The 125,525-nt window shown below is 46.2% G+C and overlaps 7 protein-coding genes and 1 pseudogene across 31 annotated transcripts; 3 read left to right on the forward strand and 5 right to left on the reverse strand.

Moving 5' to 3' along the window:
• Nucleotides 1–1,071: 1,071 nt before the first annotated feature.
• On the reverse strand, nt 1,072–67,547 carry CELF1 (CUGBP Elav-like family member 1). 18 transcript variants are annotated; one of them, XM_043481952.1, is made up of 17 exons: nt 67,390–67,410; nt 35,205–35,245; nt 31,323–31,367; nt 29,966–30,117; nt 21,919–22,106; nt 20,270–20,352; nt 19,714–19,762; nt 17,535–17,666; nt 16,933–17,012; nt 16,225–16,386; nt 13,777–13,852; nt 12,199–12,327; nt 11,723–11,836; nt 10,832–11,017; nt 7,856–7,999; nt 7,236–7,403; nt 1,072–3,987 (listed from the first exon to the last, which is right to left on the reverse strand). In XM_043481952.1, the coding sequence occupies exons 4-16, from the start codon at nt 30,034–30,036 to the stop codon at nt 7,276–7,278; spliced, it is 1,542 nt and encodes a 513-aa protein (XP_043337887.1). In that variant the 5' UTR covers nt 30,037–30,117; nt 31,323–31,367; nt 35,205–35,245; nt 67,390–67,410; the 3' UTR covers nt 1,072–3,987; nt 7,236–7,275. The 18 variants fall into 18 exon arrangements, with proteins under 18 accessions (XP_043337887.1, XP_043337888.1, XP_043337891.1 ...); XM_043481953.1 differs by having other exon boundaries at nt 1,072–7,147; nt 11,723–11,833; nt 67,390–67,409; XM_043481956.1 differs by having other exon boundaries at nt 13,777–13,840; nt 67,390–67,408.
• Nucleotides 67,548–72,303: 4,756 nt separating this feature from the next.
• LOC122449891 (protein mago nashi homolog) lies at nt 72,304–73,455 on the reverse strand. The gene has a single exon (XM_043481966.1). The coding sequence runs from the start codon at nt 73,432–73,434 to the stop codon at nt 72,988–72,990; it is 447 nt and encodes a 148-aa protein (XP_043337901.1). The 5' UTR covers nt 73,435–73,455; the 3' UTR covers nt 72,304–72,987.
• Nucleotides 73,456–81,779: 8,324 nt separating this feature from the next.
• PTPMT1 (protein tyrosine phosphatase mitochondrial 1) lies at nt 81,780–87,452 on the forward strand. Of its 2 annotated transcripts, XM_043481973.1 has the most exons (4): nt 81,795–82,278; nt 82,393–82,473; nt 85,001–85,192; nt 87,117–87,452. In XM_043481973.1, the coding sequence occupies exons 1-4, from the start codon at nt 81,901–81,903 to the stop codon at nt 87,273–87,275; spliced, it is 810 nt and encodes a 269-aa protein (XP_043337908.1). In that variant the 5' UTR covers nt 81,795–81,900; the 3' UTR covers nt 87,276–87,452. The 2 variants fall into 2 exon arrangements, with proteins under 2 accessions (XP_043337909.1, XP_043337908.1); XM_043481974.1 differs by lacking the exon at nt 85,001–85,192 and having other exon boundaries at nt 81,780–82,278.
• Nucleotides 87,453–87,799: 347 nt separating this feature from the next.
• On the reverse strand, nt 87,800–92,628 carry KBTBD4 (kelch repeat and BTB domain containing 4). 3 transcript variants are annotated; one of them, XM_043481967.1, is made up of 4 exons: nt 92,397–92,628; nt 90,866–91,486; nt 89,844–89,950; nt 87,800–89,410 (listed from the first exon to the last, which is right to left on the reverse strand). In XM_043481967.1, the coding sequence occupies exons 1-4, from the start codon at nt 92,563–92,565 to the stop codon at nt 88,550–88,552; spliced, it is 1,758 nt and encodes a 585-aa protein (XP_043337902.1). In that variant the 5' UTR covers nt 92,566–92,628; the 3' UTR covers nt 87,800–88,549. The 3 variants fall into 3 exon arrangements, with proteins under 3 accessions (XP_043337902.1, XP_043337904.1, XP_043337903.1); XM_043481969.1 differs by having other exon boundaries at nt 92,317–92,437; XM_043481968.1 differs by having other exon boundaries at nt 92,267–92,405.
• On the forward strand, nt 92,564–97,377 carry NDUFS3 (NADH:ubiquinone oxidoreductase core subunit S3). Its single transcript, XM_043480857.1, has 7 exons — nt 92,564–92,630; nt 92,741–92,806; nt 94,098–94,195; nt 94,402–94,551; nt 95,664–95,789; nt 95,907–96,026; nt 97,210–97,377. Exons 1-7 carry the CDS (start codon nt 92,564–92,566, stop codon nt 97,375–97,377), a joined length of 795 nt encoding a protein of 264 aa, XP_043336792.1.
• Nucleotides 97,378–97,387: 10 nt separating this feature from the next.
• FAM180B (family with sequence similarity 180 member B) lies at nt 97,388–100,880 on the forward strand. 3 transcript variants are annotated; one of them, XM_043481975.1, is made up of 3 exons: nt 97,388–98,727; nt 99,518–99,588; nt 99,796–100,880. In XM_043481975.1, the coding sequence occupies exons 1-3, from the start codon at nt 98,592–98,594 to the stop codon at nt 100,189–100,191; spliced, it is 603 nt and encodes a 200-aa protein (XP_043337910.1). In that variant the 5' UTR covers nt 97,388–98,591; the 3' UTR covers nt 100,192–100,880. The 3 variants fall into 3 exon arrangements, with proteins under 3 accessions (XP_043337910.1, XP_043337912.1, XP_043337911.1); XM_043481977.1 differs by lacking the exon at nt 99,518–99,588 and having other exon boundaries at nt 97,388–98,721; nt 99,731–100,880; XM_043481976.1 differs by lacking the exon at nt 99,518–99,588 and having other exon boundaries at nt 98,591–98,727.
• A 478-nt stretch (nt 100,881–101,358) lies between these two features.
• C1QTNF4 (C1q and TNF related 4) lies at nt 101,359–106,523 on the reverse strand. 3 transcript variants are annotated; one of them, XM_043481970.1, is made up of 3 exons: nt 105,822–106,520; nt 105,519–105,581; nt 101,359–102,498 (listed from the first exon to the last, which is right to left on the reverse strand). In XM_043481970.1, the coding sequence occupies exon 3, from the start codon at nt 102,491–102,493 to the stop codon at nt 101,513–101,515; it is 981 nt and encodes a 326-aa protein (XP_043337905.1). In that variant the 5' UTR covers nt 102,494–102,498; nt 105,519–105,581; nt 105,822–106,520; the 3' UTR covers nt 101,359–101,512. The 3 variants fall into 3 exon arrangements, with proteins under 3 accessions (XP_043337905.1, XP_043337906.1, XP_043337907.1); XM_043481971.1 differs by having other exon boundaries at nt 105,519–105,585; XM_043481972.1 differs by lacking the exon at nt 105,519–105,581 and having other exon boundaries at nt 105,822–106,523.
• Nucleotides 106,524–114,326: 7,803 nt separating this feature from the next.
• On the reverse strand, nt 114,327–116,596 carry LOC122450274 (annotated as a pseudogene).
• Between the last annotated feature and the right edge of the window lie 8,929 nt (nt 116,597–125,525).

Raw genomic sequence — 125,525 nt, forward strand, 5'->3', positions numbered from 1 at the left:
TATTGGGGACCATGCCATGTGGCACATAGGATCAAACCCATGCCCCCTGCAGTGCAAAAATGGAGTCTTAACCAGCAGACCACCGGAGAAGTCCACAACCCAATTTCTTTTAACCTCAGTGCTCATCTGCTAAGTGGGGATGGGGACAGCAGGTCCCTCCCAGGGGTTATAAAGACAAAAGCATTCAGTGCGTTAGGTGTTCCCCACAGCACTAGATGGTGGTCAATGAACACTAGCTGGGACAATTACTGCATAAACATCTCGTGGGCTAGCACCCAGTACAACCCACTCTGGGAAACACTACTCCAGACCCACCCCACATAGAGCCAGTCTGATGAGAAGGCTGAGGCTTGGCCCACCTACTGGCCAGAGCTGGTTGTGGGCTCCCAGACAGGCGCCAGGTTCACGAGGACTAGCCTCCCAGAGGAGTGAGGCTGACAGTGGTAGGAAGGGGCAGACCAGCTCATGCCTCAGCCAGAGGGCCTGAGGCTCCTGGCCCAGGGGCTGACTGCATCCGCAGTTCACAGAGGTGTGAGGAGAAGCCTCGGTACTGGCCTCACTCGGAAAGTGATCTAGAATTACCGAGTAGTGAACCCAAGAAATCCTAGAAATGTGACCTTGTTCTAAGGTCAGAGAGAGGGGAAAAGGAGCCCACGCACCTTGGTCCAGAGTGAGGAAGCCCCCACGCACGGCACCTCGGGGCTCTCTGGCTGCCTCCCTGGGGGCAGGAACCCCGCAGCCAAGGAAGGGACTTGCACCCAACAGGTCTGGGCCAGTCCTGCAGGGTGGCGGCCACGACTGGCAATGTAAGAAGCACAGGAATGAAGGCTGCTCAAAAACTTTCTCAGTGCCTCCTTGCTAGTGGGTACGTTGAGAAGAACACAGGATCAATACAGAAGCCACTTTTCTGGAAGAAATCCTGTGCTTTCAGGAGTCTGGGGTGGTCCCACTGGATACTAACGGGCACATCAAAGTGGAACCATACTAGAGTGCCCACCCCCTCCTCAGGAAGGCCAACCCCGCTACCCCAAAGGCCACCCGCCCCAACAATCAATAGCACAGAAGACAACGTCAGTTCTTCTCAAACAGTTTAATAGCAAATAAACAAAGAAGGTACCACACTTGGCAGATACAAAATGACTTTTTGTCCGTGTGTCTGTGCAATTAAAACAGATTTAGGTTCCCAGTTGGGACAAAAGGAAAAACACACAAAAAAGGAAGGAGATTCCTGTTAAACACATACTCCCTTGCTCCAAACTTGTAACAATTTTTTTTTTCTTTTTTAATCCACTACACAAACTCTGTGATCAGGTCAGAAAAGCGACAGGGGCTCTTCTTGCCTTTTTTTTTTTTTTTTTTAAACCATTAAAGTAAAATCCATAATTTTCTACATAGTACAACACAAGTTCACACAAAAAAGACATTTTCTTTTGCAAATCAAAACAGAAAGAAAGGAAAAGCTCAAACAAGGTAAAGAAAAAGCATTTCTACGGCTGAATCACGACTTTGAGTTGATTGAATCCCGTTGTTGCTGCAGAACAGACTGTGCGTTTGGTCATAGTGGCAATTTTTTCTCTTCACATTGTGAAATCACTTTACATTGTTTTCTAGTAGAAAAGGCAAAAAACTGTACAAAACCCCTAGTGTTAAATACAACGTTTGTACCAATAAAAAACTCACACAGGTTTGTCTCCAAAATGTAAAGTTTCTTTTTTTTTTTTCTTTTTAAATTATTCACAAAAAGCAGCTGGAAATCAGAAAGGCAGCTGCCGCTCCAGGGTCTCAAATCCATTAAAACCACCACAGAACAATTAAAACAATCAGAGAGAGAAAAAGGAAAAGGAAACAACGTCCAACGTTTGGCATTTGGTTTTATCCACAGGTTTTCCCAGAGCTCCTCTTGGAATTGAAAGCAAAATGTATTGGCAAACATGGGTTCTGAACACAGGAAGGGGAGCCTCGGCGCCTTCCGCCCACAGAGGCCGCTCTGTGCAGTCAGACTGTGGGGTGCGCGGCGGTCTCGCTCAGGCTGGGGTTCCTGGCCTCCTTCCATCCACTCACCCCTCTGAAGAAATTAAGCAGCCTACCATCCTCTGGGCCTCCACCTGGCCCCCCTCTCCTCCAGGTAAGGGGGGCCCCAAGCTAACACTAGGCCGCCTGCCTGGTCCCGGGGCAGAGAGCCTGCCGAGACCCTTCCTCATCACCCGCAGCGTGGATGATGCAGACAGTGCTTCTACCATCCCCCCCGCCCCCCGTCCCTGGCCCCCCTCTCCACCCCTCCCTGGACAGCCCTACTTCCCAGCTCGCTCGCCCACCAGCCGCTAGGGCCTGGGTGGAAGCTATCCCAAACGCCGCCCCCTGCAACCTCTGACCTCCACAGACCCACCCCGCGACCTCGCGTCTCCTCTGGCCTCGCCCTTCGCCATGCACATTCTCACTCAAGTCCCTGCAGACCCTGAGGCTGGACGGTGCCCCGAGAGAGGAGGGCAGGCTCCCCTCAGGGAACCAAGGACCGGGGCCTGCCTGGCACCCGGGGACAGTAGCTATTTGGCTCTTCACCCAATTCAAAAATATAAACACAAAAAACCGCCCTGACCCCCACCCCACCAGCTAAGCAAGAGCAGAGCTGCAGTGAAGAGCAGTGGGGCGGCGGGGGCCCGGGCTGTAAACAGTGTGAAGACTGCAGTACTGTGCTTCTCAGCTGCTGCCGAGCGCACGCATGCCCTCCTCCGAGCGCTTGGGAGCGCCCTCCGCCTCCGGGGACCCCTAGCGCGCTCAGCCTCCTGCCTGCCCACAGCCACCCTCTGCGTGCGCTCTCCCTGCTCCTGCGCCTCTCTGGAACCCCCTTCCCACCCGTCTCTGAGCAGAGCAGCCGGCCCGGAGGCCCCCCGAGGCCTGGAGGCCATGTGAGGAGACAGTCTAAGTGCACAGGCAAACGCTCTAAGGGCAATAGAGGAGAAAGTTGCCACTTCAAAATAAAACGATACAATCTTGGAAAGAAAAAAAAAATCAACCCACAACAATTTAAAACAGCTTCTTTGAAACCCTTTTAAATCGGTCAGTTTTTGCACAAACTATAGAAAACAGAGAGGTGAAGGTGATATATACGAGGGTGTGAAGAAACAGCAGGAGACATGCAGAGCTTGTTTTTTCTGGGCATCATCTCAGTAGGAAAGGAAAAAATTCAAAACAAAAACAATACGAAAACAAAAACAATGGAAGTATCACATTTTGCTGTGGAGACTGCAGGAACAGGTGTGGGGGCGGGCGCAGCGGGGCTGGGGGCAGGGGGACCCACAGACCCTCTGCCCTCTGCAAGGGCAGAGCCCCGGGAGCGCGGGGGCTGGCCTGGGGCCCAAGCTGCAGCCGGCGGTCAAAAAGGAAAAAGGGTTCAGGGGTTTTCTGCAGTTGAGAACTCAGAAAAAACAAAAATAGGAACACATGCGGTCTCCTCAAGCCCTACAAACTGTATCAGCAAAATGTGCTCAGGAGCCTCAAAGGTTTTAGCGACATCTTTTATTTCATTGTTTACTCCAAAGTTGTCTTTAAAACTACGCACACAGAGAAACGAAGCCTAGGAACGGACTGGCTGTGTGTCCACAGAAATACAAACACCACGCGGTATGTGCTAGTAGGGCTGCTCTGAAGACAATTACAAAGGATTGGAATCACAAAATCAAGTGGTTATCTTATGAAGTTCTAGAAAAATAGATTTTTTTATATTCAAATGCAAGTTTAAATATTTCCCCTTCAGCAGTCGTTCTAGCAAAACCAATTTGGCAGCACAAAAGAAAAAAAAAGGAAAGAAAAAAGAAAAAACAAAGAAAGAAACAAACATAATAAAAATACACGTCAGCATCAAAGGTCAACACAAGGTCAAAGGTGAGAGTTCAAGCATCAGAGAAGCTGAAGAGACAGGGGTTTGGACGATGTACTTGACGCCACATCGACATGCTTTAGGCACAACGATGAACAAACGGCAGGAATCTAGAAAAAAAACAAACCAGAAAGAGGGAGACCCACTGAGTTACACAGAGCAATGCATCCAAACAGAGAGAGAGCGGGACACTCACTGTGTGCGGCCCTGAAATGCGCAGGCGGGCAGGGGGGGCGATGACGCGACCGTCGCACATGCTAACAGTGGACACAGGGGAAGTCAAAAGGACACGGAGGACACCAGGAGGACATCCGACTGCCAGAGACAGGGGGAGCCCAAGGCTTGGATTTCCCCAGAAGCGCCCAAACGCATCCGAAAAGCAGCTCTGCTGCGGAGCAGGGCCTCAGCCTTTCGTCCCACTCCCGGTCGAGACTCAGGGAGGCAGCTGGAGCTGCTGGCCGGGGCGGGGGCGGGTAGAATTCTTTGGGGGAGAGGGCCAGAATTTCTCCCCCTTCCCATGGGGACGGCCCTCTGTTGCCGGAAATCCAAGCTCTTAGCTTCCACACGGGCCCTGGCCACTCCTGTGGGACCCAGGAGACAGTGTCTGGCTGCATTCAAGGCAAATCAATTTCATGATGAAACCCAAGGAAGAAACAAAACTACAGCAGAAAACACATTTATGTAAGTGAAACCCCCACACAACAGAAAAGGATTGCTTAAGACTAGACTGCGAGTCCCCCCTCTCCGAGCTGAACCCTCTGACGCCGTGAGACTGGCAGGGGGAGCAGCTTCTACACACCGCCACCTTTGGCCCGGGGAGAGAGCTGTGCTCCAGGGCAGCACTGCTGTGGGAATTCGGGGGGAGAAGCGCCTGGGCTCCCCGGCTGCACCGAGGTGCGCACCCCTTCTGGAAAGGAGAACCCACAGCAGGTATGAAACCTCAGGGTCTGGTATCAGAGGCAGGCTGATTACACCTTTAACTTTCATGCCAATAGCGAAGGGGTCCCTGGAGCCCAGGACAAACAGGTATGCAAATAACAGTGAAACGGGGGAGGAGGGAGGGAAAGGGACAAAGGTGGGCGCAGAGTGGAGTTCCGGGCTTTGGAAAACCCCACGCGGGCCAAGGAGGAAGACAGAACAGAAGGTGAGCGGTCACAGCACCGGCAGCAGCCTGGGGAGCACAGCTCTCTCCTCCGCCAATTCACAGCGTTAACTCCTCCCCCGCGGGCGGGTTGGCTGGGCTGCAGACGGCCACAGAAAGTCAGTAGTTTCAATCATACACAGCACCCTGTGTGTACAACAATCACATTCTGGATTCTACAAAATCCTGGCCTTTTCCAGAGATATAATTTAGGTAATAAATATTCTCCACCCCGGAGCTGTATAAAACTTCTATAAAAATAGAAACGACATTCTTGGTTCCAGCCGGTTGGGATTCAGAACAGCGCCTCCCCAACCTAGCATTTTTTTCTTTTTTTGTTTTCTTTTTTCTTTTTTATTTTTATTTTTTGCATTTATTTAAAAAATCCCATCATGACCCTGGAAGCCTTTGGAACAGTTTTATCCTTGAAACACAGGACACATTTCTCCCAGTGCGCGGAATTCAAGTTTACGTGGTTCAGCTTAAGAAGTATGTTTCATGTTTCTTAGAGGACAACAGACCCAAGTTATCACTATGAGAAGGGAACAGCTGTCCCAGCTTCAATGGGATAATCCACCACCACCAACTACCTGCACAACAGCAAGACGGTCAATGCTTGTCTGAGGCCCGAGGACAGCGTGACAAGGAGCGCGCCCCCGTCTGACTGACAGCAAACCAACCCCTGTGATCGCGCCCCTGCCGCTAGGGGGCAGGGCTGACGTCTGCGAGGCTGAGGACCCCAGGCACTCGGTCCCTGGCCTTGGCTAAGGGTCATATCCTGACAGGGCCACGTTCCCGACAGCAGGTCCTTCCCGGGCCTCCCCACTAACAGCGCTTCTTGGAGCAGAGGCAGAGCCCCGAGGCTGTGTGGGTCACAGGCAAGAATGAGGCCTGTGGGAGGCAGCAGGGAGCTGACTGTAAGCACGAGGACAAAGGTGAACACGGTAATACTGAGGTAAATGAACACTAAACCCACACGGAGGCTGTAAACGTCTCCTCTGTCACCAAGAGCGGAGCACAGGGCTGGAGCGGTCAGGAGAGGGGCCCGCCTCCACTCAGACGCCACGCCGTCTCAACCAAGGAGGCTAACGCGGACTGCTTAATCCTTTTAAGTACTGAGTGCTGGCCGCCGGGAAATGCAGCACCAGCTCAAAGGGACCCTAGGATTCAGGTTGACTGAGAAGCAGGCTCTTCCTCCCCCAACTTGACGGCTTTTGATCACTCTGCCCAGGAGAGGTGCTCCCTTCTGCCAGATACCATAAGCCCTTCTTGGGTCTACCCTCACGGGAAAATGGTGGTTGGGGGTGGAAGTGACATTCCTTGCTGTGGTCAATTACAAAAAAGGAAGCCCGACAGTGGCTTCCCAAGAGGCCACCTTTAAAGGGACCTGGTAGACATGGGCCATGGTCTAAGGGTCTGGTGTTGAAATAAACGAAACACGACCTCTCTGACCGGCTTCTTCCTCCTAAGAGCCACCAGCCAGGAAGGAAGGGCCAATCCAACAGCAATGGCTGGCTGGGTAACGGATGACAAATCCCTGCTTTTTGCATGTCAGGCTAATTTAATAGGTGCTTTATTTCCAGAGACTTGTCAGCCCCTCCTTAGGTAAGAGGGGCAGAAATCCTAGATGAGAATCTAAAAAATCGCTGGCAAGAACGCAGACTTTCCACCGAAGGCGGCTACAGAGGAGTTTCAGCCTCCAGCTCCCAGGGCTGCCGGGTTCCAAGTCACTCTCCCTCTCCAAAGCCAATCCTACCTGCTCTGTCCCCAAAAAGCTCTTGGGTATCAGTTCTCACATCACCCACTCTCGTGCTCAGGAAGATTCTGGGGGTCCACTTTCGTCTGACTTCGTCCTCTCTCTTGGGATAGTTTGGGGCAAATTCTGATCCTCTTTCTTAATGTTTCTCCATTTCCCCTCCTCCCCCAGGGCAGTTTGATGTTGGTCCTTCTCAACACACACTGGTTACAAACACAGCAAACTTTTAAATAAAGGAAAAAAAAAAAAACAACTCAGGATATGGCACCTAAACTCCAAAGTAAAACACTGGAAACCAAAGCACAAACTTGTCCTCTGTACGAAGCGCAATTCCCACAGAAGGCAGTAGCCGAGTCTTCAGGGCAAGCTGTGCCTGCGAGAGTGGCAGGGATCAGGGTCCAGGGCTGTCAACACACAGCCTCAGGGCTTCGAATCATTAAGGGTGCTCCTCCCCCACTTACCAGAAGACCCTCTCACTCCAGTCTCAAGAGGGGAGCACGCTCAGTAGGGCTTGCTATCGTTCTTCGAACGTTTGAGCTGCACTTTAAGCCGCTTCATGCCAATCTGAAAGCCGTTCATGGACTGGATGGCAGCTTGAGCCGAGACAGGATTGTCGTAACTTACAAAACCTGTGTGTCCAAGCGGAAACCGAGTGAGGGGCGTGAGGAGGCACGGACAGCCTCAGTCCTCCTTATGCAACAGGATCCTTACATGAGCTGAGTTTCAAATCTCAATTTTTCTCAGCAGGAAGAAGACTTCTTGAAATTACATCACATGAAACAAATCAGGTTTCTAACAGTATCAGCTGACATCTACACAGTATCCTAAAGTATTTTTTGGCCAAGCCATTTTCCATACATTATTTTTACCTCTGGAGCGACAGTGTGGGTACAAATCACCATTCCCACTAGAGAAATGAAAAAATAAACTGAGGCTCAAAATGAGGTAATCTACTCAAAGCAAAGTTAAACTAAAGCTAAGCAAAGTCAAACTCAGCTCTTCCTGCTATCAGCCCCTTCTCTTTCTTGTTCACTGGTAAAAACACTTAACCCTCCCGATACCAGAAGAAACACCAGCATACCGAAACACTTGCTCAGGTTTGTCTGCTTGTCTATAAAAACCTTGGCAGACACGACATTCCCAAAGGGCATAAACATCTGCAGCAGGTCCTGGTCTCCGAACTCCTGGGGCAGGTGGTAGATGAACAGATTGGCTCCTTCTGGACCTGCAAAATTCCCACTGATTGACAAAGTATTTGGGTCAAGCACACTCTTCCCCCTGCACCAACTGAGTCCCATTCCCACCTGTGTTAACGCCCTCAGCATCCCCAAAACACAGAAACTTGTCTGGAGAACTAAGCAGACTCTCCAAACACAAGCAGGGAGCTGAAGGGCGATCACCGACACAGGGCCCTGCCCTCTTTACTGTCCACCGTTCTCACACTCTGTCTCACCGACAGAGGCCAGAATCTGACCCTGTGGGAGAATGGCATGCTGGCAAGGAGCAGGCAGATTTGCATTTGGAGCAAAAAACAGTAGCAAGAGATTCTAAGTAAAATGGGTTTCAAAAGAGTGCCTATGGAGAAGGAAATGGCAACCCACTCCAGTACTCTTGCCTGGAAAATCCCATGGACTGAGAAGCCTGGTAGGCTACAGTCCATGGGGTCGCAAAGAGTCAGACATGACTGAGCTTCACTAGGCAACTATGACTGTGATAACTTCCTGTCAAAATGGGGCATAGGACTGTCTCAGCTTGGAGAACAGACACTGAATTGGAGGTATTTCTGAGTTCCAAGTTCTAGATCTGAGTCTTGTATGATTAAAATCTCAATTAAAAAAAAAAAAAAAAACAACTAAAAAAAAAAAAAGAGTGCCTAGAAACTAGAGGGCCAGCAAAGAGGTCAGTAGTTGCCAGAGGCAGGTGGGGGCAGGGACTGCCTAGGAAGAGACATGAGGGAATCTCTAGGGGTCACAGAAGTGGTCTACACCTATGGTGGCAGTAACGTGTCAGGGATCACAGAGCTATATTCAGCAAAGGGTGAATTTTACCATATGTAAATTGGGCCTCAGTAAAAATGTATTTTTAAAATACACGCCTATGATAAAAAACTGGACTTCCCTGAAAGCCCAGTTGGTAAAGAATCCGCCTGCAATGCAGGACAACCCCGGTGCAGCAAGATCCGCTGGAGAAGGGACAGGCTCCCCACTCCAGTATTCTCGGGCCTCCCTTGTGGCTCAGCTAATAAAGAATCTGCCTGCAATGTGGGGGAAGACTCAGGCTTGATCCCTGGGTTGGGAAGATCTCCTGGAGAAGGGAAACACTACTCACTCCAGTACTCTGGTCTGGAGAATTCCACAGACTACATCATCCACGGGGTCGCAAAGAGTCGGACACAACTGAGCGACTTTCACTATATATGATAAACAACTCAGCTCAAAAACAGAATGTTTTCCTCTTCACCTCAAGGACTTCCCAACCAAAGGAAAGTTTTAAAAAGTATTTTTACTGGAGTATAATTGATTTACAACCTGGTGTTAGTTCCCGCTGTGTAGCTCAGTGAATCAGTGATATATATATACGTGCATATCCACTCTTTTTAAGATTCTTTTCCCATACAGGTCATCAGAGTACTGAGGAGAGTCCCCTGCGCTACACAGCGGTACTTACTAGTTGTCTGTCTGATGTATCTCAGCGTGTCTATGTCAATCCCAATCTCCCTATTTACCCCTCCTCACCCCTCTTCCCCCTTGTAAACATGTCTGTTTCCTACATCAGTGACTACTCCTGTTTTGTAAATAAGTTCATTTGTAGCATTTTGTAAAGACTCCACATGTAAGCAGTATCATATTTATCTTTCTGTGCCTTCCTTCCCTTGGTGTGATGATCTCTAGGGCCCATCTATGTGGCTGCAAACGGCATTGCTTCATTCTCTTTAATGGCTGAGTGACACCCTGCTGTATACATGCACCTCATATTCAGAGAAGAGTTTTATCACCACTGCAGCCTGGCCAGCCTCCAGCCGCCTTGGCCTCCCTGCTGTCGTCAGACGCTACGGCACACGCTGCCTCGTGGTCTGTGCGCTTGCTGCCCCTCCGCCCCATTCCTCTCCTTCCTCGAGATACACACATGGCTCGCTCCTTCCTTCCCTAAGGTCCGCGCTTAAACGTCAACTTGGAGAAATCTCTTTCTATGTAAAATGCTATCTTTCTGGCACTCTCTATTCCGCTTTCCTGTGCGTTATTCTTCAGAGCGCCACTGGAACACCTCACGCTTCTGCTCACTGTCTGTCTCCAGAGTTCCAACAGCTCCCTCTCTACACAGCCCAGGGCACGCGGTAAATGTCCAACTCAGAGCAGGGAGGATGTGCTGCACCGGGACTCCTTGGGGCTAAAGCAAGAGAGGGTGCTTGCCTTTTCCTACATAAGCGCTTAGAGCTTGCCAGCTCCTGGCTATGAAAATCCGTCAAACAGGAGCACAGAGATGTCGGCAGGATTTCCTATACTTACACAAACCACCTTCAGGCCTCCTCCTGCTTAGGAAGCCCACTTTCAGACCTCTTTCTGCTTAGAAAGCCTCTCCTGAATTTAATACTGTGTCAAAGCACATACTCCCCACTCCATCAACCCACAGGCTGTAACTCTGTCTCACCGTCCTTCGGTTTGTCCTCAATTAGGAAAAGCACAGATGAGAAAGTGAGGAAAATGCCAAATGACAGAGCTAAAGGGGACACCTAGACAGAAGACATCCTCTAGCAGATTTGTGAGAGAGAAGACGTCCTCTCAAAAACAGACTGCCAAACACTATCAGACACAACAAGGCCGGTATGTCTCTTCATCTGAAAGCTGCAGCCCCACTCGAGGAGGGCATACAGATGTCCTGATACGACCATGACCAGAACGCATTCCAAACGCAGACCGGCTTCTCAGTGCACCCTTGACAATGCCAAAGGCCAGTGCCGGCCTGACCACCTACCCGGCCTTCCCGGGCTTTGCCCTGCCTTCCGGCGCTGCTGCGGAGGCTGTGCCCGCCCCGCCCTGACCCCCGTCTCCCCACTCACCTTCCTTCTGGCTCCCAGCGGCACCAATACTCTGCTGTGTCAACAGGTTCTGGTTGTACAGGGTGGGGAGCGCTGCGGCCGCGTACTGCTGGATCCCCGAGTAGGCCTGCGTGAGGGCCTCCATGGTGCTCCCGGTGCCGTTGGAGAGGCCGCTGCTGCCCAGTCCGCCATTTAAAGCAGCCATCCCTGGGGGGGTGGGGGGTGGGGGGCGGTCAACAAATCGGAAAGACTCAACTGACACGAAAGACAAACTCCAAAGTACACCCTGTCATCTCATCCTCAGCCTCTCCCGGAGAAGGAGCAGCCATCTGACGGGTCAGGTCTTAGGACACTCACCAGGGCCCATGGCTAATGGGGACATTTAAAGCTGCCACACCCAGAGGCAGCTCATCCTCCAACCTGCGCAAGAAGTGATACCACTGACACGTGACTTGCCCCACTTCTTCTCTGGATTCGCTACCATTTTCTCCTAAGAACTGGAATGTGGTAAAATAACAGTCCCAGGACTGGGGACTGAAATGAGTCCATACACTGTATGACAGATGTGGGCAAATCCTATCATCAAGATAGCCGCTAACATTTACTGAGTGTGTACTATGTGTCAGACACTGTGTTACGTGATGTGCTCAGCACTTCACTTGTATTCTCATTTAACTTGACAACCCTCAGAGTAGTCTAGTCCCACTTCACAGACGAGAAAATGCCCTTAGAAAGGTGGTCTTAAGGTACAGATAGTTAACAGACAGGGTCAGGTCTGACTCAAAACCCCACGACCATCTCTATAACTTCACTGGCCATCCCGATCATTCACTCTAAGTGTCCCTACCAGAGCAGTTTAAAACGTGCTACCTGCACAGAGCGACCGGATGGCATCCAGGGACCGGCCCTCACCTGCCAAAGAGCTGACGTTGAGGCCTGCCGTGGCTCCGGCCAGTGTCTGCAGGGCTCCGAGGGAGGCGATGGGGTTGACGGAGCTGCTGCTGCTGGAGCTGGGTGAGGACCCTGCTGTCAGACACCCACCAGTCAGACTGAGACCAACACCTGCCTTCTCGCGGCAGCAGGCGCCAAAGCACAAGCTGGATCACTCAACTGTTCATTCTCTTTGTAAGGAGGCTTCCAGTTCCCACCCCCCGCCCCACTCGCCCCAGTTAATGATTCTGGTAACAACATGTTCTTGCGGTACACAGAAGTGATGATTGCAACAAACTGAAAACTATGAGAGAGCTCTTAATTCAGAAGACATTTGAAACTTTACTGTTCATGATCTGACCCCTTTGGAAATGGGTGTTAACTGTTCTCCAGAAGGACACAATCCTCACGTGGGGCTCTGCCCAAAGCCCGCAGGCCCGGCCCCATCCCATGCTCACCTGAACTGGTGAGCACGCTGAGAGGACTGCTGGACGTGGTGAGGGCACTGGTGCCGCTGGGTGTGTTCTGAGCGGCACTCGCTGCAGCGGCTAGGGCAGCCAGGTTCTGTAACTGCATTGCATTTAACCCTGCAACATCCAAAGCAAGCCATCAGCCAGCAGATAAGAGTGCCCTATATCCACTCCAGCAATGACCGTGCGGACAGGCAGAAGGCTCATCCCAAAGAGGAACTGTTCTAGGTATAAGCCTTACAGGCAATATTACAGAGCTCCAAAAAGACTCAGATACCACTCAACTCATTAAGAAACTTGACATTTCCTCAGGTAAGACATGTCTAATACAATAGCAGGCCAGCCCAAGTGAGTGAGCATTAATAAATGGATGGGCAATGAGGAAACGAGGGAAAAAGGGCTGGGTTCTGTGGTCTACCATGGAGCCAGGCAGATTGAGGAGAACAGTGCCAAAGCCTGAGGCAGAGAGTGAATCTGTATCTGAGCCCCTCACTCGTACTTTACAGGGGATCTGTTCTCTGCAATGGAGATGAACCAAGCAGAAAATGCAGCAGAGATCCAGAAGACCATGGAGGAATGACGTGAAAACTGCAAGAGTAGAGAGAACAAAGGAAAAACCACCGCCTGAAAAGCAGGTTAATCAGAAAAACAAGAGAAAACAAACACTGGGGAAAAGACCTCCAAGTAGAACCTAGCGACACTGGTAAAAGGAGAGCAAAAAATCTGAACTGCACCAGCAATGTGCACCAAGAAGGTGCGGCAAACGACTCACTGGATAACGGAAAGGCAGATGGGTAGGGGTGGAGAACTGACGAGAACAAACAGGCTACAGCACAGATTTAAAATCTAGCAACTTTCTGAAAACACAGCAACCTTTGAGTCCCTGGGACAAAAAAAATGAAACTATCAAGCTTTCTCAGTGGCGCACTGCACCTTGCCTAAGACTAGCCCTTCCTCAGATGCACCTGCCGAGCCGGATTCCACCGATGGAGGGGCAGGGCTGGGCAGCTCTGGAGTGGCCCCGTCCCTGCCTCGGGTTTGACTGTGGAGCCGCCTTTTGTGAACAACTCTGGTATCTGTAAATTAAGTTTCTGGTGTGTGTTAACACCAAAAACAGTAATTACCTAAGGAATAACATGTATAAGACACTGACTTCCAAGGTTCTAGCAGCTGTAGGGCAAGCCACACACACAGAAGCCAACTTAGACTTTTCTTCTGAGAACCATTGGAAAAGTCACTTTATTGTGGAAATAATTCCTGCAATTTTCTCCTTATCAAAGTGGTTGCAGACAGTCTGCAGGTACTAACAGCTCTTCTTACTAAAGACTTAAAGGGGTGGGGAGCAGCAGACAACTGCAGAGCAATATGACATCAGTAACTAAAAGAGCCTCCTTCGAGAGAAAAGGTAGTTGAATCCCAGGATGTTCATCTTATATCAGGTTTATGTAATGAGTGGGAAAAAAAATTTGTTTTTTCTACATGAAGAGTAGAAAACTCTCAAGACTGTTGTTAGCTGCGTCGGTTGGCTTGGCTGCTGCTGCTCCTGCACAGCAGCGAAACACTTACCTCCCATCGGGTGGAGGCTGCTCAGGGTGTTGAGGTTCCCAGAGGAGGCAGTCTGCTGAAGGAGCTGCAAATAAAGCTAGACATTACACCAAAAAACAGAACAAGAGTGAGAGTGAGGGCTGGCTCTGCGTCTGGGATAACTCTACAGCACAGCAAAGCGAGAGTGCAGAGGCCCCGAGAGAAGAGCCCAAGCCAGCACAACAAAAACACGAGGCTTGCGACAGCACAGGACAACACAGCACAGCGAAAGCCGGGCCCAGGAGACAGCTGCTGGCCGAGCGCCAAGCCAGGCTCGAGGCCCCGGCAACACAGCGCCGCACGGCAGAGGACAGCGCGAGAGGAGAGACGGGCTCAACCCAGGCAGCCGGGCAGTCCACCTCCAGGAGTGTCTGCAGACGGGTGGCTGCCACGTCTGATTTCTCTCCCAAATTCTCCTTGGTAGGTCCACACACCTTATTTTGTAGGCTGTTCTCATCTGGAGGCCGAATTTCTACTTTAGCCAACTATTTAAAATACCAAATGGGACCATTTCAGGCTCTTTCTTGGAGTATCCTTTACCAGCCACGATGAACTTGTGACTAGATCAACCTCGTCGTGATTAGAATACTATGCATTCATCTAGCCCCATTCATCTCACTGTTGCAGATGACCAAATGATGGCTCAGTCCGCATTCATCCAGGGAACATTCTCTTTCAATGAGTGTTCCGTAACTAATAAAACAAGAACACCTGTCTATGAGCTACGAATCTCCACGGCCTTACCCTGTACCTAGCAAACTGCAACCCTGATCTAAGCAACCTGCTGAAACCTTTTGTTCCATTCAAACCCAATCAATGAATGGCTGGTATTCTTGTTTCTGGATCTCTTGTTCAATCTGTTATCCATTCCTATAAACATCTGACCTGGCTCCTCTGTCATCATGAATCTCTCTAGTCTACAGGCATTTCAGGGAAGTTCACAAACTTCCAGAAGCAGAATGAAAGAATGTACACACATAGAATTTTATCAGCTTCTCAAAGGCCTCCACAACCTCGAAGATTTAAGAACTACTGCTCTAGTTTCAAGTTCACACATTCTAGTACGTCCTAATTAATGATGACGTGCTATCACACAGTCCATTCACTCTCACATGTCTTTATTTTTGTGTTCTTAAATACCCTGGCCAATGAGCTCAGTCCCAACTAGTGGACTGTACATACTGTACCTGGCACTTTACTTCCTCCCTAAAAGAAACCAGCTCTTAGGGCGGGGATCACGTTTAACCAAAACAAAGAGGCCACAGCTCTCAACATATACCATCATGTGCCTGCTAGATGTGGCAGTGACAACAGAAAGATGAGTCTTCCCTAAAAGAAGGCTCCAAACTCTCTAAGAAAAGCAAGCACACATCACGGAGATAATTTTCAAAGCATTATCATTCTGGCAGAAGACTAAAATCTCTGAATTTTCTCAACTTTTAAGCAATGTTCTAGCACCAAGGAAAAATTTAATCTGCAGAGATATAACAACCATCTAGGTCTTCTGATTTCAGAGAAATACCAGCAAGGATAAACTTGGATTTCTTCTATTATGTTAGAAACATGGAACCAGAGGGCATCAAATTAGTCAAAACCCAGTACTGAGGGATAGAAATCACTATATAAAATAATATTTTAAAGGATGAGGAATGAATGACTATACTTCTGTGTGTGTATTTTTAGACTATCCATACTAATCTAGTGGTTTCACCGTTTATTTTCCTTCTTTGGTAGCTTCACAGATGACTTGTTCTTTCTGATTCAAAGACAAGACGGTTGTAAGCGTCTTGTGCCACCTGTGGTTCTTTTGAGGGCTGAAGCAGTGATAATCCCCTGTAATATACACTGCAGACCTAATAAATCTAACAAATTAGAGCCTGCTTTTGGATTACATGACTCAAACTTGACAAGAAAGAATTCAAATTAAAGGAAATCTATTTACTATTTAGTGAACTCAAATAAGACACCTGTAAAACTCATTTAATAATGTCCATGTTAATCTCTTGACCTCTCCGTCGATGGGAAAATCTATTATTATACTCTTCATGGAAGGCTCAGGAAGGATTTTATTGATGGCCTCTACATCTACTAGAGAGACAGATGGAGATACTTGGTAGCTAAGACTTCCCCAGTAATTTTATTTCTTGGGGGCAGGGACACATGTTTCTAAATCTTTGTATTAGGAAATTAGGATTTCACTCTAATTGGAGCAGAAGCTCAAGATACAACCAATGATGTGTGACAAGAGAGACTGAGCCAGTGCACACACGAGACTAATGTGACAAAGAATATCGTGTTGCCTGAATTTTTATGTAAAACTTGGATATGCTAAAAGTTGTGAGTGCCATTATATATGTTAGCTAGGGACAGCAGAAGAAGAAACAGCTGGGAGCTTGCACAGCCTGCAGAAAGCAAACCACAAAGACTCACTGCTAAATACTGGGGTCCAAGAGTATTTAGACCAGCAAGGTTTCCCCACACAGATGCCGCGCTGATTTGCTGCATCTGCTGCTGGAGCTGCTGGGCCATTCTCTTCTGTTCTTTGTCCTTCTGTGTATCAGCAAATTTTACCACCATGGGGGAGGAGCAACCCTACAAAAACACCAAAATCAAAGGGTCAAATTCCTCATTCTGGATGGAGGGAAACCCTCCATTCCAGTGCCACATAGGCCGCATTCTCATTTTATTAAGTGCCAAATGATTCTCCTCTTTGATAGACACAAGTGGCAAAAGGTAATTTAAAAGGGTTAACCAGTTGCAATATGCTAATTTTAAAGAAAGCACCAGTGTTTTAGATGTTTGGCTTAACTTTTAGGGCTTCCCAGGTGGCATTAGTGGTAAAGAACCCACCTGCCAATGCAGGAGAACTGACACCCAGGTTTGATCCCTGGGTTGGGAAGGTCCCCTGGAGGGGAAGAAACAGCAACCCACTCCAGTATTCTTGGCTGGAAAATCCCATGGACAGAAGCCTGGTGGGCTACAGTCCATGGGGTTGCAAAGTGTTGGACATGACTGAAGTGACTTAGCAAACAGCGACTTTGAGGGCGATCAGACGCTATGCACGCTGCCGGCTCTGGTGCGCCATGGCCCCAGCACGCTCAGGCTGAGGGAGCGTCCCCTTCGTTCGTCCGCCCCTACCTCCATGGTCTGCGCTTGGTGCATTGCCTTGATAGCTGTCTGTGCCATGGCTCTTGTTGTAAAAGTCACAAATGCACAACCTGGTAAGAGAAGAGTCAATAACTCGTCCATTCATTCCATGACTTATCTGACTGACATTCACTGAGCACCTACCATGTGCCCAAGTGCCATGCTAACAGTACAGACAGGATTCCTGCCTTTAGGAACTCATGATCTAGTGGGGAAGATGATGTGTTACAACAAGGTGATACATGCCTCAGTGAGAAATCAGGGAAGCACAAATAGGAGAGAGAGTGCTTGAGAGATAAAGGAGGAATCACATTCTCTAGTTTCTCTCGTGAAAGGCATGCTTCCATTTTGGCACAGAATCTCTCCAAGGACAGAAACAGAGAATTTTAATGCATGACACTTAGGTGCAGAGTGCAGATTCCTTGGGGGAACTGGGATCAGTCGACAGGAATCATGATGGGACCTAGAAACACACCACCATACTCAACCTTCTCCATCGTGACAGTATCACCCATGGTGGCTAGAGATCACTGGTTTCCACGGATTCAATTAAAAAGAGACTTCAAATTTAAGCTGAGTGCTTTTAAAGGTACCTCGGCTCAGCCCGTCGGGCCCCCTCAGTATCCGGCACTCCTCAATCTGCCCGAACGAGGAGAACATGACTCGGATGTCGTTCTCGGTGCATTTCTTGGAGATCATGCCGATAAACAGCTTCCTGTCTTCCACTGCTGAGAGAGTGAGGAGCAAACGCTGGGCCATCACTACAGGCGGCGGTGGGCACCGGGCCTGCGCCTCGTGACCTGCTGCCCTGACGTTAACATGCATTTTCCCCCATAATTCAGCACCTGCTCTTAAACCATAACTGGGAGCACTGAGATGAAACACAGTAGCTTCATGATCTTATGAAGGTTACGTAACCATTCTGTGCCTGTTTCCTCGTGTGATTAACAGAGCAAAGTTTACCTCAGAGGTTGCTACAGGTATTAAATACCAAGAACTCAGCATCTTGCCTCATACTTGGCAAAGTTTGCTCTCACTAGTAATACTGTTCTACCGAAGGATGAGTTTTCACACTTACCTGACATGACAAAAGAAACACAATACACATTCAGTGAATGTAACTGTCCACTTTCATATTCTGGTTATCTTCTTGAGGACTGAGTTTTCCTTCCTAATTTTTTAGGGAGGGAATTTCCTTAGTTCCCCTCCTTACTCTGGTTGATAAAAAACTATGCAGTTTAAAAGCATTCCAGTTCACTCTCAGATGTTCTTGTAATGTTTCCCCGTCAACTCTATTTATGTCATTTATTTACCATGCTTATTTTAAAGAACAATTCAGATGACAGATTACTTACAGCACTGAACCTCTATCTTCCATCAGACACAAAACTTAACTCAAAATGCATTAATTCTGAGTAAGTAATAAACTGAAACCATGAAACGCCTAGGTGAGTTGGGCTTGGTAAACTCCTTTACATGAGTCTTGGTAATGATTTTTTTGGATTAGACACCAAAAGCAAAGCAACAAAAGCAAAAAATAAACAAGTGGTGTTACATCAAATGAAAAAGCTTTTGCACAGCAAAAAACCAAAAAGCCATCAACAAAATAAAGAGGCAATCTACTGTATTTGCAAATCATGTATCTGATAAGGAGTTAATATGTAAAATGTATAAAGAACTTAAAGAACTCAACAGTAAAAGAAAAACAACTTGATTTAAAAATGGGCAGCTTCCCTGGTGGTCCAGTGGTTAAGACTCCATACTTCCAATGCAGGGTCAACAGAGACATAAAAGGTGCTCAATATCACTAATCATCAGGGAAAGGAAAATCAAAACCACGAGATATTATCTCATATGTCTGAATGGTTATTATCAAAAAGACAAAAAAGAACAAGTGTTGGTGAGGATGTGGAGAAAAGGGAACCCCTGTGCACTGCTGGTAGGATCTGTATGGTACAGCCACTGTGCAAAACAGTACAGAAGTTCTTCAAAAAATTAAAATTAGTACTACCAAATTATCCAGCAGTTCCACTCCTGGATATTTATCTGATGAACATGAAAACACTTACTTGAAGAGATCTATGTTCACCCATGTTTATACAGCAAAGGTACAGAAGCAACCTAAGCATCCATCAACAGATGAAGGGATACAGAAAAAGGGGTATTCTATACATACATGATTATTATTCAGCCATGAAAAATGAAATCTGGACATTCGTGACAACATGAATGGACCCTGAAGGCATTATGTTAAGTGAATTAAGTCAGAGAAAAATAAATACTGTATTGCTCTAATTTAAATATGGGTATTTCAAACAAAAAAACAATTGAGCTCATAGAGAACAGACTGGTGCTTGTCAGGGGCAAGGGGAAAGGAGGGAGGCAAAAAGGGTAAAGAAGGTCAAAAAGCATTAATAAACTTATTATATATAAACTTCCAGTTTTAAAATAAGCCACAAGGATGTATGGTGACTATAGTTAATACTGCATTGTACGTTTCAACATTGTCAAGAAAGTAGATCTTTAAAGTTCTCATCACAAGAAAAATAATTTTTTTAACTATGTATGGTGACAGATAACTAGACTTACTGCAGTGTCATTTCACAAAACACACAGATACTGAATCATCATGTTGTACAACTAACATGTTATATGTCAATTATACCTCAACAAAAGATCAATTAGTGCACAAGACAATCCAAATGCCATGAGAACAGCAAATACTCCAGGAGAAACCTCGTAAGGGGAGGACTTGCTCACGTGCTTGCTTACCATTGTTCTTCTCGCTGTCGGCAGGCTTCATCTGTATAGGATGATGCATCTAAAACGGAAGACATGTGAATATTATGATTACACACACTGAGGAAATTCAGAGACACAAATGAGGCCTCTAAAGGAAATACCAAAACTGAGCTTTAAGAGGTGTCTCTGGGGACCTCCCTGGTGACCCAGTGGCTAAGAATCCCCCTTGCGATGCAGGGACGTGGGTCTGCCTGCTGATCAGGGAACTAAGAGCCCACATGGCTGGCAGCAACTAACCCCATGCGCGATAACCAGAGTCCGTGCGCTGCAATGACGCACCCAAGAAAGGAAGAACTGTCTTTGAACTCACGCCTGCCTCATTATCTCTCAACAGAATCTCAAAATAGAATGTGAGTCAACAAGTCAAAATTCTCTTGGCTGAGAAGTACTTTCAATCTATCTTCTTTGAAACATTCCCTTTATTCCTCCTTTACATCAAATCCTGTGGCAGTCACCACTTCCCCCCATAAGTGTGTTCCATGTGTCAAAGCCACCACGGTTCCACTTACTAGTAGGAGTTTCTTACCCCTGGGAGGACCTTCATGTTGTGAAGAGCGTTCTGAGCTTCTAATGCAGCTTTTCGGGTGTAAAATGTAACAAAACAGCACCCTGCAATAAACAATACTTAATGAAATCAAACCAGTCCGTTGAAAGCAGATGATTTCCAAGAGCACTCCCTCCTCCAGGGATACACTGAAAGTCAAAAGCCAGGGCTGGGTTTATTCAAATAGGTGGGTGGGTGGGGAGAGGGGAGGGAGGGAGATGGAGAAAATCTAACAAGGAAGGAAAAAAAAAGATTTTCTACCATTTTCTTTACTGCTATCGTCACCTGGTTTTATTAAAATTCTTCTTTAGCTGCTCCTATAACTTCTCTGGGAAAGATGACCTTCCTTACAAAGGCCACAGAACCATGCCATTCCACCCACCCTCCCCGGAGCACTGAGGAGCGGGCGCCCGCCCTCCCCGGGGCGCCGAGGAACAGGCTCCCGCCCTCCCCGGGGCGCCGAGGGGCGGGCTGGGCGCGCAGACTCAGCCGCGCCCTCTTACAGCCTGTAGTCTACAGCTCTCGCTTTCTCAGGACAGGCCTTACACTGCAGCCAGTTTCTACCACACGCCCTAAACACAATTATCATTTACTAAATTATAAAATGACTTTAGAGCAAGGATCTCTTAGTATCCATTTTTTGGACTCCTGGTTCTCATCAAATGCAATTACATGTCCAACAGCACTTGACTGAGAAGACCCTGAGACTGTGCTCTGTACCTCTGCTGGGGACTGGAGGGCGCAAGTGTGTTTTGTAAATCTTAGGCCCATAGTCCCGTAAGATATGATATAGATTTCTTTTAAAATCACCCTGCAATTAAAATTTTAAATTACTGTATATTACATTGACAGTCATTTTCAGAAACTATAATACCTTTTATTTTTGGTTAACTATGCCACAAAGAGAAAATAATTCCTCAGCTCTAGACCTTCTGCTATTAAGCTGGTTTCAATCATGACAATCATGCTTGCTTACATCTGTACTATAGAAAAGCTTTCACAGAAAATTACTCTGAAATGGGTTATTTGGGAAAACAAGTGTATATCTCTGTGTGTCTAGGGGCAAAGCTAACACCTCATCTACTATCAGTCCTATAAACCCTCTCCTCTGCTGGGTATTTCTGGAGGCAGCTTGCCTTCCTTCCCCTGTTCACTTTGGGGCTATAACAAACAGGTGATTTACAAACAAACCCCTCCTAGTTGCTAAGCCACCCCAGAAGGCCTCTGTAACACTAACAAAAACCCACGAGTACCTAGACAGTCTTTCTCTCTTCACTTACCCTAGCTAAAATACTAAAAAACAACCTACATGGTTGGTTTACTTCAACTTTATTTCTGTCATTCCATTACCAAGATCAAATGAGACACTCACATGAGTCTGTCTCTTGAATTTACAGATCTTGAAAATGACTGCCCAAGATCCAACTTACAAATTATCCTTGTGATGTCACTCATGAGGATTTTATTTTATTGTTAAGCCATTAAACGTGTTTGGACTGGGAGATATAGCTGCAACAAAAAGACAGTCATATCCCCCCCAACACCACCGCCATGACCACAAGAGCATCCCGGCAATGAGACAGAGCATGCGCGTGACTGCAAATACACGTAAATTCCAAGCCCTTCCTTACCTTTGCTCTGTGGAGGGTTCTGGCTCCTGTCCCTCAGGACATTGATCTCATAGACAGCACCATACTGTTCAAACAGCTCCCTCAAGTCCTTCTCAGACCAGGTCCTTGGAACCTGGCCCACAAACATCTTGATAGCATCAAGATCCGGTTGATCTGGGTGGTCCAGGGTGCCGTTCATTTTCTTTGAGCTGTGTAAGATAAAACTTCTATTATGTATTCATGTTGTTTCTAAAAGAATCTTCTTTTCTTTAAAAGTCTCAACTACTTCCTGAAGAAGTAAGGGGAAAAAAACCTACTTCTTTTCACTACTCATATTCTATTTACCAGAGTTCCCCAGCCCTCCCTCACTATGCCACCCCTTCTGTCTGATCCCGAACTAAAGGCATCATTCTGATTAGGACACCCTGGGCTTTATCTAAGTAAATGAATGTCAGTCATTCCTTGTCTAACTAGAGAAGTCTCAGAAGAACTTAAGAGGTAAAGTTCCTAAAGAAAGCTTTAATCATTTTTAAGTAGAGCTAATAACACTTTATAAAATGTCCACAAAATCACAAAAGACTACTGCTTATGGGTAGGTTTCAGGATTCTCAATCTACACGATGATGGGTGAAAAGTTTTCTCTCAGTAGATGTCAGAACAGAAGCACAGGACTTCCAAGGCCTAAGAACCGACTAGAACATTAATCTTTGGTTGCTGCTGTCTCACGCATAATCCTGGTACTCTTGAGTGAGGCCCTCCAATCAAAACAAAATAAAACCTCTCAAACTTTCACAAATGATTGTTATATAAACAATGATGTCATCATTCTAGGGTCTTCTGTTTCTAAGTAATCCGATTTGCTGCTATTTCTCCAAGATTTTACTAGTTAATTCCCTTACCAACTCTAGCTGTTATAGTGTCCACAAATTCCTCCAGTTTGATCACACCAAATCTGTAATACCCCTACTTAAAGGCCTTCCTTCTGTCAGGCAGTGCACTCCCCTCGGTTCTGTCTGTCTGTCAAGAACCATGGGGGAAACTCCTACACTATTAAATGTTTCCACTCAGAATGAATCAAAGTCCTTCTACCACCTTTTCACAATCTTATTCTGAGTATTTATCCAAACTAGTAACAACTTAAATTCCAAATAGTTAGCATGTTTAACTTTTTTCAGTGTCTGCTAAATCCAGAAATTACATCATTATGTTCAAATATGTCTTTCTTTCTTTCACATATTCTAATGTTCAACCCCAAATAAAACACCACTTTTCTTTAAAAGAAAAACAGTGAGTTTTGTCACCACTGCTACCTTTTGACTAGCATTTGAAAATCCTTGAGAATGCTGAATCTAGTAGTTCATCCTCTAGTTCCTACATCTCTTGTAACTGAATACAGGGCTATTTTCATGTCTAGGTACTAAACATCAAAAACTGTAAGACAAACATCATATAAACCAATCCTGTTGCTTTGTCTATGAAGGTTCCCCATACTCTTCCCCAGGTTACCTAGTCAATTCCATCAAGACTCAAACAGCACTAAATTTCCAACTTGATTACAGGACTGAACACCTTTTAGCATGCTCTGGCTCCACCTACCTCTCCCAACAAGACTGAGAGCTCCTTGAGGGCAGACATCGCTTCACTTCGTATTCTTTTTTTTTTTTTTTCACTTCGTATTCTTATAGTCACACCTGGCACTGGTGCCTGGTTCAAAGTAATTACCCAGATGCAGGGTGGGAAGAATTTCTTGTTCTGAACAATTCCTCCATTTAAGCAACTAAACTTGATAAAAACCAACGCTGTGCACGAAGGGCAGGTATTCTCTCCTAAGACTGTTTGACTGTCACAGGGTCAACCTACTCCCCCACCCCCACCTTTTAAGCATTTTGGAATACACTGTTTTATTGGTTTTTCCCTTATTAATTTAAAACCCCGTTTGGCAAGTTGCTGCAAACATATAACATAGCTACTTCTAAACGCCTAACCCCAATGATCTAACAGAAATCATTTTATCATGAATTTTTTTAAAAGTCCTGTGACTAGTGAAAAAATGGGTATCACTTCCTACCACCCATGCTCCACAACTTTAATTACCAGTTCTAATATTTTATTAAAATGTTGCTAATTTTTCATCGTATTTCTATTCTAGGGAGGGTTAATATAGCACCCAAATAAACGGTGCTTAGAACATTTTGACTATAAAGAAGCAGACAGCTATTTCTGAAGAGGCAGGAGTGCATTAGTTTGTATTACGTTGGAGGCAACCACTCTCAGTCTGTCCCTTCCTTCTGTATTCATGTACCACTTCTAAATTTTCTACATCGCTTTTTAGCGCAAAAGCATAAATGTAGTCAATCTATATGATTTGTGCTTTATCCAAAAGTTCAGTGGAGACTCAGCATTCCAGACAAGTGCCTTTCCTTTTTCTCTTTACTCTCCAAGTCCCTCTCATTCCTTCATGTCCACCTACTGCCTGAATCACCCTGTCCCCGGAGTATACCTATTCGAGAACCAGAAGACTCCCCCAAGAACTGGAGCAATCTTTAAACTTAACCATTAGAAACTTTTACAGGAATCACACTCCATAATTTTACAGATGGCTAACTGAATATTAAAAAGATATGCAAAATGCAAGCCTTTACCTCATTATTTTGTTTTTCTATGACATTATCTTATTGTATTTTACAGGCTGGGTGGAGGGAGGGATGGGACATGGTCCTTCACCAGTTTGAGAAGCACTTCTAGAGCACAGCAAATGATCAGGCCACACTCAAGATGCAGTGGACATCATTCAACTGGAGTACTCACTGACTGATTTCTTCCTCCAATTACTACTGAGCTCTTCTTTATACAGTGCAAGCACTGTGTTAGATGTGGTAGGGTAGTGGTGCTTCAGTCGCTAAGTCGTGTCCGACTCTTGCAACCCCATGGACTGGGAACCTACCAGACTCCTCCGTCCATGGGATTCTCCAGGCAAGAACACTGGAGTGGGTTGCCATTTCCTTCTCCAGGGCATCTTTCCGACCCAGGGATCGAACCCAGGTCTCCTGCACTGCAGGAAGATTCTTTACTGACTGAGCTACAAGGGAAGCTCAAGATGTGGTATGCATCAGTGAATAAGGAAAACATGGGGTCTTTCTTTGGAGCACATGAAGATACAATTAGAAATATAAGTGCCAATATCAGCTAGAGAAAAAAAAAAGAGAAAAGCAACCACATGTGTATGTAGTAAGCAGTCACAAACTTCCTCATCAACTGTTACTGTGTCTGAAAACATGATCAACAATGCTCTTCCGTTCTCAACCTTCCACACATACTTCTGGTATGCACCTTGTCCTCAAGAAGTAACCACTACATAAAAAAGTCACCTGGGGACAAGACTACCAGTGTGACACGTCAAGGATCCCATAGTATCCAGGTATGGCATTTCCTCTGCCCATCATTAAATACATTCTCAAACTTGTGTCTCATCTGCCCATTGATGGAGAGCTCCTCAGAGTCAGTGATTATAAATTAAACATATTTATTACATTCATTCAGGAATCAATGAGTTCAACAAACCCCCTGGAGAAGTACCTATACCATCGCTGTCATTCCTAAGAGGCAGGTCCATGGAAACTCCTCCTCATCTTCTGAGGAAGTGCTACCCATCAGTGGAGTGCTGCCTGGGGAGGGGGGTGGGAGAGAGGAAAAGCAGGCCTGCAGCAGGAGAAGAAGGGAGGCGAGAAGGCAGCCAGTGTTTCAGCAAAGAGGCATGGTATCCACTTCTTTCTATGTTTCTGGCTCTGGCAGCAACTGGCGAAGTCATTAAGAATGAGAAACTAGGAGGGATCAGGACAAGAGGCTGTGTTGTCTACCTGATTCCTGATGGAACCCGCCACAGGAAAGGGGAACAACCAATTTGGAAGAGACAGGGGCAGGGAAACGAAGAGTTATATCGTCAAAGTACACTTCCATTCAAAACTCTTAACCCCTGTCTTCACCTTTTCCTATCAAAACTTCCCAGCTCCAGGCCCAGCTCAGAGGGCAGAGTTAATGTTCTATTCTACTTTTTTTTCCATCCCTTGGCCCCCATGACTAGACCAGGAGGTGGATCTTAACTCAACAAGATGATGCAATGGCTGTCTAGAAAGCTAAGACTGTGACCTATGCTTAAAACAGAAAGATTGGCCTGGCTAATCAAGACCTTCTATAGCTACCCTGAGCAAGACAACAGCCACTAGCCACATGTTACTATTTAAATTTAAAAATTCAGTTTCTCAATTTGCACTAGCCACATATGACTAGTGTCGACTACACAGGATATCAGAGACAGAAGATTTTTTTTTAAATTTTTTGGGGGACATGCCATGCGGCTTGCAGGATCTTAGTTCCCTGACCAGGGATTGAACCCAGGGACTCAGGAGTGAAAGCCTGGAGTCCTAAGTACTGGACCAGCAAGGACTACTCAGAAGAACATTTCTAACATCACGGGAAGTTCTACTGCCCAGGACTGCTCTACAGAACCTAGAACCCACCGACAAACAGGCAGTCGGTGATGAAGGTGCAAGAGGAAAAGCTGCAACTCAGCATAGCTTTAGCTAAGCTAAGATGAAAGGGTGGTGGCAAGAGATAATGGGAGTCAACAATACAGCTGAAGCTTGAAAACATTAAGGTAAGTAAAAGAAGTCAATCACAAAAAGTGACATATTGTGTGATTCTACATCTGTGAAACGAATAGGCAAGCCCATGGAGACAGAAAGTAGGTTAGTGGTTGCCTGGGAATGGGAATTAGAGGTGGGGAGAAAGGGAGGGAATGATCACTAAAGAGGACAGGATTTCTTTTGGAGGTGATGAAAATGCTCTTATTAGTGGTAATAATCACAGAACTTTATGGATATAGCAAAAAACAAATTTAAAAATCACTGATACTGTGCGCTTTAAAAGGGTAAACTTTGTGTTGTGTTACTTATATGGGGGCGGGGGGGAGGGCAGTGTCAAGACATCCTGGAAGGGCAATGGCAAAGCCAAGTCATGCTGCAACCAAATCTATCCAGTAGGTGAACAGCAGAAGCACATGCAGAAAGCTGAATGTGTGCCCTGGGTCAAAAAGCTGGAGTTTTCGAGTCCTTGAGCGGTAGAGTTCCTGATTATATGATAGTCCAGCCCACTGTGTCGTTACAGGAAAAGCCTTTCACATATACTAGCTTGAGTGGAATCTGTTCCTTGTAACCAAACAAGCTGGCAAATACTACCTTCACAACTGTTAAAAAATCATCTCCAAAATCTTTAATTACTGTTTTTTCCCTCTCCCCTTATTACCTGTTGACCTCCATTTGTTCACCACATAAACAGAAACTTTCACATGCTTACCCATCCCTCTACCTCCCCAGCAGGCATAAACACCTGGCTGCATCCCAACCTCCAGGCACCACCGACTCCGACCTGGTCCTCCGGTTCACAACGGGCACAAACATCGGGTTGGAGAGGACCCGGCGACGCTGGCCTAAGCTGCTTGCCAGCTGCTCTCTAGGGGAACGAGACTAGATACACAGAACTCAAGGGACATCCAGGGTACAGTCATAAAGATCAGAGAAACACATCAGTGCCCCCTTAAACAACAGAGAAGCTAAGAGGTCAGGGCTGAGATATGACCCCAGCCTAGAGAACACCTCTGTCCCAGGGCCCAAGCCAAGTGCTCGTCAGCTTCCCCTGTTGCTGTATTATACAGAGTGAGTATCTGCCACACCTGTTACCATAAACAAGAAAGGGAGCTAGGGAGCGGGTCCCTCAGCCCTTCTACAGCTCCTCCAGCAATTTTTGTTTGTTATAATTTGAAATTTTGGAACAGATACACTGCTAGGTCGTATTCCCAGGCAGTATCACTTCAGAGAGAAAACTAGTGATATCAAGTCTTCTGCTAGAGCAATATGAGTGAAAAGAAGGGTTGAGAATCCAAGAGGTGGGACTTCCCTGCTGGTCTAGCGGCTAAGACTCCGAGGTTCCTATGCAGGGGGCCTGGGTTTGATCCCTGACCCAGGAACTAGAGCCCACATGCTGCAACTGAAGGTTCACATGCTGCATCAAAGCCTGAAGATCCTTCGTGCCACAACTAAGACCTGGTGCAGTCAAATAAATAAATATTAAAAAAAGAGAGAGAGAATCCAAGAGGTGACAAGCACCCACCATTCTCTAGAACTTTCTTCCCATTCTGTGGCTTGGGTGTGTGGTGCCCCTGGGAGTGGGCCAGAGGACTTGCAGTCGTGAGAAGAGCTGATGGCAACTGCTTAATGACACCTGAGGAAGCCAAGTCCAGCAGGCAGAAAATAAAGAGGCACCATCAAACTTGCATTTTAGGCCCAAGGTTGATACTAACTGTCCTCAGTCAAGTCAGTCATAGCCTCTCTCAGCTGGGTTTCTCATCTGTAAAATAGGGGCCATAGCCTATGCCCAATTAACCTCACAAACTTTTTGTGAAGATGGATGATTAAAACAAAAGCAAATGCTCTTGGAAAAAAATAGTAATAGAATAGAGTACTCCCTGGTTACTTCTCCTCAGAATGGGCACTGTACTTATTCCGTTAGTTTTCATACCTCAGTGTATATAACCCACATGGGACACCAATAAAACAGACCCCTGAGCCCATTCTAGCAGGAGAGTTACTGGGCATGTGTGGAGAACCTGCATTTTTAAGTCCAAGTGCCTTTCACATAGTGGTCCATGACCCAAATTTCATGGGCTACTGAATTAGGCCAACCTAGTAAAAGATGAGAAAACAGGCTGAGGAAAAATATTGTATCGAACCACTAGGCAATGGTAATGCATAGACAGAAAGTGTTACAATGAAAGACAATTCAGGCCTAACTCTAGGGATCATCTATCCAGTATGTGGGAATATTTTTATTACAATTTTTTATGATGGCATTCACTGTGATTTCACCTATAATCTACTGCTAAGGTTTTATTTTAGCAGTAAAGAGAACTCTCATAAAAAGACACTTCTAAATTACCATTATTTTGGAGACTACAGAGAAGGTACAGGATCCATTTCAAATGAGCAAGCCAACTCTGTTTGAGGGCCCCAAAACTATTCCACAAAGAACCACTGAGAATCTGCTATCACCACGCTTGTTACACCGAATCCCAAGGCAAACTGATCTGCACACAGAGGCCTAATGTCAAAGACTTGCACTACCCCCTGTGATCTAGGGAGTATTCTATATTCTACCATTTTCTATTCTTGGCTTTGAATGACTTAAGTCTCTTTCACTTAGGTTCCAAGGTACTCTGAAGCCTGGTTAAAGTAACTGAAATCAAGGATTAGAAGTGTGTTCTTTAATACATACCCCAGAATTCAGGCTCCCTACAGGTACAACTCAGAGCCAGATTGGCATTTTAGTTGCATAAAACGGTGAACAATAACGCACACTGATTAGGCTTCTCACTTTTTACGTTCAAAATTTATTTAGGCAATTTGCCAATCAAGATTAATTCAGTTTGCCCCCCTTGGGGTGGGGCACATCTGATGTCCCCAAAAATCACATATTGTATTGCATTTTCAATTAGTTGGGGGGACAGGGAGGGTCAAGAGTCAGGGTTAGTTTACACATCAATACAGTGTTCTGTATACACTGCTGAATACACCCTAGCTACGTAAGTCTGTGATATGAGTCTAAAAATTTGATCATTAGAAATAAAACATACAAATAAATAAATAGCTTCCCGAAAGATTATCTGAAGTTGTATACCCAACCCAAAGCAATAAATGTAAGGTTTAAAAAAATACCTTAGAATCTATCAGATAACACTACGCTAAAGGAATCAGAGCCCAGCACACCTGAGCTGATGTTGAGCTGGTCATGTATCAAATGCATCCTTATGTACAAAACTTAGTCACAGCTACAGGAAGTCAGCAGTAATGAGAGAGAATCAGACTGCAATAGAAAATAACTACAGTGTGGACTTTGGCTTCCTCACCCCATTTTTCTTCTTCCCTCTTTTAAGGAAAGGGACTCGTTTTATCAAGTAACAAAGAAAACAGCCAAAGTGCTCTACTTATGATAAAAATTAGACAACAAGAATACTTACACGGGACTGGAATTCAAAGAGCAATGATCCACCATCATTTCTGGAAGGAAATCCAACTTAAACGCAGCCATCACCTCACTCTCCCCTTCAGAAGCCAATGATATTAACTTGCTGCACTTGTCTGATCCACAAATACACACAGCTTTGGCTTCCTGGGCCCCACAAAAGACACAAAGTGGAAAAAGGAGCTCAGGGAGGCCAGTGGTGAGTGCCACAGAAGCAGGCGGGGCTGGGGAAGGGGCAGGGGGCGCGGGATTAGCCCGGGACGTGCGCTGTGGAGGGCGGCTCAGCCCCGCACACAATGGAAGTGCTGATGCCGGGCTGGTTCTGTGCGATTTTCCCTGGCGAAGCAGTACTAAGTGCACTGTCAGATAAATAGAGTGTCAGACCCATGAAGAGAGCAGCGGCTGACAGAGCAGAAGAAACACAAACTTGCTTCACATCTTCCAAACTCCTCCCTGCCCATCAGTTTCGGAGGAACCCCCCAAAGCGGGAAACTACCTGGAGCAAAAGAAAGGGGTCGGGGGGAGGGTCACGTCATGTAGTCGGAAAATGTTTTTAGAAAGAACTGAGTTGTTAGCCTTGGTCTGAACTTATTTTCCATATGCCAAAGACAGCAATGAACGCACTGTTTGGGTTTCAAACTAACCTCAGACGAGTCATTTAAGGAGGAATGGTTCAGACCATCCATTAGAAGCAGGCCAGAGGCAAGGTGGCTGAAAAACCGGCCACCAGAAACATATTGCTCTTATATTACCACCTGCACTGGACCAACTTTGCTTTCTTGATGGCCTTTATCGCGGTGAAGGGCTTTAAAAATTGCTGTTGCAGTGGCATTCATTTAGGGAGCACAAGGCAAAACAACTTCAGTAACTCTGCATCTTAATTTGCCAGAAAATTTAAAAGACAAAAAATAAAAATAGTACATTCCGCCTCTTGACAGAGTACTAAGAAACACTGTTTATTCAGTATGAAGTGACTTAGCAGTAGCAGAGAAACAAAAAACAAAAGAAAAACAAACAAAAGCCACCACAGTGATAATAATGAAAAAAAAATAAACACTTAAAGAAGAGAGGAATGTAGACAAAGTCTCTTCACAGTCTGCCCTCTTTTAAACTGTTCCTAAAACCAAGATTAATGAATGCGCACATAAAAATTCTATTATGGGTGAGCAGCAGAGATAGATATACTTAGCAGTCAAGGCAGATGTGGTACTCTCATTCTCAATTTAGCTCCACATCCCTCCAAACAACAAATGGTGGCATTTCAATATTTAGGCAGTGACTCTAAAACTATCTCTGAAGGCTCCCAAATTTCACAGGACTTCTTTCCATTTTTACCATTAGGGTTGCCTTACCTCAAAGGTTTCACTTCACTCAAGCTCAGATCACAATACAGGGAACTTTGGGAAAAAAAAGAAGTTACGTAAAGAGGTAAACAAATGAGCTAAAGATACAGAATGACGTTAAAACAGAAAACAAGGAAAGGCAGTTATGTCGCGGCACAGGTCTGAATGTTCTAGTCTGTCTAGCAATGGCTGACACCTGTCTGCATCTAACGGAGAAAGGCAGAAACTGTGTCTTCTGTCCAATATCCAGACATAACCACCCAAAATTTACAACTAAAATAGCAGGTAACTGCTTCTTCCGTCTCGTCAGAGACCCTGGCCCATGCGATCCCCTGTAGAGACAGCAGGGACAGGAGCTCTCTGCCACCCTATTACAAGAGGAAGCAGAGAGAGGCTGCCAGAGAGGAGACTGCAAGGGGCACCCAGGACAGAGTGCACCGAGCCCCGACTGTCAGAGAGAAAGGGGACGGCGACCCCAGCGGGGGCTGGCTGAGCGACTGGCCAGTCTGGTCCTTGTTCGTGAGCGCTGGGGCCGACCACACGCCTCTTCCTGTAGGGAAGCACCTGACCAAGGAGTAACTGTGTGAGGTCGGCTAACAACCAAGTTAGATTTTCTAGTTCAAGGGTTTCTTTAAAAATGAATCAAGTTTTCAGAAAGTCCACTGGTTGCTATGCTTTTATTATTCACCAAAAATGCATGACTCCTAACTCCATCTCTATTTTAATCAGAATCACAACTATAACGAGAGTACTGCTCGGTGTATGAAAGGATGTGTACTCCTTACAGTAATTTTTACTAAGTCAAAGGTTGTTATGTTTTAAAATTCATTTTATGATGGATAAGGCTGCAATGTTTTAAAAACCTACAAGGTGGAAATGTTATTACATGGGGGGAGGGGGGATTCTCTTTAAGCAGGTCACAAGAATTATCTTGGTATAATTAAATTCAACATGCTTGTGGGAAAAGAAAGAACAGAAATTAATCACAAGTCACTCCATTTTAGAAAAGGGTTACAAAGTGACGATAAAAACAATTATGGAAATACAAAAATGCAGCTGTTAGAGGGAAATTAAAAAGGAGAATTAAAAGTTATTCACAGCACACTATCCGTAAGCAGTTGTTTAAAAGTTCTTAATCAGAAACACAGTCTAGGACTAAAATCCAGGGTCCACTGCAACAGAAGGCCCTAACCTTCCCTCAACCTCCCTTTAACCACATGTCTGTGAATTTACACTCCTGGTTTCCTCTTCGTCCCCTAGTTGGCTGTCTCAGTTTTCTTTGCCTTGAATATTCTCTTTTTTCCCAAGGGCAGTAATTCAAAGCTTGATTATGTGAGGGTAGGAACAATCAGTCTGTTCCCACAGTAAGAACCCAAATCATTAAAAATGATCAGAGGATAAGATACTGGGGCTTTCCCAGGTGGCTCAGTGGTAAAGAATCCACCTGCCAACGCAGGAGACACGGGTAGATGTGATTTCGATCCCTGGGTTGGGAAGATCCCCTGGAGAAGGCAATGTCAACCCACCCCACTATTCCTGCCTGGAGAATCCCATGGACAGAGGAGCCTGGCGGGCTACAGTCCATGGGGTCGTGGAGTCGGACACAGCGCACACACACATCATCTCTCCTAGAAAACCTTCCTGAATCCCTTAGGTGCCCTGCCCTGCGTTCCTATAAAACCCTGTGGATACTACCAGAGGATACGGGACACCTCAAAAGAGCGGCACACCCTGCATTGAGAGTATCAGAAGGGAATAAACAGCTTCAAAGCTGGATTAGAAAACAGAAATGCTAGAGTCACAGCATGTGATTTGTCAAAGCAAAGAGCAAAGTACAGTTAAGCGAAAAAGCCCACGTGGAACGTGCAAATGTCAGGCTGTCGATCTTGACTGATGTAACCAGGGAGTTCAATGACAGGTGAAGGGATTTTATACTTCCATCTCAATAATCTAAATGTGTTTTAAAAGACAAAAATGTGAAGTCTGGTTATATGAGCATAGAGAAAATGAGAACTTACTACTAAATTATAAAAGAGAGCCTATGTCATTAAAAAACTCCATCATTAGTCTATTTAAGGAAAAGTGCAAAAATCCAGGGAAAAGTCATAACCTAACACAGTGAAGTGGACTGGGTATCCCCTCAGAAGCAACGAACTGATACTACTTGGAAACAGCCAACTAGAACAACTTGAAATTTAGCCTAAAATCTTTCTGGACTTGAATCTCATTTCTAAAGTTTAGTACCTCTAATATCATTAGTGGGTCTCCTAATACTCCCAAGATAGTACTTTGCATATGCAAAAATACACAGACCTAAATTGCTAATTATCTCTGTGACACGTCCCTTTGTGGGAGACTTTCTGCAAACATGTGAGAGTTGAGCATATCTTAAAACAGAAAACCTTTGTTGAGTTTCCATGAGAGTCTAGACAATGAAAAAATTCTGAAGAGAGGGATGGGGGGGGGTTAAAGAAGGAATAGAAGTATCATTTTTTAAAAAAAAGTTCTATTCCAAATCTAAAATCACAGTAAGACCAAAAGCACTAAGTTTCATAACTGTTATATCTAAGACTGTTTGCCTGTAAAATTATTATGTGTATTATGGTACACTAAAAAGACAGGACAAGACTGAAGGGAGGAAAAGTTACCTTTTTTGAAATCTAAAAGTTTTCCATTTCCTCTCCCTATCTTTAATCACCTATCTCCTCCCCAATCAGTATCAAAGTCCGAGCAGAAAGACATTCTTCTATGCTTAGTTCTCTCAGCAAAAGTGTAAGCTCAGAAACTTCCATGGAGTTTCTGGGACAAACCTGACCAAATAAATCATCCTGTCAAACTGACCACCCTTCAAATCAGGTCATATTTTCAGGTCCCCAACTAGTTCTGGAATTTAAGTTTAACTGTTTTGATAACAATATACTGTAAGTTGAAGCTTTATTTAGGTTCCAGTGCTGATTTAAAAACCAGTATGTTGAACAAATTCTGGTTCCAAGAGGGTCCTATCATCTTTGAAATTGACTAAGTTCTATCCTCATCTTTGTTCTAGTTCACTTAGGGTCTCCCAATAAGCCACCATGGCTTAGACGGTAAAGCCGTGGCTCAGACGGTAAAGCGTCTGTCCACAACGCAGAAGACCCAGGTTCAATCTCTCGGTCAGGAAGATCCCCTGGAGAAAGAAATGGCAACCCACTCCAGTACTCTTCCCTGGAAAATTTCATGGACAGAGGAGTCTGGTAGGTTACAGTCCATGGGATCGCAGAGAGTCAGACACGACTGAGCGACTTCACTTTTTCACTTTTTAGGGTCTTCCAACTATGAGGTGACTCGGATGGTAAGGAATCTGCCTGCAACACAGGAGATCCAGGTTCCATCTCTGGGTCGAGAAGATCCCCTGGAGATGGGAATGGCAATCCACTCTAGTATTCTTGCTGGAGAATTCCACGGACAGAGGAGCCTGGCAGGTTACAGCTGATGAGGCTGCAAAGACTCGGACACAACTGAGCAACTAATCGTTTTCCAACTATGAAGTAGAAAGGGGAAAGGAAGCCAGCCAGGCAGCTGTTGTGTGTAGATATACACACATATACATACATGCCCTCCCCTTCTCCCCACTCCTTCTCCACTCCCCTGCCCAGCTCCAACTATTTGAACTAGGCAGCAGCTAGTTCAGATGGGAGATAACCTTACCTTGGTAAACAGCTAAGGAGAAAGTTGGGAAGGAGGAAAAAAAAAATCTAGCCTCCCAGGAATAGGAAATTTAATCCCAAAATGTAGAAAAAAGCCATCACCTTTCTGAAGGCAATCTTTTCACATCTGCAAAACAGGCCTCATGCAAGAAGGAAGGTTAAAAGGATAACCACAGAGCACAACCATCCAGCAGTTAGCCCATACCTGTAGCTTTCCACCTCCCTCTCTGGACTAGTGTCTTCACTCTAAAAACCAAGGAAAGAAAAATAAGTGGACCATGCCTATACTTCATATAACTCCAGATACATAGCTTCTGGTCAAACAAAAGCCCCTTTGTCACCGAGACTGAAGATAAACAAACTCTCCCTCTCCCCATTTTAAAGTACACAATACAAAATTACATTAATGCCTCAAAGTTAGTTTAAGAACACCAGCAAGTTAAAAAAAGGAGAACTAAAATACTCAAAGGTTTATTAACAAGATGCTTACCCAAAAATGTCACAATGAACAGCAAATCAATGACAAGAATTTATGAGACTGAACTACAGCACATCGAGGTCACCAAAACAATCATTTTTAGCATCTGCTCTTGGGTGGGAAACTACCATAAAGCTAAAGGCTGTATAATCCTTTCAGCAGTTAAAAGTGAAAGTCGCTCAGTCCTGTCGGACTCTTCCTGACCCCAGGGAATATACAGTCCAGGGAATCCTCCAGGCCGGAATACTGGAGTGGGCAGCCTTTCCCTTCTCCAGGGGATCTTCCCAACCCAGGGACTGAACCCAGGTCTCTCGCATAGCGGGCGAATTCTTTACCAGCTGAGCCAGAAAGGTAAGCCCTGAGCAGTTAAAGATCGTATTATTAATGTGAAGAAGCCATGCTATTTCCCCAAAGCAATCGTCCTAAATAGGCTGGTCCTAGGTATAAAACTCTTCAAAAGCAACCCGCAGTTCCCGCCTTGTAAACGAATACTGATGGCCCCAGGACGGTGGTGAACCACTGAAACAAACAAACAAAAAAATCAGAAGATGGGGAAGTTAACTGAAGGTAAAAGCAAACAGAGGAACCAAAACACTGATCTATTTCATTTTTAAACACATTGAACAATCTTTCAAGTGAAGACCGATGCTATAAAAGTTGCCCAAGTTCCTACAGAAGCCCATCTACAGCTCCTGCCAGCTGCACCCCTGTCTGGCCCTGGCTGCCGACAGAGAACTGCAGGAAGTCACCGAGTCTGCACTGGGAAGTGTTAACAATTCTGAGAGACAAAGCCGGAACCAGAACTCACCAGCAGACACTGCACTCTACCGACCCTCTTTGAACACAGAGACATTTCTTGACTGGCATAAAATGGGTGCATGAATACTCAACTGACGCTTCATACAGACTTAACCAGTCTCCAATTTTGCTAATGAGTAATGACGCTTCCAACCATTTTAATGCAAAGTTTACACTATGACACACACACACACACTAAAAGCACTCTCTTGGACCTGCCTACATCATCAGCAGTTATTAAGAGGAAAGGAACTTACTATTTCTAAGTTCATAACACCTCATTCAATCCTATATAATTATGGCCATTCCAAGGTGGGGACTACTCTAGGAATTCAGAGGCTAAAATGATCTACTGAATACATGAAGAATTCTAATTTCAGAGCCCCCAGTCTCTCTCTCTTGAGAAATGTACCCATCCAGGCTGCACAAACTTGTATAGGGACAGTGTGTCTTGAGCGTGCTCTGGAGTGCTTGTTAAGACAGCAGGAAAAAAAAAAAAAAAAAGACAGCAGAGAACAAGTTAAATGTCTACTTGTTAGTTTTATTCTGGAAGATATCAAGGGCAAATAAAAGACCAAGGAGCCATGTTTCCCAGTATATTGCACGGAAAAGCTAAGAAGCACTACTGTGTGTGACCCTGTGAGTCCAGACTCACACTGCATGCTGGCTGGGGAACCTCCAGGATACGAGAGCAAAACGCAGGCTGGGGTTGTTAAGGAGGAGCAATTATATTAAAGTAGGAGGGACACACAGCAAGGTCCCAGAGAAAACGGCAGCCCTGCGGGGACTAAGAACACCCTAGTTGCATAGCAGAGAAAAAGAAAACGGAATTATTCATTTAAAACACACACACACAAAAAAAAAACACACACACACATAAGTAGATTAATCATCCTACTAAGTCACCCAAAGACTTTTTAAAGAAAACTTAGGCAGACCAAAGAAAGGACAGGCTGTCTTCCTCCACACAGGCCCTAGTCACTTGAAGGAGGACAGTGGGAAGATTAATACACAAGAAGGTGTTTTCTTTAAAAACCTTTGTCATTCCAGTTTTACTTTTCTCACATTCGGTTGCCTTGTCTGTGAAAAAAAAAAAAACAAAAAACAGAAACGCTCTGGGGAGAGAGGAAAGCTACATGGAAATTAAAAGCTTTAGGTTTGAGGGATTTTTTTTAACTGACACTTTTTCTTTCTTCCTTTGAGTATTTATGTACTTATCTGGCTGTGCTGGGTCTTAGTTGTGGCATGTGGAATCTAGTTTTTCCCGACCAGGGATTGAACTCGGGCCCCTGCACTGGGAGCATGGAGTCCTGGCCACTGGACCACCAGAAAAGTCCCTAGGTTTGAATTTTCTACATCTTTCATTTCCATAGGGAACCAAACAAAATGCATTGCAAGCTGTGAGGAAGCCTGAACTACCCTTGTTCTATACTTCCCTGGGGCTCCACAAAGTCTGTTTCTATTAACATCATCTTCATGCTCTTAACCACCATGTGTGGAGGCACAGAAGTGGTTTCAAAGATGAGTAAAAACGAGGAGTTAGGGAGAAAAGGGGCACCAAACAGGTGGGTGGGGTTGGGGTGAGGGGCGACAGACACGGATGGGGCAAGGCGGCCCCGAGGATGCGAGCAGGACCGTCTGCTTGTGACGGTCAGACGGTCAGAGCACAGCGGCTCCAGAACTACAGCCGTGCCTTGCACGTCGGTGGTGCCGAGCTCTCTGAAAGGCAAAGTACTTACCCCACAACACACAACCTGGAAAGAATTTATATTTGGCTTTGGAATATATCTTGGAACTTTTATATGATCTTGACATGTTTCACGGATGCAAGAGTGAATGAACAGTATCTCCTCTCACAAGGAGATCTGATAGGAAAGGTCTCAGATCTCCTACACACCTCCCATGCTGTAGGCAAGGTAATGAACCTTATTTCTCAGAGTTTTCTGCTGGCCTGTATGTTGAATAACAAAACACAGTCCTTCAAAGGAAGATAGAGTCAACTGACTCAATCACCACCAACAGCTCACACATCGTGTGCACGGACGCGAACTCCAGATACAGAGGCTGGTAACAGGCACAGCGATGCTCAGACCTACATGGGGCCTAAAGCTATGACTCCAGCCTCGTCAGCGTGACTCACTGACTAACCACTGTTAGCAAGTGTTCTTTACAATACCTGGACATTATTAATGTGTTAATAATAAAGCAGGGAGCTAAAGAAGAACGGAACAATGATCCAGATGAGAGGTTTTTGAAATGTTTTTAAATGAAGTGCTTGTCCCATAAACATAAAGGTGAAGCTGTTCAGGTGGAAGACAGACAGAGGCAAGGCAGATCCTACCTGTTTGCCTATTCTGGCCCTCACGGTACCCCTAGGTCTCCTGGCAAATTTGAAAGCAGGCCTGGATAATTCAAAACAACAGATAATTCACCAATTTTATGTCCAGCTTTGAGATGAATAGTTTCTTGAACAGATTTTTCTCTTTGAATCTAACAGGTTATCACAAATTAAGGCATTTAAGATGCCATCAATGGTATTAAGTGTGTGCATCCTCAAACAGATGGGATCTATATTTAAAACCTGTACACCAAAAAGCAGGGGAAAATGTCCAGTCATTTACAAGAGGCTGCAATTACAAAAGTTAACATGTTGTGGGTATTTACTGTACACCATGTGGTGCTTTTGGTTCTTTAAATACTTAATCCTCCTGCCTATTCTATCTCCACTTACAGACAAGACGAGGCACAAAGAAATGAAGTAACGCTCAAGACCACAGGAATCTAGGCAATGAAGGAGCTGGACGGAATATAAAGATAGGCAGTTGGACCCTTGATTGAAAGCCTGACAGATACACTGAAGCACATCACAAATTTTCTTCTCCAAGTCCCATCTTTTCCAGAACCTCTCCTTCACTCCAGTAAGTGGAAGTCTGGGTCCTGCAGAACATCAGATTAAAAGTTGTCTATAAGGAAGATCCTGTACACAAACCACAGAAAAGACTGCTTAAATGCTGCGCTGCATAAAGCCAAATCTGACCATTTTTCTAAGGCAAATCTTCTAAGTAGGTAAATGTCCAAAATCTCAATGGTCCTGAAAGATTTGACTGGGGCTAGTGAAAACTTCCTGTTACTCAGGAGACATGTGACTCTGATCAAGTTCATTAACATCTCTTAACGGTCAGTTTCCTCACCTGTAAAAGAGGACTTAACTATATGCCCCCCTCAAAAGAAACCAAATGGATGCCCAGAATATAACCAAGTCACTGTACAAATCTCTAACTGGAAGAGGAAACAAATAGGAATGACTTACGAAAACTGTGCTCCTTTAAAAAACGTTTGTTACTTTTAAGACTGCGTGCAATGCACTCATGTCTTTCTTTCTCCTCCCGTTATGTGGCTGGTTCAGTAAGAAGGCTGGGCTTACTGCTTTGGAAAACTGCATGTTCTTCCACTCCCATACCCTAGAAAGCCAAATAACCAGATAAAAGGATCAACTCTGGAAGCTGTCCTACCTAACCAAGCTCTTCCTGATGCAAAACTCCACCAGGGATTAGTGCTAAATCCAGCGGGGTTTGCCTGGATTGGCCGCTCTATCTGTTTTCCTCAGGAACCTGTAGCAGGGGAATGGCAGTTGCCACCAGATCCTAATCCAGGATCCTGAACACACATATCACAGCTAATAGTGAGCAGAATCTATCTCAATGATCTGAGCATTCAATGAAAAAAAATGTGTAAAAGAACTCAGCAACAAATAGATGGACCCAAGACTGAGAAACTATTTAACCATTAACTGTTTTGCTCATCTGTAAAATAGAGGTGATTAGGTAACTTAAACAGATGCACTGAAACACCAAATAAATCCCCCTGTCACTCTCCTCATTCCCAGAGCATCTCCTTCCACAAAGTAAACTGTTTCATGTTAAACAGCTTGGGTCCTGCACTATCTCAGGCCTAGTTCTGACTTGTCTTGGTCAGCAGGGATAAAACTTGACACTTTCTCTGTGGGGTGTATAAAAACCATTTCCCCGCCTTATGACACTTGCTCTGTGGCTACTATTTCCATGATTCAGACTCGGTTTGGGGCTTCTGATTCTTTACTGACTGAGTCATCTATGTGTGTCCTCTCCTTGACCCTAGGAGAGAAGTTTATAAACAGATCTCAACCTCATCTCCTTCACCACTGGCCAGTATGCTCATCTTTTCTTTAGAAACAACTTTTCTCCAGCTTGAAAAAAAAAGAAAAAATTAAAAAAACTACATGCATGGGGACTTTCCAATGCATAGGGGTGTGGGTTCAATCCCTGGTCAGGAAACAAAGATCCCACATGCTGTGAGGTACAGCAGGGTCACACAAAACCAAGAATTTACCATCTAACCATTTCTGAGTATACAGTTCAGGAGTGTTAACACTGTTATGCAATATAGCAACACTTAAAAAAAAAAGTGATAAACATTTTCTTGTGAGCAGCCTATATTTAAGAATTAAGAGTCAGAAGTGGTCTAAAGCCTGACTGCCAACATCATCTGTATGTAGAAATCAATAAATATAACACCTATCTGACAAAGCCAACGTAATGATCAAGTCGTCTGAAACTTGTTACAAAAAAGTGGTCCACAAAATAGAACGGGGCCAAAAAAAAAAAAAAAAGTCTGAATGGTGGTGAGCTGGGCTTTGTTCTATCTTGCCCTGATCTGCCAGCTCATCTCCTGTTGAGTCACATGATCTTTCCACATGATTACATACACATGGAAACAAGAGTTCACCTCCATTCCATTTTGGAGGTGCTCTGATGAGGCAGACAGGAAATGCAAAATACATTAAAAAAAAAAAAAAAACTCTTCATACTTCCTCCCCAAATACCTCTATCTCTAAGTAATTCTCAAATCCCCATGAGTACTCGCTCTCCCCTCCCCATCCAGCTCTCTGTTTGGGGAGGGTGGGGGCAGTGAATAAGAGTCTCATTCTGCCTTCAGCTCCTCCTGTCTCCTTGGCAGCACTGTCAGTCCCGGCCAACAAAACTGCCTGATGGAGCGGCAGCAACTCACATGTGGTGGCCAAGCTTCCATGCAGCCTCCTCTAGGCAGAACTGCTAACTCTTCCATGTGTCTTTTTAGTTTGAACCCAAGGCTCCAGTGATACAATGTTAAATACTTCCCTGCTGGCTTCCTCACCATCTGAGCCACCATGGAAGCCCCAAGTGGCTTCCACCTCCAAAGACCCAGCAGTCAGAGGCAGCACAGGGTCCCTGCCGCGTGTGAGAAGTGGGGGCACCGAGGAGAGAGGGCCTCGGGGACTGCGCCACTGCCGGAGCACCTGGTCCCAGGGCTCAGCCATTCTCCTCTCCGGAAGGCTCACGTATCCTCTGCTGAAGTCTGGCGTGTTCAGAGAGCACCAGTCCCGCCTTAGTTTCACTGCCCTGCCATAAGGCCAAATCTGTCTCATCCAGTGAGTCACACTGCTCCTCCCTCCAACTGCATTTTGATTTCAGCCCACTGGTGCAGCTCATGAGGGCTGTGCCATATGTTAGTACCATGTAGGCAGAATGTGACTAATTTTTTTTTCCCTAAAACACTGTCAAGAGTTACTTTTAAAATTACCTTATAATCTTGATGTCTCTGAAGAGTCATTTCTGTAATACACAACCTTCTGGAAATGACTTTATAATTATTCTTCTGAGTGCTCAAAAGAGATTCTTCAGCATTTTTATTCCCATTTTCCAGATGAGGGAACTAAAGTGCAGATACCAGATTGAGTGACCCAGGTTCCACAGCCAGCCAGTGAGACATACTTTCTGGAGTCACAGGGCTTTATTTGGTAAAACACACCCGTTTGTAAAATGTGCTTTTTTGCGGGGGGAGGGGGCACACTCAAAATATTAGTTTCCTTTCATTTTCTGAGGTGATTATTAAACTTTAGGTTTAACAACTACTTGGAATTTATTGGCTGATTCTTGTGACTGGTCTCATGACATCCACCTGAGTAGGTGAAAGAGAAAAGGACTGAATGAAATATGGACCACAAATGTTTTTCTAAGGCAGAGATCATAAATAGGTGAAACTAACATTTTGAGAGTAAAAGAACTATATCTGGCTTACAGATTCAGCTACTATCACCACGTTCCCTAAAAATTTTTAAAAAGGAGGGGCTACTCCTGCCTACTCTAGGCAACATGGCTCTTTTCCAGCAATAATGGTTGCTGGTTTTGATAGTCCAGCTTATCTCAGGACAGTCTCTTTAAAAAATCTTCCCTTTCAAGTCATATGTTCTTCATTCTAGTAATTGTCTGGGCTAGCGGTTTGACTGCCACTGCATTAAGATCTTTCTACTCTGATAAACAACAAGGTCCTACTGTATATAGCACAGGGAACTATAATCAATATCCTGTGATAAACCATAATTGAAAAAAAGATGAAAAAGAATATAAATATATCACTTTGCTGTACAGCAGAAATCAGCACAACACTGTAATCAAATATACTTTAATAAAATTAAAAAAAAAATCTTTCTAGTCTTCAACAGACATCACTTGCAAAATATAAAAAATGATCTTAAGTATGTGTGTCAATATTGACAACTATATATGCAATTTGAATCCAGCAACTCCAGTTCTAGAAATACACCCTCCAAATAAACTTATACTTGACATACACAGAAGGGCATTCATAAGGACATTGTTTATAACAGCAAAAACAGGAAAAACATATGCCTATCAGTTGGATCCTGGTTAAATAAACTATAGTATAGGGACACAATACCGCTGTAGCTATTAAACAGAAAAAAGCAGTTCCAACGTACCACTAAGTACTGATCAGGAGGGTGTATATATACAGGAAAGGACTGGGAACTCCTCTGAGTCCAGGGGCACTTTCACTGCCAGGGCCCCGGTTCAGTCCCTGGAACTAAGATCCCACAAGCAGCGCAGTTTGACCAAAAATAAATAAATAAACAAATAGAATATTTATAAAATTATAGAATAGAGTATCTCTGGAAGAATAAAGAAAAACTGCTAAAAAGGTTGCAGAAGTGGAATACTGACTGAATTGCTTACATATGGATATGTTTTATCTATTTTATAGAAAAAAAAAAAATTTTTTTAAAGAAACTCCTGGAAGTTATGAGGACCAAAGTAAAGAAAAATCCTTACTCAATCTGTTACAAACCAAGCACTTGTTTTTCTATTTTTTTTTTCCTGCTTTCCAGAAACATGTGTGGAAACAGCCAATGTCCAGGTGAACCAGCAGTATACCTACCATGTGTGAGCTGAGGAATTACACCATGTGAAATTATTCCAGCAGCTTAACTGACTGCAAACCTTATAGCCGGCCTATTTACAAAGTCTGGAGCTATTTTCAATCACTCAGCTGTATATATATATATATATGTGTGTGTGTACATTTCTTCAATCAATCCTTCCTGCCAGGCAGAGTGCAACATTAGCTGGATTCCAGTAAGGAATCACCAGCTAGGGACAGGGTGAGATAACATGTCAAAACAAGTTCTATAAATACAGCTTTTGGCCGAGTATCTCCAAAAGGAATCAAAACAGCTTCAAGCTTAAAAAGAAAAATCCTACAGTCCTGCAGGAGGAGAAGGGGACGACAGAGGATGAGATGGTTGGATGGCATCACCAACTCGATGGACATGAGTTTGAGCAAGCTCCAGAAGTTGGTGATGGCCAGGGAAGCCTGGCGTTCTACAGTCCATGGGATTACAGAGAGTCGGACACGACTGAGCGACTGAACTGAACAGTCCTGCCGTACCTTACCTGAAGTCTCCAGAGAACAAGCGAGGCCAGGGATCTGGAATCCTGCTTCTCACACGGTATCTTGTCTCCCTCTTTCTAATCTCAGGAGGTTAAGATCAAATTTGAGGTATCACTGAAGTCAGCATCTTCCTATCTCTTCCCTTATCTTACCCCTACGCTACCAAATACATCAATAGTCTTTCACTGAGCTCACTTCAACTCTTAGGCCAACATGCCCAGTATCCATCACATACAACAGTCCTTCCACAGCACCTAGCATCTAACTTCTGTCATCTCCAAAATCCCTGACCAAGCAGCCAGGAACCCTGCCTGCACCATCTGCCCCAACCTCAACCTCAACCCACGGGCACTCAAGCAGGATGCTTCCATATGGTCCTGTCTCAGGAGGTGTGTCCTCTTCTGTCGGAAAGCAGGAAACTCGACTCAACCTCTTTCTGTTAAGGTCATAATTCTACAAAACCAGAAACCACTTCATTCCGTGCAGATGCTCCCTGAGACACAAAAATTATACTTTTGCTTTAGCCAATCAGGGCATGTGTTCAGCATGGCTTGATTCATCCCAAAGGATGTGCAGCCCTAGGGCAAATTCTAAATCTCTCTTTAATACTGTCACTTTTTTAAAAAGTGACTTCAATTTTCATGCTTTCATCACTCTCGAACTGCGCTCCTAACAATTATCATGCTTTCATCACTCTCAAACTGTGCTCCTAAAAGTGCTTCTCACATTTAAACACCCATTTATATGATCTCTGTCACCTCCTTCAAATCACTTCTAAAAAAATCCCACTGTTCCACAAAATTAAACTTGTCAGTGCTTTGATTTCATTTTTACAAAAACAAGCTCCTTATAAAATGGGAGAGCTATCCATCAAAAAAAAAAAAAAAACGCACATAGAGAACATCTAACTCTCAAAGCAGAGGGGGTACAAAAAAGGCCCAATCCTTGTCCTTGTTCAGAAGACAAGCTTCACACAAAGAACAAACACCGGGCCACATATATACAAGGGAAAAGCATATATGGTCAGGGAAAATTTGTCATCATTTCAAGAGAACAAACACCGCAGGAGAGCTGATTCTTCCTTTTCTGTCTAAATCAAACTTTTGTGCTAGTTAATCACATTGTCTAAGATTAGAATAACATTTTTGCTACCCTCTGCTGAAATTACTCTGCCTACTAATAATTCTACCATCATCATTTCTTTTGAATATATTTATTATCCTGTTACCCTCACACAGATTACAAGCTAATGAAACAGGCAAAATTTGCCAGGCTTCACTCCCCATGCTCCCCTATGAAGGCATCTCTTAAAGATGGGTAGTGTAGGGGCCCAGACTTAAAGAAGCTAAAATTAACTCTGCTTTCAGTACCTTCAACACACAATCTGGCACTAGCAGAGATAAATTAGTAATTTGGGGTATGCTTTGCAGGCTCACTACTTTACTTGCCTTCCAGTTTTTATCATCAATAAATGAATTAGTTGACAGTGACCTGCAAAACCAAAGTCATATATTGTAGTCATTTTTAGAAGGAAATTCTAAAATGAAACTGGGTTAGATGACTCATGATTCAAAAATCTCCAAATAAAATTCAGAATGCTAATAAAATTAACAGTCAAATATTGAGTACAAGCCAGTAATACACCCTACCCTCATACTATGGTGTCACACCGCTGCTTTTTAGTCCCAGTTTTGACCTTACTAGCCACATTTAGCTTTGGGTAAATTGCTTAACATTTTTATACCTGTTACCTCATCTGGCAAATGGTCACAGCAACTGTATCTACTTTAGAAGGTGTTTGTTTGAATTTAAAAAATCCATGTATATAAAGCATTTAGAACCTTGCCTGGCACACACACAGTACTCAATAAACTTCTGCTATCATGATTATCCCAGGCACTGAGGTTGGTGCCTACGGTAGGACAGGATTATTTCTCTTCAAAATTGAGTACCTAAGATTTTTTTCTATTATTTTTCCAATTCTTTTTCGATTTAGGTTATTACAGAATATTGAACGGAGTTCCCTGTGCTATACAGTAGATCCCTGCTGGTTATCTACTTTAAATATAGCAGTGTGCAGATGTCAATCCCAGCAAAACGGAGTACCTAAGATTATACAGAAATACCTCCTATTAGGAGGAGAGGGAGGGGTATAGATATGAAGGCAATGACTGGCAGACAAATCTTCAACTGCGTCTGTTAAGAGTCCAGTGTAAGTGTAACCTTCATTACAAAAGACTGAACCACTTGTTCTAAGAGCACTTATTTATTTATAAACATTTATTTATTACCCTCATCATACCAAAAAGGGTTTATGGAAGCATACAATGAAAAAATACCAACTAATAAAACGAGACCAGGGAAATTATAAAAGTTTTTAAAAGATCAAGAACAAAGGAAAAGCTGAAATAAGAGATGTGCTAAATCACGGTGTCCTTTACTGAGATTGAGCTCTACAATCTGAGAGCTGCCACTGATTTTCATCTCCAGTGACAGCCCCTAAAGACAGTGTACAGTGACTCACGGTATAAATGAGAAAACATCAGCAGAAAGGCAAACCGAGACAGGGGCTAAGCGCTGCCAAGGAGAAGGTGAAGTCGACTTAATGACGCACTCAACAGAATTTTAGAAAGTCATTAAGTAATGGGACCCATGAGAGACTTAGTACCAGCTCCTAGGCCCTACACACACATACATACCCCTGAAGCCAACAACGGACAAGTCACGGGACAGGTCACAGGACCACAGACTCCTAAGTGATTGAAAGGCAGACGGCATCAGTAAATAGTCACACGGAACCCTGCGACCATACTACACAGCCACAGAAGAAGCTGCCTCAGTGAATGCATTTCTCCAGCATTTAAAGTCCTTTACCTTCCTCACCAGCCAGTTACAAATATGTGCAGAGAAGTGTCTCATCCCTACTCAGCTGACAGTTCTATTCCCAACTTGGCGTGCTTATGACTCATGGGGGGTTGGGGGAGGGGAGTAAAAGGCAAGTGTAAAACAAAGAAACCAACTTGAATTTAGACTTGAGTTGATCAAGAATGAGGTATTTATTTGTCTAATTAGAATACCTTACAACAAGTCAAGAGAGTACTCTTTAAACATATAACAAACCTAATACTCTTTGGAATAACCCGAACTCTTGTCTACATGTCATGTCCTTAAATAGACATGACACCAAAAAAATTCTCGAGCCTTCTGTAAGGCCAAACTAGACAAAGCCCTCTGAAATGGTGCAAACAGCACCGTCACTGCAAAGCCCAGGGAAATCGGGCATTTCCCAGTTCCTTTTCCAGCAAAAGGTCAAAGGAAGAGGCTTAGCCCCTACTTATAAAAGTGAAAGTGTTAGTTGCTCAGTTGTGTCCGACTCCTTGCGACCCCATGGACTGTAGCCCGCCAGGCTCCTCTGACCATGGGATTCTTCAGGCAAGAATACTGGAGTGGGTTGCCATTCCCTTCTCCAGGGGGTCTTCTGGACCCAGGGATCAAACCTGGGCCTCCTGCATTGCAGGCAGATTCTTTACAGTCTGAGACACAGGGGAGCCCCTCTTACAAAAAGATGTGTATGAGATCACTCCGTAAGGAGGTAGATGTCTCAGCCTTTTTCACTCAATTCTTACACATCAGGAAATTCACATGCCAGGAAAGGAATTCACTTTCACCCCCAAAGAACTGGGCTTTGTGACTAGTGAAAAACAAAAGGGAAAAAACACTACTACTTTAATGAGAAAAGTTTCTAAGAGAACAAAGTCATTTCTGAAACTATGTTTATCGGTCTGGCATCCTCTCCCTAATATATTTTGTTAAAGAATACAAATCTTTCCTCCTCAGTCCACCCCCAAGTTTCTGAAATATTCTTCACCATTCGTAACTGACAAAACACGGCAAACAGGTCACCTCTTTAACCTGAAACCTCAGTCCTCTACAGAAGTGTGCACAGACAGACGCACGCAGGAAAGAGTGCAAGCTGCAGGCCGCGGCCGGGCCCTGAGCAGGCCCAGGCCGAGAAGGGCCGTTCTAATATAGAAGGCGGAGAAGTGGAGCCGCAGCCTCGGAACAGACCCCGCGCCGCGCTCGGGAGGGAGGAGCAGGGCCGCAGCAGCTTTCCCATACATGGCTGCGGAAAGGGGGCCACCGCTCAGAGCCCAGCTATCTCACACACATGCACTGTGTTCACACGCTCCAGACAAAGAACAGAAACACATAGGCTGCTTCTTGAAGAAAGCGCTGAGATCCATCTCAGGCGAGGAATTCCCAATCATCTCAGTCACTCACACCAAGAGTCCCTCTGCCACAGGAGACAGAAAAGACGCTGTGAACACTTTAGTAGGTCAGAGTTTTACCAGATCAGCAGCAGCCACCACAAGGTTTAATTTATCATTTAAATTCTGGAATTTAACATGCAAAAAAGGTTATTCTGCATCTGTGTGAAGGACCCTCCGCAGGTGTTTTCACATTGAAAGTCTCATTCCAACTCTCAGACTACATTTTGGGTCTCTTGTTCTCTTCTGATTTACAAGTTAAAATAAATCCTGATATAACTTTTACAATGTATAACTTTTAAGATGTATTTCCCAGGATGCTGGCTTATATAATCAGACGTCAAATGTTTGTGTTCTAAAAATTACTCTGCTCAAACAATTCATTCACATTCATCTCAATGTAAAGTATATATCAAAAGCTTCATTTGTGGCCAGAGTGAACTCTCCACAGATAAGAAATGCATGGTTTTTTTTTTTAAAAAAAAAAGAGGGCAGGTGGGGAGGGGGGCCCAGAAAATGAAAGAAATGCATTGCTGATGGCCTCAAAAGATTCTGTACTTTAGCTCTCAATCAATCAACCAATACTTAGTGTGCATTTGAATATCTTTGATGACAAAACACTTGCTAAGTCACCCAGTCATGAAGGGGAGCTGTGGACAGGAGCGCACTGCCTAGTTCCTCTCTATCACTGAAGTGTCTGCTTTACGCGTGTGCACAATCCCCCAGCTTACGGGACATGAACACTCAAACACACTGGGTGGCACCCCAGCAAAACGCTTTCCCTAAAACTCAAAAAGGAAAACCCTTCACATCCTTAAAATTAATTGGTCCACCAAAATTATTTACTTTACTATATTTCATAGGCAAACTAACCATGTGAAACCTTCTCTGTGCCTTTTGTACATAACTCAGTACTGATGAGCAAGAGGCCCAATCACAGATAAACCGATCTCTCAACCCCACCTCCTAGATGTCCTAGTGCAAGGCAGAGCCTTGTCCACCCCGAGTGACGGGGCTCCAGCAGGAGGGGCGTTCCAAGCACTTCCCACAAAACACCGACGTGCCAGTGTTCAATGTTTTATTAAAAATCTCTTAGCTCTGTTGGTGGCGTATACGTGTAATTTATTCTGACCAGGCCTGTTACAGCAACTCTGATTTCCCAAAATGCAGCGTACTGTGGACTAATATGCTACTTTCTGGATGACACCACAACTTTAATTATCCATTAAGATTACTTATGTAAAAATAAACACAATGCAAAACATCACAACTATATATACCAAGGGTGATTAAAGTATAACCACAAAATCAAAATGTCTATACACACCTACAGTTTGGCCTCTGGCAAGTCATTTCTTTCCTGATACCCACATCCTCAGGAGAAAAATGGCATTGGACCAGATCAGGAGTCCATGTTTAGGGTCCACAGACCTACAGAATTCACAGTATTTCATGGATTCCATAAACTCCACTATATTATGTGCAAAATTTTACATATATATGCAAAATAAATTTATGTACTTAAATTGTATTTGTAGGGAAATAGCTCCATAGCTTTTTACCAGATTATCAAAGGGGGGTCTATGATGCAAAACAGGTTTAAGAATCAAAGACCAAACAATACAAAGTTTGTTACATCTAACATCCCGTCATCTCCTCTTCTACTTCCTAGTCCAAAAAGGAGGGAATCTTCATGACTAAGCCCAGTCAAGAATAAACAAGTCACCCTGGCCAAGAAATTATTCAAAATAATATATTCCAATTCAAGAGGAATCTGAATTGTTTTACATGACAGACTAACATCATAATTCTTTTTAAAAAATTCTCAAGCTACTGTAAATCAACCATACCTCAATTACTAAAAAAAGAAGTCTAGTACAACAATTGGCTCAGGCCTAAGCAAACTTCCCCACCACAGCTTACCCCAGCAGCCTGCAAGGGAGTGGAATCCTGTGGATGTGCTCAGGGCTGTCCCACTAGACAGCTCCTCCCTCACCAGCTATACTGCTTTTTCTAAGAAGGCCAGGCTTCCAGTTTCCTACTTCTAATTCTATCCTGTAGCAAAGTAATAGGAGACAGACAGGGCAAAAAACCGGAGCATGGCAGACTGGAATAAAGGAGACTGACGACAGACAGACAGACAAAGAAGCTGCCCATCCCATCAGCAAGAAGGGAACAGGCCCTGACTAACATCTCATTTGTAAAAAGTCTATTAGATCAAAGAGAAAGCTAGCCTGCCTCTAAGACAATAAAAGAAAAAAATGTGTCTGTTACTGAACCATTTAAACCTAAAATTTTTAGGTTCTCATGGCAACCTAAGTCATCACACTGCACATACTGTATATAAAGCACATATTTAGAGGCTTAACTAGTAAACTCAAAATGTGACATATGTGCAATGTGGGCGACAACATTATTCTGGGAACTTTAACTTTAAAATCTTCCAACTTTTATTTTGCAGCCTCAAAGATGATATAATAGAGTCAACTATGCAGAAGGTGCAAGCTCAAGAAAGAGGTACAGAGAACATAAATAGAAGCAAAGAGATGAAAGACAAGAAAAACCAGGCTATCACAAAGTTTCCGAGCATGGCTCTCCCCACTGCGAATCAACCTGTAAATGGAGGCTTAAAAAACAAGACTGCTAGCAAGGACACACATCCAGATAGCATTTGGGACAGGCTTTAATGTGGGCCCAGTCAGAAGAGGACATGGTCACAGGGCAGACCACTTGGCCCAAGTGGCCAGGAGAGACTGCTCATCTCTTCCTCTCTTCGAGGAGCTCGTGGAATATGGCTGTTTGGAGCGAAGTAATGTCAGAGCCAAAAGGAAGGCTGCGGGCCTGGGAGTAGAGATAAGAACCAGACCCTGAGGAGGAGGGGAAAGGAACAGAGCAGGCTTCTCTGTCACACCACTTCTCACTAAGGAACCAAATAAAGATGCAACATCTAGTTTTCTCATCTAGTAAATGACCCGTGGGAGGGATACCCCCATTTATTTGCCCATGGGAATGCCATACATTTCTTTGCAAAGACCTGAAGGTGCTATGAATGCTACCTACCTTAAAACCATTACTTCCATCCCACTTCTGTTAGGGTTAAATTACTCCTACTTTTTAACAAGAAAACAGGTGAAAACAGTTTAGGTAAGGTACACAAACAATATCTCATCAGAGCAGTTCACAGATATGCCCATCTTCCCCCTTAACTCAAGGTAAGAACTTCTAAAATGAGACACTGAACTTACATGACTGATTAACAATTAAAAATTTACTACCACATGAAAAGGAGTGGTTATAAAAATAAATTATCTCATCATTTTTATGAGTCTGAGCCTCTAAAAGCAAGAAAAGCAAAGGAAGATGGCACGGAATTTGGAATGTGGACTCGAAGTCCTGCCCTGACCACCACCTGATAGCCGGATGCCCCCAGTAAGTTACTCTCCTCACTGAGGCTCCAACTGAAGTTTCCTTATCTACAACACGGTACAGATGCAACCATCTCTCCCTCTCCCTCTGTCTCACTCCTTCTCTTCCTCTCCTCCCTCTCTCCCATTCCCCACCTCCCACCCAAAACATGCAGTCTAACAGCTACTTTCTATCATTACACTGTAATTCAGCATACTCTCTTATCACGAAAAACTGTATGAACTTTTATGCAAAAACTCACAGGTCAAATTAAGAACCAAAACAACCAATAAAAATAATGTTTTGGAGTAAATGAGGGAACAGAGCACTGGGTTGAATCTGGGACTAGATGTTTCTCTCAGAGCCAGGCCGCACCTGCTAATGACTAAAATATTTGATTACCTTAATTATCTTGGCTGCATAACCAAGAGGTGCTGGTGGTCATGAAATTCCAGAATATTAAAAACTCAGGCACATTTTCATTATAGCATTCTCTACTGTGTTGAAGTCAAGACAGCAAAAGACTGCCAACGGCATTTTCACTTTAATTTTCTGGTAAGACAAAAAGAAAAATTAACATTGGAGCCAAATTCTCCATTTTTAGACATGCTAAATTCTTCGAGGAAAAAATATCCGTGGTTATAAGAAACTGAAATCATTTTTGTATACTTTATTAGAAAACATGCATTTATGCTTTGCTTAAAAGGTATTTTAAAAAAACCAAACCTCAGGTGAATAACCTTAAATGTTTACCTGTTACTACCCTTCCAGCAGTTAGGAAAGAAGAAAAGTGAAATAAAAGCTGAAGCACTTACTGAAGGGACATTAAATAACTGGCATATTGAGCAACAATGATATCCAGAAAAGAGACCTAAAAAAATCCTTTTTTGGTACATGCAATTAATAATTACCAAAATAATGTTGGTTTTGAATCCAAAACTCACTTCTGTGTAAATCCATCTACTCTAAACAATGAGAGTAATGGTCACAAATGTACCACAAAAAAAAAACCCCACATAACACCTTGCCTATTTAGCTTTTGATTTTGCTTTTAAAATACTTTGAGGCCTTCTGAGAACAGCAGAACTCTTCAGCTCACCATCATTTCATCTTATTAATAAGCACATGATAAAATACTTTAAGCTGAATATAGCATTTATCATCTCTTCCCTCCCAGCTGTTAAAGGACTAGCTTGTTCCAAATATGGCATTATCTTTTCCAAGTTCTACGATTTAGGCACGACATAATTCTTCAACAAATTATTCCATCTTGTCATGACTGACAAGGATGACTTAAGTGGAGATAAGCAGGCTAATGAAAAACATTCAGGTCTGATTTCCAATTGCTATTTTGTAAGGGAGAAAAACAAAGCTTACAGCTTTAAAATGAGAAAGCCATGTAAAACTATCTTCTCTTTGAATTCAGGCAGTGGAGTTTTCGCTAACTAGACAGGTAAACCCCAGCTGAGGGAAGAGGCAGAGGCCACCTGCTCAGGATGCTGTAGAAGGGATTCCTCCACTGGGTAGAAAATTTCCCTGCATGACCTCTAAGGTCTTTTCCTAACCTCAGAAACTGAGACTTGGTTTTTGATAAGTAGAAGCAAAGCAAATGTGATGTGTAGGCAGAGACAGCGGAACAGCGCTGGAAAACTAGAAGCCATGGGTTGGAATCCTGCTTCCACTTCTATGTGAACTTAAATAAGGCATTTCACTTTCCTCTTTGCAAAATGAAAGGCTGAGAGAAGAAAATGAAGATCCTAACATTCTGAGCCTACGGCTTCCTCCTATGGCTGCCTCGGCCACCCACCACCTTCCCACTACTGCACCTTACCATAATTAGGCAGCTTTTTAAAGCATCTAATTAATGGAACACAGAAATTAAAACCTTTAACTTTCTATTTCTGGCTTGTTGCACATGTGCAACAGCATTTTACCAAGGAGTAGTTAATGCCACACAGTCCTTGATATACTGGTTTTTCTTTGAACTCCAGTGACAGTTACAGTGACAAGTTGTAAGCCAGGAGGTTGTTACCATGGGGACCCACTAGGATTCCTGGGGGTGGATCCTGCAGGCTTTTTCCCCTTTTGGTCAGAGCATTTTTTGATGGTCTGGATCTAGCAATTCAGAAAGCCTGATCTAATTTTTCTTCGGCAAGCCGCCTTTAGGAAAGATAGCAAGTCTAAAAGGGTTATCTTTGGGTAGTTTGACAGTCCCATCATTGCAATCTGTAATCCAGAGTAATTCGGTAGTCTCCAAGCTTTAAAAAGAAAGGTGTGTGGGGGGGGTCCTCCCCTGATGGCTCAGTGGGAAAGAATCAGCCTGTCAGTGCAGGAGACACAGGTTCAATCCCTGCCCTGGGAAGACCCCACAGGCCACGGGGCACCTAAGTCCATGCGCCACAACCACTAAGCATGTGCTCCAGAGCCTGGGAGCCGCACCTCCTGAAGCCCAGGAGCCCGGAGTCTAGAGCCCCGGCTCCACGGCAAGAGACGCCACCAAAGTGAGAGGCCACGCACTGCAACGAAGACGGGGCACAGCCAAAAATGAACACACATTTTTAAAAAAGAGACTTGGAAATGTATCCAGAGGCTATTAAAAATGACACGATAAAAACAATAACGGTAAAATAAACACTGGCGTGTCTCCGTGATCATTTCCCATGTAGTATACAATTCTGACAAAATACTGTTTTAATGACACTCTTACAAGAGTTAAGTATGTTCAACTTTTAATCTCTCTATTCATACAAGCAAATAAACACAAGCCCACTGAAGTCTCAATGACCTACGTATGCTGTCATTTCTTTCCAGATCACCAGACCACGTGAACTGTATTTAGTATTTCCCCATCAAGACTTCAAAGTTTTCCAAATCAAGATTCTCCTCAAGAAATTTCAGCTCCCCTACACGATTATGTCAGAAATACATCACAAAATAATTATAAAAATAAAACTTATTATAAAATAAATCACACTGATCAGACCAGAACACAGTTTAAATTGCAGGTCTGCCTCCAAAACTGCTGTATATGGACAAAGGGAGATGAACTGTCACTCCCAGCTAAATGTGTGCCGGGGCTCAGGTTCCCCTGAGACTCATTCTGTTAGAAGATACCTTAAGGAAGAAGATCATTTACAAGGCTAATCTCTGGATCTGGTTTGCTCAGAGAAGTGGAGCAGTCAGATTCAGAATAAAACATTTCTCTATGTCTTACTTAGCCCAAAGCAAAGTTACACCTGACAAATTAACATTAATAAAAATAGCACTTGATTTCACAGTAATAATCTAAAACTTCAACCATGCTAGGCCTGATCCACAATTATCTTGTGAGCTACAAAATACTTGGAACAAAGCTTAAGACATGTCCCTGTGCTCATAAAAATCTTTCCCTGATCTCACACTAATAATTATTGAAAAACCTAAATATAAACATCACTAAGATAAAATGTGCTGAAACAGAATTCATAACCTAAAAAACAAATCACAAACTCACAAGTCTAAAGAGGGAAAGAAAAAAAAACACCTAAGGAGACAAGCTACACTGTCAAAAAAGTAAACAACTGGCATCAAGATATTCCATAGAAACACTGCATCTGGTTTTGATTTTTTTACTCACCTAAGCTTTCCTGTAGCAGGTCCAAAAGGGTTATTTTTAAGCAGTTTCCCAATCCTATCTCCACAATCTATAACCCAAATTATTTCAGTAAAGAAGTTTGCAAGCAAAAAAAAAAAAAAAAAAGACTTGCATCCAGAGGCTATTAAAGAAACATGGCACAGGATACAAACAGTAACGATACAGTAAACACGGTGTCTTTCCATGACCGTGTCCCTTAAACTTGGAGGAAGAAAGGACAAGCCCAAAGCGCAGTCTCGTCACATCAGCTTACTATTAGATGTCCAGAGACAGAGAGAGACTCGGGGCGGAGGACTTGAGAAGAGGCAAACTCTTGGCTGTTTTATTTGTTTTTACTACTGGTTTACAATTTCCTTGATTTTATTTTTAAATGCATGTCTTGGCCCAGAAAAGCAAGAGAGCATAGACTGCCAACAGGATCAGATTCTCCTTTTCTTACTTTCTGGAGCTACAGAAAACAGAGCCAGAATCTGGGTTGTCAAGGAGCCTTCTGACTCTGCCCAGGCAGTATACGGTGTGAGGTTTTAAGATACACAAAGGCTTTTATAGTACAAATCTCAGCCAACTTAATGTTCTTTCAATGGAAAGTGGCTTATGTTTCCCCCCCCAGAAAACTCTCTGGAGCTTTAAGGTACTGATAATTTTCAAAAGACAATGATTTAAAAAAATGGAGTCGCAGAATTTCAGTCTTAAAAGTTTTCTTCCTATTTCTAATCTTTAGCACTGAACTGTCTCAAACATAAAATTGTCATTTGATATACAGTATTTCAATAAATATCTATCAATTACCTACTTTGTGCAAGGGCCTTATACCAGTAAGCACTCTGTACTGTAAAAATGTCAAACTGTCTTCTAGGAACAGCACTTGGTTCAATACCATACACACGCTAAAGCACAATACGAAGGCATAGCATTATTTAGGTTGTATTCTCAACAATTTGGGCTTCAATGTAAAATAATGACTTTCAGCTTTTCCTACCCTGCACATCTATATACCTTCCTGGCTGTATACAAATCCACATTTCTTTTTAACTCTCATTTTAATAGTATAGAGGAATGTTACACTTCTCTGGTGTAAAGTCTTTCAACTTAACAGAAACCAAATGATCACAGGAAGAAAAAGAAATCAAATTAGAAGCATTAAACTGTCTTTCTCAGAGCTTCCCTCTCCCCCTCATTAGTATTTCTCAAAGAGAAAACCACCACTGTGATGCTCCCATTGCAGACCATTCATGAAGTTCCTAGCTGAGCTGAGACCAGACAGACTCCATCAACTGGGCACACAGCCACTCACCATTACCCTTTGTTTAGAGTCTCAACTGCCGTCCAACCCACATTATTGTATTCCACTCAAGTCCATCAACTTTCTTAACGAGAAAACAATCAGGAAACAAGCAAATGTGTTATTTAACTAGAAAATGAAGAGAGGGTCTAATTCATATGCCTCACAAAAACTCTATAAAAATGATGGCTCACTTTAAATTTTCTATCTTAAATAGCAGTATTACTTTATTATCAGTCTTACATGCCTAAGAAGAACAAGTTGTAAACAAATAATCATTAGAAACTTGTTTTTAAAAAAAACCCAAGCCCTCAGTCTTGAGCTGGAAAAGCAGCAGAGAGAAGCTCTGCACCAGAAGGGACAACAAAGATGCATGTCTACACCACACAGGTGGAGAAGCCAGAACCCCAGGCAGCCTGGTGGGGTGAGGAGGGGGCGCAGGCAGGGGTTGGAGGGGAAAGGGCAATATTCCAAAGAGCCATAATCCTACACTTGACTATCCTAAAATTCAAATTTAAGAAATGTTAGGCAGAGCTCTGCGGTAAGCATATCAGTCACAGCTCTTTTGGCTGGAATTAAGGAGAATTTCCTCCAAACTAGCTTAAGCAAAAGAGGCGCTGACTGCAAAGACAGGACCCACAGGCCCGGAGCTCAGCGAGGCCACAGCTGGACGGCCTTCACACACCCAGGCTTCTACTCCCAACGCGTCTCCAGTCTTGTCTCTCCCCCGGCGCTGTATTTCTCATCAGTGTTTCTTTCTGGGTAAATCTACTCAATCCCCCCTGCCCCACCCCGTACTGGCCTTGATGCTCCCACATACAAAAGCCTGAATTTGCCAGGACCTGGCATCTGCCTATCTGTTTCAAGTTCTCTGAATTCAGGTGAACCTGTTTGTTCCCTGAAGGCATGAATCTCAGTTCCAGTCTCGAATTCCTAGGAGAAACTGATTTGCTCAGCTTAGGTTAAGTGCCTGCCCCTGGTCCAGCAAACTGTTAAAAGAAGGGCTAGGTCACAGAGTACAATTAGGGTGGGGTCTGCGTGCCTGACTCCTCAGAAGATGTGTACTACACTAAATAGGCAATAAGGCAGTCTGCATCCTCAAAATAAACCCCTTAAAATCTCACTGAAAAAATATATTAATACTAACTAATACCCTATGATACACTACAGAATGAACGGACAGGAGCAGCTTCATGACAAAGATCAGCTGTGCACTGCATGACAAACGGAAATAGAACCAGGTTCAGGGAAGGGCCGAAGAGCACAAAATGCAACGCCTGCTCTGTTCGCTCTGGCCACACATCTAAGAACTATGAACCTAAGGAATAAACAGTCTTCTACCACACAAATATCTTCTGTGAAATACGCTAGTTGAAAGCCTGCTGTAAGGTTTAAAAGGACTCAGTTCAATTCAGTTCAGTCGCTCAGTCGTGTCCGACTCTCTGCGACCCCATGGACTGCAGCACGCCAGGCCTCCCTGTCCATCACCAACTCCCGGAGTCCACTCAAACTCCTGCCCGTCGAGTCGGTGATGCCACCCAGCCATCTCATCGTCTGTCGCCCCTTCTCCTGCCCCCAACCCCTCCCAGCATCAGGGTCTGTTTCAAAGTGCAGTAATAGCCTGCTAGCTGACGAACGTGGGTTATACATTTTCAAGGTGCTTGTCACCCCCACCCTGACTTCCTTTCACGCCCTGGACCCCCTAAGCTTCCTGCTCAGGCAGCCAACAGGACTGCAGAGGTGTGTCTCACTGGTGACGTCCCGGCCGGCCTAGCACGGTTAGCAGCACCACACAGACAGCTCAGGCAGGAGAGAAGCAGCCAGGCTGGGGACAGTGGAGCGGGGGAGGGGACGGGGACAGGAGGGCAATGTTTCCCACACACAAAAGCTGTAAGCACAAAAGCTGGGAAAAGCCTAAACTCTTTGTACAAAACAGAAACTAGTAAAAACTTAACAGATGTCCAAAAACTACCGGGTTATAAAAGACAGTCTACTCACAGTAGACTATTAGTTACCCTACATTATCACCAAAATATCACACATTCCCACACGCCAGAGCTTGCTTCCATCTCACAAGAAAGGAAAAGGTAAAAAGAACAATGAGAAAGTGGTGACAGTTTCTAATTCACTGATTCCTTTGCTGTAAGAGTAACAATGTTATGTAAATAAAAACTAAAGACCTAGCAAAATTAAATGTCTAACACTATAAATTCAAACAGCTTTAGAACCAAAAAACTTCATTTTGTATAATCCCCAAAGTAAAGACATCTCCCAATCTGGGAACAAAATTTCAATGGAGTTTCAATGTGGGGGGGGTGGGGGGGTAGGCAGTATTTAACTCCATTTTTTCAAAGCTGAACACAGCTATTAGGGTCAGAAAAAGCTAGCCAACAGTTCTAAAGCCACACTCCTAACCTACGAATACATCCCCAAAGAGGCATATTAAAATCAATTGAGATCCATTAGATCTCACTGCCGCCTCCAAACCAGAACTAACCATCCCTCTTCATATTTTCTGCCACATTTTCTAAGTGAAGTAAAACAAAAATCAAAATGTTACAACTCAAATGCTGTTCTAAAAGTGAGTCCATTTCTTGTACAGTAGGGGAAAGGTCAGCTGATTGCGGGTTACATCAGAACTTCACAAAGTTCTAAGAATTAAAATGCTTTAAAATCATTTAACGTAAGAAATTTTATACTCGGTCTCCCCAAACTAGACTTTCTCACCTCTTGAGCATACAGTCTAATTTTAATGTAACTTTTATGAAATTCATGTTCTCTGTATGAAAATTTAAAAACAATGGCAAGTATGAAGAAAAGAAAAACTGCTCATGTCCCAATGTCCAGAAAAAAACTTTGGTATTTATCCTTTGAGCCTGTGAGGTAACATTTTTGAAGAATTAAAGATTTCCTTAGCCGAAAGAATGTGTTAAGCTAAAGTGGAGTTCATGGATATAAAACATTCTTGAAAATTTTTACAGGCCTGGAACTCAAAGAAGTTAAAAATAAACCTATGCTCATGGCTTCCACAGCACAGCAGGTTAAAGAATAACTAGAGAACACGGGAATTCCCTGGCGATCCAGTGTTTAAGACTTGGTGCTTTCACCTCGGTGGGCCCAGGTTCGATCCCTGGTTGGGCATCTGCAACTCAAATCCCACAAGCTGCAAGGTGCGCCCCCAGAAAACACAAACAAACCACACAGCAGTTCTGCTGATTAACCCTGTGAGGAAACCAGTCCTTTAAGGAGAGTCCAACTGCCAATTTCATGGCAGGGACAAGTTACAACTACAAAGATCTCATCAAGAAAACTGTCTTCAGTAAATTACAAAGCTCAGATAAGGACTCTTGATACAATAGTTTACTAAACAAATAGCTACAACCAATTAACTCTTTCATCTCTTTGTTCAGTCGCTCAGTGGTGTCTGACTCCTCGTGACCCCATGGTGTGCAACTCACCAGGCTTCTGTCCTTCACCATCTCCCAGGAGCCAGCTCAAACTCATGTCCATTGAGTTGGTGATGCCATCCAACCATCTCATCCTCTGTCATTACAACTCTAAATATTAGAGTCCACCCTCTCTCCAAGCCTAAAACTAGTTATCTAGAACCAGGTGTCCCTAGAGCAAATCCAGTAATATACTCATTTGTATTTTTCAGTTTTCTATGAACACAGAAGACTCCCTATTAACAAACTCCATGTGAAGTACACAAAGTGAGGAAACCACAGTGCCCAAGCATTCCACAGGGAACAACGAGCTCTAAGTTTCTACAGGAAAGGACCCTCTTCCCAGCAAAACAATTCAGATGCACAAATTAGACTCTAGGAAATTTAGGCTTAGGATACTAAGCCACAATGAACAAAGGAAAAAAGACACCTGAAAGGGGAAAGGGAAAGGAACACTGGCAGTGGCTACTGCCTATGCATGGCGCGCCGAGCCATTCTACCTGTATCTTTTACTTGGCCTAACTGCATTACTGACCAACGAACAAGCAGCAGGCCCACTGTCAAAGAGGAAGAAAGGAAACAGCAGTCTCAGCACTGCACCAGGCACTACTCAGTTATCTCAGTCAGTTCTCACCTCACCACTCCAGGTGACCTCCGTTTTAAAGATGTGGGGAAGCAAGCAAAAAGGGAATTAAATATGACTAGATTTGTTCTTTCAGAAATGAGCTGCTATTGTTTGAAACATGTTAATAAAAATATTAATTTGTAAAATAAATAAATAAAGACGAGGGGAAAGCCCAGAAATGTTACGGTCACACAGTGATATTACCAACTTAAGGCCCAGAGCTGGAGTTGTCAAACCTACCCCTGCCAGGCTCTGCTCATACACCCTATTCAGGTCACATCATTCTTTCAAACCACAGGTTTCAAACCAATTTTAAAAACTCCAAAATCCTAGAATCAACTCTCAATTATGAGATTAATCCTCCAGGTTTTGTTCAAAAATTTCTTGTTCTGGAATATAGTCAATATTTAGTAACTATAAATGGGGTAAGTCCTTTAAAAATTGTGAATCACTATGTCATACATCTGAAATATATAATATTGTAAATCAACTATACTTCAACTAAAAAGTTAGTATAAAAATTGTTTGTATTTTACTTGCTCTTTGAACATTTCAGCAGGCCATAGCACCTCTAGGAAGAGGTGTGCAGGTAAATACAAGATTATACTAATCTAATAGCAATCAACTAGCAGAATTTGTAACTTCTGCTAAGAAGGCCTACATATAAAGTTAATTCTTATTTCAAACATATAGTGTAATACTTGAACTTCCACAATACAGTCTACTTTTAATTACTACCAAAAATAATCAAGAATCAAGGAACAGTTCTAAACAAAAAAAAATGGTTCGCATTGTTTGAAAGAGGAATAAAAGGGGCTTTCCCGGTGGTCAAGTGGTTAAGAATCCGCTTTGCAATGAATGGGACACCCGCTTGATCCCTGGGACCAGGAAGATCCCACATGCCTCAGAGCAACTAAGCCCATGCACCACAATTACTGGGTGCTCTGGTGCCCGAGAGCCAAAACTATCGAAACCTGTGTGCCCAAGAGACCACGCTCTACCACTGGGAAAGCCACCACAACAAGACACCCACACACCGGAATTACAGAGCAGCTCTTGCTCTCTCCAGACAGTCTGAGCGCAACAACTATGACCCTAAACAAATCATTAAAAAAAAGAGAGAGAGATATATAAATTTCTGGCTAACACTACAATAAAATCCCATGCATCAAGTACTAGGAGGCCTGTAATACCTCTTTAGGACAACAAAGTTAACCAAATAAAACTTCCAGTTCATCTCATGTCACAAGAATTAATATTAATCACACTCCTTTTGTTACTGGAGAGGAAGAAAAATGGGAGTTGGAGGCTACGTTCGAAAAGCAAAGAGGAAAAGTAGACAGTCAAGCAGCTCAAAATCAGTTATGAACCTCCGAAAAAATAAGGAAAAGCTTATCTTAAGAAGAAAGCCTTCTATTGTGAGAATACTCTGAATATACAGAAACAAACTCGGAGGCTCATAACTTTCCGAAGGTTCTTACCCTTAATGTATTCATTAGAAACTCTAAGTAGGCCATTAAATGCCAGGTTTATAGACTTTACCTCCACACGATATGGAATACCTGGATACCAGTCCACTCCTCTGACAAAAAGCACTCAGTTACACAGCAATAGCAGAAACTTGCCTTTTCTTTCTCTTCATGCGATACTTTTTCTGTACATATAAATCAGAAATTAGAAATGATGCTGATAACTGTGATCTGGGTTACTGTTACATACTTTTAAGCACACTGATATGTTTCAATTTTTTCAAAGATCTGAGGGATCTGGACATCCCCCTGTAATTGGCAATTCCCATGAAGAGCAAGCATTCTAACCATTTCAACAGCACCAAGAGGGCAAGATACCAAGATGAAAGAGACACCCCTGACTTCAATCAGCAGAGGACTTCAACCACACAAAGTCCTAATACCTGCTACACACGGACGAACCTTGACAACTGTGCTACATGAAATAAGCCAGACACAAAAGAATAAATATCGCATGATTCCAATTACATGAAATATCCAGAACAGGCAAATTCACAGGGACAGACAGTAGACCAGAGGTTACCAGGGGCTAAGAGGAGGGAGCAATGGATAGTTACTACTTAATGGTTATAGATTTTCTGCTTGGGTTGAAGAAAACACTTTGGAAATAGACAGAGATGATGACTGCACAACCAACGTCACTGCACCATACTTTTTTTTTTTTTGCACCATACTCTTAAAACGGGGCGAGCTCCCTAGTGGCCTTGTGGTGAGGATTCCGGGCTTTCACTGTTGTGGCCCCTGTTCAACGGCTCTTCAGGGAACTGAGATCCTGCAAGCCAAGTGGCATGGAGCAGCCAAAAACAAAAGGTTAAAATGACCTAAACCTGAAAGTATCAAACTCGTAGAAGAAAACAGGGCATGAGCTTCAGGGCACTGGTTTCTTGGATGAGACGCCAAAAGCACAGGCAACAAAAGCAAACACGAACGAGACTCCATCAAAGGACACAACGGAGTGAAAAGGCATGGGAGTAAGTATGTGTAAATCATATACATCTGTCAAGGGGTTAACATTCCGAATAAACGAAGAACTGCAACTCAACACCACCATTAAAAAATAAAAATTTTTATTTTTTTAAACAGGTGAAGGACTTCAACAGGCATTTCTGCAAAGCTGATATAGAAATGGTCAACAAGCATATGAAAAGATGTTGATCCTTAGTCAGAAATGCAAATCAAAACCACAGTGAGTCCTCACACCATTAGGATAACTACTGTCAGAGAAGAACCCCGGCAGTCTGGTGGTGAGGACTCCGTGTTTCAGAAACGGGGCAGGGTTCAGTCTCTGGGGGGGAGAACTAAGACCCTGCATGCTCCATGGTGTGGCCAAAACAAGAAAACAAATGCTGAGGAGCATGGGGAGATACATGAGCTCTTGTGCACTGTTTGTGGGATGGTGAAACAGTGCAATCATTGCGGAAAACAGTATGGAGGCTCCTCAAAAAATTAAACACAGAACCACCATATGATTCAGCCAATTCACTTCTGAGTACTATCCAAAAGAATTGAAAGAAGGATCTCAAAGATGTATCTGCACATCCATATTCACAGCAGCACTCATCATAAAGGCCCAAAGCTGGAAACAACTTATGTCCATCGACAAATAAGTGGACAAAATGTGGCATATTCACATAACAGGTTATTCAGTCTTTAAAAGGAAAGAAAACCTTCCACGTGCTACAACGTGGATGAACCTTAAAGATACGCTAGTAAGTGAAAGAAACCGGTCACAAATAGCCAAATACTGTGTGATTCCACTTATAAATAGAAAAATCATCAAATTCATAGAAGTAGTAAGCAGAATGGCAGCCATGAAAGGCTGGGGTGAGGAGAAAAGGAAGAAAATGGGATTTGTTTAATGGATATATAGTTTCAGATTTAGAACATGAAAAAGTTCTGGAGATCCATTTTCCATTAACATGAATGTACTTAATGTTAGGGGCTTCCCTGGTGGCTCAGTGGTAAACAAACCTCCTCTCTGCAGAAGATGTGGGTTAGATCCCTGAGTTGGAAAGAACCCCTAGAGGAGGGAGTCGGCAACAACCCACTCCAGTATTCAGCAACCCACTCCAATTTTCAAGCCTGGGAAATTTCATGGACAGAGGAGCCTGGCGGGCTACAGTCCATCTGGTTGCAAAAGAGTCAAACACCACTTGGCAATAACAACTTAATGCTACAAAACTGTACATTCAAAAATAATTAGGATGGTAACTTTCATGTTATGTGCTTTATGCCACATTTAAAAAAATGGTTAAAATGGCAAAACTGTGCTATATTTTATCACAATTTCTTTAAATAATGTAATATATCAAAACTATGAAATTGTATAGTATGTGAATTACATCTCAATAAAGCTGTTTTAAAAAAAAAAGCAGAGGAAACAGAGTTTAACCAAACTATATCATTTGCTGGTTTAAGAAAAGAGAGCAATTTGTTGGAAGTACCCAGATCCCTGAGCTCAGAGAGGATCCTGTGCCTCTACTTCCTCCAATTTCTTCAGCCCAGCCTCCAGGTGACAGCCCTTTTCTTTCCCCCTCCAGGGCGCATCACCACCACCTTCTAACCTCCCAGTTCCTTATTATGTCTGGCTTCACAGGAAAGTTAAAGAAGCTACAGTGGCAGTCACAGGAAAGGGCACAGAATTCAAGACTCAGACTCTACATTCAGCAGCAGAGCCAAAATATTTTTAAAAAGAAAAAAAAAAAATCACACAGTAGACATACAATAAATGTCCCGTCTCTGCCCTTCCTCTCCTCTCCTTCCAGCCCAGCATGTTTAAAAGAGCAAATTCAAAAAAAAATAAAAATAAAAATAAAAGAGCAAATTCTCAGCTCCCATGCTGGGATAGCCACTGGCCTAACTCATGTGCTGGAGCTATAAGACACAGAGCATCATTTAATATGTAGTTGTTAATGCCTATCACCTATTGTTAAATCCTAAAAACACATCACAAAACTTTTAACTGGATAAGCCTATTTTGATAAAATAATGAACTTTTCTACCGCATATAAAAAAAGATAGTGAGATAAAGACTAAACATCACCAATCACCTCTGAGTGGTGGAACTAAGGGTGAAGCTCTCCCTTTCGGGCATACCTGCATTTTTTTTTATAATGAATCTGTAACTTCTGTAATAAGAAATATAACTGTCAGAAGAATAAATCATTCTGGCTTAAAATTTCACTGTCTGCCTCTGGTACTACGTCACTGCACTGAACTGAACTGGCACCATGGGAAATGGTCATGATTCCCTCCACTTTACAGACGAGAATGAACAGGCTCAAAGCGGAGACTGGGTCAAGGCTGCATGGCTAGAAACAGAGCAAGGATGACAATTGAGGCCTTCCAACTCCAAGTCCTTTCCATTCCACCACATCTTGAAGAGCAATTTGCATTACTGCTCATCATATATATATATATATAAAATTTATTAAATATATATATATTTAATCTATGTTGAATCTGTCTTAGGGGCAGGGCAAGTAACCTGTGGGAGCCTCAGTTTCCTCATCTGAAAAGTGAAGTGGTTGGAAAAGCTATTGTATCTCACCAGCTCATCTAGCCTCACCAGCGAATGGATTTTAAGTCTAGATACCAAGTGAGGAGAAGAAAACCCCGTGGGCAAAAATAAATGAATAGTTGGAAAGAAGTTGAGGCCTATGCTCTGGGTCAAGGGCCATTCTCAATGGAAATAGGTGATGGACAGTCAAGAGGAAAGAACCGGCTGGGGAAACCATGAACTTCCTGGTTGAAGCAACAGCAGAAAGCTCCGGCTTCGCTTCCCTACTAGCAATGCTTCAATCTTAGCTAACTTAGGAGGAGAAAGTAAAGTTAGAAGAAGGTGACAACACAGCCGTAGGGGAGGGACCTGGAGCAATAGTTTATGCACGCTGTGGCAACTGGATTATTTTCCAAGTGGACTCGTGAATATTAAAGTGGAAAGAATCCTTGGTGGTTCTCACAGATGACCCTTCCTTAGCGAGAATTTCAGGACAAACTCAAACTTGGCAATACCCCTCGGAAAGATGGCACACTTGTGGAAAATGAGCCAAACCGACACTTGTGGAAAAGGTGAGAGAATGCCACTAAAGCCTCTTCAACCTATAGAGCATCAAAGAAAGCGAAAAGACCTTTGTTAAGGGTGAAGTTCTTTCAAAGGATTCATCGGGTATCTGTAACCTCTCACACTGCAAGCATTATAAAGCACTCCACGCTGTCTGACAGTACTAGGTAGCCTTGTCACTCGAAGATAATAAAAGTACAGCATTAACTTTGCTGGCGAGAAAAAGAAAAAAAAAAAAAAAAAAAGATTCCATTTTGCTAAAGCAGCCTCCTCTGACCAAAACCTTACCACCTGCCCCTCCACTACGGGGATGAGCCTAAACCAAGGAGAAGCTGCTTCGAGCCTGGACAACCGTCCTCGAGAATTAAAACAACATCCTGCCAGGAGAACCGCAACCGAAGACACCAGAAGCTTACATTCCAAAAGCAGGTCCTTTAGCAAAGGAAGAAAGCTCCTGGCCGTACTCTCGGCGCTCCCGGGTGCGAGAATCCAGCCCAGCTACTAGGCCGTGACTGGGTGAGCACCTGACGTGGGGGGAGGGTGAGCCAAGGCCCTAGCGGATCTGGGGCGAGGAACTGGGGGGCTCCCAAAGCTCCGGAGAAGAAGCGCGGCCCTCCAGAGGCGGGGGTCCTGGGGACACCCCACCCCTACCCCAAGGATAAGGACCGAGAAGAACACGTGGGGCGACAGGAGCAGGGAAGGGGTGTCCCGGGCAGGCAGCCCTGGGTCTGGCACGGCGGCCGGAAAAACGAGGACGGAGCTACCGCCGGGGCAGGGAACCGAGCCCTCGGAGCCCCTAGGGGGAAGGCAAAGGGCGCGGGCAGAGGGGCAAGGCCACGAGGAGGGCGGGTCTCCCTGGGCGCGGGGCACGCGCCGGACCAGCGCGGCGGGACCCGGGCAGCGGAGAACCCCGACACCCGGGGAGAGACCGCGGACCTGCCTCCGGGGACCGCGAGGAACCCGGAGCGGCCGCGCCCGGAGGGGCCCTGGTGACCCCGCGGGGCCGCCCGGACCGGACCCGCCCCGCGGCGCCTCCCTCCTGCCCCTTTCCCTCCCTCCCACCCGCGCGGCCCGTTATCCCACGGCCGCCGCACTCACCAGCGGCTGCACCTCAGCCCGCCGCCGCCTCAGCTGCTGCCTGCGCCTCCGCAGCCGCCGCCGCCGCCGCCTCGCTGCTGAGGCCGAGTCCCGGGGGAGCCGCCGCGTCCCGCCGCCGCCGCCGCTGCCGCCGCCGCCGCCAGAGCAGAACACCCCAAAATGGCGGCACTTCCGGCACCTACCACCGGCGGGGAGGGCCGACGCGGAGAGGGGAGGGCGGCTCGGGGGAACGTACCACCGCGGTGCCGCCCGCAGCGCTGAGCCGAGCGGGGCTCGGCGCAGGGGCGGGCCGAGCGCCCGGCGCTGCAGCGCCCCCTCGGGCTGGGGAGTGGAGAAGCAGCCGCGGGGGAGCCCAGGGGGCCTCGGGCGGAACCCTCGGCCCGGGGAGCGGCCGGGGCAAGTCTCTTTGTCTTGTTACTCCGCTGGAGGGAAGACGCGGGTCGGGGGAAGACCCCAGGCCTGAAAACTTGGAAGTTCTCGGCTCTGCGCCTCTCACCCAAAGGAGTTCTGGACGAACTGGCGGGCGCCGACCTCTGCTTGGCGCTGAATATGCGCATAATAAAATACTTGATGAATGAATGGGTGAGTGAATGGGATGGTGCTTGGCCAGCGCTGGGCACCTGTCACACCCGCCTTTCTAACCCAGCAGATAAGCAACGGGATCCAGGCCTTCCTTGTCCTCTGTGATGTGGACTGTAAGTGTATTGCAAGCTTTCAGAGTTAGACGAATGCCCTCTGGCTGGATGATCAGCTGGGTGAACTCACAACCTTGCAAAAATCCTTGGAGCGCCAGGAAGCTCATAAGAGTTCTACTAAAAGACTGTTTTTTCCAGCCCTAACCTGCTTCTCCCAGTGACAAAAAAAAATTTTTTTTTTCTGTGACCAAGGCTAGGTTCCTGAAGACCTCCTTCAGAGTGACTCAGAAATCCCAGGATCTAGGTAGAATGCAAATAGTTCAATAGTTTGTTCCTTCTTTCGTTTGTTTGTTTAAAAGGTCAACGTCATTTATTCCCACAAATTCTACATCTTGTGGGACAGTAAAATGAAGAGAAAGAAAGAAAACTTAGTTCTGAGACCTTTTGGCCCCAACAACATGCAAATAACTCATGGGTTTGCAAATGATTTCTCTGTAACATCTGGCTTCTCAGAGCAGTAACTCTCCTACCCACAAATACTGATTATACCCTACCTTACCACAAAAAAACTCAACAGATGTGAGTTTGAGCAAACTCGGGGAGATAGTGAGGGACAGGGAAGCCTGGCGTGCTGCAGTCCATGGGGTTGCAAAGAGTTGGACAGGACTTAGTGGACAACAGCAAATAATGCTGATATATGATCTTGTTAATAGTTTTATGTGTAACTTACTGAAAATATCTTCCATTTATAGACCATTACAGCTAATAGAAGGTTGTCATATGTTGCTGTTCTTCAGTTGCTCAGTCATATACACTACCACAATTATTTTTGTATTTGTCTCCCAGCTGCTGTAGATTGTAGAAACCTTTTAAGCAGAGAATCTTTTCCATTCTTTTGTACACCATTGAATCATCCAGATATCCTTTGTGTTTCACCTCCTCGCCTCCTTCAGGTCTTGACTTAAATGTCACCTTCTCAGCTGGGCCTTCCCTGACTACCCTATTTCAGAATACACACACATACACCCATGTTTCCAATCCCCCTTCCTGCTTTGTTCATAGTGATGCTTCCTAAGGCCCACTTGACTTCACCTTCCAGAATGTCTGACTCTAGTGAGTGATCACACCATCGTGATTTTCTGGGTCATGAAGATCATTTTTGTACAGTTTTTCTGTGTATTCTTGCCACCTCTTCTTAATATCTTCTCCTTCTGTTAGGTCCATACCATTTCTGTCCTTTATTGAGCCCATCGTTGCATGAAATATTCCTTTGATATCTCTAATTTTCTTCAAGAGATCTCTGGTCTTTCCCATTCTATTGTTTTTCTCTATTTCTTTGCACTGATTACTGAGGAACACTTTCTTATCTCTCCTTGCTATTGTTTGGAACTCTGCATTCAAATGGGTATATCTTTTCTTTTCTCCTTTGCCTTTCACTTCTCTTCTTTTCACAGCTATTTGTAAGGCCTCCTCAGACAGCCATTTTGCTTTTTTGCATTTCTTTTTCTTGGGGATGGTCTTGATCCCTGTCTCCTATACAATGTCACAAACCTCCGTCCATAGTTCATCAGGCACTCTGTCTATCAGATCTAGTCCCTTAAATCTATTTCTCACTTCCACTGTATAGTCATAAGGGATTTGATTTAGGTCATACCTGAATGGTCTAGTGGTTTTCCCCACTATCTTCAATTTAAGTCTGAATTTGGCAATAAGGAGTTCATGATCTGAGCCACAGTCAGCTCCCAGTCTTGTTTTGCTGACTATATAGAGCTTCTCCATTTTTGGCTGCAAAGATTATGATCTATCTGATTTCGGTGTTGACCATCTGGTGATGTCCATGGGTAGAGTCTTCTCTTGTGTTGTTGAAAGAGGGTGTTTGCTATGACCAGTGCGTTCTCTTGGCAAAACTCTATTAGCCTTTGCCCTGCTTCATTCTGTACTCCAAAGCCAAATTTGCCTGTTACTCCAGGTGTTTCTTGACTTCCTACTTTTACATTCCAGTCCCCTATAATGAAAAGGACATCTTTTGGGGTGTTAGTTCTAGAAGGTCTTGTAGGTCTTCATAGAACCGTTCAACTTCAGCTTCTTCAGCGTTACTGGTCAGGGCGCAGACTTGGATTACCATGATATGGGATGGTTTGCCTTGGAAATGAACAGAGATCATTCTGTCATTTTTGAGATTGCATCCAAGTACTGCATTTCGGACTCTTTTGTTGACCATGATTGCTACTCCATTTCTGCTATGGGATTCCTGCCCACAGTAGTAGATGTAATGGTCATCTGAGTTAAATTCACCCATTCCAGTCCATTTTAGTTCACTGATTCCTAGAATGTCAACATTCACTCTTGCCATCTCCTGTTTGACCACTTCCAATTTGCCTTGATTCATGGACCTAACATTCCAGGTTCCTATGCAATATTGCTCTTTACAGCATCGGACCTTGCTTCTATCACCAGTCACATCCACAACTGGGTATTGTTTTTGCTTTGGCTCCATCTCTTCATTCTTTCTGGAGTTATTTCTCCACTGATCTCCAGTAGCATATTGGGCACCTACCGACCTGCGGGTTCCTCTCTCAGTGTCCTATCTTTTTGCCTTCTCATACTTTTCATGGGTTTCTCAAGGCAAGAATACCGAAGTGGTTTGCCATTCCCTTCTCCAGTGGACCACATTCTGTCAGACCTCTCCACCATGACCCGTCCGTCTTGCATGGCCCTTCACAACATGGCTCATAGTTTCATTGAGTTAGACCAGGCTGTGGTCCATGTGATCAGATTGGTTAGTTTTCTGTGATTGTGGTTTTCAGTCTGTCTGCCCTCTGATGGAGAAGGATAAGAGGTTTATGGAAGCTTCCTGATGGGAGAGGGACTGAGGGGGAAACTGGGTCTTGTTCTGATGGGTGGGGTCATGCTCAGTAAATCTTTAATCCAATTTTCTGTTGATGGGTGTAGCTGTGTTCCCTCCCTGCTATTTACCTGGGGCCAAACTATGGTGGAGGCAATGAGGATAATGGTGACCTCCTTCAAAAGGCCCCATGCACACACTGCCACACTCAGTGTCCCCTACCCTGCAACCGGCCACCGCCGACCCACGCCTCCGCTGGAGACTCCCAGACGCCCACAGGCAAGTCCGGGGCAGTCGCCTGTGGGGTCACTGCTCTTCTCTCCTGGGTCCTGGTGCACAAGGTTCTATTGTGCCCTCCAAGAGTCTATTTCCCAGTCCTGTGTACGTTCTGGCATCTCTATGGTGGGGTTAATGGCGACCTCCTCCAAGAAGGCTTATTCCATACCCAAGTCGGCTGCACCCAGAGCCCCTGTCCCTGCGGCAGACCACCGCTGACCTGGACCTCCGCAGGAGATGCTCCAACACCGTTCTGCCTCAGTCCCTGTGTGAACAAGGTTTGTTTGAGCCCTGTGAGCATCTCTGGTGGCGTCTACGGTAGCTTTCTCTACTTTCCTCTAGCGAGGGCTCCTCTCTAGTTGAGGTGCACAGGCTGCTCGTTGCGGGGGCTTCTTTTGTGCAGCTCAGGCTCTAGGCGAGCAGGCTTCAGTAGTTACAGCGCTCCGGCTCAGTCCCCTGAGGCATGTGGAATCTTCCCCGACCGGGGATCAAACCATCCTCCCCTGCATTGGCAGGTGGATTTTTCAACCACTCTGCTACCAGAGAAGCCCCTTTCAAGTCCTTTAATTTTAGTCATTCTGGGGCAAGTGGAGTGATATTTTATTGTGGTTTAATTTTTTTTCCCCTAATGGCTACATATATAATTCTTATTGACCATTTGGATACTTTTGTGTGTATGTGAATTGCCTATTCAATCTTTTTTTTCTCTCTCTCTTTGTTCTGCTTTTTGGTTTTTTTTTTTTTTTTTGGTTTGGAGGAGTTCTTTACATGTTTTAAATACAAGTTTCTTCTCAAATATATGGGCTTCCCAGGTGGCTCAGTGGTAAAGAATTGGCCTGTGATGCAGACACAGGAGACCTGGGTTCGATCCCTGGGTTGGGAAGATCCCCAGGAGACAGGAATGGCAACCCACTCCAGTATTCTTGCCTGGAGAATCCCATGGACGGAGGAGCCTGGTGGGCTACAGTCCAGGGGGTCGGCAAGAAGAGTCGGACTCAACTGAAGCGACTTGGCATGCATATATATATATATACAAACATGCATATATATATATATACACATGCATACACACACACACACACACATATATATTTTTCCAGTCAGTGACTTGCCTTTTACTTTCCTAATGGTTTCTTTCTTTTTTTTTTTTTTTTTACAAATTTTTAGAGCCGAGAACTCATTTATTTCCCACAGATATACAAAATATGTGTATTGTGAAATATGGGAATAGGCGCATAATAAAAGATGTGTCTAACTTTGGATACTGACTTTACCTTTGTAACCCTGAGGAAATCACTGCTCACACAAAAACATTTAAATGTGAATAACCCCTAAGGAGTTTGTGACAAACATAAAAAATCCAAAAGCTTCTATAAACAACTTCTATGAGCACCAAAAAATTAAATTCCGTCAGGTGTGGCAGAAACAAGGGGAGATCTACAATTGCTTTTAAACAGATGGGAATCTGGCTACATGTTTCTACATAAAAGACCCTCTGTCACAGGATACACCTTCTAGAACAATTTTCATCTTTAAAATAAATCAGAGATCTGGCCTCCTGAAAGACCAAAAGCACTCTCCATCCAGGCTTTGATGTTTTATTGGAGCAAAATTTCAATAAAAGGTGGCTTTTATTTACAGAGTTTAATGTGTGCGGTGACTGCCCAATCCACTTGGACTCAAGTGAAGATAAGCATTAAGCCTGCTTAGATATTGTCTTCTTTTCAATTTGCATACAAAAGTTTGCTTCACATTCATAAAAACCCCAATATTATAAATGAACAAATCCTCCCTCACCCACCCCTTAATTAAATATAAACCCAGTTTCAAAAAACATATAGTTTAGATTGGTTTAATCTTGAAATGTAATCCAATAAGACTAAACACTAAACACTTCAGGTCCTGTACCAAATAGTAAAATACTCGAAGGCCTTCAGGATCCTTTGACTGATTGACATCAATAAGAGAACCCATTTTTGATGTGGTAAAAGAAATGTGCTCATCTGCAATTACAATTTCAAGCTCCTGTCGGCCAACCCTGTCAGGAGGAGGCCACAAAGCATCATCTTCTTTTGTAATTTCACTGTCATCAATAATTCTCTTCAGTTCTTCCATTACACGCTTGTGTACATAGGCCTCCTTTCTGATCATGACATCATTTTTATAATTGCTGTTGTTGGCACATCTAAGTTTTCCGTCCGGCCGAAACTCAAACTCCAGAAACTCGTGTCCAAACTTGCCCTTGCGCCCTACGTAGTAACGCAGGTAGAAATCGCTGGCCATAGACATCTTTGTCCCCGAAAAGCCCGCCGAAGGCTAATGGTTTCTTTTGATGAACAGAAGTTTTAGATTTTAATGAGAACTTTTTATTGGTCTTTATTTAATGACTGGTGATTTCTGTGTTCTGTTTGAGAAATTTTTGTTCACCCAGGTCATGAAAACTTTATCCTTTATTGTTTTCAGTCTCTCACATATATATTTTGATCCATTTCTAATTTTTGTGTAGAGTATGGGATCTGTTCTTTTCTTTTTCTTCCATGCAGACATCCAGTTGATTTGGCACCATTTGAAAAGACCATCTTTTCCTTACTGAGATTTGCAGTGAAGATGTTTTTTTCATTAACTTTCATATATTACTGGTAGGAATGAAAATTGATCCAACCACTTTGGAAGTCTGTTTGACTGTATCTACTAAAGTCAATGGGCTTCTCTTGTAGCTCAGCTGGTAAAAAATCCACCTGTAGTGCGGGAGACCTGGGTTTGATCCCTGGGTCGGGAAGATCCCCTGGAGAAGGGAAAGGCAACCCACTCCAGTATTCTGGCCTGGAGAATTCCATGGACTGTATGGTCCAAGGGGTCGCAAAGAGTCAGACAGGACTGATCAACTTTCACTAAACTCAAAGAGCTAAATGACTTTATACCCCATGACGTGGGCAGTTCTATTCCCAGTGCAAGTGAATACTTATTCTCACCAAAAAAAAAAAAAGGTTTGTAGTACCTTTTTTTTGTAGTAATAGCCCAAACTGGAAATGATAGATAAATGAAAAATAAATTATGGAATATACTTACAACAGGCTACTTATATAGCAATGAAAAGGAACAAACCACAACTGTATATAACAATATGGATGAACTGCACAGACATAAAATGGAGCAAAACAAATCATAAGAAAAGAGCATATATTGTATGAGTTTATTCAACTGAAATTTGAATATGGGCAAAAAAAAATAAGAAAAGTCAGAACAGTGGTTATCTTTGCTAGGGAGAAGGCACTGACTACTGATTGGAGGGAGCTCCAAGGAGTCTTCTAGAGTATTGGAATGTTTTATATCTTACTCTGGGTGGAGTTCACATGGGTGTGTAGATATGTAAAATTTATCAAGCCATACACTTAGAATTTGTGCATGTTTTATGGCTAGGGAGGGTAACAACAAACCCATTAGACAGGCCGGCAAAAAAACACGCAGTGCAGAGGCACAATAGGAATAGTGACAAACGTGAGATGTTCAAACATAACTCACGAATAATTAAGGTATTCTAATTAAAACTGTGTATTTTTTTTACTGTCAGAATGGGAAACAAACTAAGTAATTTTTTTTAGAAAACTTCTTGGCCATATCCCAGGGCATGTAGGAATCTTAGTTTCCAAACAAGGACCAAACCCAAATCCTCTGCCATAGAAACTCAGAGTCTTAACCGCTGGACTGCCAGGGAAGTCCTCTAAATTAAATAATTAAATTTAGAAGGTTGTTAAAATTGTGGGAAAAAAAAACAACCATACAACAGGCACTCAATGTATACAGATATAGCAATGTTAGAAGAAAATTTAACAATAGTTATTAAAATTAAAAATAGTCTCTCAGGCATCCCTGGTGGCTCAGTGGTAAAGAATTCCCCCGCAGGGAAAACGGATTCAGTCCTTGATCCAGGAAGATCCCACATGCGTCCAGACAAGTAAGCCCAGGCCACAACTACTGAGCCAGAGCTCTAGAGCCTGTGAGTAGCAATAAGAGAAAGCACTGCAGTGAGAAGCCTGAGCACCTAGAGAGTAGCCCCGCTTGCTGCCCCTGGACACGGCCTGCAAGCTGCCCTGAGGACCCAGCACAGCCATCAGTGCAGTTCAGTCGCTGGGTTGTGTCTGACTCTTCTGCATCGCCAACTCCCAGAACTTACTCAAACCATGTCCATCGAGTCAGTGATGCCACCCAACCATCTCATCCTCTGTCGTCCCCTTCTCCTCCTGCCTTCAATCTTTTCCAGCATCAGGGTCTTTTCCAATGAGTCAGCTCTTTGCATCGGGTGGCCAAAGCATTGGAGTTTCAGCTTCAGCATCAGTCCTTCCAATGAATATTCAGGACTGATTTCCTTTGGGATTGACTGGTTGGATCTCCTTGCAGTCCAAGGTACTCTCAAGAGTCTTCTCCAACACCACAGCCATAAATATTAAAAAAAAAAAAAAATTCAATATAGTTTTTTGCCCAAGCTAATTAAGGGCTGGGATTCACAACCCAAGGGATGAATGGATAAACAAAATGTGACCAGGCGCCTCTGTCCATGGGATTCTCCAGGCAAAAACACTGGAGTGGGTTGCTGTGCCCTCCTCCAGTGGATCTTCCTGACCCAAGGATCAAACCCGAACCTGTATTTCTTTTTTTTTTTTTTTTTCTGAACCTGTATTTCTTAAGTCTCCTGCATTGGCAGTCAGGCGCTTTACCACTAGTACCATCTGGGAAGCCTATATGTGTGTGTGTGTGTGTGAATACTATTCAGCATTGAAAAGGAAGGAAATTTTGACACCTGCTGCAGCACAGATGAAACTTGAGGGCATTATACTAGGTGAAATAAGTCTGTCACAAAAGGACAAATGCTATTTGACTCTACTTACATGAGGTACCTAGAGTACTCAAGGTCATACATAGAGACAGAAACTACAGTGGCGATTACCAAGAGCTGAGGGGAAGGAGACATGGGGAGTTTGTTCAATGGGTAAGGAGTTTCAGTTTGGGAAAATGAGAGAAGTTCTGGAAATGGATGGTGGTGATGGTTTAACAACAATGTGAATATAGTCAATGAACTGTACACTTAAAAATGGTTGAAATGGCATATTTTATAGTATGTATATTTGGTATAGTAAAAAGAAAAAAAAAGTTGGACTTCACATTGCAACTGAGTAATGCACGTACATTAGGATAGGTTAAGCTGTTGTAACAATTAGACCTAAAATAAATAGCTGAAACAAATTAGAAATTTATTTCTCTCTCCCTTCACAGATGAGAGCAGATATTCCCAGTTAGTGGGAGGATGCAGATAGGTGGCTTTTACTCTAAGTAGTTCTTAGTGACCCAGATTAATGGGGACTCTGCCACCCATAACTGGTTCCTGGCATGATGATTCTAGCCGTCATCACTGCTATTTCATCTCACAAGAAGAGAACAAGGGTATGGGAGAGATTTGTGGAGGATTTATGGACCAGATCTGCTGGTCCTCATCCTTGTATACATCACTGGTGCTCACCTTCCACTGGAGTTAGAAGCAAGTCCTGTATCACCTCTCATTCTAAGGGATATTGGGCATACGACTGCTCAGACATTGGGGGAAAAAAGTGAATAAAGTATTTTGGGGACTTTCCCTGGAGGTACAGTGGTTAAGACTCTGGGTTCCCAATGCAGTGGCGTGGGTTAATCCCTGGTCAGGTGAGATCTCAAATGCTACACCGCTCAGCCAAAAAAAAAAAAGAATTTTGGTGGACAGTTTCTAAAAAGGAAAAAAAAAAAATCCCTGGGGGAATATGCATATGAGAGTGGTTTTCTCTGGAACTGAGACTGCAGCAGACATTTACTTCTTATACTATGTAATTTTGAAGTGCTTGCTTTTTTTATAATAAGCATGTGTTACTATTGTAATCAGAAACTAAAAAGCAAATCCAGGGTGGAGAGAATTAAAAAAAAAAATTGACTACATAAAAGGTGAAACTACTTACTGATACATTCTTAATAAAAATGGAAACCAATCTAAATTTCCATCACAGGAGAATGGGGGGATAAATGATGGTATAATCATATAATGGATTATTAGTGAGCAGGAAAATTTAATGAATAGTACCTACACACAACAATGGGGTGGAATCTTTAATGAGAAAGTCATACAAGATTATCTGCTGGATTTATCATTCTCATTAAGCCCACATTTATGCGGTAAAAACCGTAGGTTTTATTTTGAAAACACTTTTTAAAAAGTAGCAAGGAGGGCATCATGAACCCCCAGAGAACATCATTTTGGGGCTTCCCTGGCGGCTCCGGGGTGAAGAATCCGCCTGCCAGCGCAGGAGACGTGTGTTTGATCCCTGGTCCAGAAGGATCCCAGGTGCCCAGAGGCAAGCGGGCCGGTGGGTCACATCTTCTGAGCCTGTGCTCTGAAGCTAGGGAGCCGCAGCTGCTGAAGCCGCTTGGGCCCATGCTCTGCAACAGAAGCCCGCACAGCACGCCTGGAGAGGGGCGCCCACTCACCACAACCAGAGAAAAGCCCGGGCAGCAGTGAAGACCCAGTACAGCCCAGAGTAAACGTAAACTAATACAGTTAAAAAGAACATGACTCCAATTCAACAAGGATTCATATTTTGCCATATTTGTCTAATCCGTCTTTTTTTCTTGGTGCAGTATTTTGAGGCAAATCCCACATATGTCGTCTATTTCTACTTAACTTTAGTAAGCATGTAGTCAATATATTTAGAGACATTTTCTTACATTGTAACAACACCATGATGACATAAACAAGTTAGCAGTCATTCTTTGGTATTATCTCAGTCCATAATTGATTGTCTCCTTATTTCAAAAAATGACTTTTAATAGCTGATTCGTTTGAATTAGGATCTAAACGGTTCAAGTGTTTACTTCTGGTTGTCTTGCCTCTAGGACTCCTAATCTGAGGTAGCTGCTCTCTCATTCTTTTTTTTTCTTTTAAATTTTCATTGGAGAATAGTTGATTTACAAACTTATATTAGTTTCAGGTATACAGCAAAGTGAGTCAGTTATACTCCCCTCTCCCTCCTTCTTTTTTCATGTTTTGACTTGTTGCAGAAACTGATTCAGTTGTCCCTGCCAAGTGTCCCAAATTCTGGATTTGTCTGTTGCTCGCCTGTGATGACCTTTCACTTACCCTTCTATCACCTAGGGCTTCCCTGATAGCTCAGTTGGTCAAGAATCTGCCTGCGATGCCGGAGACCCTGGTTCGATTCCTAGGTGGGGAAGATCCGCCTGGAGAAGGGATAGGCTACCCACTCCAGTACTCTTGGGCTTCACTTGTGGCTCAGCTAGTAAAGAATCTACCTGCAATTCGGGAGACCTGGGTTAGATCCCTGAGTTGGGAAGATCCCCTGGTGAGAGAAAGGCTACCCACTCCAGTATTCTGGCCTGGAGAATTCCATGGACTGTAGAGACCATGGGGTCGGAGTCAGACACGACTGAGCGAATTTCACTTTCACTTTTCTATCACGTGTGTGTGTGTGTGTGTGTGTGTGTGTGTGTGTGTGTGTGTGCACGTGTGCTCAGTCGTGTCTGACTCTTTGCGATCCTATGGACTATAGCCTGCCAGGCTCCTCTGTCCATGGAATTCTCCAGGCAAGAACACTGGAGTGGGTCGCCATTACCTACTCGGGGAGATCTTTCCGATCCTGGGATCAAAGGAGAGTCTTTTGTGTCTCCCGCATTGTAGGCGGATTCTTCACCACCAAGCAACCTGGGAAGGCCTTATCACCTCCATCTCCTCTAAATCAACTTTGCCCTAGAGGCCTGGTAAAAGTCAGGCTTGACTTTTTGGAGGTTGGTACTGTGAGCGTCACACTCACTGCATGACATCTGGAAATGTGATGTTCAGGTAGGTTGTTCTGATTTTAGCAATGCAGAGATTTATCTGTGGTTCAGGTAAATCAGCCTGATCCCTCCATGGTAAAGTTTCCTATCGTCACCTTATCTAATGCTTTTATACATTTGTGACCATTGACAGTATCAATTATTTCACTAGAAATTGCAAAATGCTGTCTTTCTAATCCTATCTTTCCTTCCACATTTATTGGCTGAAATGCACAATCCTGAGTTTCTAATTTCATTATTCCTTCCATATGTATTTACAGGAAGTCTGCTGTAAATAACTTTCCCTCACCAACTGGAAGTATTTGGTTACCCCAAAATACAGTTTATACAGGAAAGGCAAGAGAAGTCAGAAATCTTCATTGATATTGTCCACTGACATATCCTAAGTATTGGTATGTTGTTTGGAATATATAGGACACTCAGTAAATATTTTCTAATTGAACGGGAATCCATATATTGGAATATGATGTGCTTCTGAAAAGAATGAAGAAAATGTACATCTATCTGTATTGACATAATACTTATAAATAATGTTGAGTGTAAAAAGTGGGAGATAGAACAACAGGTATAGGATGAGTCAATTTTTATAAAATATATATATTCTCAATGTAGCAAAAATAGGATTAGTGGATGAATGTGATAAAACAAACAGTAAAATGCTAATTGTTGAGTTTGGATAGTGATTATATGAATTTTCCCTGTTGAATCTATTTAGTTTTTTGTTATGAAAATGTTCATCGCAAAATGTTAGAAAAAGATAAGTGTGTAAAAATCTGTATTTCTGAAGGGTGGGTTTGGGGATAAGGATGAAACTTTATATAGAGCAAAACTTCTAAACTATCTTTTGACACAGTAATTCCACTTTTAGGAACCTATCCTAATATAGTAATTCTAAATATTAAAAAAAGTAGAAAAAATTTTCATGTTGAAAATATTTTATAATAAAATGTGGAAATATCTTGAATAATAATAGAATGATCACATTATGGTATAGTAATTAGGTTCGTTATAAATGATAAAAATAATGTAGTAAATTGAACGTGCTTATAGGGACTTCCGTAGTTGTCCAGTGCTTAAGACTCCCGGCTTCCACTGCAGTGAGACATGGGCTCCATCTCTGGCCAAGGAAATAAGATCCTACACACCCCATGGCAGCAGCCAAAACAAACGAATGAACAAAGAAACATGGTGATACAAAATTTTACCAAAATGACACCAGTGATTTTTAAAATGGTGTACATAAATCACATAGCATTATTATATGACTCCAAAATTCCATGCTTGGATAGGTATCCAAAAAAATGAGAACATAAGTCCACAGAAAAACTTGTATAGAAACAGAAAGTAAATTAATAGTACCAAGACCTGGTCGGGTGAGGGAAAACAGGGAGTGATTATTCTAATGGGTATAGGGTTTCTTTGGGGGATGATGAAAGTATTCTAAAATTGATTGTGGGGATGGTTGTACAACTCTGCAAATATACTAAAAGCCATTGAACTGTACACTTTAAATGAATAAATTGTATGGTATGTGAATTATATCTCAATAAAACTGTTATAAAAAATGTTAATGATAGCACATGGAAAAGAAAGTTGGAAGGAAAAAATGTGTTTGAGGAGGTAGGGTTATGGGTGATTAAGTTCTGCTTTCCTCTCTGTTCCAGTGGTTATTCACATGTGTCATCTGTACAAGGAGATAAGCTGCTTTAAAAAGCACAAGATGCAGAGAAGGAAATGGCAACCCACTCCAGTATTCTCGCCTGGAGAATGCCATGGACAGAGGAGCCTGGTGGGCTACAGTCCCCGGGGTCGAAAATAGTGGGACAGGACTGAACGAGAAAAAAAAAAAAAGCACAAGATGTACTTTTCAGAGTGCTATTTTACTATAAATAATCAGTGTGACAGCTATTCCTCTTGCTTATTTGCAGGTTGTAGGTTTTATGTTTATCATAATATATTTTTTAACCCTCTATTTATTTAATTTTTGGTCTAGCCTATGCAAGGCTGTGGGATTTTATTTCCCTGGCAGGGATGGAACCGGTGCTCCCTGCACTGGGAGCACGGAGTCTTCACCACTAGATCGCCAGAAAAGTCCCTATGATAATATTTTTAATATTAATATATTTTCATAAATAGAACAGATATCACTTATATCTATTTTTCATTTTAAAAGACCCTGATGCTGGGAAAGATTGAAGGCAGGAGAAGGGGATGACAGAGGATGAGATGGTTGGATGGCATCACCGCCTCAATGGACATGAGTTTGAGTGGACTCCGGGAGTTGGTGAAGGACAGGGAGGCCTGGTGTGCTGCAGTCCATGGGGCCGCAAAGAGTCGGACACGACTGAGTGACTGAACTCAACTGATACCCATTTTTCACTATGTATATGTATACACACACACACATACTTACTGCAGTTTAGTTAGGAGGCGGGAGCCAGGAGTTCAGGCAGATGTGGGGATGGGGTGGGAAGGGCCGGAAGAACCCAGGTCCCCTATCTGTCCAGGATCTGGCCCTTCTCCTTACTATCCCTTCGGCTCTCGACTCCCCTTGGCAGAGAGCCTCTTCCCGGTCCTGTCCCGCCCTCCGGTGGGGTCACCGTCCCCTCGCTCTGGCCGGTGGTTGGCGAAGGTGCCCCAGGCTCACTGGCCGGGGTCACAGTTCCACCCGCAGGGGTCAGGCCCCCCACCCCCTCCTGGAGTCACAGCCCCTCCCTCGGGAGGCGGGGGCTCAGTAGCCACAGGCCGGGGTCACAGTTCCCCACACGCGGTAGACTCACAATCTCGCGCCCACGGGACGGGCCCTCCCTCGGCCCGGGGCCCCCTTTCCCTCCCGGGAAGCCCGGGTCCCTCCCCCGGGCGGCCGGCGGCTCCTCCTCCCGAGCCATGGTGTGGGTCCCCGGGGGCCCCGGCGGTCCCGACGAGTCCCCGGGGGCCGGGCCCGAGGTCGCGACCCTCGAGAGGCCCGCGCTGGCCGCGTCCTCGCTGGCGGCCGCGGACGCCTCGCCGTCCCCCTGGCCCTGCCCGCGGCCGCCCGCCTCCTGCCCGGCGGTGGGCGGGTCGCCGCTGCGCCGCGCCGGCTGGGCCGGGATGGCGGCCGGCACGTTGCTGGAGGCCGGCCTGGCCCGGGTGCTCTACTACCCGACGCTGCTCTACACGGTGTTCCGCGGGAAGATGCCCGGCCGGGCGCACCGCGACTGGTACCACCGCATTGACTCCACCGTGCTGCTGGGCGCGCTGCCGCTGCGGAGCATGACGCGCCGGGTGAGCCGGGCCGGGCGGGGCCGGGCCGGGCCGCGGCGGGGCCTGCGCGCCCGGCGAGCGCCGCCCGGGCCTCGGCCGCCCGCCCCTGTCTGAGCCACCTCTTTGCCTCGGCAGCTGGTCCAGGACGAGAACGTGCGCGGGGTGATCACCATGAACGAGGAGTATGAGACGCGCTTCCTGTGCAACTCCTCCAAGGTGAGGCCCCGGGCCCGGCGCCCCGCCCGCCGCCCCGGTACCACTCCGGCGTCTGGGCGAGCCGGAGGAGGTCGAGGGGAGGCTGTGCTGTAGGTGACCTTGCCCCAGACACGGGCGTCCCAGGCTTTCTTTTTTTTTTTTGCCTCCGATGAGCTGGTCCTGCGGCTGGACGGGATAGAAACTAATTTGTCAATTAGAAATTGATGTGAAAGGTATTTCACAGTAGAGTTGCCCCACTTTGATTACTCCTTTGTGCACACGTGTATTCTCGGTTTTGGTAACTCACATCAGTAACCAGAACTGAAAGGCAACGTTTCTTTTTTGGCTACGCCTCGCAGCCTGTGGGATATTAATTCCTCAATCAGGGATCAAACCTGCGACCCCTGCAGTTGGAAGGGCAGAGTCCTAACCATTGGACCGTGAGGGAAGTCCTGAAAGGCAACTTTTCTCTGGCTTGCTTTCATTCATTCAACACTTCATGGCACTAAGTATGGATCGGACACTGTTAAGATATTCAAGACGAAGGCCCTATAAACTGTAAAAAGGAAAGCTACCCCCAATCCCTGATAACTGTATCATAAAACTTTGTAAAAACTGCACAGAATTCATTTGGTTTTGATTTGAGAGAATTTCATTTATATGTTAGAGATGATAGGGGAACTCCAAAGCATGGTCTTAAATGAAGTTCAAGCCTAAAACCTAGTTTTCATTAGATGTGAGTGGTTTTTTTGTGGAACTCTTCATGATGGTTATTAGGTGTTGTCCTGTCTTTACACTGTTTGACGTCTATTAGCACTGCACAATTATCTTCCCTGTTTACTGTACTGATAGAGCCTAATGAACGTGCAGTTATTTCAAACCATAGATTTTTTTTTGAAATCTAAAAAAATAATTGACTTACATTTAAAATCTATTGATCAAAAAAAAAATCTATTGGTCAGTGATGAGATACATTTTTAAAGAATAGATAGCAGTTCCTTGGATTTCCCACAGAACTTTGCCACAGAACCTCAGGAGTTATTAGCCAAGATGTGTTATTGGCCTCAGTGTGGTCAGTCTTGTGGAGCAAGCCACAGAAAGTGCTTGGTCTCTGGGTGTGAGGCATCTAGATCTGCTATCTTATCCCACTAGCCTAGAGAAAAGAAATCTCCAAGGCAATGGTTCTGATATTTTAATATGGCTAAGCATTATCTAGCAGTAGTGGTGTTAGTCACTCAGTCATGCCCAACTCTTTGCAATCCCGTGGACTATAGCCCACTGGGCTCCTCTGTCCATGGAATTCTCCAGGCAAGAAGACTGGTGTGGTTTGCCGTTCCCTTCTCCAGGGGATTTTCCCGACTGGGGGGATTGAACCCCGGTATCCTGCATTGCCACCTGATGTGGAGAACTGACTCACTGGAAAAGACCCTGATGCTGGGAAAGATTGAAGGCGGGAGAAGGGGAAGACCCTGATGCTGGGAAAGATTGAAGGCGGGCTGAGAAGGGGACGACAGAGGATGAGTTGGTTGGATGGCATCACCGACTCGATGGACATAAGTTTGAGCAAGCTCCGGGAGTCGGTGATGGACAGGGAAGCCTGGCGTACTACAGTCCATGGGGTCGCAAAGAGTCGGACATGACTGAATGACTGAACTGAACCGACTGACTCCTGTATTGCAGCAGATTCATTACCGTCTGAGCCCCAGGGAAGCCCCAGGGAAGCATTATCTGACAGTCTGTTAAGACAACACATTCCTAGGTACAACCCCCCCGAGATTCTGACTCAGGAACTGTAAATTACGGCCCAAGAACTTGAATATATAGCAGGCTCCCCAAGTGTTTGATGTAATTGATGTGTAAACACATGCTGCCAGATTTTGCTGTTTTTGGTTAATTTTGTGAGCTGTATAACATATTGACCTTCATTCAGCTAAACAGATTAATAACAAGAAGTCTACCTGAGGTCTTAAAGCAAAAAAAAAAAAAAAAAAAGTTGCCCAGTTTGCCAGAGGCCTTATTTCTTCGGTTGGTTCTTTTCTTCCTTCTAGGCAATAATATTGCACTAACAAAAGTAGGTGCATTATTTTAATTTTAAAATAACTCTTATTTTCTACCACATACTCCTCTCCAAAAAAGTGGTAAAAAAGAGAAGACTTCTGGGCAGAGAAATAGAAGGCCTTGCAAAATGTAGTAGTCGAATCCTGCAGCTGGATCACTGCACAAGTGCCACGGTCATGCAAAAAAACTGTTAGGCAGCTTTTGTAGATGAATTTTATACAGTTTGTATTTTGTCGATAAAGATTCAAATACTAAGAACACTTTAAATCTTGGACATAATTCTAACTCAGAAGCATTGTTGTTGTTTGATGAAAGACCATGTAAGTCAGTCATTTTAAAGACATTTCTGAAAGAAGTTTCTTTGTAGGCAAACAGTATACCGAATATATTACCTTTCTTGTTGCTTTGCTGTCTCGTGGGAGTCCATCTTCCTACCACTCACATCAGGCTTTTTTCATTTTCTTTTCTGTGCTGGTGGACCTGGCCCCAGGAGTGGAGGAAAGAGGGAGTGGAGCAGCTGTGGCTCAGCACGATAGACATGACAGGAGTCCCCACCCTGTCCAACCTCCAGAAAGGAGTCCAGTTTGCTCTCAAGTACCAGTCGCTAGGCCAGTCTGTCTACGTGCACTGTAAGGCCGGGCGTTCCAGGAGCGCCACCATGGTGGCCGCGTATCTGATTCAGGTAGGAAGGGGCTTTCTGGACTGGTGCCCCCCCCCACCCCCGCCCTTGTTGCTAAAAGCAATCTGATTTTTATTTTACTTTATTAAATTTTTATCTTGTGGTTGCACTGGGTCCTTGCTGCTGCCTGCAGGCTTTCTCTAGTTGCTGTGAGCGGGGACTGCTCCTCATTGAGGTGCACACGTTTCTCACTGTGGCGGCTTCTTTCTTATTGCAGAGTGCAGGCGCTGGGCCCTGCACACTGTGCTTGGGCTTCACAGATGGCGCTAGTGGTAAAGAACCCAGCGGCCAAAGCAGGAGACATTAAGAGACCTGGGTTCGATCCCTGGGTCGGGAAGATCCCGTGGAGAGAGAATGGCAACCCACTCCAGTATTCTTGCCTGGAGAACCCCATGGTCTGACCCAGGCCAGAGGAGCCTGGCGGGCTACAGTCCATGGGGTTGCAAAGAGTCGGAGGCGACTGAAGCGACTTAGCATGCATGCACAGGCACTAGGGCTCCGGGCTCTAGAGCGCAGGCTCAGTAGCTGTGGCTCTTGGGCTTCGTTGCTCTGCATCACGTGGAATCTTCCCGAACGAGGGATCAAACCCATGTCCCCAGCATTGTCAGGTGGATTCTTAACCACTGTACCACCAAGAAGTCCCTCTTTTTACTTTTATTTTGGCTGTGCTGGGTCTACATTGTAGTTCATGAGCTTCTCTTGTTGCAGGGTGGGCTTAGTTGCCCTGCAGCACGTAGGATCTTAGTTCCCCAACTGAGAGTGTATCCACACTGCCTACATTGGAAGGTGGATTCTTTACCACTGGGCCACCAGGGAATGGACTGGTCCCCTGTACAGCAATCTCCAATCTCCTGGCGGACCTGGCTAGAAGGAGCTGTGTTCCCAATTTTAGGCCGTTGGGAGGTGGAAAACACCTGAAATTTGCTGACAGGCTGACCTCTGGCTTTGCCACCTGCCACCTGGGTGACCTTAGGCAAAAGTGGGTTACCCTCTCCAATGCTCAATTTCCTCAAACTAAATGTGTTACAAAACTCAAATAAGAACTATGTCAAACACTGACCTAGAGCAGGCACTCAAAAAATGGAATTGCCAAGGATGTAATACAAGCAAAAGGCTAGAAACATTTGTTATAAATGGCACGTCAGGAAATACAGTGCTGTAATAACAGTGCTGATCACAGCTCTAAACAGTGGCTCCAACAGAATCTTGCCTATCAATTTGTTAGGATTGGCGGCAGGGATGCTTTTAAAAATAAATGGCCTGGCCTTGTGTTACTGTGGCCTGGTGAATATATGATTTAACAATACTAAAGTTTTGGTCATCAGGAGTCTGTTTTGCTGGAAACTGGGGTGTCGGGAGATATTTTGGGCCAAGTGGGAATTGAACCAGCAGACTAAAAACCGACTTTCTTGGTTGAGTTCTAAACAAATAAGTATCTTGAGGGCACGAAGATAGCCCTCCTCGTCAAATTTTAAAAGTACTTTTTTCAAAATAAATAAATAAATAAAAATAAAGTACTTTTTTCTAGCCATGGTGACAAGTTATGACATCAATTGTGTACTCTTTCTAGGAAACTCTTGTAACCAACAGCCTAGCTCAGAGAGGGTATCTGGTAGGCCTAGGCCTGTGTGAATTTAGGACCTCAGCTTCCTGTGTTCAACCTCCTATTTCCAGAGTTTGGCAGAATAAGAATTAGGTAGAAAGACTGACTTGCGTCCCCCTCAACCCACCAGCCTGCTGCACAGAATAATGGGACTGACTGACTGAGGGGGCTAAAGTGTTCTCCCACTTAGAATATGTGGGTCATGGTTTTTGTTGTTGTTTTTTTTAAAGAAATACTGAGAGCCCTTGAGCACCGGTTATCAGGTCAAGGACCCCTTAAATACCTGCTCCTTCCTTTCTCTGACTTCCCAACCCTGCCCTTCAGGTGTACCACTGGACTCCAGAGGAGGCCATAAGAGCCATCACCAAGATCCGGTCCCACATCTACATCAGACCTGGCCAGCTGGAAGTTCTCAAAGAGTTCCACAAGGTGACCACTGCAGGGGCGGCCAAGAATGAGACTCATCACACGTCACTGACATGACGCACGTGGGTTAGGAAGAACGCAAAACAACGCTGCTTCCTACAGAATGAGAATGTTTAACAGGACCAAAGGGGCTGAAGCCCAGACTTGACATAATAGAAATGTGCTAAGTGATGGTTAGTTTTGCTCCCTTTGTCTTGTTTCATTTTCCTGAAATAACACTGTTGTGTGGCTAGATTTAGCGTGGCTTCTGTTCATGGGGCATGGGGAAATGGGACCGGGCTGAGGGCTTATAAGATCAAAGAAACCTGTCATGCACCTGATGTTGTGCCTAATATTTAGCTCCGTAACTCAAAGACATTGAACACTAGGAGAAGTGGAGAGAAATATCCAGCCCCGGCTCTTCCCCACTGTTGAAATCCTAATCCACTGGCCTTATGTGGCTGTCCTCACGTTTGGAGCAGTCATCCTGTCTGTAGCCAAGGACGCGTGGGATTCAATCAGTACTGCGACTTAGAGATGTGTGGGTATGTAGTCAGTTCCCCTGAGGAAGTCACCCCTTTAGAATTCAACACACACACATATCCCTTCAAAAACTTTTATTTGTATGAACAGTTCCTAGCTCTTGATTTATCTTAGAGCTTTTAAAAGAGTAGAGACCTTATATATTTGAGTTTGAAAAAAGTTTCTGCTATTAACCAGAAATAATCTTTTCTACTTCTTTCTGGCTTACTCCTTGGAATAAGCCAAAAATAAAACCAAAGTGTAAATTTTCTGATGGAGAGATGAAAAACAATAGACGGCACATCCTGAATTCTAGGGTAGACTCTTGCTGGTGAAGGACACCTTCAGTTTAGTCCATTTTTTCCAAGCAACACCTGAAGGAGAACTCTAACACCTAATTCTTTGTAGAATGACCAACGAGCCACTTTGCAGGCTACAGGAAAAAAGGGAGGCTGGGCATCTTTCCTTCTGTCCTGGGATCAGGGGTGCTCCTATTTAACATTCATTAGGTAGAGAGGGGAGGCTGTGCCTAGGGGTGGAGAAGAGGCTGGCTCTAAGCGATCTGTAGTGAGCGAGGCTCAAGATTACAAGGGGATGGCGAACAGGCTGGCCGACTCTCAGTTCTAGCAGCCAGCTGAGCAGCAGCAGTCTAAAAAGCCTCAGACAGAACACTCTTTTAGGAGTTCAGGGAAGGGCTGAGGCTGCCTTTCTAACATGTATCAAAAAGTAACATAATACCCGAGTGGGGGGGCCTCAGGGGACTTTGACTTTGGATGGGGAGGTGTAGGAGGGGGGGAGGGTAAATGCCAGGGGCTCCTGCCTCAACAGCCTTAGGCCAACACGAACTGCAAATTGGTCAGCAGCACCTTGATGCCTCTGGTGACAGTTACAGCCGAAGTGGCAGGGTCAAGCTTGTAGGTGTTGGCATCCCCCTTTTTATACCGGTCCCGGAACACATAGATGCTCCCGTGACAGCTGGCAATCTTCCAGAGGGATGGGGCAGAGCTCCAGGCCTCGGGAAGGCAGAGCCGGGTGAAGCTGTCCAGCAGGGGATTGTAGCACACCAGGGAGTCCCCTTCGGCCACGATGAACACCAGGTCCTTATGCACGGCCGCGTGCATGCGGCCCGCAAAGGGCAGCACGTAGGGCTTCACGTGGCACTTGTCTGTCTCTGTGTCAAAGCACTGGATGAGTCGGGATGGTTTGGTAAAGAAGTCCAGGTCATTCTCCTCCCCCCCCAGTAAGTAGATGATCCCGTTGAGGTTGGCACCAGCGGCCCCTGACACAGCCACCTCTAGCTGGGTTGTCTCAGTCCAGACGTTATCACCCACCCGATAATAGATTACTGCATTGGAGAGGGTATCCTGCAGTGTCTTGCCACCCAGGGAATATATGGCGTCTTTCCCAGGCACAGACACCAGGGTGTGCTGGAGTCGGTCTCGGGGCAAAGGCGCACACCACTCCCAGTCCACGGTGGCATTGTTGCACTTCCACATGCGCCGGGGGATGGACCCGCCCACCACGTACAAGTCTCCGCCATGCTTGCAGGCTGCTGTGATCTGGTGGCACAAGCTGTTTTGGCCACTTACACTGATGGAGTCATCTTCCGCACAGTGTAAGGACACAGCCAACGAGTGGGTACGAGATGACTCTTTCCCGATCAGGTAAATGTGTACATTCTCCCCAATTTCCTATTGGCGAAATTAAAGTTATAAATGGTATCTACCAGCTCGAGACTGAAGGCGCAGCTGAGATGCGTACTCGGATGGCCCCAGACCACACCCTCGTATCTTGCTCTGACCTACTCCCTTCTAGTTACTGTGTGACTCTCCTCTGATCACTGTCTTTCAGGCACCTTATGTCGGGACAGAAAACCTGTTACACTCATCCTTCCAGCTTTTTTTATAACTATGATGACTTGGTGCTTTGGTCATTAATGCAATGATGAAAGTAGTTCTCTCAAGGAGCTTTGGAGCCCGGAGGCGGCTGGCTTCTAGGCTCACATATGTAACCTCCACCCCAGCTCTTATCAACTTTAAGCCAGAGACTCAAAGAGGCCAAGCTGATAGATGGCTGGAATGCAGGGTTAGTATGGTGTCCCAACCCTAAAGAAATCTGCCTTACCTTCAAGCTAGTCCTGAGTGACTCTGAGAAAGCCTCTCTTTCTTCTTTATTAAAATTGATCCAGGCTTCTATTGCCTCTGTTGGGTTCTGGGAACATGGAACTCCATCTGCAAGAGTCAGAGGAAAGGTATGGTCAATGGCAGTCTGAGGATCCACAAGGGAAATTTAGAGCCAGTGGCTTTAAAAATGTGAATTTCTTTGTTAGACTATCACCATGTATATATGTACGTGTGTGTATGAGAAATTAACCTAAAATTGCCCTGCTTTTTTTCTTAATCAAAATGGATGACTTGATATTCTCCTATTTGCCATGGAAGCAATCTACTAGGCTACAATGCTCACGCTTGAAGTACAGTTATACCTCACCTGCAGGTTAGGATTGTTACCTAAAAGTTGGCCAGTCACTTGAGAAGCTTCTTATTTAGGTGTCTGACTCTTTGCAACCCTATGGACTGTAGCCCGCCAGGCTCCTCTGTCCATGGGATTTTCCAGGCAAGAATACTGGAGTGGGTTGCCATTTCATACTCCAGGGGATCTTCTCAACCCATGGATCAAATCGATGTCTCTTCTGTCTCCTGCATTGGTAGGTGGGTTTTTTTTTTTTTTAACCACTGTGCCACCTGGGAAGCCCCTAACTATCTTGACTCACTGTCAATTTACTCAGGTAACCAGTCCCACAAATACATGCAAAGTATAGAATGGATGAGAACACTAATGCACAAGAGAGGTTAGAATATAAATGCAGGTAGCTCCTCACTACCTTTTTGGCTAAGGGCAGCCTTTTTTTTTTTTAATTAGATATTTGCATATAATGTAAAATGCTGCTTTAGTTTCCTAATCTCTTCCTCTGGAAGGGACTCTGTCTCTAACTACTAAATGTCAACTCAATCTCTCTCAGAAGGTATCTAAGTAAATTCTTATCAAGAATAATAATGTAAACGAATGCCAGGAGCCTGAGGGTACCCTTGTCGTCACTGAACACCCGTGCGGCTGGGGCTGACGTCCCCCCTCCCTCTGCTTACCCGAGATGATGTCGGTGAGCAGATGGTGGGGCAAGTGAAGGAATTCCTCCGTGCTCTGCAGCTGGGCCAGGTGGGCCTTGGCGCAGTGCTTGGCAGCGGTGTAGAGCTCAGGATCGCTGTGCCGATCCGCCAGCCACATCACCTGAAGGCAGTTGCCCACCTGCACTGTGCGGGCCAGAAACCGAGAACATTCCTCAAAGAGAGATGTCAGCTGATACATGTCTGACACCTCATAAATCTCCTGCAGCTCCTCAGCCCGGAGTTTCACCGTCCCGTGGTAGATATAATCAACCAGGAGCTGGAAGACGGACTCGCTGACATCCTGCAGCACAATCACCCGGTTGTGGGCCTCCTTCAGGTTGGAAGTGAACATGGACCGGAAGAAGCAGCTCTGAGCCGAGAGGACCAATCGGTGGAGCTGAAACTCCCGGCCTTCCACGGAGATGGTGACATCAGCAAAGAGCTCTTCCTCCAAACACAGTTTCATGATGCCCTGAGCCACACGGCCTGAGTGTGACCTATCTTTGAAAGTGTAGTTCACAAAGTAGTTCTCGTCCATGGATGCTCCAGGTTCCTCTGGTGATTCCATGGTGGCAGCCAACTTCTCTCTCTGCCAGCTGTCTGTAAAAGAACACCACTTGGAGTAACTTAAGGAAGCCACAGTCTATGAATCTAACTGTCCAATTCAGGGAGAGAGAAGGGAAAAGTGAGGAGGGCACGGTCGGCCCAGATTAGCCTTAGTCCTGGCCCTGCTAATGACAACTCTGATGATCTCCCTGAACCAAAGCTGGGCTCATTCTCTCACAGTGACATCACATACCTAATAAAATCAAGATTTCCTACGCCAGGTATTTCCCTGAGAAAACACGGAAAACTCCTTTTCCATGATGTAACAAAAGGCTTGGTATTTAGGTCAACATAGAGAGCAAGGGACTGGAGGAGGCCTGTGACTTTAAAAAGCCCAACCAAACAACCCCTGGACGTAAAACTTGTGAGGCTCCGGGCAGCAGAATCCGACGAGAAGACCCCTAACGTCCTTGTAGCCAGGCTCCTCCTCCCTGGCGCAGGGAATCCAGACCTTACAATATGCGATTCAGCCTGGGACATCTCTCAACTCCCCATCTGCTCTTTTCTGAGCCTCTCCCTGGCACTTCCCTGCTCGCCCTAATGACTCCCCAAGGCTTCGTCCCAGAACGCGAGACGGAGCACGATCCGTCTCCGGCAAGGGGCCAGAGGCGGCCCATCGCCACGTGCAGTGTCCCCGCTCCACCTGGAGTCGCCCGGGAAACGGTCGCCAGGGAAACCGTTCTTCTCTTCCCCTCCCCCTAGCCTGGCCCGCCGGCCCTCAGCAAAAGCCTAGCTCAGGGAGCGAGGGAGGGGTGTGGAATGTGGAACCCAGACCTCTCGTCCCTTCCTCTCCTCTCATCCGACTGGTTCTTTAGGATCCTTGCCTTCTCTCCAGCCTCTGTCACACCAAGCTAGCGCCGCATTCGCCTCACGGTCTCCCCACCTGCGGGCTTCGCTTTCTCACCTGCCTTCCCTCCTTTCATTCCGAAGCCCGGGACCCGGAACCTCTGCTTCTGGCCCTGCGTCCGCCAGGAAGAAGGTCTGATGCACACTTCCTCTTCCGGTCCGTGCCCTTGGGGGCTCCGTGTCCTAGGGGCCTGGCCTCGGCTGCCTGGTGTACATCCGGGAAACATGGCGGCGGCGGCGGCAGCTCGGGGCTGTTGGCAGAGGCTCGTGGGGTCCGCGGCGCTGGCCAGAGGTGACCAGTGGGCAGCTGGCTGAAGCCCGGGGCGGGAGCGGCGACGCGCCCAGCGCAGGGAGTCCCTGAGACCTCATCCTGCGCTTCGGTGTCTCTGTCTTCCCATGCAGTGGCCGGGAGACCCTCGGTGCTGTTGTTACCGGTGAGGCGGGAAAGCGCTGCGGCCGACACGCGCCGTGAGTATGTGCGAGCCCGGCCCTTCTCGGGACTGCAGGCGGGGCCGCGCTCATTCCCTTTGTCAGATGTTTGCCCTTGTCCTGGCCTGTCCTTCTCTGCGTCCTCCCGGCAAGCCTCTGCTTGTCCTTGGAGAGCTGACTGCAAGGGTCCTCCTTGTGTTTTGGGTCCTGTTACGGCCGTGTTGCCGCTTGTCCATTTCTGTCTCTGTCTCTGATTAAACTGTAAGCTCTTTAAAGTGAAAAGCATAAACTCTGGGCCTCTGAGCCCTATTATAATAGTAGCTTACGTTAATTGAGTGCTTACTGTATGCACGTCACTTTGCTAAGCGATTAATGAATGATCATAGTTCTCACAACAGTCTCAGGAGGTAGATAGTATTATGCTCTTCTACAGTAGAGTAGGAAACAGTTCAGAGAGGTTGACCAGGATCACAGCACTAGAAAGTGATAAAGCAGGCCTGCCTGCTGCCAAAGGCGGAGAAAAAAATTACTCTGCAGCCTACGATTTGTAGTTGCTCTTGTGATTCAGTGTTGCACGAATGAGTGTGTGGAGATAAGTTCCAGTCAACATAAGCCAACCGGGAGTCAGGAGACCTGACATTTCCCCCGTTCTGGGCCTGGGTTTCCTGGTCTGTGCCAAAAAAAAAAAAAACGTTTCAACTAATCTGTGAGGACTCTTCAGCCCTGAAGTTCTTAGTTTGAGAACTTGCTATGAGCCAGATGTTAAGGAGATACAGAGAATCATAAACATTCTAGTTCTCACACTTAAAGAGCTCCTGGTGTGGTAAGAGAACTGAGACCCATGCTGCTTTAGCAGAATTGCAGGCATTGAAAAGGAAGAATCAAAAAAAAAAAAAAAGAAAAGGAAGTGGAGAAGGAAATGGCAACCCACTCCAGTGGAAAAGTCCATGGACAGAGGAGCCTGGTGGGCTTCAGTCCATGGGATTACATGACTGAGCATGTGTGCACAAGGGTGGAGGGAGATGGGCTGGTAGCAATAAACTGGTAGAACTTTAAAAAAAAAAAAGAAAGAAAGAAAAGGAAGAACCATGGAGTAGTTTTGAGAAGAAGCAAACACCCCAGCTGCAGTAATAGGTGAGTCTCTGTGGATCGTGTAGGTAGCATTTTCCCAACGTTTTCATCACTTCCTGTTACGTGGAAGAGGAACTGTCTATCTTCACCTTTCTCAGGGTTCTAGGGGGAGTCCTGATTGGGGAACAGCATGCCTCACGAGCCCAGGACACTAAGCAGGGCTCAGTCTGCAGGGCTGACTGCTGCCTTCTCCTTCCAGCCACTGTCAGACCGCGGAATGATGTGGCCCACAAGCAGCTCTCAGCTTTTGGAGAGTATGTGGCTGAAATCCTGCCCAAGTATGTCCAGCAAGTTCAGGTAATATTCATTACTGGTGTTTGGATTCAGATCAAGAAAGAGCCATATTCTCAGGGCATGTGGGAGTGGGTGGCCTGGAATCAAAGCACAGACTCCTCCATCCCAACTTGGCCTTCTCTCTCTGCCTTAAACCAGGAGATTCCAGCTGAAGTTGCCTGCTCCGTCTGTAGCTTTGTTCCCTCTCCCCTCCTGTTCTGTGTCGGCAGGTGTCCTGCTTCAATGAGTTAGAGATCTGTATCCATCCTGATGGGGTCGTCCCAGTGCTGACCTTCCTCAGGGATCACAGCAACGCACAGTTCAAATCCCTGGCTGACTTGACGGCGGTGGACATCCCCACCCGGCAGAACCGTTTTGAGGTCAGTCAGGAGATGTGAGGTTTGGAGTGTGAAGGAGGGAAAGGGGACAGAGGAGTTTCAGGGTGACAGCTGCCTCTGGGAGCCGTAGCCGCCTTAGTTTCAGTTCAGGTCAAACAAATACAACACAGCAGTGAAGGTGGGGCCTCTGAATCAGGCAGACCTTGAGTTTCAGTTGTAGCTTTGCCATTAATAAGCGGTGTGACTTCAAACATTTTGTTTGGTCTTTCTGAGCTTTAGTTTTTCTGATGTGCGAAATAAGTATTTTAAATAAGTGTGAAACCACCCATGGGGTGGCTGTGAGTATTCATTGAGATAGTTCAGGTAGATTGCTAGTACACAGTAACGTCTCAGTACATTTAGCTGTTGTTACTTACTCGTCACCTACTTTTTTGCCAGATCCTGGGATCGAGAGAGAAGTAACACCCAATACCTGCCCTCCAGAAGTGCCCCACACTCTAGTGAGGAAGGACACATAGAACAATTTACTGTTGGAGAAGGAAATGGCAACCCACTCCAGTGTTCTTGCCTGGGAAATCCATGGACAGAGGAGCCTGGGGAGCTGCAGTCCATGGGGTTGCAAGAGTCAGACACAACTTAGCAACTAAACCACCACAAAGTAGATACAGTGACTGTTACTTACCCTCCAGAAAAGCCTATGGAAACAAGAGATTCAACATACTGATGTATTTTTTAAAAAGTTTACTGTAATAGGATAATTCATGGGATGTTGTAAGAACATAGGAGGGGCACTTAGCCCAGTCTAGAAGGCTTTTATGAAGGGAGAGAGAAAGTTTGTGCTGCCTCTTGATGGATAATTAGGAGATCAGGTATTGGTCCTGTGGGGGGTGGGGTGGCGGGGAGGAGGAGTTGGGAGACATCCAGTAGTGTGAACAAAGATAAGCATGCCGACAGGCTGAGCTATAGCGTGGCTTAGGCATTTGCAAGTGGTTGAGAGTAGTGGAGCATCTTGAGGTTTTGAGCTTCAGGACAGAAGGCAGGTTCACAGGGTGGAACTTTATCCCCTCATTATTATGGTCCCACTCAAGGACTTCTGTCCCAGACCCCTAAGCCTGTGGTCATCTTGGTCCTCTGGCTGCCTCCATTCTCCCTAGATTGTTTACAACCTGCTGTCTCTGCGCTTCAACTCGCGGATCCGTGTGAAGACCTATACGGATGAGCTGACGCCCATTGAGTCTTCTGTGTCTGTGTACAAGGCAGCCAACTGGTATGAGAGGGAGGTGAGTTACTGGACATGGTGGACCCTGCACCTGGGCCAGAGTTGCAAAACCGACTGGGTTCAGCGGATGCAGTGCAGCCCCTCACCCCTGTGATGGCCAGTTGCTTCCTTTTTCTAGATCTGGGACATGTTTGGAGTCTTCTTTGCTAACCACCCTGATCTAAGAAGAATCCTAACAGACTATGGCTTTGAGGGACATCCTTTCCGGAAAGACTTCCCCCTGTCTGGCTATGTTGAGGTAGGAGTCTTGGAAGTAGGCAGCAGGCTTGAGAGGGAGGGACTGGTAGGGATGTTGGGCAGGAATTATGGCCAGTGGATTGTGGTGGCTTAAGAGCATCAATACTGCATTCTATCCAAGCTCCACTCTGACACAGTTTTCTTATCTGCAAAATGGGAGCAAGAGTAGTACTTAACAATAGTAGATTTGCAGTAAACTAATTGGTGTGTTTAAAACTGGTGTATTGTAAATGCTCGACTGTTGTCACCCCTTATTTTAATGGTTTTAATGGTCATTTTAATGACCGAGGCAGATCTGAGGACACAGTTTGTCACCAAGATCTGAAAGTAGAATATCTTTTTACCCTGCTCTGGATCTCTTGAGAAGGCAAGACACTAAATGTCCAGCCCTTGAATTTCAGTGCTTTATTCACCACTGCTATTAACCATTGGAGGTTATTAGCAGGAGGTTATTAGCAAGAAGGTGGTTTATTGTATATATACATGGATGGTTTTGTAGCAAAGTAACTTTTTAGAAATGTTGAGATAGTGGCAATCGAGCCCTTTCTCTTTAGTATCCAGATGCTTCTGTTTTCTTAATATTTAGCATGGTCCCATTTGCAGCAGCTGATTGTCCTCACCTTATCCAACAGATTTCCCAGTAACAAGAAAAGTCATGCCAAGTTTACTGCCTTGCATCTTGGCAGTGATAATGCCAAGGCAACAGGGCCTTAACTTGAGTGCTTGTCAGCTTAGATTTATTCTTTTCAGCCACTGACTTGCTCCCTCGTCTTGGTTAAATGCTTACCGTCAACTTAAAGGGTGTGTGGAGGGAATTCCCTGGCAGTCCAGTGGCTAGCATTCCATGCTTTCACTGCCATGGGCCTGGGTTCGATCCCTGGTCAGAGAACGAAGGTCCCACCAAAAGGAGTATGTGGGTAGGTGGGCAAGGTGTCTTCTGGTGGAAGAGGAGCTCAGAGCGCAGGATGTGGGGGTAATGGCAGAGCTTGAGGTAGAGGCCATTTGAGACGGTGGTTGGGTTGTGACCTAGTGGGTGACGCAGATGAGGTTGGAGCCTTAAAAGAGGCTGGGACAGGAGTCAAGGACAGAGGAGTAAAGGGGCTGCAGAAGGCTTTGGGAAAGTGGGCCTTTCGTGGCTGTAAGAGGCTTTCCTCAGTGCTCACACCTGCCTTTTTCTTCTCCAGTTACGCTATGACGATGAGGTGAAGCGGGTGGTGGCCGAGCCGGTGGAGTTGGCTCAAGAGTTTCGCAAGTTTGATCTGAACAGCCCGTGGGAGACTTTCCCTGCCTATCGCCAGCCCCCTGAGAGTCTCAAGCTTGAAGCCGGAGACAAGAAACCTGAAACCAAGTAGTTTCAGGGCAAGCATGTGTATCCTAGAAAGCACCTTATCTGTAATTGAGTGTCCCTGTAAATAAAATCCTGCTAGACTCACCACTTTCTGCATGCTTCCCGTAAGTAGAAGTGAAGCTTGGACTCGAGAGGAGGGAGGTGCAGGCAGGAATTTTGCTGACTCCCTTAGAGAGACTCTTCCAAACCGGGAATCTGTTTCGATGGAGCTAAATACTGCAGTTGCAGACAGGGTGACTTGCACGCCTGGATATACTTCTGAGAGATCCTGGAACTGAAATGAAAGTTCTCACAGTTCATAGGGCTTAGGATGGGTGTGGCATGCCTCTCCTGAGAACTGGAGGCGTCTTGGCCACTGCTGGAGAAAGCCCCTTGTCACAGCAGACTGGTGGCAGCTGATGGGTCCAGGGGCCTGTGAAAATAGGGCAACCCCCACCTACCCTCATCCTATTCAAACCACCACAAGGTTCCAAGAGCCAACAGCCAGAAACAGGACAGGCTGCAGCCCGTTTTGAACCTTGTGTCCTGCAACCTGACCGCATCGTGCCTGGGCTAAGGGAATTTTCCTGGACTCTGGTCTGAGCTGAGAATGTAAACAAGCAAAGGAGGGTCCCAGTCTGGGGCCAAAGACAATCAGGAGCTGCCGATCTGTTGCCAGGAAACTACTCCCCATTCCAGCCAGTCTGGGGTCTGCTCAGCCGCTGGCTGAGTGCCTGAGGGGGAAGAGTTCTCTGCCTGTCCAGGGGCCACTCAGCCAGCCCACCAGGCAGCTGGAAGATCAGGCTTTGCGGCTGTTGTTCTTGGCTACTGATGGGCTTTCTGGAGGCTGGGCCAGGCTGGACTGGACTGAGTGTCAGAGGCTAGACTCAGTTGCAGAGTGTTTTGGGGGTGAGGACAGATAGTGAGGTAGTCTTACTGCCTGGGGTCTCACCTACCTCTTTGGGAGGGCTAAGCCTGAGCTGTTTGCTACCAAATGCCTTTTTCCTATTAACTAAGCATCCCGCCCATCTGGGCAGGAATAGGCTTAGGGCCTGACAAGCTGGGAGCCAGGCTCCTACTGCCAACAACCATTCCACATTTCTCTGGGATGGAAAGAGCCCCTAGGAAGCCAGAGCCAGCCCCTCCCTGTTGAGCTCTGAAGACCGACACGCAAGGCAGGGAGCAGCTGGAGCAGTCAGTCCGCAGTGGAAAGTTGGAGCCCCAGTGCGTGCCAGGCGGATGGAGGTGCAGAGAGACGCTGGGGAGAAGACTCGGAGGACCTGGTGGGGCATGGCCGGGACAATGAAGTTCCTGGCTTGGCTGACGGTAGCCATTTGCCTCCTCCCTGGGGTGACTACAACCTACCACCGTGCAGGTACCCGGGCCTTGGGGTGGGTGGATGGGAGCTAAGGAAGGCTGCTGGCTGACGGCAGTCACACTTGGTCCTATCTAAGCCCAGTAGGGCTTAGAAACTGTGGGTGTGATAGCTGCCAGGCTGACCTGTGCTGTGGAGTGGGGGACGGAATGGTGTGGGCCTCCATCAGAACCAGAAAGGTCCAGGTGAAGTGAGGGTGGTTCGCCCTAGGTGCTCTCAACAGGCCTTGGGCTTATTCCGGCTGATGTACAAAGCTGGACCTCCTAACTTGCCCAGGGCTTAGGACAGACATTCCAAGGGTTAGGCAGCACCCCAGAGAGATGGAGCTGCAGCAGACACCCTGCTTTGCCTAGCCTTCTGTCTTGCACACAGTCACTTACTGAGGGTTGGGAAAGGACTAGGTCCTTCTCAAAGGGGTCTTCACCTTTGGGGAGGGTCACTGGCACTGTTTCAGGTCACGCTGTCCCCAGATGATGAGAGGGAGGGGTAATGGGAAGTGAAGTGTCTTGTGACTCGTTGGCCTGGAGCTCTTGGCCAGGAGAACTGTAGAAGTTCAAGGAGGAGTCCTGGACATTTGCCGAGGTGGTATCGGGGTTTGGGATGATGTCTGGGAGAGTGACTGTCACTGTGCGTGTGTGTAGGGGGAGGTGGACATGGGGTGGCATTCCTGTTCTTTTGTAGACAGAGGAACTTCTGGGCACCCCTACCAGGCAGCTCAGGGCCACTCTGGGGATGCTAGGGTGTTCAGGGTGGAGCCTGGCAGCGCCCTGACTCCTCTCTGCTGCCCCAGGGCAACCCATGGACAGCACCCGCGTGGGAGGTGGCCTGAAGGAGCCAGAGGCCCCGGAAGTGATGTTCGAGGTCTTTCCTCCAGCCTGGGACATGGGGGTGGGAGTATCCAGAGGTCCCTGAGCGCAGGGTTGGGAAGGGGGATGCCTCAAGCTAGGGCTGCTGGGGGAGGGGGCAACCCAGCATGGGTCCCACTGCCTGCTTGCAGCCCCAGCGCACTACTGCTCGCTGACCTGCTCCCTCGGCCCCAGCCCGCCCCTTACGTGGCTCCCCTTGCAGCTGCTCTGGGCGGGGCTGGAGCTGGATGTCATGGGGCAGCTGCACCTCCAGGACGAGGAACTGGCATCCACACGTCCAGGCCGCCGGCTCAGGCTCCTCCTGCAGCACCAGGTGCCCAAGGACTTGGAGGGCGCTGAGCAGCGGCTGCAGCAGCTCCAGGACCTGCGGAAGGGACCTCCTCTTAGCCCTTGGGACTTTGAACATCTGCTCCTCACAGGCGTGTCCTGTGTCTACCGGCTCCATGTGGCTAGCGAGGCCGAGGAGAAAGGCCGCTGGGCCCAGGTCTTCACCCTCCTGGCACAGGAAACACTCTGGGACCTGTGCAAGGGCTTCTGCCCCCAGGGCCAGCCCCCTTCTCTGGGCCCCTGGGCCTCCATTGCTGACTCCCTCCCCTAACCCTCCCCTTTTGCCTGCCATCCCTCCTTCCCCCTCTCCCCCCCACCCCCACCTGAGCCAGACCCACCTTTGGCAGGGGCTTCCATCTGGCACCTGGTTCTTCCCACTGTGTTTGGGTCTCTGGGCTTGGCTTGTACCCTGGACCCCAGCCTACCCCTCCCCCATCTTCTTCCCTGGGCCCAGGTTCTGGGTCCCGGACCCGCAGGCCCAGACCTAAGGGCAGGACTTGCAGGCAGTGTGTGTGTGTGTGTGTGCTGGGGTCAGGGTTGAGAAGTGTGTTTAAGAGATGCTGAAACGGAAGCTCCCAAGCAAGGCCAGGTCAGACCCTCCAGCTCCTACTCCGGCAGCCCGAGAGAGGCTGAATCCCCAGGTAACTTCTAAGTGCCCAGGCTTATGTAGACACCTCTTTGAAACCCAACCGAGGCTCTGGGGGTCCCTAAGTTGCCCAGGTATCCCATCTGGGCTAGGAGAATAGACTGGACGTTTTTAGTTCAATCTGTTCAAACAATTGGGGGAAGTGGGTGGAAGAACATTATCTTTTGAGGGGCAGGGAAGTGAGAAATGTTTTTTTGGTCCATCTCAACAAGGCTCAGAGAACAGGGTGAGGCTGGGAGGAGACTGAGGCTGGCTGGAGTGGTCCTGACCCTGTGCAGTTCGTCCCATAAAATGTAATGTTCTGGTCTCCTGGAGCCCTGTGTCGTGTGTCAGATAAGTTTGTTAACCCCGACTCTGAGCAACCCCCCCTCCCCATCCTGGGAAGGCAGGAATCGGGGCAACCAGATACCCGCTGCTCTTCCCGTTTGCCACGCCCGTACGGGGAGCCAGAGTGTACCGTTTCCTTGAATCCCATATCCCCAGTGAGGCCACGGGGTGTTGTCCCTTGTCACAAAAAAGGAAACCAGATGGGCCTTAAAATTCACGCCGGAGTTCAACGGGGAAGAACTATAGGGACCGAGCGGAAACGGACATGAAGGGGAGGCCCACGCGGAGTTAGACAAGCAGAGTCCAATCAAATTCTCACCTCCTCGCTCGCCCAGGGAGAATCCTGCCCTTTGCCTGCCGACCCCCCACCGGGGTGGTCCCTCTTTTCCCGCCCCGCCCGAAGACAACAGCGTCGGGCAACAGCGTCGTCGCAGTGAGGACAAAGCATAGCGCAGGACCCCGGCAGACAGGCGCCGGCGCAGGCCCACTTTATTGGCAGAGTCCGCCACGCGCGGCGGGCCGTCATGCTCGCGCCGGCGGGGCGTTCGGGCCGCGGGTCCGGGCTCAGCATGCATGCCCCCCACCCCACCCCACCCCGAGCGGCTCTCCGGGTCGGGGTTCAGAGCTCCGGCGGCCCAAGGCCCGGCGGGCCGGCGGGCGGGAGGTCGGGATACACCAGGAAGCCGGAGAAGGTGATGTACTTGCCGTGGTTGCTGTAGGCGCCGTAGCCGTCGCGGTCGTGGCTGAGCAGCCAGACGGCGTCGCCGCGCCGCAGCGCCAGCATCACGCTCTGGCTCTGCATCTCGCGGCGCCGCGACACGCCGTCGTCGTAGATCATGGCCTGCACCTCGTCGCGGTTCTTCATCAGCTTCACCGACAGCGTCTTGCGGGGCAGCTTACCCAGCGTGAAGGAGAAGAAGTAGGCGCCGGGCAGGCGGCAGCGGAACACGCCGGCCGCCGCGTCGAAGTCGCCGCCGATGTTGACCAGCTCGGTGTCGAAGGCCAGCGGCCGGTGGCGCGGCCCGGGGCCCGCGTCCGAGCCCACCAGGCTGCGCGTGCGCGCCGCCGAGAAGGCCGAGCGCGGCTCCGCGGACGCGGGCGGGCCCCCGCGCGGGGGCGCGTCGGCGTCGGCATACACCAGGTAGCCGCTGAAGGTGGCGCCGGGCGCGCCCAGCGCGTACCGCGGGGCGCCGTGCAGCCGCAGCCACACCGCGTCGCCGTAGTCGAGCTGCAGCATGGCGCTCTGGCTGGCGGCGCGGTGCGCGCCCGGCCGCCGCTGCTCGTCGAAGGCCAGCGCCTGCACCTCGTCGCGGTTGCGCACCAGCATCACGGACAGGCTCTTGTGCGGCGCCTTGCCCGCCGTGAAGGAGAAGAAGTAGGCGCCCGGCACGCGGCAGCGGAACTGGCCGGTGGCCGGGTCGAAGTCGCCGCCGACGTTCACGTACACCTTGTCGAAGGTCACCGCCATCTCCGACGTGCCCTCCAGCGGGGTGGTGCGTGCCGCCGAGAAGGCCGAGCGCAGCTCCGCGGACCCCGAGGCCGGGCCCGGGGCCCCGCAGGCCGCCGGGCTCAGCAGGCCCAGCAGCAGCAGCAGCAGCATGGCACCTGGGACGGGAGGCACGAGGGGGACGGAGACGAGGGTTGTGGAGGGGCGGCGGGGGGCCGGGTCCCCCTGCACAGCCCTGCCTTCATCCACAGCTCGGACTCCTGGTTTCCTGCACAGCAAGACTGGCTCAGAGGTTCTCACAACTTAAGTAGGCCTGGGTGTCACCTGGAGGGCCTGTTAAAACACACACTGTTGGCCCTCACCCCCGCCTCGCCTGGGATGTGCTGTGCTTAGTCACTCGGTTGTGTCCGACTCTCTGTGACCCGTGAACAGTAGCCCACCCGACTCCTCTGTTCATGGGATTCTCCTGGCAAGAATACTGGAGTGGGTTGCCATTTCCTTCTCCACTCGTCTAGGATGAGGTCTGAGAATTTCCATTCCATTCACAGGTTCCCAGGTAATGCAGAGATGCTGCTCTTCTAGGGACCACAGTTTGGGAATAATTAGATTAGATCAGTGACTTTTTCTTCTTCTTTTTTTGTAACCACCAAACCCCTTTGTGTGAAATTTCGCAGATACAAGTGGAAATGCTCTGGCTCAAGGGTCCTATAGCCCTGCTGGGTTTGCCACATCCCCTCCTCCTTGACAGCCAGGAGCCCTGGAAACACAGAAGGTGGTCAGGAGGTCCCAGGGTTATCTTCAGCTTTCGATTGGCTACATTTTCCTGGTCTGTTCCATGGCCGTTAGCCTCACTCAGGCACTGGCTGTCTGTACTGACACCTTCCTTGATGGCTGCTGTTTAATTCCCCATCTTGGCAGGAAATAGCTGCTCCCTGACCTGACTCATTGGAAAAGACCCTGATGCTTGGAAAGATTGAAGGCGGGAGGAGAAGGGGACGACAGAGGATGAGATGGTTGGATGGAATCACTGACTTAATGGACATGAGTTTGAGTAAGCTCTGGGAATTGGTGATGGACAGGGAAGCCTGGCGTGCTGCAGTCCATGGGGTTGCAAAGAGTAAGCGACTGAACTGAACTGACCCGTTTCCTGGCCTCTGACCCAGTCAAGGGTCAGCTCCCACAGTGGACCTCCGGAATCACCAGGGGCCCTCCTTGCCTTTTTCTGACCACCTTGAAGAGGTCAGAACAGTTGGGTTTTGAGGTAGTTCCCTCCCCCCACAAACTCAGAGAAGAGAAAGGGACTCTTCTGGGCTTGGGGGTTGCTCCCTGAGGGGAAAGAGAGAGCCAGGGGCTGCTGGGGATACAGTGGGAGAGCGGTTCCAGTGGGCTTCAGCAGGTCTGTGAGGTCAGCAGCTCGGTTCCTCAGCAGGAGCAGCTGGGTGAACAAGACTGGCAGCTAAACCTGGGCTCAGGTCCTGGTGCTACTCCTCTGCATGCTGTGAAACCTTGGGCAGGTTCCTGAATGTCTCCGGGCACGGCCCCTTCTGTATAAACTGGGGGAGGATGTCTGCCTAACAGGCCTACTGAGGATGCTCTGAGATAGCAGGTGTGAGCACCTCTGTGGGATGGCAGTGCAGTCAGTTGATTTTGGGGGAAAACTGATCTGATCAAGTGTTTTTTTTTAATCTAATTTTAAAAATTTATATTGGAGTATAGTTGAGGATCAAGTTCTTGACATTACGGGTTAAGGTTCAGTAACCCTTACCCCTGGAAGCTTGGTGAAGGCACTACTTGACTCAGAGGATCGTCTCTCAGAAGATAGGGAGATGCTTCCTCCGTAATGCTTCCCAGTAGGGCACAGGCTTTGGGGACTGAATTCCCCGAAGCCCTGTCGTGGAGGCAAAGCGGGAAAGAAACCGAGCTGGCAGCAGCCTCGGATGTGGGCTTCTGTAGGAAATGCCCTGGGCGTGCACCTTTGTGTCACTTAGAGGTGCTGGGGGCTGCCAGGAGGACTGCCGGGCGCAGGTGCACAGACGCGCTGCCCTCGGCAAGGACGCCCCCCTGAAGGGCGGTGGGCACTGGAGTGCGGCCCGCATCCTGTTTGCCCAACTGTGTGGAACCGCTGCACCTGGGGAGACTGCCTTTTTCTGCTTCTCGGAAGACCCCCAAGTCCCTAGCCCAGCTGAACACTCTCCTTCCAGAGACAGTACCTTTTCTCATTCTTACAAAGGTGCCCCGTGGGCTAGCCAGTCCCCTTGATGAGGGCAGGGGTGCGGGGAGAGGGGCTCCCTGCAGCAGTGAAGATTACATCTCAGTACTCATCGCGGTCCCTTTCACAGGGCGCTTTGGACCTGTCTGGTGTCACAGCTAACCTGCAAGACGGGTGGGCCCTCTCCCGTTTTACAGGGGAGAAAGCTGAGGCCCAACCAGGGGAAGTGTTTTTGGCCCAAGGCCACCCATGGAGCCCTGACGCAAGCCTTGGACGGAGGTCTTTTGGCTCCAAATTCAGTGTGCTTTCCTCTCCACCCTTTCCTTCTAAACATAGACATGTCCAGCCAGCCGGTTATCTGCCTCAGTTTCCCTTTTTGCAAAAATAGGAGGGGAAAGAAGTGGAATGAGTCTTGGGATCTAGGGGTAAGGGGGAAGAAAGCATAAACCAACCAAAAAAACTAACGTTTTTGTCTCCTGGGAATATGGGAGCATCGCGGCTCTTCCTGACCCTGCGGCTCTCCTAGCGGGTCTTGCCCCTGGAGCAGCCGCCCACTGGACCCTCGGTAGTCTCCCTGCTGCGCCTGGGGCACCCTGCCAGCGCCGGCTAGCCCTCCTGTGTGTTCGGTACCCGGCTTCCTTTCTGCCCACTGCCCATTTCTCAGACCCCTAGGTCCCCATCCTCCCCTCAGCCCCCTGCCGGAGCAGGTCAGAGGTGAGAGGCTGTCAGGTGGGCGTCACAGCTCCAGGGAAGGAAATGGCTGTTCTGGCTTCGTGCAGGTGAGGCTCAAAACAATCATCTTCAAAGAGAAAAAAAAACTAGGACACGGTGCGCTGGACAGAGCCCCGGAACCGACCGTGGAGGTGCAGCCATGCCAGGCTAGGGGGATTCCAGAGACCCCTCCCAGGGAACCCCACTCCCCAGACACCCCCTCCCTCAAGCTCTGCTCAAAGCGCCCTCTCCACCTACCTTGAAAGCCCCCCGGGCTCCCAAGAAGATGAGTCCCCCTTTCACGGAAGAAGCCAATTAATCCTTTCTCATTAAAAAAAAAAAAAAAAAAAAAAACCCTCAGAAAATGGTACCTTAGACCCTCTCCCCCCCAGACCTCCCTTTATCCGTCCTTTCGGATGAAAAGCCCATGAGCCTCTTTCATGAAAGAAGCTCCCAGATCCTCCTTTTAGGGAGAAGAAAAAAAAAAAAAAAGGACTCAATTCCCGGCCCCCGCTTCCCAAGGAGAAAGCCTGGCTTCCCGCGCCCCAGAGCAGCCCTCACCTGGCTGGGGGCGGCGGTCGGTCGGGTTCGCTCCGAGCCCGCGATCGGGCTGCGGGCGGGCGCCGGGCTGCGCACTGACCGCCCGCGCTGCGGCGGGGCCGGGCCTGGCGGGGGCGGCGGCGCCGGGGGCGGGCGGGGCGCGGGGACCCCGGGGTGGGCGCGGGGCGGCGAGGGAAAGAGGACTGCTGGAGAGCGAGCCGCCGGGCCAGCGCGGGGAGAGGCGGCGAGAGGCGGGCAGGGGGAGAGAGGGAGGGGCGCGCCGAGGACCGCGCGCCGAGAGCCGGGGCTCAGGGGCACCGCACGGAGGCCCCCCGCGCGGGCCGCGCGAGCGCCGGCCTCGCCCTCCTCCGTGACCGCCCTCGGGCTTCAGCCTCTGAGTGTGCAGAGCAGGCAGCAGGAATCCAAGTTAGCAGATGGGGAAACTGAGGCCGAGGCCGACACCCCACCCCCGCCCCCAGCCCCGGGGTGGCTTGGGACAGTCTAGAGACCAGCCTCCTCCCTGGTTGGAGGAGAGGGGGCTGGAGCGGGACGCGGAGACTGGACTAGCCTCGGGGCTGCAAGGGCAGCGGAAGGGGAGAGTTCGGTGGGGACAGACGTCCAGGCTCGGGGAGGTGGGGGGGGGGGCGGTCTGCGGGAAGAGAAGGATAAATGGGTCAGTGCGGCCAGGAAAGGAAGGCTTACAGTGCCCGCGCTTTCTTCCTCAGCTCCAAATCGGAAAAGGCCCGTGGTTGGTTAGGAAGGAAGGAGGAAGACCAAACCCCCAGGCATCAGAGGGTCAGCAAGGGGCGGGGGGCTCCCGGGGAGGGGGCGAGGAAGGAGGGTCCTTGCAGAATTGCCTTGTGGCGGAAAGGCTGCTTTCACAGCATCTGCAAGGAGGGAGGGGCTTGAGAAAGGCGATGGGAGGTCTCAAGGGGCCGGCATGAGGGACACTGACACCCCCCCTAGCTGGGCCCCGGTGGGCAGGACCCAGCAGGACCCCGGGGCTGGGAGCAGCTGTTGGCACTCACCGGGGCCCTTCCACAGCTTCCGCCCTGGCCTCTGAGCCCACCTCCAGGAGGTTGCAGTCCTCTCCTGAAGGCAGTGCTGGGCGTGACCTGCTAGCCACTGGGTAGAGGCTGGCGGAATGGATGGTGGTGAAGAGCCCCACTCCCAGAACAGAAACAGGAGCCCTCGGACTCAGGAGGCCCAAGTTCTAGTCCTGGCTCTGCCCCAGACTCTCTGTGGCCCCCCTGTGCTCTGGAGCTCTCCTCCTGCAACTGTCAGAACCTACAGGACCCCAGTTAATGTAACATGGGTTAGTCCCCATGAAGGTGTTGACAGTGATGATGAATTCATTAATATTCTCCAGGTGTTGAGGTAAAGATGAAGTGAATGGATATGTATCTGAACAGAAAGGAATGGATGGAGGCATTTCAGGCTGGGCATGGGGTATTTGGGGGAACACAGAATGAAGCATCTGTCTAGCCTTTCTATCCTTTGTCTCCTCACCAGCCTGTAAAGGTCTGGGAGGGGTGTGGGGAGAGGTTTAGGAGGGCTGGGGAAGACCTGAAGCCCATCTGTGGCAGCCACGACCCTTCTTAGGGCATCAGTACCTCTTCTGAACCAGGAGGTTGGGGTTGCCATCATGAAGGTGTGTTTTGAAGGTGTGATTCCGATGGTGGGAGGGCTGGGAAGAAGGCAGGACTCTAGAGGTGGAACAGCTAAGCCCAGTGGGGCTCTGTCTCAGGCTGAAAGCCATTTTGATTCTCCCTGGGTCCATAAAACATCTCACCAGAGGAGTCGGGGGGTTGGGGGGTGGGGGGTGGGGGGTGGTGGTGGAGACAGGTGGCTGTGGCAGATGACAGGAGGGTTCAAGGGATGGGACAAGGTGGAGGCCACTGGCAAGGAGAGATGGAGAAGGAGGATGCCATGTACTAGCGGGCATCTAGGGGGTGGGGGTGCCCTGGAATGGAAGTTAGGGGGCAGCAGGATTCAGAGCAAACAGCCCCAGGGCTTGGCTGTAGTTCCTGCCTGCTCCAGCTTTGTCCTGGAACAAGTTGGAGCAACACAGTAATAATTTTCATAGCAAGTTCCTTTCACTGGGTGTTGCACATGCTACCAGTGCCCCTTCTCAAGCCCCCAGGTCTACGTGGAGGTCACCTGCTGGCAGCTCCTGAGCTTGCTCTGTGTCTCTCCTGAGGGATTCCCAGCTATGGAAGCGAGGGTGGGGCAGGCAAGAAGTGGAAAATTAACACCCTCCAGGGTAACCCTCAACAAGGAGGGTCCAGAGTTAGCAAACAAATCCTCTAGCTTTCAGTCCCCCGAAAGTGGGACAATCCTCAATTCCCAGGCGTGTTCCAGTCTCAGACTCCAGCAGAATGGACCGAAGTTGTCCATGGGGAAAACTTGCTTATCCCTGTAGGCTTTGCTTGCTTTTTTTCTTTTTTCTCTTTTGCTTGTTTTCCTCTTATCTCACTTCCCCACTTGCTCACCCTGCTCTGGGATCACCTCCTAAATAAACTACTTGTATCCAGATCTCTCAGGGTCAACTTTTGGGGGATCTCAAACTGAGACAATGAACCAAAACTGTTAAGTGCTTTTTCACTTCACCCACTGTCTTAAATATTTAATTCCTAGTTATCTATGACCATGCTGTGAGTGATGTGGGACCTTAGTTCCCCGACCAGGAATGAAACCCATCCCCTGCAATGGAAGCATGGAGTCTTAACCACTGGATCGCCAGGGAAATCCCCTTATTTACTTACTTCACATCCTCTGAAGTAGATGTCACTAGCCCAGTTTCACAAAGGAAGAGTAAAGAAGTCAGTGCACAGAGAGGATTCGAAGTCAGGTTGATCTAGCTCCAAAACCCAGTCCTTGACCACTACCCTCTGCAGCCTCCCTAATTCTTTGATCCTCTCGGGGCCTTATTTTTTCATCTGTAAAATGAGGAATGAGCCTTGGAGTTTGAAGGGAGGCAATGTACCCAGTGCCTCCTGCACCTAGGCCTTGTCAGTGAGATGTAAGCAGAAATTATTAGGAAGGACTTCCCTTGTGGTCCAGTGGTTAAGACTGTGAGCTTCCATTGCAAGGGGGTGTGGATTAGATACCCAGTGGGGGAACTAAGATCTCCCATGCCTTATGGCTTGGCCAAAAAAAAATAACAACAAAAATTATTAGGAGAGAAAGTGGTTTAAAGGGACTGATGAGGCCCACTCTTTTTGCCCTCCCTCTTCCCTTTTCCCAGAGAAGGCAATGGCGCCCCACTCCAGTACTCCTGCCTGGAAAATCCCATGGAGGGAGGAGCCTGGTAGACTGCAGTCCATGGGGTTGCGAAGAGTCGGACGCGACTGAGCGACTTCACTCTCACTTTTCCCTTTCATGCATTGGAGAAGGAAATGGCAACCCACTCGTGTTCTTGCCTGGAGAATCCCAGGGATGGCAGAGCCTGGTGGGCTGCCGTCTGTGGGGTCGCACAGAGTCGGACACGACTGGAGCGAATTAGCAGCAGCAGCTTCCCTTTTCCTGGGATGTATGCGTGAAAGCTGGAGCTCCAGGTGCCACATTGGGTCAGGAGACAACAATGAAATTTTCTGAAAGTGTTAATTAAATAGGGTACTCGGGAGGGAGCTGAGATCCTGCTTTCAAGGAGCTGATCATTTAGGGAGAGTGGCGGGATTTGGATATAAAGAACCACAATAGGTAAAAAGAGATCAGTACCAGGAGAGAGGTGCAGAAACACCACCTGGGGGAATCAGGGTGGTGTCACAGAAGTTATTTCTAAATGACGGTGAGGATTTTACATAGTGCTGATAGAGGAGTAAGGGAATGGGATCCAGTCTAAGTTAAAAGTTTGAACAAAGGTATGGAGGTAGCATAGATGTGCCAGTGTGGCTGGTTGAAGAGGGGTTTGTGAAGGAGACACTAGGGCAGATGAGGTGTGTGGGGCTTAAATGCTGAGCTAAGGAGCTCGGTTTAACCTGCAGCAGGAGGGAGAGAGCCCAGAGCAGTATATTAAGATTATTCCAGCCACAGAGTGAAAGGCAAGAGACAGAAGAGGCAGGGAGATCTGAAAGAATCTACCCCAAGTGTCCAGTCTGAACCATGCAGGGTTAGTAAGAAAGGAAAAGGGAAGAAACAGATGGAAGAGAGACTGAGAAGAACTGCAGAGACAGAGGGCACACACGCACCCAGGCTCACAATTTAATTAGCTTCTTGGTTTGCCGGTGGATTACAGGGGAATTAGCAGAGCTCAGAGTCGAGGGACCTTGCTGGGAGTTGAGGGGAAGCTAATGAGAAAGACAACAACAAGCCCCAGGGAGAAACGAAAGGGGAAGGATCATTAGCCAAGCAGAGAAGCTGGCAGGAGAAACAGATGTCAGGGCGCTGAGTCCCTGCCTCCCTGGGAGATTTCAGCCTTCCGGGGCAGCAGACGTTCAGAGCTCCCGGGCGGGCGGGCTGCTAGCCCCACTGCCTCTGGCTCCAACCCCTCTGAGCACTTAGTAAACAGCCGGGCAAGGGGGAGTTGGGAGTGGCTGTGAGGAGCAAGTTCTTAACTCTCTGTTGGCCCTTTTCCCAGAAGCAGATCCCTAGGTTCCTCCTGCAGATGGGGAGGTCGAGGCCTGCTCCTGACTAGATGTGGCAAATTCCATTTTCCAAAGATGCTGTGACGGCATCTCCCATCCCACCCTGTTCTTACACTGGGACCACGCCACTACCCTCTAAGAGGAGGAGTTGGGTTCACCCGTAAAAGGTGATGCTGCTTCTGTCTGGTGCTCTCCCTCTTGAAATTCATGCTTGGAATCCAGCCGTCATGATGTGAGAAAGCCCAGGCTGCATGGAAAGGCTGTGTGTGGATGTTGTGGCCAACAGCCCGAGGCAGGCCCAGTTACCTAATTTGCAGGGTCCAGCGCAAAATGGAAAGACGGGCTTTTTGTTCAAAAATTAAGAATTTAGGTGGTGATAACAGCCTTACACCAAGCCTAGAGGCTACGTGTGGGACTCTGTAGCTGTATAAAGCATCCCGTGAAGCTGGCCCTGGCCCCAGCTGAGGTTCCAGCATCCACTCTTTGCAGTACGAGGGCGGAAGCCTTCAAGATGACTCGGGGCCCAGTCACTGTCTGACGGCAGCTGCGGAAGAACTCCGAATGGGAACCACCTGGCTGACCCAGCGCACTTTCAGATCCACTAGGGACAGAGCTGACCGTTCTAAACCAGAAACTCTCGAGTTACTGCACAGCCTTAGATAGCTGGAACGCTGGGGGAACTAGAACGTGTCACAATCGGACTGAAGAGGCAGGACAGTGACTGCGTTTCTCTGCGAACCCAGGCGCCTTATCTGAGCTGTTGTTTCCCGTCCTTCTCGGCCCACGCTGGCAGGGGGGCTGGAGGCACAGGTGACCCACACCCCACCGAGCGCCCTCTCACTATGGAAGATGGTGGAGCGTTCTGAGTTGAGTTCTCGGTTTCTTGAGGTTAAAACCACTCCAACTTTTACAAGTTATTTCCTCTCCCTGGGTCTTGGTTTCTGTGGAGGTACACTGAAATGATTTCCTAATTTAGGGCATGTGAGTCTCTGGAGGGAAAACACGGAGGACCTGGTAACTAGAAGGTGAGGGCAAGTAAAGAAACGGGAGGAGTCAAAAGCGTTGACTCCACCTCTTTCGCTGGCATCTGGGAGGACAGGAAGGGGAGAGAGTTCAGCCTGCATCAGATGATGACTGGTTCCACTTTGGGCACTTAGATCACACTACCTTTCAGGGCTGGAAAATTGGGGGGGGGGTACTTACATAGTGTCATTAATTAGGTAGAGAATATAACTATGCAGGAATTGACTAGATGAACACCAAAATATTTAGTTATTTATGGTGGATTTAGGGATATTTTACTCTGTAAAATGTTTTCTATTTCCCAAATTTTCTACAATGAATATCTAGTCCTTTCACTTGAAAAGTAATTTAAAATATCAATAAAAATTTTAATTTCTTTCAAATGTATCCAAATACATATTGGAATTGGAATATTATAAAAGAGGGAGTTTAGAGAACACACATGATTTAATAAACTGTATGGCAATGACTAGGCAGCCATCTAGAAAGCTTTAAGTTGGATCCATACATCATATATGCATATATGTGAGCATGCTCAGTCATGTCCAACTCTTTGAGACCCCACGGACTGTAGCCCCCCAGGCTCCTCTGTCCATGGGATTTCCCAGGCAAGAATACTGGATTGCCATTTCCCTCTCCAGGAGATATTCCAATACATCATACCTGATACCAAAACAAATTCCAAATGGATCACATATTTAAATGTAAGAATGAAACAAAAAATGTACCAAAAAAAAATCAAGTCATATTAAAAAAAATTTCAGAGAGAAGTTTGAAGTATGACATAAAATCCAGAATTCATTAAAAAAAATATAAGCTTTTTACTATAGCTTAAAAGGAAAACATATTAACATAGCAAACTGCCAGAAGCAAAGTCAAGACAAACTACAAACTGGAAAATATATTTGTAATTCATAGCACAGAGAGCAAATTTCTTTAATATATAAGAGCTCTAAGAAAAGACAACTCAGTAGGAAAGTGGGTAAAGGGTATAGCAGTTAATAAAAAAGAAAATACAAGTAACTCAGAATAAGATGCCATCCTTTTTTTACCTTTCAGGTTATCTAAGATCAATAGGTTTATAACATATTCTGTTGGTGAGGAGGTGGAGAAACATTCATACCCTTTTAGTGGGATGGTCAACCGGTACCACTGGATAATTGGACATTATCTACCAAATTTTAAAATATGCATGACCTTCAACTCTTTGATTCTATTTCCTGAAAAGCTGTTATTCTGATATATACCCACATCTGAAATGACATGTTATTCAGAGCAGCATTGTTTGCAATAACAATAGAGGACCCATCCAATAATTTCTGAGACATAGAATACTAATAACTCTGTTTATAGAGGAATGAGGAGTCATTTTGCATACTGATATGAAATAATCTCTAAGATTTACTATTAAGTGGAAAAAACAAGGTGTACATTTGTTTTGAGGCGATTGGTATGTAGCTGAAATAAAGTCCGGTCAAGCTGTGGTCATTTGAAGTCTTTCAAAGATGCTTTATGCATCCCCTCCACAAATCATGGATTATAGCAGCTTCATTCTACATGTACCTTTTCTTTTCTCCCTCACATTCACTCCCCAGTCTAAAACATTATTATTCAACTCTTGGCTGTCTTTTTATTTTTGGCTTTCTACATGAGAGTCTTTCATCTCCTTTATGTCTTAGCTTGAGTATCACCAAATGAGATGATATTTCCTAACAACTTGTCTATAACCCAGTCCTAATCCCATCACCCCTAAAAAAAAAAAAAACAAAAACAGCAAACCACTTGCTATTTTCTGTTTATTCGTGGCATTTGTCATTTCTAACGTATCTTTCATCTATACACTCTAAAATATGACTTGCACATTAAATATTTGTTGAATGAATGCTGGTTAAGTCTTTTGCTCTAAAATCCTCATGTGTATTGTTTGAACATTTTATTTTGTTGCTGTCGTGTAAAATCTGAACTCTAGTACAGACTAGACTACTCATCAGGCTTTTTTTCCATAAGTCTGCTCCAGCTGTACTTGGCCCTCAAAGTCATACCTTGTTATAAATGGAGAGAAGACAGTTTCATGGAAGGAAATAATTTTACCTCTTTTGCTTTCCCAAAAGATGACCTCTTTTCTCCTCTGACTCAAATTTCCTAAAAATTTATTTTTTTTAATCCAGAATTCCATTTTTCCACTGACGCTTTCCTGAAAGAGTTCCCCTGAGTTTCCACTTAAACAAGAAGAGTTTAGGACCAATCCATTGCAATATATTGGAAAATGTTAAATGTTATGCATTTTGTATTCAAGACTTACTTGAGAATTGCTTTAAGTTCAGGTCACCATGCTGGAAGTGTTATAGCTATACTGTGAATTATTATAATAACTTTTTGTAATTCTAATGTATAAAGTAATAGTTTATTTTTAAAATTTTTTTATTTTTGAAATTTAAAGAAAAAATTTATTGAAGATCTGAAAAACAATTAACTTTTCCAGAAAACTGTAGCTATAGAATGCATTGTGTCTATCATGTTAAAACGTGCATTGGACACAAATACAAAAACCATGAAACAAGCCACCGTTCTTCAACAATCTGAGCAAAGATAAAATGCCTAAGGAACAACATGGATGGATGACTCGCAAAGGATGGGCTCTTTACTTTAAGCACCATAAAAAAAAAGGGGGAGCACAAATGGATGAGTGTTCAGTTATATACACTGAATTGAACCTTTGGCACTAGGAATCAGAGCATTCTGTCATATAGCATTAACACATATTATAAAAGTGCGCAGTGTCAAAGGAATAGAAACCACCAACGTTCAAAAGCAGCTTTGTCAACGAAGCAATAAAACACTCTACAGTATGTCTCTCTGTTGTCCATCACTGAATACACTGGTAGCAACTTTGAAATGAAAAAAAAGAAAGAAAAGGAGCTGTAACTCCTTTTATTTTCTCTGTTTAAAATCAAACAGAAAACAAACATCAATATTGTTATACACGAACATTTCCAAAGTACATTGTTTGTACAAGAGAAGGACTAAGAAACAAAAATGTGTTTACAGAGATCAAACATGGGTGGCTGCTCGCGCCTCACACGGCTTTCCGATGGTACTCAGGGGGAGCCACTCCATAATCACTGGCATAAACAAAGTTGCAGAGTTCTTTGCCAGGTATTCTAGGAAATCATGAAGATAATTCAGTAATAAAGCAAGGCTCTTCTCATCCAGAGGTGTATAGGCCAACATTGCTCCAATTCGTACAGTCTCAGGAGATGTGGCGCCCCGTACACCTGGGACATGGGTGCCTCAGGGTGGTCCGCAAGGATCTCAGCGTACTGTAGCCTCTTAAATTTGTAGAGCAGTTGAGTGCCCAACATCACATTGAAGTACTCCTTTATCCCGGCCACAACCTCATTGACTGCATACTCCTTATTATCTGTGTTTCCTCGTGATTTCTTGTAATTTGCATAATCCTCTAGGATGGAATCCACTTTCTTCTTGGCGGGAAGATAGAAGAGCTGTTTTTGCCGGGTAATTAAGTCCCCGTCATCAACAAGCCATGGCTTCAGTTCTTCAGGAATCTTGACTTCAACTCTGCTCATAAATGTTTCCTCATTTTCAACAGTAGGATCTATTCGAGCCCTCTTCTTGCGAGGAGGCTGAGGTGTTTCACTGATGCTGCCACCATCTCCATTTCCAGGTGTCTTTTGTTTGTTCTTTTTTGTTTTCACTTCAATATTTTTTTGCTGTAGCCCAGCAGTCTTCTTTCCAGGGGCAGCCCCTCGCATCTTCCCCTCTGCATGGTGCTCCTGATTGGCTTTTTGAAGTTCTCTCCGTTTTCGTAAATTGGTATCCACATACTTGAGTACTCTGCTTTCCGGAACCCATTCATCCCAATTTTTATTCCAACCACTGTAACGGATGAAGTATTTGACCTGTTTATCCTTTATGGCAACTTCTACACACTTTGCTTCATACAGAAGAGGCCCATGGAAGCACAGCACTCTCTCACCCTCCCGGGATTTAGGCTTCGGGTCCTGTCGGCGCCATTCACAAAAGATTCACCGCTGCCGCCGCCTCCTTCTCCCGCCACCCCTGACTACCGACCCCTACTCTCTACCCCGCCCAGCTCCGCACCACCAACTCTACATCCTGGGCCCGGTTTAAAGTAATAGTTTATTAGGCGAGAGAGATCCTTACGACCATTTCTGAGTATACACTGGGTCTATATCTTTGAGTAATGAATCGAACAGGTTTATGAATTATGAAATAAATATTGTTTTAAGGAAATAAAGTGTACAGTATGCTACCATTTCTATTTTTTTTTAAAGTATGCATTTGCTTTTTTTGTGCATAGAATACCTCTGAGAGAATCTTCTAGAAACCATTAATAGCAGTTGCCTCCAGGCAAGAGTAATGGTTGTAGGAGAAAGACATGCTTTTAACTGTTTCACCCTTTTGTACCTAAAATTTAAAAAGGTAGGGAGAACCACTATCTTTTTAAGCAGCTGCTGGGCTCCTGCTGGCTCCTATTCAACCTGAGGTCAGCTGAAAGCCCTCAGCCTTTTGCATATGCACCGTCAAGGCAAACTGCCTTCATCCTGTGCTAGCGCAGCTGATTTTTTAAAAATACATATAAACGCAGGTCTTTCCACTTCTTTCAAATTCACCCTGTTAGTTTCAGCCCATTGTTTCAAGATATTTTAGGGTCTTGATTCTGACATCCAAATATTAGCTTTTCCTCCCAATAGTGGTGCCATCTGCATTTCCAGTGTGACAGACACAATTAACCACTGAGCTGACCAGATGCAGAATCTAGAAGCATGAAATTTAAGGCTTCTCGGATTTACATCAGTTGAATAACCAACTTGAGGGGAGTAGCACACTGGTTAAATGGGCTAGAAGTCCACCAGAATGGGCAATCTAGGAGCAGTCACTGTTTTCCTGGTTGTCTCCTCAACTGAAAGACATTTGATGTCTAACTGGAAACAGGGTCCAGTCTGTCCAAGGAAATGTTACTAGCGGCTTTCCAAATAAACAGTAACAAACTGGATTCCTGTTGGTATTACCTTGTTTTTGGTGAAGGTATCAATTCTTTTCATTTCTTGTTGTTCAGTCACTAAGTTGTGTCCGACTCTTTGCGACCCCATGGACTATAGCAAGTCAGGCTTCTTTGTCCTCCACTATATCCCAGAGTTTGCTCAAATTCATGTCCATTGAGTCAGTGATGCTGTCCAACCACCTCATCCTCTGCCACCCTCTTCTCCTTTTGCCTTCAGTCTTTCCCAGCATCAGGGTCTTTTCCAATGAGTCATCTCTTCACATCAGGAGGCCAAGGTATTGGAGCTTCAACGTCAGCATCAATCCTTCCAATGAATATTCAGGGTTGATTTCCTTTAGGATTGACTAGTTTGATCTCCTTGCTGTCCAAGGGACTCTCGAGAGCCTTCTACAGAACCACAACCCACAATTTAATTCTCTGGTGCTCAGTTTTCTTTATGGTCCAACTCTCACATCTATACATGACTACTGGAAAAACCATAGCTTTGACTATAACCACCTTTGTCAGCAAAGTGATGCCTCTGCTTTTTAATATATGTCTAAGTTTGTCATAGGTTTTCTTCCAAGGAGCGTCTTTTAATTTCATGACTGCAGTCACTGTCTGCAGTGATTCTGGAGCCCAAGGAAATAAAGTCTGTCACTGTTTCCATTTTTTCCCCATTTATTTGTCATAAGTGATGGGACTGGATGCCATGATCTGTTTTTTTGAATGGTGAGTTTTCAGCCAGCTTTTTCACTCTCCTTTTTCATCTTCAACAAGAGGCTCTTTAGTTGCTCTTCATTTTCTTTTTCTAGGTGTTCTCAAACCCAGTTTAATTATATAAATCCAGTTCATTATATTCTAGAATAAGTTTAGGGATTCACCTGAAGTGTGTCACCTACAGTTTCCAGAATCTACCCTCTTCTCTTTTGTAATACTAGGACATTCACAGCCTTTGGGCACTGGGGGCCCTTTCCTTTCTGCACGGCTTTCTCATGTACATTGGCAAGGGCTCCAGGATCTTCTCTGCAAAAGTGTAAAACCTTGGAATTTGCAACTCATTTTTTTTTGGCTGCACCACACAGCATGTGGGATCTTAGTTCCATGAACAGGGAACTGAACCTGTGCCCCCTGTGTTGGGAGTGCGAAGTCCAAGCCACTGGACCACCAGGAAAGTCTTGCAACTTTGTTTTAAATGGGTGCCTAGGTTTCAGTCAGTTCAGGTCAGTCACTCAGTCGTGTCAGACTCTTTTCGACCCCATGAATCGCAGCACACCAGGCCTCCCTGTCCATCACAAACTCCTGGAGTTTACTCAAATCCATGCCCATCGAGTTGGTGATGCCATCCAGCCACCTCATCTTCTGTCGTCCCCTTCTCCTCCTGCCCCCAATCCCTCCAAGCATCAGGGTCTTTTCCAATGAGTCAACTCTTCGCATGAGGTGGCCAAAGTACTGGAGTTTCAGCTTCAGCATCAGTCCTTCCAATGAACACTCAGGACTTATCTCCTTCAGAATGGACTGGTTGGATCTCCTTGCAGTCCAAGGGACTCTCAAGTCTTCTCCAACACCACAGTTCAAAAGCATCAATTTTTCAGCGCTCAGCTTTCTTCACAGTCCAACATCCATACATGACCACTGGAAAACCATAGCCTTGACCAGACGGACCTTTGTTGGCAAAGTAATGTCTCTCTCTCTTTTTTTTTTTTTCTGTGATGTCTCTGCTTTTTAATATGCTATCTAGGTTGGTCATAACTTTCCTTCCAAGGAGTAAGTGTCTTTTAATTTCATGGATGCAGTCACATCCGCAGTGATTTTGGAGCCCCCCAAAATAAAGTCTGACACTGTTTCCACTGTCTCCCCATCTACTTCCCATGAGGTGATGGGACCAGATACCATGATCTTAGTTTTCTGAATGTTAAGCTTTAAGCCAACTTTTTCATTCTCCTCTTTCACTTTCATCAAGAGGGATTTTAATTCCTCTTCACTTTCTGCCATAAGGGTGGTGTCATCTGCATATCTGAGGTTATTGCTATTTCTCCCAGCAATCTTGATTCCAGCCTGTGCTTCTTCCAGCCCAGCATGTCTCATGATGTACTCTGCATATAAGTTAAATAAGCAGGGTGACAATATACAGCCTTGACGTACTTACTGTCTTTTCTCTGGAGTTTGTTTCCTCTACCCCACATTTTCTTGCCTCACTCCAGTTTAGAAATGCTCTTCTTCGATGAAGAGTGAAGAAAATCGGGGTTGAGTATTCTGCTTTCCAACAACTGCTAACCTGACATCTTCATCCCCATCCTCTCTTTATTCCTCTTTCTCTGAATGTAACCAAGAATGTCTTTTACTGTCTCCACTCTTTCAAGTCTCAGCTTGTCAAGGACTTCAACCTTCCTCCTCTTACACCTGCCTTTGGGTTTGTGAGCCTGTCAGGGAGCTCTCTGCACAGCTCTGCTGGTTTCTTTGGGTTTTCTCCTTTTCCTGTCCGAGGATTTTCTGCAGATGAAAGTGTTAGTCATTCAGTTGTGTCCGACTCTTTTCGACTCCATGGACTGCAGCCCGCCAGGCTCCTCTGTCCATGGGATTCTCCAGGCAAGAATACTGGCGTGGGTGGCCATGCCCTTCTCCAGGGGATCTTCCCCACCCCAGGGGATCTTCCCCACCCCAGGGCCTGAACCTGGATCTCCTGCATTGCCGGCATTCCTTATCACCTGCACCATCAGGGAAGATGGGCTGTCCTCATTTTCTATTGCAGAGCCTCCTCTCTCTCTGGTGCCACATTCCATTTAAATCTCTGAACGTGAGATCCTAAGTTTTCTCTCCTTTTTTGGTATTATTTTTTATTCATCGTCTCACCCACTCATTCCACGGCCGACACGCGCCTCCTCCTTCCTTCACCTGTGCCGCGGATCCTGTGCCACTGGCAGCGTCCGGCGGCTCAGCAGGTAGCTGTGCAGGCCTGCGGCTGGGCAGGCGGAAGGGGGCTCCGGAGGGCTCACCTGTCAGTCTCACCTAGAGGCTCCTCCAGGCTGGCATTCTGCTGCGTGGAAAGCACGCAGGATTCGGAGTCAAGCGTACCCAGATCTGAATTCTAGCTCTGTCCCTTCCTAGCAAACTCTTTGTCTCTGAGTTTCCATTTTTCTCACTTGAATAATGGGGATATTATGGAGTTGATGGGTGACTGAGGTAACTACACACACACACCACACCCCCCCAACCCCCACTAGGCTCCTGGTTTTCACAGCTGCCGTTCCTGGCGGACTGTGCCGCTTCCATCCCCTCTCTGGCCGAGCAGCAGCAGCGTGTGTCTGTGCCTGGTGAGCCCTCCTGTGATGATGAACACCCCCGTAACCCTTAGACCCTGGAGTCTGCAGATACGGAGGGCCGACTGTTCATGGATTCAGTGAGGCTGACTCAGATGTGGCCATCCCCGAGATGGGATGTAGAGCACTCCATCCCCGAGACATACCGAATGGAAGGGTTTACAGATGGAACTTCCCTAAGAGATCTTTACTCTGATATTACAAGCTCTACGACCACGTGAGTGAAGCTGCCATCTATCACCTGGTTGCCGAGTGGAGTGAGCCTGTCTGAGGGAAACCAGGCAGAGGCGGGCCCCAGGGATACGGCCCGTGGGAGTCCTGAGGCCTTTGTTTGCCTCCAACAGATTAACCACTGGCCATTTTTGTTGTTTGAGCCAATAAATTTCTTTCCTTTTTGGCTGCACTGGAGCTATGTGGGATCTTAGTTCCCTGACCAAAGACTGAAACTGCACTCCTTGCATTGGACTCGAGGCATCTTCACCACTGGACTGCTGGGGAAGTGTCTAAAGCCCAACTCTTCACTAAGCCAGTTTGTTGGGCTTGTGAGTATGCAACCATTATATACAATGATATATATATATATATATATATATCTACATATATATATATATCTACATGGTTATAAAATCACAAGTTCTCTCTCATCATTTCATTTTACCTCCTTGTTTAAATCAGTTCCCCTATTTTTATGTAGAAAAACAGAACTCCGTATATGTGCATGGCATGTTAGAAATTCTCCAGGCTTGCAGGCCCAGATCTGGATCCTGGCTTTGTCATTTATCAGCCTTGGGCAAACCAGTTAAACCTGAACTTCACTTTTCTATCAATAAAATGGGATTTTTTTTTGTTTATATGGCTGCTTTATGGGTTGAAGCTAATGGATATATGGGCATATCATGTTGTAGGCCACCAATAAACGCTCTATTATTAGGTGGTAGGTAGGGCTTCCCTGATGGCTTCCCTCAGTGGTAAAGAACCTACCTGCCAATGCAGGAGACACAGGTTCAATCCCTGGGTCGGGAAGATCCCCTGGAGAAGGAAACGGCAACCCACTCCAGTATTCTTGCTTGGAGAATCCCATGGACAGAGGGGCCTGGTAGGCTACAGCCCGGGTTCACAAAAGTCGAACCCAACTTAGTGACTAAACCACCAGCACCACCTTACACCATCTCAACAGCTTTTACTCCGTACGGCTGTCTATAGGGGCACCTCTTTCCAGGCGACACTCTTAACCACCATGGTTTCCAAGTTGATCATGGCCTTGTCCAAGGAGAGTGCAGAAACTTTTGGGAAAAGATGAAAGATGAGGAGGTGGACAGGAATTTGAAAGCTCAAATAGTGGAGGAGAGATGAACTTAGCCTTTTTAAAAAACATTTGCAACTGCAGAACTCTACACCCACTTTCTATTTATAAATATCCTCATCTCCCGGCTTGGCTCCTCCTGCACAAGACTCCAGCGGAAGAGAGCAGACACGAAGAGCAGCTGCGAGCCAGGTACAAAGGCGCAGAGCAGAGGAGGCTGTAGGAGGAGAGGTGCCCGCCTGACGTGGGTCAGGTGCGGGAATTCAAGGATTCTGGGGCAGTGCGTCTTAGGAAAGTTACGTCACAAAGTCTTTGGTCCCTTGCCGAAAGCCTGCACAGGCAGAGGCACCTTTTCTCCATAACCGGATCACGCCACCGAGCTCCAGCTTTGCCGCCTACTGTCCCGCGCTGGTGGGGGGAAGACAAGCTAGAAGGCCGCCGCGGAGGTGACGCAGCGAGGACAAAGGGAAGGTGACAAACTCGAGGCACTTCTGAGAATCCAGCCCCGACTTCTGAGAAGAGGGAGGGTGGACGGGGCTCGGCGTCACCTCCAGGCTTTCAGCTTGGGAAACAGGGTGATCAGGAAGCGCGGAGTAAAGTCTGAGAACGCGAGCACCAGTGCGGGCTCATCAGGGAGATGGGCTGAAAGGTCATTGAATCTGAAGATCCTGAACAAACATTTACTGAGGACTGCGTGTTAGGGACTGTCCTGGGTACTTGCAATAGAGCAGAAAAACAGCACTGAAGAAATGTGAGGACTGTCAACGGAGATGCAATTCCACTTTCCCTCAACTCTCGGCCTTCACTAGTTCTGTGGCTTTGCCCAAATTATCTGTACTTGTACAATATCACCTTACCTTCTAAATCTTAAATAACCACAACAGCTACCACATTCCAAGTAGTTACTGTGACACTGGACTCAAATCTTTGCTCCTCTAGTAAGAGGAGCATTACCCTACCCTCATTTTAGACATGAGGAGCTGGAAGCTTAATACATTCAAATAACTAGTCCCAGGTCACAGGGCTGCTAAGTGACAGAGGTGGGAATTGCTCCCCTCTTGCCAACCTGCCCTCCAAGGACCAGCTCAAAGTCCACTCCTCCATGGAGCCTTCCCCGAGTTCCCCCCAACAGGATGTGAGCTTTTCCTCTTGTGGATCCCAGGGAGCTTGGTTTCAACTTCTAGCACATTCTGCCTGTCTGACAGGCATCACTACAAGTGTACCAGGGTTTGCTTTTTTTTCTTTGGCCTCAAAGAAAAAAAATGGAGTGTGGGACCGTAGTTCCCCGACCAGGGATCAAACCTGTGCCCCCTGCACTGGAAGCATGGAGTTTTAACCACTGGACTGGCAGGGAAATCCCAGGCCTTGGTTTTCTGCACATGGTTCTATTTAATCCTCCCAGCTTCCCTAGTCCTGAGGCTCTCGTCAGGAAGGCCAAGGGGGACACTGAGATTGACTGAACTCTCCACTGCCCCCGAGCAGGGCTTCGCACGGAGTGACTGAGGGCTGTATTTATGAACTCTCAGTGTGATCCCCTCAGGGGAGTAAGGGTGAGATGCTGGATTCCAGGAGGCGGGGAGCTGTCTGAGGTGAGGGGCGGCTCTGTCGTTTCTGTCTTCATCCTCCTCTTTCCCTTCCAGCCAGAGGACACTCACCAGCCTCTGGGGTGCCAGCAGGGCAGGGCCGCAGGCAGGACGGAAAGTCGGTGGGCACACTCCTTCTTGTCCTTATCTCACCTCTGGCTCTTCGTACTACTCAGGCTGGAAATAAAAACTGCAAAGCCTAATAGATTTTTCCGTGGAAATGTGACATTACCAGGAACAGTCAGTCCATTCTTCTGGCTGCCTGAGGGAGGCAAAAACTAGTGCTAGAAAAGGTTCTTGTCCCAGGGGGCTTCTTGGATGTGGGAGGTGAGCGGTTTGCTTCACTACTTACTCCCCCTCTCCGGCAGTTGGCAAGTCTTCAAAAACTCCTCCAGGTCACATTTTTGTTTCTCCCCCCTTTCCAAAGCACTGTTCTTCAGCCATTTTGGTGTGTGGTACTAATCTGAATCTATTTGGAAACATTCTTTTTCGGGGTGGTAGTAAGTTGGTTCCAGAACAACTGCGGTTTTTAAGACAAAATCTGGCTAATTGATCCCAGACAGGAGACTGCGGCCTCGACTGCAGAGGAATCCACTTACGTGAGCAAGGCAAATGGGCTTTTCAACATTTCCTCTCACGACAGTGTGTTTGGAAGACCTGCCTCCCCAAGACAGCTTGGGAAGGCAGCAAAGAGGAGGAAGCTGACTCATATGGACAAAGTTGGTGGGAAGGGAAACAGTTGCTTTAGAAAATTAATTGCTGCTACTAGCCAAGATATTCTTCTGAAAAGATTTCTTTTTTTGGGGGGGGGGGGTGTTGGTGGCAAAAGGACTTTTCATTTGCAACTCTCTCTAGGACAAAAATCAGAGCTCAAGATTCTGATTCTCTCAAGTCTGATGAGACAATAAAATGAGGGATCAATAGAGGGACAAAAAATGAGATGTCATATATGACAACCTTAACCCTAAAAATAAAAAATCTCTCCAGAGGAGATAAGACACACATCTTTGTCTACATTCAAGAACAAACTTCTGAGGAATTCTCTGGCACTCCAGTGATTAGAACTCTGTGCTTTCACTGCCGAGGGTGCAGGTTTGATCCTTGGTTGGGGAACTAAGATCCCAGAGTTACATGGCTCCACCAAAACAAAAAACAAAACAAAAAAAAAAAAAAAGAAAGAAAGAAAAAAAAAAACCCACCCCAAAAGTCCAAAGATACAAATTACTATGGCACCTAGGGAGGCAGCATGAATAAACCCATTCAATAGGCAAGTATGTTCCAGAAGAATCCATTGAAGGAATTCCCTGGTGGTCCGGTTATGACTCCATGCTTTCACTGCTGATGGTCCAGGTTTAATCTCTAGTTACAGAACTAAGATCCCATGAGACGAGGGGAAAAAAAAAAGAATCCAGTGAGGAGCTGACATGTAAATAAATCACTTTCAAAAACTGTTATCCTTCAAATGGAGTAGGAGTTCCAATACACTGAACCGATGTACTCATAGGAATAAATCTGTCCCATACAGTAAGTGTTCCATCTGTATAAATCCCAATAGCCTAGAAAAGTAACGGTCATCATTTCTATCTTCAGTTGCTTCACCTATTTATCATTCTGCAGAGGCAAAACACCAGGTCTCTTCTGACTGAAGACCATTTTACACTATTCTGCAGAAGGCTTTTTTCTTTGGTTCACTGATTTGACTAAAAGGGAGGGCACTTTTCCTCAGACGGATGAATCTCTTACCATGAGGTTCACTGGCTACTTTTTCTCAGCATTTCATTGCTTCTATGAAGCAGCAAACACACCTTGCAATTTGACTCAGGTTTGAATTTGGCTCTGAAACATACTAGCTATATAATTCTGAATAGCTCCTTGAGTCTCATTTTCTTTATTTCTAAAGTAGAGACACCTACTGTACCAATGATGATGAGAAGTCAAGCTTACAGGACAGGCGCGCCAGTCACTACCACTGTTCTCCTCGTTTCCCTTCTCTGCCACACATGGCAACTTAAACTGACCAAATTCATGCACTCTCACTTCACCAGCTACACTTTTCCTATAAAGCCCAGGGAGGCTGCTGTTTCAGTGGGCCTGTTTTAAAGGGATAAATATAATTTTTTCCGACAGATTTTCACATCAGAGAGAAGTGATGCCACTGCTGGGTAAGCCCTGAACTACGTGGGGTGTGGTCTCTCTTCTGTCAGTTTAGTTGGCAGTGTCATTACAAGCCTTGGGGGAGGAGAGTTTGAAGGCAAAGATCTTGTCCAGTTGGGAGGACTTAAGAGAGACTTCAGAAAGAGATGACCCTAGAACTGAATTTTACCATACAGGGAACACTTCAAAGGGGAGAGGGAAAGGACAACGTTTCCAGAGGAGGAAATCATAGCAAAACTACGGTATGTTCAGGTAACGTAAGAAGCTGGGATACAGGACTAGGTTTAAGTTTCTTTCATCCTGAAGTTGTCTGTATAGCCTGGTACTTTTAAAGCACCCAAAGTTCCAGGAAACCCCACATTCTCTCCTTCAGCCAAGCTTCAGTGACCAGCACACTTCCCAGAAGGAATATTTCCTGGCAGCTTAGCTCAGCCCTGCCAAGGCAAACCACCTGTACCAGTTTCACAAGTACAGCCTACAAGATAATCCTTATCTAGGTTTACAGGATTTACATGAGAGTCAGTTCATTGTTTCTTTTGGGTGTATCTTAAGAGTACCTACCTACCTGTATTTACTAGCCCTGGAATAAACTTCTGAATATGTTAACGGCTTATAAAATTTTCATGGAGGACCACAGATGTAGTCCTCTTGCCTGAAAAATCCCATGGACAGAGGAGCCGAGGGGGCTACAGTCCATGGGGTCACAGGGAGTTGGACACGACCGAACAAA

Source organism: Cervus canadensis, chromosome 11 (genome assembly GCF_019320065.1).
Source record: "Cervus canadensis isolate Bull #8, Minnesota chromosome 11, ASM1932006v1, whole genome shotgun sequence".
NCBI classification, from domain to species: domain Eukaryota; kingdom Metazoa; phylum Chordata; class Mammalia; order Artiodactyla; family Cervidae; genus Cervus; species Cervus canadensis.

What these genes read in the sequence shown, in the direction of transcription:
- KBTBD4 (XM_043481967.1), bottom strand. Translation starts at nt 92,565, where the DNA reads ATGTTTCCCGGATGTACACCAGGCAGCCGAGGCCAGGCCCCTAGGACA. An exon ending in AATGAAAGGAGGGAAGGCAG is followed by an intron (nt 91,487 to 92,396) that starts GTGAGAAAGCGA and finishes GTTCTTTTACAG; the next exon opens with ACAGCTGGCAGAGAGAGAAG. An exon ending in CACTCAGGACTAGCTTGAAG is followed by an intron (nt 89,411 to 89,843) that starts GTAAGGCAGATT and finishes TTTCGCCAATAG; the next exon opens with GAAATTGGGGAGAATGTACA.
- CELF1 (XM_043481962.1), bottom strand. Translation starts at nt 30,036, where the DNA reads ATGGCTGCGTTTAAGTTGGATTTCCTTCCAGAAATGATGGTGGATCAT. An exon ending in TCTTTGAATTCCAGTCCCGT is followed by an intron (nt 22,107 to 29,965) that starts GTAAGTATTCTT and finishes TATCTTACACAG; the next exon opens with CTCAAAGAAAATGAACGGCA. An exon ending in CAACGTCAGCTCTTTGGCAG is followed by an intron (nt 11,018 to 11,722) that starts GTGAGGGCCGGT and finishes CCACCCCCCCAG; the next exon opens with GGATGGCTGCTTTAAATGGC.
- NDUFS3 (XM_043480857.1), top strand. Translation starts at nt 92,564, where the DNA reads ATGGCGGCGGCGGCGGCAGCTCGGGGCTGTTGGCAGAGGCTCGTGGGG. An exon ending in AGTATGTCCAGCAAGTTCAG is followed by an intron (nt 94,196 to 94,401) that starts GTAATATTCATT and finishes CTGTGTCGGCAG; the next exon opens with GTGTCCTGCTTCAATGAGTT. An exon ending in CCAACTGGTATGAGAGGGAG is followed by an intron (nt 95,790 to 95,906) that starts GTGAGTTACTGG and finishes TCCTTTTTCTAG; the next exon opens with ATCTGGGACATGTTTGGAGT.
- C1QTNF4 (XM_043481972.1), bottom strand. Translation starts at nt 102,493, where the DNA reads ATGCTGCTGCTGCTGCTGCTGGGCCTGCTGAGCCCGGCGGCCTGCGGG.
- FAM180B (XM_043481975.1), top strand. Translation starts at nt 98,592, where the DNA reads ATGGAGGTGCAGAGAGACGCTGGGGAGAAGACTCGGAGGACCTGGTGG. An exon ending in TACAACCTACCACCGTGCAG is followed by an intron (nt 98,728 to 99,517) that starts GTACCCGGGCCT and finishes CTGCTGCCCCAG; the next exon opens with GGCAACCCATGGACAGCACC. An exon ending in CCCCGGAAGTGATGTTCGAG is followed by an intron (nt 99,589 to 99,795) that starts GTCTTTCCTCCA and finishes CTCCCCTTGCAG; the next exon opens with CTGCTCTGGGCGGGGCTGGA.
- PTPMT1 (XM_043481973.1), top strand. Translation starts at nt 81,901, where the DNA reads ATGGTGTGGGTCCCCGGGGGCCCCGGCGGTCCCGACGAGTCCCCGGGG. An exon ending in TCCTGTGCAACTCCTCCAAG is followed by an intron (nt 82,474 to 85,000) that starts GTGAGGCCCCGG and finishes ACCTGGCCCCAG; the next exon opens with GAGTGGAGGAAAGAGGGAGT. An exon ending in TGGCCGCGTATCTGATTCAG is followed by an intron (nt 85,193 to 87,116) that starts GTAGGAAGGGGC and finishes CCTGCCCTTCAG; the next exon opens with GTGTACCACTGGACTCCAGA.
- LOC122449891 (XM_043481966.1), bottom strand. Translation starts at nt 73,434, where the DNA reads ATGTCTATGGCCAGCGATTTCTACCTGCGTTACTACGTAGGGCGCAAG.